Raw genomic sequence first — 143,504 nt, 5'->3', positions numbered from 1 at the left:
AAGCCCTCTGTACCTTTACCTCGCACCAGAAGTTCACTGAAATAGATTAATCATTAGCCCGTGCATAATGATTAATGACTAAGTATAGAAAATACCTAGGAAACACATGTAAAACAGAAGAAAAAAGGACCAGAGTATAATAATGGTAAGGAAACGAAGGACTATGTATTTTAATGAATTAAATCAAATGTATTATGAACAGTCTGCACATCACAGAGATTTAACTAGAGCTTTCTAGATCTTTCCCAACAATGCCTAAGGCGTGAAATCTTATAATCAAAAGAATTTGGCATGCAAAGATGGGGGATAAAGGGTAGCTGTGAGCCTCCACACCTTTATACTTAGAGGTGCAAAAAGAATGTTCCCAACTGTTTTACACAAAGATCACATCTATGATAGTATAGAAGTGGCTCTAGCCACTTCAAACCCAACTCTTTCCCATTGTCCTGAACAGGGAGTTACCGTTCTTAAATATAATCTTACTTTTGTGGATGGTGATATCAAAATAATTACAGCAAAGCTACAATTTGGACACACTTTAATGTCAGCTGCAGTGGAATTTGAGTGAGCAGAGCAGCTTACTACAAGAATCAAAAGTCAATGCATGGGGACTTCCCTGGTGGCACAGTGGTTAGGAATCCACCTGCCAATGCAGGGGACACAGGTTCGAGCCCTGGTCCGGGAGGATCCCATGTGCCGTGGAGCAACTAGGCCTGTGCACCACAACGACTGAGCCCGCATGCCAGAGCTGCTGAAGCCTGTGTGCTACAAATACTGAAGCCTACAGCCCATGCTCCATAACAAGAGAGGCCACCTCAGTGAGAAGACTGCGCACCACAACCAAGAGTGGCCCCTGCTTGCCACAACTAGAGAAAGCCTGCACGCAACGGTGAAGACCCAACTCAGCCAAAAATTAAAAAAAAAAAAAAACAGATTTAGGAAAAAAAAAAAAAAGTCAATGGATGCAGCCACTATGGAAAACAGTATGGAGGTTCCTAAAAAAAACTAAAAATAGAGTTGCCATATGATCCAGCCATCCCACTCCTGGGCATATAACCAGAAAAAAACTGTAATTCAAAAAGATACATGTACCCCTATGTTCACAGTAGCACTATTCACAACAGCCAAGACATGGAAGCAACCAAAATGTCCATCAACAGAGGAATGGATAAAGAAGATGTGGTACATATACACAATGGAATACTACTCAGCCATAAAAAAAGAATAATGCCATTTGCAGCAACATGGATGGACCTAGACATTATCATACTGAGTGAAGTCAGACCGAGAAAGACAAATACCATACGATATCATTTATGTGTGGAATCTAAAATATGACACAAATGAACTTATCTACAAAATAGAAACAGACTCACAGACATAGAGAACAGACTTGTGGTTGCCAAGGGGGAGGGGGTTGGGGAAGGGATGGAGTGGGAGGTTGGGATTAGCAGATGCAAACTACTATATATAGAATGGATCAACAACAAGGTCCTAGTGTATAGCACTAGGGACTATATACAGTATCCTGTAATAAACCATAATGGAAAAGAATATGAAAAAGAATATATATGTATATAACTGAATCACTTTGCTGTCCAGCAGAAATGAACACAACATTGTAAATCAACTATACTTCAATTAAAATTTTTTTTAATTGTCAGCAGAAGTCCATGAAAATGAAATTCGCATTTTCCACCCAAAAGTTTTGACCCAGCGTAGACAGAAACAGTAGCAACGGGGATGATGCTGAGCTTTTAGCAGCCAGACAACAGAGAAGCAATGGAGGACCGAGGCCCTTGACAGTTCCAGACAAGGAGGTCCTGATGGGTCTTGGCAGAAATACATCACATAGACGACAGGCAGACGTAAGGCTGAGCCTTGACTTTCAGGGTCAAGCTGGTGGTCACCATTGGAATGGGAGGCTGTGTTTTATGAACTTCATGGACCATGTAAGTCCCCCTGAGCTGGTGACTGTGCTTCTCCCTGGAGACACCTTGGGGGGACACCCAGCCCAGGGCAGCAGGTGTGGGGGCCGGGAACAGGGCAGGGAGGAAGACAAGGAAGGTGCACAGAGCACCCCAGAGCCAGGCCCTCGGTAACAGTTACTGCATTGTTTTTTTTAATGGGTCCAGCACCGGGGCAGGGTAGGTAGCACTGGTCCCATTGACAGAGGAGAAAATGCAGAGACTCGGGGAGGAAAGTCACTTGTGCTGCCAGTAGGCCAAGAGAGAGAAAGAAATAAACAAGTGATCGTTGCAGAGGCAGTGTGATGAGTGCCATCACAGGACACCCTGAGGGTTGGAAGGCTCCACAAAGGAGGGGACACCCGAGCTGCATCCTAAGAGGTGATCAGAAAGGAATGCAGCAGCAAAAAATAAAAAACGGTAAGGGGCATTTCTAAGAAAAGTCCACATGAAGAGATGACCTAAAACATCACAGAGTAAGTAGCCAAGAAGGTCTGGACAATCCACTTTGAGGGGGCTGGGTCAGCTACGCATCGCCACACAGTAAACAACCCCAAAGCTCAGTGGCTTGAACTACGCCACTTTATTTGCTCACAATTCGGTGGCTCAGCAACTTGGGCTGACCTGGGCTGGCCGGGTCTTCTGTGGTCAGGTGGCAGCCGTGGCTGGAGGGTCGGTGGGGGTGGGTGACTGTGGCCGGGCCCTTCTCACCACGTGGCCTTCCATCCTACGGAGGCCAGCACAGGCTTCTGCAGGTGCCTTCCTGTTCCAACAGTGAATGCAGAAACGTTGAGACCTCACTCGTAAATGCTTCATCACTTCTGCCACATTCTGCAGGTCAAAGCGAGTTACGAGGCGAGCCCAGATCCAAGGGGTGGGGAAATGAACCCCACCTCTGAGCGGGGGGAGCCTCAGAGAAACTGGGACCAGTTTTGATGCAGCACAGGGTCGGGGCAGGGAGAACAGCCTGCAGAGGTGGGAGAGGCCGGCCGTGCAATCAAGGTGCATCAGCGCTCTCAGGCGCAGGATTGTGGACTCTGCCCCACAAGCAGTTAAGGAGTCACTGGTAAGAGCTGCATCAGGATTCTTCTGGCAGCAGGGTGGAATCCAGATTTAAAGCAGATAAGGCGAGAAGCAGCAAGACTCCTTAGGAGGCTGCGGTAACCGTCCCCTAAGAGGTGACGATGCCCCTGGGAGCTGAAGTGGGGAGGCGGGGAGGACGGGAAGAGGACGAAGAGCTAACCCGGACAGCTGGCAGGGCATGGAGCAGGGAATTGGGGCAGAGCCTAGGATAAACCTCCTCTCTGGCTTAGGTAACTGGGCGGATGGGGTGACATCCACGAAATCCGGAACGTAAAAAGAAGAGGGCGTTCCCAGGGTGGAGAGAGTCACGGAAGGGAGAAAGGTGACGAATTCAGTTGTGAACTGCACGTTATGGTGTCTGTGGGATGCACAGGCTCGGCCTCTGCAAACGTCATCTCCTCTTCTGGGAAGTTCTGCTAATGTTACCAGTGTTCTCCTCATAGGGCTCTTATCAATAGCAGCATCTAGGCGGGCCGGGTGGATGAAGTCCCAGCCTCGGGGGCGGCAGTGCTCCTGGCGACCTTGGACACTTCAACTGTGAATCAGGTTAATAACATCCACGTGCTCATTGCGTGTGTTCCTTGCGTTTGTGGAGCTCCGGGCTCGGCGGCTCTCCTTCCTCCTTCCTTACTGGGGAACTCTGTTCCCCCGGCCTCACCCATGCCTTTATTCTTTAATCACGCCCTTCCTCCTGCCTGGCTGGTCTTCCCCAGACTATAATATCCCCAAAGGCAAGAGCAAGCCTTATGCAAGTGTCCTGCACAAAATACCCCTTGGATGCGCTGAGCTGAACCACAAAGGAAACGTTTGTTTTCTAGGGCACCACTCTTCCATATATTGCATTGTTTAGCCTTCAAATTTCAGAGAGTATTACACTGAAGACTCTTTGACTCTGTTTCTCATCATTTTTCCCAAGCCAGGGTCAACAGCTTCGGGAGAGGTAAATCAAAAGAGTACAGTTAACCACGGGGGTAGAGTTGCAAACTGGAGAAGACAAGATACAACCAAGTGCACTGTTGTTTTGCAGCTTTGATCAATTTTTCACTTTGTTAAGCAGGTCATCAAATCCAGATTTTTTTTAAACTGGACTTTATTTTTAAGAACAGCTTTAAGGGACTTCTCTGGCAGTGCCGTGGTTAAGACTCTGTGCTCCCAATGCAGGGGACCCGGGTTCAACCCCGAGTTGGGGCAGTAGATCCCGCATGCCTGCTGCCACTAAGAAGCTCGTGGGCCGCAACCAAGACCCTGTGCAGCCAAACATAAATAAATAAATAAATATTGGGGGAAAAAAAAGAACAGTTTTAGGTTCCCAGCAAATCCGAGTGGAAGGTACAAGAGAGTTCCCATGTACCCCTTTCCCCCCACATAAGCAGAGCCTCCCCAACTGTCAACATCCCACACCAGAGTGGGACATTTGTTACAAGCAATGAATCTGTACTGACACATCATTATCACCCAAAATCCACATTTGACATTAGGGTTCACTCCTGGTGTTGTGAATTCTATGGGTTTTGACAAATGTATAATGACACGTATCCACCATTACAGTATCATACAGAGTAGTTTCTGCTCTAAAAATCTGCTCTGCCTATTCACGTCTCCTTCCCACTTAATCCCTGGCAAGCCCTGATCTTTTTACTGTCTCCATAGTTTGGTCTTTTCTAGAATGTCATATATTTGCAATCATACAGTATGTACCCTTTTCAGATTGGCTTCTTTCACTTAGTCATATGCACTTAGGTGTTTTTTTTTTTTTGAATTTTCTTTTTTTTTTTATACAGCAGGTTCTTACTAGTTATCTATTTTATACATATTAGTGCATATACGTCAATCCCAATCCCCCAATTCATCACAGCACCACCACCATCCCTGCCGCTTTCCCCCTTGGTGTCCATACGTTTGTTCTCTATATATGTGTCTCTATTTCTGCCCTGCAAACTGGTTCATCTGTACCATTTTTCTAGGTTCCACGTATACGCGTTAACATATGATATTTGTTTTTCTCTGTCTGACTTACTTCACTCTGTATGACAGTCTCTAGATCCATCCACGTCTCTACAAATGACCCAATTTCGTTCCTTTTATGGCTGAGTAATATTTCATTGTATATATGTGCCACATCGTCTTTATCCATTCATCTGTCGATGGACACAGGTTGCTTCCACGTCCTGGCTATTGTAAATAGTGCTGCAATGAACACTGGGGTGCATGTGTCTTTCTGAATTATGGTTTTCTCTGGGTATATACCCAGTAGTGGGATTGCTGGATCATATGGTAATTATTTTTTTAGTTTTTTAAGGAACCTCCATACTGTTCTCCATAGTGGCTGCATCAATTTACATTCCCACCAACAGTGCAAGAGGGTTCCCTTTTCTCCACACCCTCTCCAGCATTTGCTATTTGTAGATTTTCTGATGATGCCCATTCTAACTGAAGTGAGGTGATACCTCATTGTAGTTCTGATTTGAATTTCTCTAATAATTAGTGATGTTGAGCAGCTTTTCATGTGCTTCTTGGCCATCTGTATGTCTTCTTTGGAGAAATGTCTATTTAGGTCTTCTGCCCATTTTTGGATTGGGTTGTTCATTTTTTAAATTTTGAGCTGCACGAGCTGTTTATATATATAATTTTGGAGACTAGTCCTTTGTCTGTTGATTCATTTGCAAATATTTTCTCCCATTCTTAGAGTTGTCTTTTCATCTTGTTTATAGTTTCCTTTGCTGTGCAAAAGCTTTTAAGTGTCATTAGGTCCCATTTGTTTATTTTTGTTTTTATTTCCATTACTCTAGGAGGTGGGTCAAAAAAGATCTTGCTGTGATTTATGTCAAAGAGTGTTCTTCCTATGTTTTCCTCTAAGAGTTTTATAGTGTCCGGTCTTACATTTAGGTCTTTAATCCATTTTGAGTTTATTTTTGTGTATGGTGTTAGGGAGTGTTCTAATTTCATTCTTTTACATGTAGCTGTCCAGTTTTCCCAGTACCACTTATTGAAGAGACTGTCTTTTCTCCATTGTATATCCTTGCCTCCTTTGTCATAGATTAGTTGACCATAGGTGCATGGGTTTATCTCTGGGCTTTCTATCCTGTTCTATTGATCTGTATTTCTGTTTTTGTGCCAGTACTGTACTGTCTTGATTACTGTAGCTTTGTAGTATAGTCTGAAGTCAGGGAGTCTGATTCTTCCAACTCCGGTTTTTTCCCTCCAGATTGCTTTGGTTATTAGGGGTCTTCTGTGTCTCCATACAAACTTTAAGATTTTTTGTTCTAGTTCTGTAAAAAATGCCACTGGTAATTTGATAGGGATTGCACTGAATCTGTAGATTGCTTTGGGTAGTACAGTCATTTTCACAATATTGATTCTTCCAATCCAAGAACATGGTATATCTCTCCATCTGTTTGTGTCATCTTTGATTTCTTTCATCAGTGTCTTATAGCTTTCTGAGTACAGGTCTTTCACCTCCTTAGGTACGTTAATTCCTAGGTATTTTATTACTTTTGTTGCAATGGTGAATGGGACTGTTTCCTTAATTTCTCTTTCTGATTTTTCATCATTAGTGTATAGGAATGCAAGAGATTTCTGTGTATTAATTTTGTTTCCTGCAGCCTTACCAAATTCACTGATTAGCTCTAGTACTTTTCTGGTAGCATCTTTAGGATTATCTATGTATAGTATCATGTCATCTGCAAACAGGGACAGTTTTACTTCCTCTTTTCCAATTTGTATTCCTTTTATTTCTTTTTCTTCTCTGATTGCCATCGCTAGGACTTCCAAAACTATGTTGAATAATAGTGGCGGGAGTGGACATCCTTGTCTTGTTCCTGATCTTAGAGGAAATGCTTTCAGTTTTTCACCATTGAGAATGACATTTGCTGTGGGTTTGTTGTATATGGCCTTTATTATGTTGAGGTAGGCTCCCTCTATGCCCACTTTCTGGACAGTTTTTATCATAAATCGGTGCTGAATTTTGTCAAAAGCTTTTTCTGCAATTATTGAGATGATCATATTCTTCACTTTGTTAATATGATGTATCACATTGGTTGATTTGCACATATTGAAGAATCCTTGCATCCCTGGGATAAATCTCACTTGATCATGGTATATGATCCTTTTTTTTTTCTTTTTGCGGTACATGGGCCTGTCACTGTTGTGGCCTCTCCTGTTGTGGAGCACAGGCTCTGGACACGCAGGCTCAGTGGCCATGGCTCACGGGCCCAGCCGCTCCACAGCATGTGGGATCCTCCCGGACCGGGGCACGAACCCGTGTCCCCCGCATCAGCAGGCGGACTCCCAACCACTGCGCCACCAGGGAAGCCCTATGATCCTTTTAATGTGTTGCTGGATTCTGTCTGCTAGTATTTTGTTGAGGATTTTTGCATCTATACTCATCAGTGATATTGGTCTGTAATTTTCTTTTTTTGTAGTATCTTTGTCTGGTTTTGGTATCAGGGTGATGGTGGCCTTGTAGAATGAATTTGGGAGTGTTCCGATTTTTTGGAAGAGTTTGAGAAGGTTGGGTGTTAGCTCATCTCTAAGTGTTTGCTAAAATTCACCTGTAAAGCCATCTGGTCCTGGACTTTTGTTGGAAGATTTTTTTTTAATTTATTTATTTTGGCTGCGTTGGGTCTTCATTGCTGCGTGCAGGCTTTCTCTATTTGTGGTGAGTGGGGGCTACTCTTCGTTGCGGTGCGTGGGCTTCTCATTGCAGTGGCTTTTCATGTTGCGGAGCACGGGCTCAAGGCACATGGGCTTCAGTAGCTGTGGCATGTGGGTTCAGTAGTTGTGGCACACGGGCTTAGTTGCTCCACAGCATGTGGGATCTTCCCAGACCAGGGATCGAACCCGTGTCCCCTGCATTGGCAGGTGGATTTTTAACCACTGCGCCACCAGGGAAGCCCTGTCGGAAGATTTTTAATCACAGTTTCAATTTCATTACTTGTGACTGGCCTGTTCAAATTTTCTATTTCTTCCTGGTTCAGTCTTGGAAGGTTATACATTTCTAAGAATTTGTCCATTTCTTCCAGGTTGTCTATTTTATTGGCATAGAGTTGCTTGTAGTAGTCTCTTAGGATGCTTTGTATTTCTGCGGTGTCCGTTGTAACTTCTCCTTTTTCATTTCTAATTTTATTGATTTGAGTCCTCTCCCTCTTTTTCTTGATGAGTCTGGCTAAAGGTTTATCAATTTTGTTTATCTTCTCAAAGAACCAGCTTTTAGTTTTATTGATCTTTGCTATTGTTTTGTTTCTATTTCATTTATTTCCACTCTGATCTTTGTGATTTCCTTCCTTCTACTAACTTGGGGTTTTGTCTGTTCTTCTTTCTCTAGTTGCTTTAGGTGTAAGGTTAGATTGTTTATTTGAGCTTTTTCTTGTTTCTTGAGGTAGGACTGTATTGCTATAAACTTCCCTCTTAGAACTGCTTTTGCTGCATCCCATAGGTTTTGGATCGTTGTGTTTTTGTTGTCATTTGTCTCTAGGTATTTTTTGATTTCCTCTTTGATTTCTTCAGTGATCTCTTGGTTATTTAGTAACGTATTGTTTAGCCTCCATGTGTTTGTGTTTTTTATGGGTTTTTTCCCCTGTAATTTATTTCTAATCTCATAGCATTGTGGTCGGAAAAGATGCTTGATATGATTTCAATTTTTTAAAAATTTACTGAGGCTTGATTTGTGATCCAAGATGTGATCTATCCTGCAGAATGTTCCGTGTGCACTTGAGAAGAAAGTGTAATCTGCTGTCTTCAGATGGAATATTCTATAAATATCAATTAAATCTATCTGGTCTATTATGTCATTTAAAGCTTGTGTTTCCTTAGTAATTTCCTGTCTGGATGATCTGTCCATTGGTGTAAGTGAGGTGTTAAAGTCCCCCACTATTATTGTGTTACTGTCAATTTCCTCTTTTATAGCTGTTAGCATCTGCCTTATGTATTGAGGTGCTCCTATGTTGGGTGCACATATATTTGTAATTGTTATATCTTCTTCTTGGATTGATCCCTTGATCATTATGTAGTGTCCTTCCTTGTCTCTTGCAACATTCTTTATCTTAAAGTCTATTATATCTGATATGAGAATTGCTGCTCCAGCTTTCTTTTGATTCCCATTTGCATGGAATCTCTTTTTCCATCCTCTCACTTTCAGTCTGTATGTGTCCCTAGGTCTGAAGTGGGTCTCTTGTAGACAGCATATATATGAGTCTTGTTTTTGTATCCATTCAGTGAGCCTGTGTCTTCTGGTTGGAGCATTTAATCCACTCACATTTAAGGTAATTATTGATATATATGTTCCTGTGACCATTTTTAAAATTGTTTTGGGTTTGTTTTTGTAGGTCCTTTTCTTCTCTTGTGTTTCCCACTTAGAGACGTTCCTTTAGCATTTGTGGTAGAGCTGGTTTGGTGGTGCTGAATTCTCTTAGCTTTTGCTTGTCTGTAAAGCTTTTGATTTCTCTGTCAAATCTGAATGAGATCCTTGCTGGGTAGGATAATCTTGGCTTTAGGTTCTTCCCTTTCATCACTTTAAATATATCGTGCCACTCCCTTCTGGCTGGTAGAGTTTCTGCCAAGAAATCAGCCATTAACCTTATGGGAGTTCCCTTGTATGTTATTTGTCATTTTTCCCTTGTTGCTTTTAAAATTTTTTCTTTGTCCTTAATTTTTGTCAGTTTGATTACTATGTATCTCGGCATGTTTCTCCTTGGGTTTATCCTGCCTGGGACTCTCTGTGCTTCCTGGACTTGGATGGCTATTTCCTTTCCCATATTAGGGAAGTTTTCGGCTATAATCTCTTCAAATATTTTCTCAGGTCCTTTCTCTCTCTCTTCTCCTTCTGGGACCCCTATAATGTGAATGTTGGTGTGTTTAATGTTTCCCCAGAGGTCTCTTAGGCTGTCTTCATTTCTTTTCATTCTTTTTTCTTTATTCTGTTCTGCAGCAGGGAATTCCACCATTTTGTCTTCCAGGTCACTTATCCATTCTTCTGCCTCAGTTATTCTGCCATTGATTCCTTCTAGTGTATTTTTCATTTCAGTTATTGTATTATTCATCTCTGTTTGTTTGTTCTTTAATTCTTCTAGATGTTTGTTCTTTTTTTTTTTTTTTTTTGCAGTACGCAGGCCTCTCACTGTTGTGGCCTCTCCTGTTGCAGAGCACAGGCTCCAGATGCGCAGGCTCAGCAGCCATGGCTCACAGGCCCAGCCGCTCCGCGGCATGTGGGATCCTCCTGGACCGGGGCACGAACCCGTGTCCCCTGCATCGGCAGGCAGACTCTCAACCACTACGCCACCAGGGAAGCCCTAGGTGTTTGTTCTTTAATTCTAGGTCTTTGTTAAACATTTCTTGCGTCTCCTTGATCTTTGCCTCCATTCTTTTTCCAAGGTCCTGGATCATCTTCACTATCATTATTCTGAATTCTTTTTCTGGAAGGATGCCTATCTCCACTTCATTTAGTGTTTTTTTCTGGGGTTTTATCTTGTTCCTTCATCTGGTACATAGTCCTCTGCCTTTTCATTTTGTCTGCCTTGTCATTTTGTGAATGTGGTTTTCATTCCACAGGCTGCAGGATTATAGTTCTTCTTGCTTCTGCTGTCTGCCCTCTGTCGGGTAAGAGGCTTATGCATGCTTCCTGATGGGAGGGACTGGTGGTGGGTAGAGCTGGGTGTTGATTTGGTGGGCAGAGCTCAGTAAAACTTTAATCTGCTTGTCTCCTGATGGGTGGGGCTGAGTTCCCTCCACGTTGGTTGTTTGGCCTGAGGTGACCCAGCACTGGAGGTTACTGGCTCTTTGGTGGGGCTAATGGCGGACTCTGGGAGGGCTCATGCCAAGGAGTACTTCCCAGAACTTCTGCTGCCAGTGTCCTTGTCCCTGTGGTGAGCCACAGCCACCCCCCACCTCTTCAGGAGACCCTCCAACACTAGCAGGTAGGTCTGGTTCAGTCTCCTATGGGGCCATTGCTACTTCCCCCTGCGTCCTAATGGGCACACTACTTTGTGTGTGCCCTCCAAGAGTGGAGTCTCTGTTTCCCCCAGTCCTGTCAAAGTCCTGCAATCAAATCCCTCTAGCCTTCAAAGTCTGATTCTCTGGGAATTCCTCCTCCCGTTGCTGGACCCCCAGGTTGGGAAGCCTGACGTGGGGCTCAGAACCTTCACTCCAGTGGGTGGACTTCTGTGGTGTAAGTGTTCTCCAGTTTGTGAGTCACACACCCAGTGGTTATGGGATTTGATTTTACTGTGATTGCGCCCCTCTACCGTCTCACCGTGGCTTCTCCTTTGCCTTTGGATGTGGTGTATCTTTTTTGGTGAGTTCCAATGTCTTCCTGTCGATGATTGTTCAGCAGTTAGTTGTCCCACGAGTGTATTTCTACTGCCAGTCCTGTAGTGCCTAGAAGCCCAAAGGTGCAGTACTGGTTTTAAGGGAAAGACAGAAGTCTCTTTCCCTTTATCTTTAACTTCTCGGGGCCAACTTGATGGAGATCTAAATTTGATCTAAACCAAGAGTAACCAAGTAGAAAGATAATTACTTTTGGTGTAGTTCTAATATATGCTGGAGGTTAGTTTTGGTTTTATGATTTCAGGAAGTTGATAAAAGAGACGTGTCCATTTTTCTTTCTTTTTTTTTAACCATTTTTTAAACACTGAAGTATAGTTAACTTACAATGCTGTATTGTTGTTGTTAGTACAACACACACACATACATATATACTCTTTTTCATATTCTTTTCCAGTATACGTTTTTACAAGATACTGAATACAGGTCCCTGTGCTACACAGTAGGTCCTTGTTTATCTATTTTGTATACAGTAGTGTGTATCTGTTTAATCCCAAACTCCTAATTTATCCCTCCCCCCGACCATCCCCTTTGGTAACCATAAGTTTGTTTTTTATGTCTGTGAGTCTGTTTCTGTTTTGTATCATTGTTTTAGATCCTGCATATAAGCAATATCATATGGTATTTGTCTTTCTCTGTCTGACTTACTTCACTTAATATGATCATCTCCAGATCCAACCATGTTGCTGCAAATGGCAGCGATGTGTCCATTTTTAGATCTTTCTCCTTTAACTTTCCCCTTACGTTTTGGATATGGTCAATGGTATTGTATTTTGCCAGAGCAGATAAGTTCTGAATGTTCCCACTTCTTCAAGTCTTACGAGAGGCAGAGGTGGAAGAGCAGAACAGGGTTGACCACAGAATTCTAAAACAAGGGAACTCAAAGTAAAACCTTTCTCACTCTACTCATAATGTAATGAGAAATGGTAAATACCAGAAGTTTCTAAGAGAGAAAAGCCCCTCCAGCAACACTCTGACTATCCAGTGCTCACTCGGCCCACAGAACCATCTGGGAATTTAGCATCAGCCTTTTCATAAACGCACTCAGAGTAACATAAACTTTACCAACATGGTTCAACTTTCTACAAGGTGAAAACCATTTTTGGGACTTTTTCATAAATAACACTAAGGTTCAAAATGAATCGGTGTGTCAGTCCTTCAGAGTTTTCTGTCTCTGCTTCTCCTACTTGACTGAACAATGGATGCTTGCTCATTCTCAGTCTGTGTTTTGCTCTACAGCAAATGAGACAAAAGGAAGAAAAAAGCCCAAATCTGGGATATTAATATAATGTTTTCACTGGTTTCATCCTCTTCCACAAGGATAAGGAGATTGGGAAAAAGAAACACACTTCTCTTCAGCAGTTCTACTTAGGCAATGGACATATATTATAATTTTATTTCTATTGTCACTGAGCAATGGTTTCTCTTCAGCTTTATTGGTCTGTGAATGGCCTGTGATAGGCATTTTGAGGAGACAGCTGACTAGGACATAGTTCTTATCCTTAAGGAGCTCCAAGTAATCAGGAGATGGTGGAAGATAAAACATGTTCACCGATAATCACCCCAGAAGACAGAATACTAGGTGGCACCGAGTATTGTAGAGGGAGAGATTTCAGAGAGAAACCCAATCACCGCACTCAAAAATTAAACAGGAGCTCAGCTTTGCAGAATTTTTTTAATTTTTATTTTGTGTGTGTGTGTTTGTTTGTTTGTTTGTTTTGGACGTGCTATGTGGCATGCGGGATCTTAGTTCCCTGACTGGGGATTGAACCCGGGCCCCCAGCAGTGGAAGCATGGAGTCCTAACCACTGGACCTCCAGGGAATTCCCAGAACTTCTTTTTTTAAATTAAAACTTTAATCTTACCCCAATGATTAGGAAGCATGGGTTCTGGAGTCATCAAAGCTGCCACCGCTGAGTGTAAGTTGTGTAACATTTGAGCTAATCTACAAAGTCCCTAAGCCTCCATTTCCCATCTATCAAGAGAGATGCTGAACTTGAGACGAAGTGGTGAGTCATATGCACGTCATTTCATTCTTTTCTGCATCCCCTCTGAAACCACAGGGAAAAGACTGAAAACAAAACCAAAAGGGATCAATCCAGGAAGAAGAGAAGAGCAGGAGGAGACAGCAGCAGGAGCAGCTGGAGGCTGGAAAGGAGCTGGATGTGGAGGATGGAGGAGAGACCGCGAAACCAGCACCTGGAAAAGCAGGAACCCCAGGTTCCTCCTGCAGAACCCCGGGCACTCAGTAACTGGAGGTACCAGGCATGGGTACAACTGGGGCGAAAGTAGAAGGATGGGCAGAAGCTCTGAGCAGTGGTCCTAAATCCTCTCCCCCATCTGTCTCCATGGCAACTCGCCATGCCTGCAGGGATGTGAACCAGGGCATAAGCAGGCACAGGGCATTGCTGACACCCCGGCCTGCTTCTCCTCTTCCTTCTGAAACCCCAGGGACTCTAGGTCTACTTCCCTCCCTCCCCCTCAACCCCAAATAGGGGATTGAAATATCTTCTATGAGAATATCTTCCATTTAAGAAGGGAGACTTAAAGACACCAACAGTCAGCCCATCAGGAGCCCATTCCTCCCCATCCCAGCCTGATCTCCACAAGGATGTCTAAAGTGAACATCCCCACCTTCTGCCTACAGCCTCAATCAGCTTTTTAGTTCCCCACTTTTAAAGAAAATTAGACAACCCTCCCCCACAAATACCAGACTTCTGAGGAAGGCCCCTCCCGTGAAATAAAGAGAGCCAACCAACCAACAAACACAGAAAAAACAGCTCAGAGGAAACAATATACAGGAGGAAGAAACCTACATAACCAGGGGAAACATTATTAATATCCTCAGAAAGATGAGATATTGCATTCATGAAAAGCAGAGCATGGCATAAAAAGGAGCATTCAGAGAACAAAAACCTCTCTTGGGAATTAAAAACATGATCCCAAACTTAACAAAAGGGTTGGAGGATAAAGGCCATAATCTCCCAAAAAGTAGAGAAAAGACAGAGATGGAAATGGGGGAAGACAGATGAGAAAGTGAGAGCACCAGTCCAGGAGGTGAGACTCATCCAAATGATGATGTCCCAGAGGGACGGAGGTGAGGAGACCCGGCAGAGGCAATTATCCACAAATGAATTCCAGAACAGTTCTCAGAAATGAAGGCTGTGAATTTCCAGGCTCCCAACAGAATGCGTGAATGCAGACCCACATCAAGGCAGGCCACTGGGAAATTCCAGAACACACTGGGATAAAGAGGACAGCCCACCAGACCCTACTAGCTCTCAGAGGGGGGACACATGCCCCATGCAAAACATCAAATATCAGAATGCTTTTGGATTTCTCACCTTTACAAAGCTTCAACACCTTTACAACGGGGAAGGAAAGTGACTCCCACTCGTAACTCAATATCCCAGTAGACCACCCATCAGATGGGAAGGTAGAAAAGCTCCTGTTTATTCTTTTAGTGTGGTAACTGTGTCTCATTCTGAGACTCTGGATTCTCTCCCTCCCGTAATACTTGGTACTTATCTTGTCTTGGGGGTAATGATGGACGAACTTTTTTAAAAAAATAAATTTATTTATTTATTTTTGGCTGCATTGGGTGTTTGTTGCTGCACGCGGGCTTTCTCTAGCTGCGGCGAGCGGGGGCTACTCTTCGTTGTGGTGCGCGGGCTTCTCATTGCGGTGGCTTCTCTTGTTGAGGAGCATGGATTCTAGGCACGTGGGCTTCAGTAGCTGTGGCACACAGGCTCTAGAGCACAGGTTCAGTAGCTGTGGCTCATGGGCTTAGGTGCCTCGCGGCATGTGGGATCTTCCCAGACTAGGGACTGAACCTGTGTCCCCTGCATTGGCAGGCAGATTCTTTTTTTTTTTTTTTTTTTAATTTAAGAGAAGCTTTTTATTGACTAAAAGGTACTGATGTGGATTTAATATAACACTACACTTCTGGAAATGTCTTACATGAGGGTTATACAAACATTCACTGGTAAAGTTAGATGTACCCCCCTTTTTTTTTTTTTTGCAGTACGGGGTCCTCTTACTGTTGTGGCCTCTCCCGTTGCGGAGCACAGGGTCTAGACTCACAGGCTCAGCGGCCATGGCTCACGGGCCCAGCCACTCCGCGGCATGTGGGTTCTTCCCAGACTGGGGCACGAACCCGTGTCCCCTGCATCGGCAGGCGGACTCTCAACCACTGCGCCACCAGGGAAGCCCCCCCATTTTTTTTAACATCTTTATTGTAGCATAATTGCTTTACAGTGTTATTTTAGTTTCTGCTGTATAACAAAGTGAATCAGCCATATGCATACATATATCCCCATATCCCCTCCCTCTTACATGTCCCTCCCACCCTCGTTATCCCACCCCTGTGGGTGGTCACAGAGCACTGGGCTGATCTCCCTGTGCTATGCGGCTGCTTCCCCCTAGCTATCTACTTTACATTTGGTGGTGTATATATGTCAATGCTACTCTCTCACTTCATCCCAGCCTGCCCTTCCCCCTCTGTGTCCTCAAGTCCATTCTCTACGTCTGCGTCTTTATTCCTGTCCTGCCCTTATGTTCATCAGAACCATGTTTTTTTTAGATTCCATATATATGTGTTAGCATACGGTATTTGATTCTAATGGGTCTGTAGTAGTACCATATCACCTCTGTGAAAGCTGCAGAACGCTGGTATGGGGATTGTAGGTTTAATTGGCATTGCCCTGATGACTAATGATGTCGAACATTTTCCTCATGCTTATTGGCTATCCACATATCTTCTTTGCTGAAGTGTCAGGTCAAATCTCTTGCCCATTTAAAAACTAGGTTATTTTCTTATTTGTGAATTTCCAAAGTTTTTTTTTTTTCTGTATTCTGGTTACAAGCCCTTTAACAGGTTTATGCTTTACAAAGATTTCTTTGCAGTCTGTAATCTGTGTTTTCATTTTCCCAAAACTGTCTTTTGAAGAGCAAAAGTTTTCATTTTGATGAAGTCCAATTCATCAATTTATTTCTTTTGTGGATTGTCTTATTGGTGTCATATCTATGAAATCTTTGCCTAACCCAAGGTCGTAAAGATTTTTTTCCCTGTGTTTTCTTCTAGAAGTTTTATAGTTTTAGATTTTACATTTAGATCTATGATCTATTTTGAGTTAATTTTTGTATATGGTATGAGGAATGGATCAAAGTTCATTTGGGGCATATGGATAACCAATTGTGCTAGCACCATTTGTTGAGAAGATTGTTCTTGCTCCACTGAACTGCCTCTGTACCTTTGTAAAAAACAGTGATTTCTGTTAGTAGCAAGTATGAAATTTTATCAAATGCTTCTTCTGTATCTATTGAAATGATTATATAGTATTTATTTTTCTTTCTGTTAATTTGGTGAATTACACTAATTTTTGACTTTTAAACTATCCTTATATTCTTGGGCTGAACCCATTTGGCTATGATATGACATTCTTTTTATACATCATTGATTCAATGTCTTAAACTGTAAATTAGAATTTTTGCATCTATGTCCAAAAGGGATATTGGCCTTTAGTTTTCTTTACTTGTAATGTCTTTGCCTAGTATTGGTATCAGATTAATGCTAGCCTCCTGGAATGAACTGCAAAATACTCCCACCCCTTCAATTTTTTGGAAGATTTTGCCTACAATGGAATTGTTTATTCTTCAGATATTTGGTAGAACCTACCAGTGAAGCCATCTAAGCCTGAGGTTTCTTTGTGGAAAGGATTTTAAAATTCTATTTATTTAATAGACGTAGGGCTAGATAGATGATCTATTTCTTCTTGAGTTCAGTTTTGGAAATATGTGTATTTCAAGTAATTTGTCTTTTTTATCTGAGTTGTCAAACTTATTGACATAAAGTTCATAATATTTTGTTATCTTTATAATAGCTGTAGAATCTGTAGTGATGTCACCTCTCTCAATGCAGATATTAGTAATTTGTATCTTTTCTTCTTTTTCTGAATAAGCCAGGCTAGAGGTTTATCAACATTATTTATCTTCTCAAAGAACCAGCTTTGTGTTTCATTGATCTTCTCTGCTGTGTTTGGTTTTCTATTCAACGATTTCACCCTGATCTTCATTATTTCCTTTTTTCTGCTTACAGTGGCTTTAATTTGTTCTTCTTTTTCTTAAGGTCATTGATTTGAGCCCTTTCTTCTTTTCTAATATAGGTGTTTAGTGTTATAAATTTTCATCTAAGTACTGCTATAGCAGATTCCACAAATTTCAATATGTTGTTTTTATTTTCATTCAGTTCAAAGTACTTTCTAATTTCTTCTTTGATTTAGTTTTTGACACATGGCTTATTTAGAAGCATGTAATTTAGTTTCCAAATATTTGGTGATTTTTCACTCCTGTTTATATTAGTGATTTCTAATTTAATTCCATTATGTCAGAGAACCTACTTTATGTGACTTGAATCTTTTAAAGTTTATTGAAATTTGTTTTATGGCCCAGAATACAATGTACCTTGGTAAACGTCTGTATGCACTTGAAAATAATGTATATTCTGCTGTTGTTGGGTAGATTGTTCTACATATTGTTCTATATGTCAATTAGATCAAATTGGTTGATAATGTTCAAATCTTCCATATCCTTGTTGATATTCTCCGTATTTGTTTAATAAATTACCTCTGACTACAATTTTGTATTTGTCTGTTTCTCCTTGCAGTTCTATCAGTTTTTGCTTCATGTATTTTATTATTTTTTTAAATTTATTATTTACTTATTTATTTGGCTGCATTGGGTCTAAGTTGCTGCTTGCAGGCTCTCTCTAGTTGTGGACAGTGGGGGCTACTCTTCGTTGCGGTGCGCGGGCTTCTCATTGCGGTGGCTTCTCTTGTTGCGGAGCACAGGCTCTAGGCACACGGGCTTCAGTAGTTGTGGTGCCTGGGCTCAGCAGTTGTAGCATGTGGGCCCTAGAGTGCAGGCTCAGTAGTTGTGGCGCATGGACTTAGATGCTCCACGGCGTGTGGGATCTTCCTGAACCAGGGCTAGAACCCGTGTCCCCTGCATTGGCAGGCGGATTCTGAACCACTGCGGCACCAGGGAGGTCCCACTTCATGTATTTTAAAGCTCTGTTATTAGATGCATAAACTTTTAGAATTGTTAAATCTTCCCAACGAATTGACCCCATTATTTCTTCAAATATTTTTTCTGTCCCCCACTTTTTTCCCCAGGGTCTCCAATTATACATATATTAGGCTGCTGTTGTTCAACAGTCCACTGATGCTTTTTTTATTTTTTATTTTATTTTATTTTATTTTTTGCGGTATGTGGGCCTCTCACCGCTGCGGCCCCTCCTGCCACAGAGCACAGGCTCCGGACGCGGAGGCTCGGCGGCCATGGCTCACGGGCCTAGCCACTCCGCGGCATGTGGGATCCTCCCGGACCGGGGCACGAACCCGCAGCCCCTGCATCGGCAGGCGGACTCCCAATCACTGTGCCACCAGGGAAGCCCTCTTTTTATTTTTTAAAAATTGTTTATTCTGTGTGTGTCATTATATATATATATATATATATATGTATAAAATCAGTCTGGGTAGGTTTCAATTCATTGATATTTCCCCCCTCATTATGGATCCTCTTTTCCTGCTTCTTTGCATGTCTAGTAATCCTTGATTAGATGTCAGACATTGTAATTTTTTACCTTGTTCAGTGCTGAGTAGTTTTGTATTCCTATAAATATTCTTGAGCTTTCTTCTGGGATGTAGTTAAATTACTTGGACAATTACTTGGAAAAGATCCTTTTGTATCTTATTTTTGAGATCTGTCAGGCAGGACCACAGCAGTATGTAATCTAGTGCAATTATTCCCCCCTACTGAGGCAAGATGTTTCCGAATAATCTATCCAATTCCTCTTAAAGTATGGGGTTTTCCAGACTGGCAGGTGGAAAACAGGCACTGTTCCTGGTCCCATTTGAGTGCCAGGCACTATTCCTGGCCCAGTTTGAGTGCTGGCCACTGTTCCTTCTAATCCTCTCAGATGGTTCTTTTCCTGGCCTCAAGTAGTTTTACTCACATGCCTGCACCAAGCAGTACTTAGCAGACCTCCAGAGTTCTCTCCTCTAGTACTCTGCCCTGGGAACACTAGATTCTTTGGTCTCTCCAGAGTCTCAGCTCCATCTCCTCAACTTAGAGAACCTTCCAGGCTCTGCCCAGGTTCTCCCTCCCTGCACCACGGCCTGGAAACTCACTTAAGTCACATCTCTCACCTTGTTTGTTTTCACCTCACAACCATCAGTGTCATTCATTGCCTGATGTCCAGTGTCTTGAAAAACATTGTTTCATACATTTGCCTGGATTTCTCGTTGTCTCTGGCAGGAGAATAAATCAGTTCCATTCCATCTTGGGCTACGGAACCAATCATTTTTACACACATAGGGTAAGTTGGTTACAAGGTCACAACCACTATCTCTCAATCTCTTTAGGTCTATGTCCCATTCTGATAAATGGAAATACCTCTGATTCTCCTTTAATATTGTTTAAAATTTTAAAGTAAATGATTTTTAAAGACTATACTTTAAAAATTCACCCCCTCCTCTGAGAGTCTGCTAAGCCTCCTTGGGCATATGAGATGCTGATACATCTTTTTGGTTATAAACCTGAGATCCTGCTACAAATTCTTGGTAATATATCCCAAAATCTAATTACCTCTTGGGGTCTATACCCGAGACTCTGCAATACCTACCTTTAAAGGTATAACACTTTCCTATTCATACAGAGATAAAAAGTTGCAGAACAGAAAATAACAATTGTCTTGTTGGAGGCTTATAGGAACATTGTGACTAGATCTACAGAGAGCCGCAAGAAAAATGGATTCTGGCACCAAAAAGTCTGCAACAACCTGCCACTTTTAGTATAAAAGAAGCCTGAATTCTAACTCAGGGAAGATGGCTCTTTGGGTAACTAGTCCACCATCTTCTCAGTCTGCTGGCTTTCCAAATAAAGTCACTATTCCTTGCCCCAACAACTCATCTCTCAATTACTGGCCTGTCATTTGGTGAGTAGTATGAGCTTGGACTTGGTAACAGTACTAAGATCTACTCAGTAAGCATGACAGTATGGTATTGGCAAAGGAACCAACACATAGACCAATGATTAGACCACAAAACCCTGAAATAGGCCCATACAAATATGCCCAACCAATTTTTGACAATTAAAAAGCAATTCAAGGGAGGAAAGACAGCCTTTTCAACAAATGGTGCTGGTACGATTGGATATCCATAATTAAAAAAAAAAAAGAACCTCCATCTAAGTCTCACATCTTACACAAGAATTACCTCCTAATGGATCATGGACTTACATGTAGAATATAAAACCAAAAAACTTATAGAAAAACTAGGAGAAAAGCGTCAGGATCTACAGCTAAGTAAAAAGTTCTTAGGCTTGACACCAGAAGCACAATCCCTAAAAGGAAAAGTTGATAAACTGGACCTCATCAAAATTAAAAATGTTTGGTTTATAAAGAACCTTATGATGAGGTTGAAAAGACAAGTATACTTTGGGTGAAAATATCTGTAAATCACATATCCGACAAAGGACAAGTATCTTGAATACATAAAGAAATTTCAAAACGGAACAATGAAAAGCCAAAATTTCAATTAGAAAATGAGCAAAAGACATGAAGAGATATTTAACTGAAGAGAATATGCAGACAGTAAAATAAGCACATAAAAAGATCTTCCACATCATTATCCACTAGGGATTTGCAGATGAAAACCATAATGAGATATCACTGCACACCTATCAGAATGGCTAAAATAAAAAAGAGCAACAACACCAAATGCTGGTGAGGATGTGGACAGATAGGATCACTCAGACATTGCTGGTGGGAATGTAAAACAGTACAACTACTGTGGAAAACAGTTGGTCAGTTTCTTATAAAACTAAACATACAACTACCATATGACCCAGCAATGGTGCTCTTGGGCATTTATGCCAGTGAAATGAAAACTTATGTTCACACAAAAACCTGAACACATACCAACAGCACAAGTGACAAAGGAAAAAAACAAATTGGACACTGAAATTTTAAAATTTGTGCTATAAACACTATCATCAAGAAAGTAAAAAGACAACTCACAAAATGGGAGAAAATATTTGAAAATCATATATCTGATACAAGACTTGTATCCAGAAGATATAAAGTGCTCTTACAACTCAACAATAGAATGACAAATACCCAATTAAAAAATGCGTGAAGGATTTAAACAGACATTTCTCCAAAGAAGATATACAAATGGCCAACAGGTGTATGAAAAGATGCTCAGTGTCATTAGTCAGGGAAATTCAAATCAAAACCACAATGAGATACCACTTCACATCCACTAGAATGGCTACAATCAAAAAGACAGACAATAACAAGTGTTGGTGAAGATGTGGAGAAACTGGAACCCTCACATATTGCTATTGAGATTGTAAAATGATGTAGCCATTTGGAAAACATTTTGTCAGTTTCTCAAAAAAGTTAAACATAGAGTTACTATATGACACAGTAATTCTACTTCTAGAGAAATGAAAACATACATCTACACAAAAACATGTACATGTTCATAGCAGCATTATTCATCACAGCCAAAAAGTGGAAATTACATGTCCACCAATTGATTAATGGATAAAGAAAATGTACTATATCTATACAATATTCTTGGTAACAAAAAGAAATGAAGTATTGATTTGTGATACAACATGGATAACCCTTGAAAACATTATGCTAAGTGAAAGAAGCCAGTCACAAAAGACCATGTATTGTATAAATCCATTTATACAAAATGTCCAGGACAGGCAAATTGTAGAGACAGAAAGTAGATTACTGGTTGCTTAGGGCTGGGGTGGGGTGTGCAGGGAATGAGGAATGATTGTTAGTGGGTATGTGGTTTCTTCTAGGGGTGATGAAAATGTTCTAAAATTAGATCGTGGCAATGATTGCACAACACTGTAAGTATAATGGAAACCATGGAATTGTATACTTTAAACCATTGTTTAAATACACCAGTTACACATCAGTGTATGGTATGTAAACTACATCTCAATGGAGCTATTTAAAACCTGTACAGCAGGGCTTCCCTGGTGGCGCAGTGGTTGAGAGTCCGCCTGCCGATGCAGGGGATACGGGTTCGTGCCCCGGTCTGGGAAGATCCCACATGCCGCGGAGCGGCTGGGCCCGTGAGCCATGGCCGCTGGGCCTGCGCGTCCGGAGCCTGTGCTCTGCAGCGGGAGTGGCCACAACAGTGAGAGGCCCGCGTACTGCAAAAAAAAAAAAAAAAAAAAAAAAAAAAAACCTGTACAGCAGCTTTATTCATAACTCATAACTGGAAAGAACCCATATGTCCTCTGATGGTGAATGGTTTCACAAATTTGGTACATTCATTCCACAGAATACTGCTCAGCAAAAAAAAGGAATGAACTATTAATATACCCAACAACCTGTATGAATCTGAGGGGAATTATGCTAAACAAAAAAGTCAATCCCAAAAAGTTACATGCCATAGGATTCATGATATAACACTCTTGAAATGACAAAATGATAGAAATGGAGAACAGACTGCAGGGTAAGGAAGGGGTCAGGGTTTGAGGGATCAGTGTGGCTCTAAAGGGCAAGCAGAGGTGGTGAAAATGCTCACTTGACAGTATCATGTCGATATCCTGGCTGTGATATTGCACTACTATTTTGCAAGATGTTACCACCGGGGAAGCGGCGTAAAGAGTACTGGGGATCTCTCTGTATTATTTCTTACAACTGCATGTGAATCTACAATTATATCAAATTTAAAGATTTTTTAATTTTAAAAAAGTACTAAAAGGGAGCTAAATTAGGAGTGATGTCTTCAGAACAGGTGAGCTGTAGCTCAACATTTTCTGATCTGCAGCTTTCAGACGCCGAACATGGTAATACATGCAGCTAAGATACAGAAGTTACAAACTGTCTTTCTGGTTTGTTCGTTCGCTTTTTTTTCCACTTGGAAGTAATTTCACTTACAGAACAATTGCACGTGTGCGCAAAACAGAACAAAGAACACTGTGACCCCTGTACCCTTTATCATATTCACTGATGATTAACATTCTACCCACTTGCTCTGTCTTTATACTTAAGTAGCCATACAGCGTGTGTGTGTGTGTATATTTGAAGCATGACCCTATCTCCCTCAATACTGAAGTATGTATTTTCTATGAATAAGGATATTCTCTTACACACTACAGTACACTTATCAATTTCAGTACCTTTAACAGAGATATAATACTTTATGATTCAAAGTCAAATTTTGTCAGTTGACCCAATAATGTCCTTGATATTATTCCCTCCAGGACAGGATCTAGCGTAGGGTCAGATACGGCATTTTGCCATCATTTCTCTTTTGATCTGAAACACTTCCACAGCTTTTCTTTGTCTTTTCATGACAGCGACTTTTTAAAGGCATACCATTTTCACTCCTCCTGTTTTTAAATAGAATGTAGACACCGCTTTAATTCCTACTCGTAGTAGCTTGTCTTTAGGTAGGTATCTGCAGAGAAGAGTCAGCACTTCCTACGAGCCTCTAACTTGAGGTGTCCTAGGTCCTCTCCTGGAGTTGGGTGCTTCAGTAGGCTCCTAGCCTCTCTAGCAACTTTCACACCCTCAGTTTTGTCCGTTTGCCAGCTGGAAATGTTTGCAAGCCTTTCCTATTTGGAACTAGAGGTTCCCAGAGCTACATAGCTTCAATTCCTATTCGCCATGACGAATAAAAGAAAACTAAAAACATAATTATTCTGTAAATTTCCAAATAAGAAGAGAGCAAAAAGAACAGAAATGAAATAATCGACTTAACGCCGATTTTCAGCAGCTCCATGATTCCAACGCGAATGTTGCTAACAATAGCCGATTGTAGAACAATGGCTTTTCTAAAGAAACAAGGATGAATGCAACTTAAAGTGACAAGGGAACAGAAGCAATCTGTTTAAGGAAAAAAGATGAATTTACTGCTATAAAGTCAAGCTGTGCATAAAAATAAGAGAACCAGGAAACCTACTAAGGGTTTATTCATAAGACCCAGTGCCGGGGATTTTAGCGAGGAGACGGTCATGTTTCTGCGGTAACTGATTATGTATAGCCACTGGGGCAAATTCGGGAGGGGTTGAGGTGCCTGTCAAAGCACCAGTGCTTGACATGCAGAAGGCTCTGTGCGGCCACCCTGACGGCAAGAGGGCATGTCTGATAGCACAAGGAGATCAACTCAATGCTTTGTGACGACCTAGAGGGGTGGGATAGGGAGGGTGGGAGGGAGGCTCAAGAGGGAGAGGATAGGGGGTATATGTATATATATAGCTGATTCACTTTGTTGTACAGCAGAAACTAACACAACATTGTAAAGCATTTATACTTCAATAAAGATGTGGGAAAAAAAAAAAAAAAAGAGGGCACGTCTGAGGCCGGGACCAGCTGTCGACATGCCTTTACCCAACATGCCCTGATGTGACCTTGGTCTTTTAAGTCTGCAGCAAGTTACAGCTTAGGCCCTTCTGGACAATCTGGTTTGTTTCTTGTTTGTTTTGAAAGATTGTTTTCTTCCTAATTACTTGCATCCATTCTGTCTCTGCCCAGCCCACAGCATCACTCCCCCACCCCCCAGCCCCACCTGGACTTCTGCAACAGCCTCCTAACTGGCCCCCTAGCCAGCCAACTCCTCTCTCCAAGGGTCTCACGCATTGCTGCCAGTTGCATCCTGAAGTCCAGCCCTGATCACCCCACCCCTGCTTTAGGCATCCGTCTGAGGAGCACCAGTTCCATACCTGGATTTGCAGGAAAGGAAACAGACCAAGGATCATCATCATCCAAGGTCACATGGCTACTCAACTGTCAGTTTTCCTGCCCCGTGCGCGGTGCAGTGTCCTCCCGCCATACCACCTTGCTGCCCAAGCTGCACACTGCCAGCCCTCGGTGAGGCCCACCAGCCTCACAACTCGCCTGCAGCTTCTGTCCCTGGCCTCTAACGACAGCCAGAGGGGGCTGGAGCAGCTGAATTGCAGTGCACCGGGCCCCCACTCAGAAGCCTCCTCCCCAGGGGCCGCTTTCACAGCGGGCACAGCCAGGACCCTTACAATGTCCCCAAGGCCCTCCACGGTGACCTGCTGCCACCTTCCCACTGGGACTGCATGTCCTCCTCCTCCCGGGACATTCTTGCAGTCACACTTGCTTGTGCTCCCCCCGCGAGCCTGGCTCCAGCTGCCTGCTGCACCAGGACGCTCCCCCCTCCTGAAGTCTGCTGAGACTCTCACCTTCCAGTCCTTTCTCAGACGTCACTTTCTCAGTGAGGCCTCTTGGCCATTCTTGCAGCGCCTTGGCCCTCCCTGGACGCATGCCCCCCACCCCCCCGCCTCTGCCTGTAGCATCTTCCAACACACCAAGCCGAGCACGGACTCTGCCACTGGGCTGACCATCTGTCTCTACCCGCCAGAGAGCCAGCTCTACAAGAAAAGGGATTTTGTGGGTTTTTTGCTCGCTTATGTATCCCCAAATGCTTAGAATGATGCCTGGCACAGAGAAGGAGCTTAATAAACATTTGATGACGTTTTATCCTGAATGGATCAAACTTCTCTTCATTCCACTTTGCAAACCCTGTGTTCTGGCCAAAATAAACTACTCAGCATCTGCCAGACTCGCCTCCTGCTTTCCAGCCTCTGTACTTTATCTGATTCCTTTGCCTGGAATGCTTCCCATTCCCACACGTTAGGGGAAGCTCAAATACAATTCCTCCCAAAAGCTTTCTGGATTCACCCAAGTGGAAGGACCCCATCCCTCACATCACAGGTACTGACTGATGTCTAACTATCCACCTGATCTGTAACTCCTTAAGGCAGAATTCACACCTGCTACCGTCCTTGCCATACAAGGCAGGTGTTCAATAAATATAGACTGATTCAATCTAACATCGGTGCTACACTCTGGACATTGGTCCTGTTCCTACAAAAAACCTTCATATCATTTTAAGCAACGAACCAAAGAAAGGAGTCTACACAGAAGACACCAGCAGGGTTCAAAGGCAAAGGCTGGGCGTGGCACAAATGCTCTTCTTTAGAGTTAGGGACTCATGCAACTTCAAGTGACAAGAATGCTGAGGGAACAGAAATGATCTGTTTAAGGAAAAAAAAATGGCGAAGTTTCTGAAGCTTATCCTAAGCCATTCTGGCGGGGGGGGCATGTAGGGGCTTCAGGGTTGTATAACCTGTGTCTGTGACCCATTCCCAGAGTCCACACCGTTCAGCTGAGCATAGTCGAGATGCCCACGTGGACTTGGTGGCAGAGGTCAGTGTCCCTTGTTTGGCACATTAGGCCTTTCCAGAGAGAACTGACCCCTTCCCAAGACTGAGTTGTCCCTTCCGGGAACACGGTACAGCCATCTGTTTATTTGGGCTGCATTTAACGTCAACAGTGTGATCAGTTTTCTCAGTAGAGGTCTTGCATACCTTTTTTAGGTTTATTCTTAGGTATAAGAGACATACATTTTAATTTAATTTAATTCTTAATGAACAGATTTTATTATTTAGAGTAGTTTTATTTTTTCCAATTTTTAAATGAAGTATAGTTGATTTATAATATGTTAATTTCTGCTGCACAGCAAAGTGATTCAGTTATACGTATATAGAGAGTCTTTTTTTTTAATATTCTTTTCCATTATGGTTTATCATAAGATATTGAATATAGTTCTCTGTGCTGTGCAGTAGGACCTTGTTGTTTATGCATCCTATACATAAAAGCTTACATCTGCTGACCCCAACCTCCCACTCCATCCTTCCCTCTACCCCCTGCCCCTTGGCAACCACCAGTCTGTACTATTTAGAGTAGTTATAGGTTTACACAAAAACTGAGCAGAAAGTGCAAAGACTTCCCATGTACCTTCACAGTTTTCCTATTAGTAGCATCTTGGTACAATCATTACCACTGATGAGCCAATATCAATATATTATTAACTAAAATCCATAGTTTACATCAGGGTTCACTCTTGGTATTGTACTTTCTATAGATTTGGACAAATGTATAAGGATATGTACCTCTATTACAGTATCATACAGAATGACTTCACTGCCCTAAAAGTCCTCTGTGCTCTGTTTAATCATCCTTTCCTCCCCCCAACCCCCAGCAACCACTGATCTTTTTACTGTCGCCATAGTTTTGCCTTTTCCAGAATGTCACAGAGTTGAAATCATACAGTCTGTAGCCTTTTCAGTTTGCGTCCTTCAGGTATATGATACTTTTGGCAATAACATCAGTGATATCACTTGCCAAAATGTTTTTCAAAGAGGCGGTACCACTTTACATTCCCATTATCAGTGTTGGTGAGTTCCTGCTACACTACATCCTCGGCCTTGACGCTTGGTCAGTCTTCTTAATTTAGCCATTTTGGCTGGTGTTTAATATCTCTCTACTACTAACAGCAATATCTGCTACTAATAATTTGCATTTTCCTAATGACTAATGATGCTAATCATCTTTTCATGTGCTTACTCGCCATCCAACACTTTTTGTTGAAGTGTTTGTTCAAATCATTTGCCCACTTTTGCTTTGATTCTTAATTGGGTTGTTGTCTTCTTATTGAATTGTGAGAGTTCTTTATATATTCCTGATAATAGTCCTTTGTCAGATATATGCTTTACAAATATTTTCTCCAAGTCTGTGGCTTGCCTTTTGTTTTCTTAAATGGTTTTTGATGAGCAAAGGTTTATAATTTTGATGAAGTCTAATTTATTAAATTTTTCTTTTGTAGTTCATGTTTTTTGACTCATATAGGACATCTTTGCCAAATCCCAAATCACTAAGATTTATTCTATGTTTCTTCTAGAAGTTTTATAGTTTTAACTCTTACAATCAGGTCTATGACCCATTTCAAGTTCTTCTTCTTATTTTTTAATATGATGTGAGATGAGGGCTGAGGTTTGTTCTTTTGCATATGGCTATCCAATGGTTCCAGCACTATTTGTTGAAAAATTATCTTTTCCCACTGAAACGACTTCTCACTCTGTTCAAAATCAGTTGACCATATAGTTGGGTCTATTTCTCAACTTGCTACTCTGTGCCATTCATCTATTTATCTGTTTTCATATCAATATTATATTGTCAATTACTGTGGCTCTATAATAATTCTTGAAATCCGGTAGTTCAAGTCCTCCATCTGTGTTCTTCTTTTTCAAAGTTGTTTTAGCCACTCTAGGTCCATTGCATTTCCACATAATTTTAGAATCAGTTTGTCAGATTCTACAAATAGACATGCTAAGATTCAATTTTGATCACTCAAATCTGTAGATCATTTTGGGAAGAACTGCCATCTTAACAATACTGAGCATGCTGCAACTTGTCATTTATTTAGGTCTTTCAAAATTTCTCTCAGCCATGTTTGGTAGATTTCACTGTCCAGGTCTCGTGCATTTTATCCAGAAGCATTTCATATTTGTTGATGCTTGATTACTTTTTAAATGTTAAACTAATCTTTTATTCCTGGAATAAACTCGACTGTCAGCACATTGAAAATGTCTTTCCACTGTCTTCTGGCTTCCATCGTTTTGGTTGAGAATTTCTCTCTGACTGGCTGCTCCTTTGAAAGTAATGTTTGGTTTTGTTTTTTGTTTTTAACCTCTAGCTTCTTTTAAGATTATCGCTTTGTCTTTGTTTTTTCAGCAGTTTTACTATAGGGTGTGTAGGTATGGATTTTTTTGGTTTTTAACTCTGCTTGTAGTTCTATAGGAGTCTTAAATCTGTAACTTAATGTCTTTCATCAGTATTGGAAAAACTTCAGCCACTATCTTTTCAAATATTGTTTCTGTCCCATTTCTCTTTCTTGTCCTCCTAGGATTTCAATTATATGTATGGTAGAATTCATCACTATATTCTCTATATTTGTAGTCCATCCTTTTGTCTCTTTGTGCTTCACTTTAGATATTATTTCTGATGTGTTTTATTACTCACCAATTCTCACATCAGTCGTGATGTTGTATCTACTCTGCTATTATATCTTTCTACAGAGGACATAATTTCAGGGCTTTTTTTTTCAGTTTTATGATTCCTACTTTTTTTCAAATCAATGTCCTTTCTAAAAATACAATTTCTAGCATTCTACCAAAATTCCCAATCTTACCTTTCATCTTCCTGAATATAATAAGCAAGTTTATTTTAAAGTTTATGTCTTTTAAGTCTAATATTTAGAGTCATGTAGGTCTATTTCTATCATTTATTATTTTTGCTGGTTCATGACTTGTCTCATACGCTTGGTTTTGTTTGTGCCATTACTGTAAAAAACAGGCTTGGTTTGCATGGTAATGCAAGACCATAAAAAACATCATGCAAGCAGAAATTATGCAAAGTGACTTTACTAATCAACGGTAAAAATAACAAGTGCACCATGACCTTTAAAGTTATTGTCAAAACATTAAAATATCTCTTATCAGTTGTAAATGCAGAGGGAAATATAAGATACAGTAAAACTAACATTTATTTAGTAGATTGTAATGTAAGACGTTAGCATCACTACAAATTAAAATCACTGAGAATTAAAATGTTTTATTTTGTTGTAAAAAACTTACCAAGAGTAGTTTGGACCATGCCTGCTGCCTTCTTACTGTATAACTTGCAATTCGGAGCAAACTTCTCTTCTATGCCTCACCAAATTGTCAAACTCCTTTCTAAGTTTGGGTGGGCCTCCAACATTTTATGCTTTGCACTTTCAATGTCATGAAATGTCTTACAGAGTACTTTAATGTGATTTTTGTTGGGGCTGGGCTCACTTCCTGTGTGACATCTCCAATCATATTCCTCAAGTATTTTTTTTAATATCTTTTATTTTATTCTATTCTATTCTATTTATTTATTTGTTTGCACCGGGTCTTAGTTGCAGCCGGCAGGCTCCTTAGTTGAGGCACGTGGGCTCTTTAGTTGCGGCACGTGGGCTCCTTAGTTGTGGCTCGCTGGCTCCTTAGTCGCGGCATGCAAACTCTTAGTTGTGGCATGCTTGTGGGATCCAGTTCCCCGACCAGGTATGGAACCCAGGCCCCCTGCATTGAGAGTGTGGAGTCTTACCCACTGGGCCACCAGAGCAATCCCTCAAGTATGTCGATAAGTCACTTTTACTACATTCCTCTGGCTGCCCTTCTGGAGTCTCTTGAACTGGCAGCAGTGCCCACGTTCCCACAGTCACTATTTCTTCTAGAACTCCATTGGTGTTTGACTCTAGTTTTACTTCCAGCATTATCATTTTCCACTTATTTGCTGCACTTTCATCTTTGTTGGCCAATTCCTCTCACTTATCCTTTTTTAATAAAGTGTCACGTGGGTTTTTCACTGGGAGACAAGGAGGCAACACCAGGACACACTTTGCTGTCTGTGGGTGAACTGACTGACAGATGCACAAGGACCAATCACAGAAGGACTCTGAAAGGAGTGACAGGATTGGTCACTGATCCTATGCACATCGGTTATCTATGTACTGATTTGTGGACTGGGGAGCTGGCAGCTGAGACTGTGTTTTCACAGCTACTCAGTGCTTAATCCCTGATAACTGAAATAGGAGCCCTGGTGTAGGGAGACTGGTGTTATTTAATTAACTGTGGTAATGGAATTTGTGCATAATGGAAATGTGCAAAGTGAGGACTGCCTGTATTTGAAAAACTGTTGATAGAAACAGCAGCTGAGGATGATGCTTTGTTCTCCAGAGAGGATATTCGTTTGCTTCTGCCAGGCATCAGAGGTCCTAGTAGTCTGGAAGCACCTTAATCCAACCTCAAGGACTGAGATTACTTAGAACAGGCCTTTAGTCCTGGAGCAACGGATTGACTTCCAGGTCACCTGTGTTCCTAGGGGGCAGCTTTTTTGGGCCCCAACCCAGAGTTTGGGATGTTTACCAGGGTCTTCCCTTCTTGGAGCCTTTATAGCTCAACTTTTGACTCCTAGCCCCATGGAAGTATGTAAGTTCTTAAGTGCTTCTTCCATAAATTAGCCAACAGTCCAGGGACAAAATGACCCCAAATATCAAGTTTCCACCTTCTCCAGATCTCAGCCTGGCAACTGCTCACCACCTCATGAGCTTGCCAATGCCTTGGCATATGTTTAAAGATTCTGTCCACCTTTTCTGAGTTGACTTCCAAACCGCTAAGCCATCATTATCAATGGAGCCTCCAGCTTAACATTTTAAAACCACTGAATACTTATCAGCTCCACAGTTTGAAATGGCTATTTTTCTCTTTATTTTTCACTTCCAGAGTTACAAAGAAGTATTTCTGTACTCTTCAATAAAATCCATAGACTGGAATATAGAAAAATGATTATAGTTCCTTAAGGTTTTCCTCATATTCAGGCAGTATTACTCAAATAATAATAACTTTCTAATAATATGCTAATACAATTGTAGAACAGAAAAACTGTTATCTTTTCAACAAGCAGAAGGGCATAGATCATTAAGCAGAGCGGAAAGCTTTGTTCACTCAACAGATATTTTTAGGTGCCTCCTGTGTTAGCCAATTTGGTTACAGCAGTAAAGAAAACAGACAAAAACAGACAAATTCCCCTGCCCTCATGGGGCTGCTATTCTAGGGGAAACAGATGAGAAACAGATGAGTAAAGCTTATACTGTGTGAGATGGAGATAGGGTCGGGGAAAGGCTGCCATTATAACTAAGGGGAAGGCCTCCCTACGTGGGGAAAGAGCACACTTACAGTTCCCTTCCCTCCTGTAGCAGGGACACGGAGCTGGGAGAGTCCCACGGGGCCCCACCACCTCCTGCCTCTCTAGCCCCTCCAGTCACTTGTGTTTTCCCCTTGACACCAGCCAGATGGAGGGAAAGAAAGGGGCTACCAGGCTCTGCACTCACGGTGCTGTGATTCATACATGTCTGTCCCCTAAGCCTTCCACCGCCCTGTGTGAGGTCCACAGGACCAGCCCTACCTAAGCTGCCTAACGCACCAGGCACCTCTGATCATGACTCCTCATCTTTGATGCTATAGATTCGTCCCTAACTGACAGAGCTAGGCTCTGAACGGGTCACACACCTTTGAATATGAACAGAACATGTTTAGTGGGGTCTCAAGTCTCCAAAACTCCTTGAATGGGTGTCAGTTGCCTGTAGACTGTGAGTTCCATGAGGGCGTGACCATGGAATGGTGCCAGTTAATGGCCCCAAAGATGTCCATGCTCCAATCCTGGAGCCTATGTCTATGTCACCATGCATGGCAGAAGGGGCTCTGCAGATATGACCGAGGGTACCATCATGGGTTCACTTGTGTCCCCCAAAAAGGTATGTCCACATCCTAACCTCCAGTACTTCAGAACGTGACCTTACTGGAAATAGGGCTCTTTGTGGATATAGTTATGATGAGGTTATACCGGAGTGGAGTGGATCCTTAATCCAATATGACTGGTGTCCTTATAAAAAGTGGAAATTTGGAGCTTCCCTGGTGGTGCAGTGGTTGAGAGTCCGCCTGCTGATGCAGGGGACGCGGGTTCGTGCCCCGGTCCGGGAAGATCCCACATGCCGCGGAGTGGCTGGGCCCGTGAGCCATGGCTGCTGAGCCTACGCGTCCGGAGCCTGTGCTCCACAACGGGAGAGGCCACAACAGTGAGAGGCTCGTGTACCGCAAAAACAACAACAACAACAACAACAAAAAAGAAAGTGGAAATTTGGACACACACACACACACAGTGAGAATGCCATGTGATGACAGGTGGAGATTGGAGTGATGCTTCCACAAGCCAAAGAATGCAAAGGGTTGATGGGCACCACCAGAACTAAAGAGGAGGCAAGGAAGGTGTCTACCCAGAGTCTCAGAGAGAGGGCGGCCCTGCCGACACCTTGAGTTCAGACTTCTGGCCCCTAGGACTGCACAAGAATAAATTTCTGTTCTTTAAAGCCACCCAGATCGTGCTCTGTGACAGCAGCCACAGGGGACTGACACAGGTGCAGGCCTGAGAGGGGAGAGTGTTCTGGATTATCCAGGTGGGCCCAATCGAATCGCTTGACCCCTTAAAAGCAGAGAATTTTCTCCGGCGGAAAGGAGGCAGAAGGGGAGGTCCTAGAGATTCAGAGCATGAGAAGGACTTGAGCCATATTGCAGGTTTTGACAACCAAGGGGCCACACGCCAAAAAACGTGGGCACCTCTGGCTGACGACCAGCAAGAAAATGGGCCATAGATGTTTTTCAAAATGCACAGAATTGTCCATCCAAAAAGGATGGATTTTACTGCATGTACATTATACCTCAGTAAACTTGACTTTTAGAAGACCTCAAACCCATCTCCACTGCCTGGTTTTTAGGAAGCCTGATACAAAGAGGCGAGTCTGCTGTTAAAAGGCAACCCAGCGCATCGTCACATCCACGGCGCAGGGCAGCCAGAGGGATTTCTCTGGCACCTCCAAAGGCCAGCCTTGCTCCCACCTGACGTACCTGGGCTCTTAACCTCCTGGGCAGGATAGAGCTGCCTCTCTCCCCACCTTCCCAGCCACAAAGCAAGAAGCCAGAAGCCCTGGAGGCACAGACTTCACCCGTCTATTATCCTAGGAAAGGGGCTTGCGTGTGTCTAAGGACTAATTCGCCTCATTCATGACTATGAAACCAAACGATGACAAGCTAATGGCACACTCGATCCCTCGTGTTCCTGCTCCTTTCAGGAAGCGATTATCATGCTTCTGTGATGAAGACAGAATCACTGCTCAGAGGGCTTATCTGCTTTTCATGCCGGAACTATCAGCGACAAAGAGAAGGCAGACACCGCAACTAAATGTGTGGTGTTCTCTGAAAATAGGTCATTAGATGAGAGTTAATATGCATCTAAGATTTAAATCCTGCTGACCTAAGTGGTTCAAAAGGATTTCACTTGACACGTAATGATACGTGAAATAAGAAGATAATCAACGGGAGAACTAAGGTGGGTTCTACAATTGCTTGGATCATTTTTATTCACTCTTTTCCTTTCTCCCAACTTAGTTCCTTTAGCTGAAAGGAAATTTTAAGGACAAACATTTCTTGAGCCGCACGTGCAGATCACTGTTAGAACACCACTGCTCCCCTGGCCGCCGAGAGGCTCAGGGAAGGGCAGCCTCACCTCTCAGGCCTTCTAGGCTGGTTCTCACCACGCAGCACCGTGTTGCTTGGGTACCTGCCTCTCCTCTGAACCTAGGAGTCCTGCTTGTCATGTAATGCAGTGCTTCCTGATGGCAGGGAATGGTGCCTGCTGTTTTCCACTGCTGTCCCCAGCTCTTGGAACACTGCCTGGCACATAGCAGGAGCTCAGGAAAGGTGTGTTGAATAAATGAATGAGCTCTGGAATGAATGACTAAAGTGCTCAATAAATAGTTGCTGAGGTGAAGGCAGAATATGTCCAGTCAGAGAGATTCAAATGCTACAGGGTGGACTTCCCTGGTGGCACAGTGGTTAAGAATCTACCTGCCAGTGCAGGGGACATGGGTTCGAGCCCTGGTCTGGGAAGATCCCACATGCTGTGGAGCTGCTAAGCCCGTGCACCACAACTACTGAGCCTGCGCTCTAGAGCCCACGAGCCACAACTACTGAGCCCACGTGCCACAACTACTGAAGCCCGCGCGCCTAGAGCCCATGCTCCACAACAAGAGAAGCTACCGCAGTGAGTAGCCCCCGTTCACCACAACTAGAGAAAGCCCGCGCAGCAATGAAGACACAACACAGCCAAAAATAAATAAATAAACTTATTTTTTAAAAAAATGCTACAGGGTGTCTGAGTGACAAAATTCCTGCCTCTCATTCAGTGGGGAATCAAGGAAGGCTTCATGAATGAGGTGGCATTTGATTAAGCCTGGAAGGAATCTCAAACGTAGTGTAGCCTGACCGGAGCTGCATGTTCACCCAGCCGGTCCTGCAGCACCTGCTGGCAGTACATCCTGGGCGGTGGAGAGCGGGGCAGCTGTGGTTTCCTGCCCCCTGGGGTCTGTGACTCATCGGGGAGAGCGACTTTCACCAAGGAGCCATGCAGATGAACATGTAATGGGCAAACTTACAGGAAAAGCACCAGGCGTTGCATCTGAGAGACCTGACCGGGCAGGCAGTTCTGGAAGGTTTCCCTAAGAAAGTTTTCAGCTGAGATCTCCAGGGTAGGGGGTAGAGGTAAGGGGGTGAGGTGGGGATGAGGGGCAGGGTGAGGGAATGTCCCAGGCACAAACGAGGATCTGGCCATGGAGGAAGAACATCGGCCCCTGAGAGTCAGGGCCCTGCCCTCCCAGTCACCATGGGAGCTGAAAAATGAGGAAGGATGAGTCCATGTTATGGCTGGACAGTAAACAACAAGCAAGGAAACAATGAAAGCGTTAACAGCAAGGTCCTACTGTATAGCACAGGGAGCTATGTTCAGTATCCTGGGATAAATCATAATGGAGAAGAACAGGAAAAAGAATATATATATAAAACAATCACTTTGCTGTACAGCAGAAATTGACACAACATTGTAAATCAATTGTACTTGAATAAACTTAAAAAAAAGTTTTTTAAAGTGGCCTTGGGAATTCCCTGGCGGTCCAGTGGTTAGGACTCCACATTTTCACTGCCGAGGGCCCGGGTTGGATCCCTGGTTGGGGAACTAAGATCCCACAAGCTGTGCGGCATGGCCAAAAAACATAAAAAATGAAAAAGTAAAAAGCCTTCTCACTCTGCACCAGGCAACAGTCTCCCACGCACAGCATTAGTACTTGCCCCATTTGTAGACAAGGAAACTGAGGTGCGCGCGGATGAGTGGTCCGTCTGTGGCCGAGAGCTGCTAAGTGGGTCAGGACCCTGCACCTGTCCTGCCCTCACTGCCCTCCTGGAGACCACTTACCGGACGGGGAGGAAGACCAGGGTCAGGGAGGGAAAACTCGGGGGGGCTCAGAACCGGACAGTCTGAGTGTGAGTCTCCGGGAGGGTCGGGTGATGTCAGGAAGGCTGGTGGACGTGGGGCCCGAGGTCATGACAGCAATGACAAAGTACAACTTTGGTGAACTTCCATTGCCCTGGTTCAATGTAACTTCACATCTACAAATACGAAGACGGCAGCTGGATGGAGGTGTTAATACCTTCGGTTGGAATTTCATCTTTTCATCTCTTAAAAGTCATTCCTTTTCTAAATTTTATTTACGAGCTCTTGTCTTTCAGAGGTCTCATTCTCAAAGAGACCGTACCAGATCTGATATCAGAATTGGGCATGAATCTTTCTGAAACACTTTCTAGAAAATGATTTATCTGGCGAAGAAAGCCTGCATTTGAATTCATTCGTTCCAGAGTTACTGAGCCCGTCCAAGGTTTTGTGTCCTTCCATCAGTCTGTGAATCAGCCATGGATTTATCTGCTTTCCTGGCTATTGTTTTTCCTTCTAGAATCTTCTTTCTCTTAAGACTTGTGCCCCTCTTAGTATTAAAGATTATTGGCTGCCCTTGAATGTGGTTAGATACTCAGTCTCACTTAGACTTCTGACCTAGACACTAAAAGCTAACTCTGTTAGACTCATCTAAGTGGAGACAAGGCAGCAGGAAAACAGTCGATAATTTTTGGTTTCCAGAGTGAAAGACCCTATTTTCTCTTCTTATAATGATAACCTGCTAGATACTCTTCTTTTAAAATTTATTTTATTGAAGTACTGATTGACAACATTGTGTCCTGCTAGGTTCCGATATTCACACACGAAGCTGGGACTTGGAAAGAATTACTCCGCTCTTCACTGAACGCTTCCCACCTTTAACCCTTCCTCCCGTTGCCAGTCGCTGTCACCCTCGGCCAGGATGGGAACCCTCCCCTTTCTTTCTTTTTTTTTTTTTAAACATCTTTATTGGAGTATAATTGCTTTACAGTGGTGTTAGTGTGTTAGTTTCTGCTTTATAACAAAGTGAATCAGTTATACATATACATATGTTCCCATATCTCTTCCCTCTTGCGTCTCCCTTCCACCCTCCCTATCCCACCCCTCTAGGTGGTCACAAAGCACCGAGCTGATCTCCCTGTGCTGTGCGGCTGCTTTCCACTAGCTATCTATTTACGTTTGGTAGTGTATATATGTCCATGCCACTCTCTCACTTTTTCACAGCTTACCCTTCCCCCTCCCCATATCCTCAAGTCCATTCTCTAGTAGGTCTGTGTCAGAATCCAACAGCACATTAAAAGGATCATACACCATGATTAAGTGGGGTTTATTCCAGGAATGCAAGGATTCTTCAATATACGCAAATCAATCAACGTGATACACCATATTAACAAATTGAAGGAGAAAAACCATATGGTCATCTCAATAGATGCAGAGAAAGCTTTCGACAAAATTCAACACCCATTTATGATAGAAACCCTGCAGAAAGTATGCATAGAGGGAACTTTCCTCAATATAATAAAGGCCATATATGACAAACCCACAGCCAACATCGTCCTCAATGGTGCAAAACTGAAACCATTTCCACTAAGATCAGGAACAAGACAAGGTTGCCCACTCTCACCACTCTTATTCAACATAGTTTTGTAAGTTTTAGCCACAGCAATCAGAGAAGAAAAGGAAATAAAAGGAATCCAAATTGGAAAAGAAGAAGTAAAGCTGTCACTGTTTGCAGATGACATGATACTATACATAGAGAATCCTAAAGATGCTACCAGAAAACTACTAGAGCTAATCAATGAATTTGGTAAAGTAGCAGGATACAAAATTAATGCACAGAAATCTCTGGCATTCCTATACACTAATGATAAAAAGTCTGAAAGTGAAATAAAGGGAACCCTCCCCTTTCGGTTCAACACACCAGTGCTGGATCGGGACTTCCTGCCCCTGTGCTGGCGGGCGGTTACAATCTTTGGTGTCCAGGCTGCTCGGGTGGAGGGTGGGTCGCACTACCACCACCACTAAAGATCCATCAATCTAGATTCATCCTCCCTCTCCCCCTCCCGAGTGCGGGCAAGCACCCTGATCTTTCCTCCCTCCCCAGGTCCAGAACCTTCTGTCTCTGGCTCAGACACCAACATTTCCACCCTCACAATCTTCTGTCATCTTGTCCCACACATCCTTTTAACCCTGTTTGTGCTGGTCTTTTCTCTCAAGCAACATCAGCCCTCACTGCATGTCAATATTCTCAAGCCTTTCTCTTCACGACTCTTCTTTCTCAAAGTCTTCTCTTCAGGATATCACTCCCCGTCCACCTCCCACCGTGAATATTTTTGCACAATTGAACTTTGTGGGTTTTTTTTTTTAACTACTCATCTATCTCAGGACCCCTCACTGAACGTAATGGATGAGGTTTATTTTTATGATTTGAGAACTACAGCAATGGAATGACTTCCTTTCTGGAAAGGGCTCTCGACAAGTGAGCTTTCCTAAGAAAGGCAAGAAGGAAGGTCATTTTCTGAACCTCCATGCACTCTGGACCGCTTGCTGTGAACCATCGGGAGGGCTCTGCAGAGATGGGGCAGGAGTCCCCTTGCCTAGAGCTGGTGACAGATTCTGCAGCGGGTTTCAAAGTGGGCAAAAAAGGTGATTGTAATACTCAAGCAAAATACTCCCTCCACGAACCCTAAAATCCAAGGATGTCGTAAACACATCAAATACTACCCTTTTGTTTGTGTTATAAATAACTTCCACACACCAAGAGATGCTTCTATTGAAAGCAAATTTCAAATTTCTCGGAACAATTTTCCTTTTACACATCAGTCCTGTTAATCCCATCCCCAACACACAGTTAGAAAACCAGAAATAAAGTGAGTGGACAGTGAATAAATAAGACACTAACCCACTTATCAAGCTGTCCCACAAAATGAGCCAAAATGAGACTACTGCCTAGAATTTATCAAATTTATTCATAATCCTAGACAGAGGGGAAAATACTCTTCATGCTGGCAGCCTAATAGATGTCAACTTGTGCAAGAAGGAACACTGCCTGAAAATGCTTCTAAAAATTCTGCTGGTAAAAAAAAAAAATCCCATTTAACAGCTAGGTAATAGAAGAAAACTTGATTTCAGATCAAGATTTGATTGTCACTTGATTCTGCAATCCTGTGTTTTACAAGCCGTATTGCTTCATCGTAAATATGCACTTAAATACACATGTCAGGCTAACAATTTCTTAGACTGTTTCAGAAAGGGAGGGAGGCAGCCACATGTCAGCTTCTAAATAACTGCATCTCTTTTACTAGAACTTGGCAATTTGTCACCCCAGTGTGGTTATCACATAACCACAGACTTATTCAGTTACAAATGGCTGCAGGGAGCTTGGTGCCTCAGTCACTCTTAAAAGTAGTCGGGTTGGGGGGGAAGGAACTACAGTATACTGTTTTTTTTGTTTTTTTTTTAAATACATGTTTGTTGAAGTATAATTGCTTTATAACATTTATTAGTTTCTGCTGTATAACAAAGTGAATCAGCTATATGTATACATATATCCCCATATCCTCCCCTCTTGAGCCTCCCTCCCACCCTCCCTATCCCACCCCTCTGGGGGACATAAAGCACCGAGCTGATCTCCCTGTGCTATGCCACAGCTTACCACTCGCTCTTTTACATTTGGTAGTGTATATATGTCAGTGCTACTCTCTCACTACATCCCTGTCTCACCTTCCCCCCTGTGTCCTTAAGTCCGTTCTCTACATCTGTGTCTTTATTCCAGCCCTGTCACTAGGTTCGTCAGTACCATTTTTCTAGATTCCATATATATGTGTTAGCGTACGGTATTTGTTTTTCTGTTTCTGACTTACTTCACTCTGTATGACAGACTCTAGGTCCAACCACCTCACTACAAATAACTCAATTTTGTTCCTTTTTATGGCTGAGTAATACTCAATTGTATATATGTGCCACATCTTCTTTTTTTTACATCTTTATTGGAGTATAATTGCTTTACAGCGTTGTGTTAGTTTCTGCTTTATAACAAAGTGAATCAGTTATACATATAGATATGTTCCCATATCTCTTCCCTCTTGCGTCTCCCTCCGTCCCACCCTACAGTATACTGTTTACTTAACTGTATTATCATTTCCAATCTTTCATGTGAAGCTTCATAAGCTTTGAGACAATTCATTCTGCCTTTGCTTTCCTAACTCTTACTATTCAGGTGATCCTTTTTCAAAGGTGTACTTGTGACCTCCGAGGTAAAAGTGTAAAAGCAAGCAGATCAGAACAGAAACAGCCACTCCTCTTTCTTTGCAAACCTCTTTAAATAGAGCAAAATAAAAGCAGTCAGATGGGAACTATATGAAATATCCTGTGATAAACCATGATGGAAAATAACATGAAAAAGAATATATACGCATATAACTGAGTCACTTTTCTGTACAGCAGAAATTAACACAACATTGTAAATCAACTAGACTTCAATAACATTTTTTAAAAATTAAAAAAAATTAAAAGCAGTCAGATGAGTGCTGCATCTGGAACACAGAAGACTTAAACCTCTCCAATGCTTTCACTAACTTCTCCTGTGCCTATCTTATCTCCACAACTGGAGGGCCAGCAGGACCCTTGCCCCGTTAAATAGAAACACTTCCCAACTCCCAAATATTTAAACACACCTCTTTCCTTCTGAGTCAGTTGTTTGGAATTAGAATCCATGATCTTGCAGAAAGAAAGAGCATTTTACTTAATTAGATGCTCAGGCCATCTCATAAAAAGTCTATTTTATGTTTAACATACCCCAAATCTAGTGATAATTATAAATAGAATAATTTGAACTGCAGCTGCCACCTTTATAACACCTATGCCATGGGACCACATGTGGGAGTCCAGCATGGCGTACAGGAACACACCAGTCTAGTGCTGATGGAAGGATGGGCTCTCGCCATCCACGGTTTGAGGGAAACTGCAAAATGCCAAGCGGAAACCCTCTTGCGGTGGGTAGGCCCCCTGCTGTACTTCTAAGTCCCCCCCAGCCAGCTCCCACCCATATCTGAGTACTGTAAAAAGAAAAAAAAATCGATAAATTCTTATTGAATTAAATTCTGTTCATCTCTTATTTGTTCAATGAACATTCAGAGTCCTCCCTCAGCATCCTCAGGGGACTGGTTCTAGGACCCCCTGGGGATACCAAAATTTGTAGAGGCTCAAGTCCTTTATATAAAAAGGTGTAGTGTTTGCACATAACCTATGCACAACCTTTGTGTACTTTAAATCATCTCTAGATTACTTATAATAACTAATGCAACATACATGCAATGTAAATAGTTGTGAATACAATGTAAATGCTATGTAAATACTTATGGCACGTGGTAAATTCAAGTTTTGTTTTCTGGAACTTTCTGGAATTTTTTTTCCCGAATATTTTCAATCCACGGTTGGTTGAACTGGTGGATACAGAACTTGGAGATGTGGAGGGCCTACTCAGTATATAGGAACAGCTGGGCAGAACTGATTAACACATACTCCGTTCTCATCAAGGTAGACTCAGCGGGGAAAGTGAGGTAGAGCAGCACCCAGGAGCAGCCCTGGTGGGGGAAGATTTCACCCAGCCTGCACCTCCGCAGACCTTCCAAGAATGAGGAACAGTTGTTTTCATGGTCTGGGGACACCGGAGTAAGGAAAAATGCAAAATATATCACCATCAAAACCTGAGGGCAGGGACTTCCCAGGTGGCGCAGTGATTAAGAACCTGCCTGCCAATGCAGGGGACATGGGTTCGAGCCCTGGTCCAGGAAGATCCCGCATGCCACAGAGCAACTAAGCCCGTGCGCCACAACTACTGAGCCTGCGCTCTAGAGCCTGCGTGCCACAACTACTGAGCCCGAGTGCCTAGAGCCCATGCTCCACAACAAGAGAAGCCACCACAATGAGAAGCCCGCGCACAGCAATGAAGAGTAGCCCCCGCTCGCCGCAACTAGAGAAAGCCCGTGCGCAGCAACAGAGACCCAATGCAGCCATAAATAAATAAATAAATAAATAAACAAACAAACCTGAGGGCATATCCATGTGCAGAGAAAACAAAAACCATTCAGGACAGTTTTGTTCTTACTGGTGTAGGACTCTCGATTACCTACTCAAAAATGAAAAGAAGAAGTATATATTCGGGGTGGGGGATATGCTTCTTTCCAAAAGCCTTTGAAAAATCATCAAACGGTCAGAGCAAAAGTAACACAGTTACCAGATCCGGCTCAGGGAGAGGCAGGCAGTACAAGGTGTGCTTCTTTAAGACACTGCCTGGGCTAAGTATGCCTTTTTACTTGTTACAAAGAATCTTCACATAAGCCACCACTTTTTTTTTTTTTTTTTTTTTTTGGCTGTGTTGGGTCTTCATTTCTGTGCTAGGGCTTTCTCTAGTTGCGGCAAGTGGGGGCCACTCTTCATCGCGGTGCGCGGGCCTCTCACTATCGCGGCCTCTCTTGTTGCAGAGCACAGGCTCCAGATGCGCAGGCTCAGTAGTTGTGGCTCACGGGCCTAGTTGCTCCGTGGCATGTGGGATCTTCCCAGACCAGGGCTCGAACCCATGTCCCCTGCATTGGCAGGCAGACTCCCAACCACTGCGCCACCAGGGAAGCCCAAGCCACCACTTTTGAGACTCCCAACCCTTCAAAGAGGTGCAAAGGAGAGGAACTCCGTTTTGTGATGAGAAAACAGCATTTAAAGAGGTGAACAGAGATCCCCAGGCCCGACAGGCCACCTCGTAGGGATGAGAATCAAACCTGGGGATGACCTAACACCTCTTCCACTATGTCGAGCTGCATCCCTGATGCAAACCAAAATTCTCAAGTACTTTTTCTGGTACTATATGCCGACCTCAGAACAAATGCAGCTCAACTACCAAAATAACTAATAATGGGTCTGACTTAGTAAGGAGTAATCGCTTCACCTTTTTTTTTTTTTTTTTTTTTTTTTGCGGCACGCGGGCTTCTCACTGTTGTGGCCTCTCCCGTTGCGGAGCACAGGCTCCGGACGCGCAGGCTCAGTGGCCATGGCTCATGGGCCCAGCCGCTCCGCGACATGTGGGATCTCCCCGGACCGGGGCACGAACTCGTGTCCCCCGCATCAGCAGGCGGACTCTCAACCACTGCACCACCAGGGAAGCCCCCGCTTCACCTTTTGAAATGCAAAAACCCTTCCACAATATTGCTACAACAAGATCCTAATTAAATACTCTAGAAGCAAAGAATGAACACACCTCCAAACAACAAGCAAACCAGACTAGGTGATGCCTGTTACCCACAGTACATATCACTGCATGCAAGTGACAGAAATACTTGGAAGAAGAAACAAGTTCTTTTAAATCAGGTCCACTGGGACATCTAGGGCTTTTCCTGTTTGGTTCTTACCTTAAACCTATCTTCACACCAAGTTGGAAATTAAAATCCTTTGCCTAATTTTCCCTAACCACATGGCCTTAGACATGAGCTAGCTGGTTCTATGTAACTACGAAGGCAGAAATAACAGACACAGCAAATGTCTATCCTACAAACAGAAACTATGGCTTTATTTGAAGTGTCTATGAAGCCTATACCAAGCCACCAAAACCAGAAATAAAAACAGAGGCCCTCAAATTCCCAAAAAGCCACATCCTCTAACTGCGATGCAACAAAATTAGTACAAACATTCACCCCAAACACTGGCCACTTGGAAGTTAAGACACTCATCCTATTTGCCATTAAGAATACATCCAGGGGTTTCCCTGGTGGCGCAGTGGTTAAGAATCCGCCTGCCAGTGCAGGGGACAGGGGTTTGAGACCTGGTCCTGGAAGATCCCACATGCCGCGGAGCGACTAAGCCCATGCGCCACAACTACTGAGCCTGCGCTCTAGAGCCCGCGAGCCACAACTACTGAGCCTGCATGCCACAACTACTGAAGCCCGCGTGCCTAGAGCCCGTGCTCCCAACAAGAGAAGCCACTGCAATGAGAAGCCAGTGCACCGCAATGAAGAGTAGCCCCCGCTCACCACAACTAGAGAAAAGTGCACGCGCGCGGCAACAAAGACCCAACGCAGCCATAAATAATTAATAAATAAAATAAATAAATTTTAAAAATAAATAAAAACTATTAAAAAAAGAATATATCCATTCACACACAGACTGAGAGAGGAAAGAGAGAAACGTGGCATGTTTAAAATCTGTTTACAGTAAGCAAAGAAACATTTTAATAAAAGTTTTTTAAAGAAGATTACTTAAAGAATCCTTATTATAAAAACACAGATGTCCATAGAACAACACACAACGAAAAGACCACTGGTTACCAATCCCTAAACCACGAGGTGCTGCGGCAAAAAGTCTCCCTTTCTGCGCCCCAGTTTCATCCACTTTCAGCTCCCTTCTTATATTCTGGCATTAATAGTCAGCTTCATGAGCAGATCCCCAGTTGCCTTGCTCAATACTGAGCAGGTGAAAACTCAGTAAACATTCACAGACTAAAAGAATTTTAAAATATACATATGTTAAAGGATTGGCTTAATAATTATTGTATCTAAACACAATGAAATATGATATAAACATTTAAAATGATAAAGTGCAAACACATTTATTCACATGGAAAGATTTTTCATAACCTAATGGTTAATAAAGCAGATTACAAAATAGTTTATATAGAAGAAAGATCTTTTTTTCTCTCCTCTCTTTCTCATTCTCCCGCATACACATACTATGTTTAAAAATCTGTGTACAGGGACTTCCCTGGTGGCGCAGTGGTTAAGAATCCACCTGCCAATGCAGGGGACACAGGTTTGAGACCTGGTCCCGGAAGATCCCACACGCCACGGAGCGACTAAGCCTGTGCGCCACAACTACTGAAGCCTGTGCACCTAGAGCCCGCGAGCCACAACTACTGAGCCCGTGTGCCACAACTACTGAAGCCCGTGCGCCTACAGCCCGTGCTCCGCAACAAGAGAAGCCACCTCAACGAGAAGCCCACGCACCGCAACGAAGAGTAGCCCCCGCTAGCCGCAACGAAGACCCAATGCAGCCCCCCGCAAAAAAAATCTGTGTACAAGCTGGACAAACATGAGCTAGTAACAAGAATTATTTTATGATTATGGAATAACTTTTACACATTCAAGGTGTGAGAAGAGGGAAAACATTTTTTCTATGGTCAATTAATTTTCTATTGCTTCAGAGTTGTATAGAAGTTTGTCAAGCTCACTGTCTGGTCCCTCACACACAGTGACCACTCAATCTATACCATAGGCCCACTTCTCCAGGGTATCACTGTCCTGGCTGATGGCAGTTCTAGACCTGGCCAACTAGCTCAGCAAGCCATCTGCTTGATATTCAAATTGGAATTAAAACAGCTAAGAGAAGGCATGGTGCTCTTTATTTGTCAGCATCTGTAACTTAAGTGTCTGTTAAGTGAAAACATTTCTCACAGTTTTATTACCTAGTTTTAAATTACGTGGAACCTGCCTGTCATAAAGAAAGGAAGTTCCTAGTAAAACTGACAGAATAAAGTTTTCAGAACTTAAAAGGGAATCTACCCACATTTATCTTACTTTCAAAGAAATGAAAATAGATCTAACCCGTTGCATCACAAGGTAATAATTAACCCCCAAATTGCTAGTCTGTAGGGCAATGGAAGTAAAGACTTAACTATTTCAGTCTGGAAAAATAAGTAAATCAAACCTTCTATTTACCTGTGATGACAACGTCGTGGTTCTGGACTTGTCTGGCCACAAACTGTTACTTCACAGCAGAGGCAGGGCCTTTCACAGCAGCCTTGGCAGTAAGAAGGTAAAGGACGAAATGATTACAACGATATGTCCTCTGGATTCTCCCCAACTCTCCACCACCTTGAAAGAGGAAAGTCACCGTGACCCTGCGTCTTCAACGGCTACGGTGTGGCAGGGTCGTCCCCAGGAAAACCCTGCACCCCCTCCCGGCCCCACGCACCCCTTCCCAAGCAGCCTTGGGGGAGGAGGGGCTCCCTGGTTTGGGGAAGGGTGGCTGGGATGGGGGTAGGCATGCAGCCCCGAACGTCCCAGAGCGCCCCGCGAAATCCAAGGCATTATACAACCATGGACTTTTCTTAGAAAGAACCTTGACATTCGGGGCACGGCTCCAGCCTTTAAACTTAAAAAGGTGAGGAAAGCACGGGCGCGCAGTTGTTCCCTGTTAGTCTGGGGAGGCCGTGCGGGCAGAACCGACCCTCCGGACTTCCGCCAACACCGCCCTGCGCGGCCGGGGACTCGGGGAGACCCGGGCGCGGACGACCCGCGCCAGACCCGCGGGCCCCGGGATCGGGAGGACGTCCCGCGGCGGAGACTGCCCTGGGCTCGCCCGGCCCGGCCCGTCTGCGTCGCCCGACTGCGCCAGGCGCAAAGTGGGGCAGTTCCTCAAAGGTGGACTAAGCCGCGTGTGAGTCTCTCCCGTTGGACCTCGGCCGCCAGGCGCACGAGGGTCAGTCTGCCGGGACCGCCGGCTACCTGGCCTAGGGGATCCCCGGCGTTCTCGGGAAACGCCCCCAGCCGGTGACGCCCAAGCTCGACCACGCAGAAAGAAGGGCGCGCCTGATGCCCCCGCCTGGTGGGCCTTCTCTCCGGGGGGACAACCTGAGGACCCAGTGTCTCTGAGGTCGCGGGCCTCGACCTCTGCCCAGGTCCCAGCCCCACCGACAGCTGTGAACGCCGAGGCTCCCGGCAGGCCACGGGAGCGTGGAGGGAGGCCGAGCAAGGGGCGGCCCCCTGGGCCCCGGGATCCCCCGCACGAGCCTGCGGCAAGCGCCCTCGCCCCGCGCCCCGGGCCCCGCGCATGCGCCGCCCGGCCCCTCCCAGTCCGCCGCCGCTCTGGGTCTAGAGGTGGGGGGAGCCCGGCCCTCGAGCCCCCGCGCGCGCCCGCCCGCCTCCTGGCACCTGGGGCCGCGGTCCTCCGCCTGCCGGTCCGCCGCCTGCCGGTCCGCGGGGTGAGCGCGCCGAGGGAGGCGGCGCCGGGCAGGGCGCTAGCTGCCGCCTCCGCCCCCGCCGCCCGCTGCCCCCGCCGTGGGGCCGTCGCGTCCCCGGCCCATGCCCAGCGCCGCCTCCCCGCAACCGTGCCAGCCGCGCCCCCGCGGCACGCGCCGCCCCTTCGTCCCCCGCCCCAGCCGGGCCGCTGGGGCGGCTCGCGCGGGTGGCCCGCCGGGAAGCCCCGCCCCGCGCGGGACACAGCCCCCGGACGGCGGCGCCCGATTGGATGCCCGCGGGGACGGGGGTGGGGCCGCCCTCGGGGGCTCCCACCGCCGGCCCCACTGCTGCAGCACCTGGGGGAAACTGAGGCCGGGGAGGCGGAGGGACCGCCAAGGTCACCGGGCGGGTGGGCACAGAGCCGCGATGGCACACCGCGTGCGGCTGGGGATCGGCGAGCGTCCTGCCCCGCGCATTGGGAAGGGCTGAAATCTAGGAGGGGCGGGCGCGAGGCTGCGGGAAGGGTGGAGGTTCCCGTCCGGGGCCCAGGCCACGCTGGCGAGGCCCCTCCTCCCTCCGGGAGCGCGGCTCTGCCAGTCTGTGCGATGAGCTGGTCTAGACCGGGCACCTAAGCGCGGATACCCTCAAGTCTGGGGAGAGCGCGGGGCTGGGGGCGGGCGGGGAAGGACCTTGTCCGGGGAAGCCCAGAATGCAAGAGAAGAAAGGGAACGCAAGCTGCGAGGACGCGTCAACAGGTGGCGGACTTGCCGCGGCGAGTGCGGCGGGCGGGGGACCCAGAAGAGTGAAGGGCAAAGGGGCCGGGCGCCGGGAGGAGCTGTCTACTCCGACCAACCGCCCAACCCCCCCAGCCCACCCTACCCCGGGCTGTCAGAGAGCCTGCCCCTCCCCCCATGCGGCAAGGGTGAGGGGCTGACTTTGTGCCCAGCCGAGGCGCTGGGCTTCTGCCAGCGCAGGGGGGAGGTCGCGGCCCGGCAGCCAATGGCGGAGAGCAAGAGCGAGAGCTGCAAAGCGGCTTTGTTTGCGCGGCGACGCCCGAGCTCCTCGCGCCGAATGCACAAAGCCCCCGGTGCCTGCGCATCAGGACGCCGCTCCTGCGGGAACGAAATGTGTGCTATGCCAGCCCCGCTCCCTGCCCTCCCGCTGCTCCGGCCACTGTTCTCTTTGTAGCGGCGAGTGCCCAGGAGGACCTACTCCGCGCCCGAAACAGCTCCAAACAAATCCCCGCACTACACCGAGACGCTGGAGACTCGGCCGTCCCGGACCCTTTCACATATGTGTTAAGCTCACCCTTGTTGATTGGCCCCATGCCTGTGATGAACTTTGCCCCACCCAGCAGACACTCACATAACCTTCCCACTAACACATTGACAAGCCCAACTCTTATTGCACATGCTATAGAGCAATGGACGATTTTTGTATTCTGTTTCAGAGTTTATGAAGTGATCCGTGTCCATTATATCCTGGATATCTCATAGGCTGGGCAGGCAACAGTATTATTTATTTATGCAGCTAGGGGCCCCTACCGAGCTCATGTCCTCATGAGGGCATCCGGTCTCAGAGATGTCACCTGACATACCCCAGATCCCATGCTGTCAAGAACCAAGAGTGCAAACAAGGGTTGTCGACTTCTTTTCCCAGATGCACCACGATGGTCTGCCATAAACCCAGTTAAATCCGGCACTTGGAAAGACCTGGTAAAAATTGTTTTGAACAAGGGCAAAGGAAGCTGCATAGGGGTCAACAGAGTACTGTGTACACCCCGCAGACATAAAGAAATGATGTTCTTGGGTTCTTGGGGCTCCCAAGGTTTTAGGGAGAGAAAACTTGTTTTTCACGCATGTGACAAAATCTATCACCTTTGAACAAATGCTCTCAGCCAGTCCCTTGCCTCCCCTTCCCCAGGAAGAAAGGAGAAGGATGCTCAGAACATTTTCTCATGGGAATATTCATGAAAGGGCTCCATACATGCTGCCCCCAGGGGACCATGTGTTCCTGTTTACCTTGAGCAGACTTCTGTTAGCCGTGAAAAACATGTCACACCCAGGAGGAACTGTCACAAAGGACATCCCCCTCCCTGCCCCCAGCTCCTGGAAGTCCCCCCCACCCGTCACTGCCTTCAGCACTGATGAAGCGTGGGCAGTACAACAACTTAGACAGCCTCCTGTGCAGGGACTGAGCGGAAACGTGTAACTTCAGGGACAAATCAGTGCTTTTCAATATGTATCTGAGCATCACCTGAGTTCCTCAGGTTTCTTGGTAAGTACTAGGGGCACTTGGGGGCCCATGCGTCTTAGTTCATAGCTTCCATTTATTTGGTGCTGATGCTGTTTTGGGTCCTGTTTCACATTTTCTAATCTTGAAGATGTTTGGAGAAATAATTATTCTTGTGCCCACATTACAATAGGGAGACTGAGGCACAGAGGCCCCCCGCCTCCTGTACCAGGTCACACTGGCCAGTTGCAGAGCCCAGGAATGGAAGCGGGTCTGTGCCGCTTACACCTGCCCTGCTGAGCCACTTCCGGATGTACCCAATCCCACTAGAGCAGCTGAGGCTCTCCCTTGGCCTCCAGGGGGAAATCAGGAAGCGGGACATTCAGAAGAGGAGAAGGGCATAGCAGGAGGAGGCTCCTGCCACTAGACACCAGGCAGCAGGTTAGACCCTGAATGTGCAAGCAGGTGACGTCAGCCATCTGTGTTCAGAAGCTGGCCTTGACCCCTGCAGGGGCGAAGTGTCTCCCCCAGGTCTTGGGTCCAGGCACCAGACAGAAGTCTGCCTGTTTGCCCTGCAGTTTAGGTAAGCCCTTTTCCAGGAACTGTCCAAAGACTCTGTGGGTCACTTGTTTGCCCTTTGCTGATGTGCAAAGCCTCCTGATGAGACGGAGTTTGTGCTTCTGGGGTGTCATTGGCCGGGGCAGTGGCCTCTGATCTCCTGGAAGCGTGCCCTCTGGTCAGGTGGTGGAACTCAGTGGGGACAGGGGACACAGACTAAGAAAGGGAGAGTGCACTGTTGGCAAGTCCAGAGCTGCTCTGTGGCCCACGGCTGGACCTCAGCAAGGACCAACCATGGGAGTGTGCATGGCTGCCATTCTAATATTGATGGTAAAACCTCAGGGGTCCAGGCAACAGAGTCTTGCCACACAGGTGAAGGCACAGAACTCACAATTGTCCCCAAAGCAGCTGGGTTCATCCTCATTTTGCAGAGGTAGAAACCAAGGGAATGACATCCTTTGGCCAAGGTCTCCAAGAGGGAGCAATAACCTGGCTCTCAGACTCCAAACCCACTCTACTGGGTAATCCCAGGGCGTGGCCGTCTGGTCCAGAAGTCTGCGCTCTCCTGGCCTGATAACCCGGCTGCCTCTGGTAGACCCGGGAGCATATTGTGAAGGGTCAGTCTGGGCCCCAGATCTCCGGGGGCGGGGCGGGGCGGGCAGCAGCAGCAAATGCACAGGCCTGTGGCAGGAGAAAGAGGCCACATGCAAGGGGAGAGTGGAAATGGTACAAGCCAGCAGGAGGTGGGCAGTGACCTGTAGCCTGGTAGGTTGTTTGTCTTGACTCCATCAGATCAGTAACAAATAACAAATAAATGATACATGTTAACCAAGTGTTATCGCTAAAGCAGAGCAGGTGGTGGTGGGTAAAGCTACGCACTCACTTGAGGTCCACAGGGTCTGGAACCTTCTTCAGGCCCAGCAACGGGTGCTGTCATAGACACCGGGCCCCTTTGATAACTAACCTGTCCCCAGCCAAAGTTTACAGACTGGCTTTGCTACAGGCCTCACCTGGGCGTGGGTCTCTGTCTCTGTCATTCTTAAGATGCCCAAGGCAGCTCACCGGCAGCAATGCTCCCCCACCTGCCACCATCCCTCCCTCCTCATCAGCACGGGCTATTCCAGCCCAGGTGGCTTAAGCTCCTTGGGACAGGCTGGGTCATTGATATCTTGGTTCAGAGCTTCAGAAGCTGGATGACCTGGAAGGTGAGAATCTCACCGTAAAGATGATATATAGATGAATTTGGTCAATAAAGGGCGCCCTGCTCTGCTGGAGGTGGAGTTTGCTATTATCTGACCCAGATGAGGGTCCCCAACTGTGAATTGCACTGTGGTGGGTGGGTGAGGTCGGGGGGGCAGTTATGTGCAGAGATAAGGCAGGTGTGTTGACCCACAAATGCATAAGAAATGCAGGTATCTGTGGGCATCACTGCCTCTGCCTGGGACACCCCCCCAATTCCTTCATGAAATTAGTAGACAGAACCTGGGATTTGAAGTCAAACAGACCTGGATTCAAATCCTTGCTCTACCTTTTACTTGCACTGTAACCTTAAGCAAACCACTTGACCTCCTGTCTGAACTTCCTCCTCAATAAAATGGGGCAGCGATGCTGAGCTCCCCAGGCCCTGGGGTGAGAATTAGGAAGGAGCGTGTAGGAAGTGCAGGGACAGGACCTGATAGGTGGGTCACATTTGAGACTTGGTGATCACCTGCTTGAGGGCTCTGCCAAGGGTCACCTCCTCCAGGAAGCCCGCTTGGCATCATCCCAGCCGCAAAGCTGCCCTCTTCCCTGTGTTGCCACCACCTCCCACATGGCTTTTGTCTGGTTCAGCACTGTTTTCACAGTGCCTATCTCCCTGCCTGCCTTGCCACTCAGAATAGCCGACACGATTGAATCCTTGAACCTCTCCGACATCAGGTGAGGTGCCTGTTTCTTGCTCCCTCTCGTGATGCTCAGATACATGCTGGTACCTGCACTTTACGGAAGAGTCCCGACAACCAGTCGAGGCAGCATGACCTCTGCCCCTGGCTGCCAGCTCCCTCCCCCAGGCCTTCATCCCTGGGTGCAGCACAGGCCTGGAACCCACACCACCAGGCCCCATAATGTGTGAGGGAGCGGCCAGCATGTCTGTCAGCATATCCAGGCCTTGGTTTTCACTAAAATGGAAGTGGACCGTGGTCCTCAGTCCCCCGAAGGGACAGGCCACACTTGACGAAATGTTCCCTGTCTGTGGCAAAATGGGCAAAAGAGCCAGGGACTTTGTGATGAGTTTTCTGTAAAGCTAGTCACCTTAAAGAAATACGCTCTTTCTTCCTGGGTGTGTCCTTGACACTTTTAGCTGTTGTTGAAAATGCGTTTTCATACTAAAAGTGTCTCGGGTGAGGTGCTGATAATAGCTTACAGGGATAGTGTGTCTTGACTTGACAGCCCCATGTTTGTCCCCAAAGCCGTGTAAAATGTTGTTTTGTGAGCCCAAAGTCCGGTGAACCCGCCCAGGTGACCTCTGTTTACCGATAAACACAAAGCAAGTTGCAAAGGCCTCCTGACATTTTTCCAGTCTTCTTGCCCAGCTCTCTCTTCCAGATTTACTTATGATATTTATTTTCACGTCAACTCCTCGGCTTGTGTTGAGACTTGCAGCTGGGAATATAAAATCCTACGGGAGGGCCTGATTTTGATCTTTGACAAAGTGAGGGAGCAGGGTGTGGGCAGCTGCCTCGGGAGCCTCCAGGGGTCAAACCCACTCGGAGCCCCAGCTCACACGCCATCGGGTACCCTCGGGGCAGGGGCCAGGCCTGGGGATGAGCGTTCCCTCTGCCTGGGAGCCTGAGGTGTACAGGGGAGGGCTTTCATCAGAGGCCGGAGGGAAGCTGAAATCTACATGCGGGAACACTCTAGAAGGTGCCAGTGGCATGGGGCAGAGGACACAGGACCAGCACCCTGGTAGGCAGGGTCCTTAGTGGCTGGTGGAAAAGACAGACTGGGGACTGTAGACCCATCAGTTCATTTCTCTAAGTTGAAATATTAGATGAAATCAACTTTCTGGGCAAGCATTACTGCTGAGTTTAATTTGAAAACAACCCCTCCCCTCAAAGGGATCTAGTGATTGCTAAGTAGATGCCAAGGACTGAGCTGGTGCTTTCCAAGCGTGACACCCATTTCACCATCCAGCGCCCCCAGCCCTGATTTCTGCCAGGAGAGCAAGGTGGGCTGTCCCCACTTTGTCCCGGACTCCCTGGCCTCCAGCTTAATATGAGGGAGAGTCCCTGAGTAGTTGCCTCCTACCTTGACTTCTGTCCTTACATGTCCCTTTCCTGTCAAGGTCAAGGCCCAGCCTTTCCAGACTGGCAAAGGCCCTCGGGGCAAAATCCGCTGCAGCGCTGTCGTGCCATTCCTGCACCTCGCCAGACTTGGCCTGGAGGTTCTCCACTGTCTTGGCCACTCTTAGAGGCTTTTAGCATAATTTTTAATTTAAATTTTTTTATCAAGATAAATACAATTAGGAAATGTCCTTTTGATCATTTTTTATCTTGTATAAGATCGTTACAATATTGATTTGTTAGACTTGTTTACATATTAAATTATAAACATTTAATTTACCATATATATTGCAAATCATGATTTCCATTTTAATTTTATCTTTTTTTTTTAATTGTATGCAAGGCTTTTTTTTTTTTGTATGGTGAATAACATGTATTTAAAAAAATTTTTTATTGGAGTATAGTTGCTTTACAATGTTGTGTTTCTTTCTGCTGTATAGCAAAGTGAAGCAGTTATACATATACATATATCCACTCTTTTTTAGATTCTTTTCCCATATAGGTCATTACAGAGTATTGAGTAGAGTTCCCTGTGCTCTACAGTAGGTCCTTATTAGTTATCATCTTATATGTAGTACTGTGTATATGTCAATCTCAACCTCCCAGTTTATGCCTCTCCCTGTTTTCCCCCTGGTAACCATAAGATTGTTTTCTATATCTGTGACTCTATTTCTGTTTCGTAAATAAGTTCGTTTGTACCAATTTTTAGATTCCACATGTAAAAGATATCATACGGTATTTGTCCTTCTCTGTCTGACTTATTCACACAGTATGACATAACGTAATTTTTTAAATGACTCTTTTATTCAAAATTTTTACTTGTTTTTCTAGAGACAGAGAGTCGGTCCAAATATTCTGGCCTGCCATTACTGGACCTAGAAGCTTAAACCATTGTTTCAATCGTCGGTGATATTTATTTACCTTCCCATTCAGGTGTTAAACAGCTCGAAGACTGGGTCTGTGTGTCCCCACCTCATGCTCTGCGTGTACCCAGCTCTCCTGGCACAGAGGAGATGGCAACTAATCAGGGGTTTTTGAGCACGTCCCTTAAGGGTGCTGTTGATCCGGAGGAAAGCAGGTGGGTAACTGCCTCTCTTCCTGGGCAGAGGATCAGGTGCCCAGAGCCTCCCCCTGGCTCGGCTGCCTGGAGAGCATGTTGATGATGTGCCCACTGGATACAAGGCACTCTGTGCTCAGCACTGCTCAGCCCCAAGCAGCCCTGAAGGCAGCTGCCCTCCTCCCTGCTCCCAACTGTGAAAACTGAGGCTGAGAGGCTGACCCATTGCCCTGAGCCTCATACCTGAGAGCTGTAGGCCTGGGCCTGGTGCCTGTTGGCCTGGCTCACGTGTCCTCACTTTTTCCACTGTGCCTACTACTCCCTCCCGGGCTCTGTGACCTTGGATAGCCATGACCGTCCTGCATCTGTTCCCAACCGACCGTAAACTGAGAGGCAGGGCTGGATGATCTCAAAGTCCCCTGCCAGCTCAGGACTCTGCGTTGTGCTCAGGGGTGTGACCGTGCCAGGCCCCAGAGGCCAGCTGCCAGGCCCCAGAGGGAGGCATTTTTTCCTGCCTTGCTGGGGAAAAGCAGACACAGGACTCTTCCGGCTGAGCTCTTGTGTGAATTACCATCAGCCACTCGTCTTATGCTCTGTGCTTTGGAAATGCTTTTGGGACCAGCCTCCAGGCCTGGAATCGGCCTCCAAGTTTGTGGCCTCCTTTTTAGCCTGGAACCTCACAGGCCAAGGCTGGTCAGCTGAAAGTCACCCACCTCTGCTTCTGTAAACACACAGCAGACAGACTGTGCCATGTCTCACTCCAACCCCGTACCAGTGAGGACACACTCACCGGGCCTTCCTACCCTCCACTTCCTCTTCTGGGGACTCCTCCAGGTCTGCCTGCAGCTTTGGTCTAAAAATATGCTCTGGCTTCTTGTTGGAAACAGTAGAGGTGAGAGATCCTGTCGGTAAGAGGAAGAAGTTACCCGATGGGGCATGCTTTGGCCAATTAACAGAACAACGGGAACCCCAGCTGGCTGCCCCATGCATTCCCCTCTCATGCACCAGGATATTAGGGAAACAGAAGGCTGCCTCCCAGTCGGACCTGGGCCTCCTCACCCAGTAGCTCCTGCCCCTTTTGGAAGGCAGCCAGAGAAGTCGGCTGGGGAAGGGCTTCTTGGCAGGGCCTAAGGTCCAACTGGAACTTTCTGGACTGGGGGGTTCCTTCAGGGCAGGACCCCATGGAATACTTGCTGTGCCCCTGGGTCCAGGCCCAGGCCCTGAAAGGAAGGCTCAGGCAGCCACGGGGGTGACACTGGGCCCATCCCTGAGAGAGGCTCCCTGTCGCCCTCAGCCATTTTGGTCAAGGAGCAAGGCCAAGCTAAGAGTCTGAGCTCTAATCCCACCTTTGCTGGGTGAACTTGGCCAGTTGCCTCACCTCTCAACTCCTCAGTTTCTTTGTGGGGAGAATTAAGGCTGCCCTTGGAGGGTCAATGTCAGGGTCAGAGGCAATGAAGGTCAGCATGGCTGCAGGCCCCTGACTCCGCCCCCAACTCTGCTGGTCCTGCCCTTTCTGCTGGGCCCTCATTTCTCACTTCCCTTATCCTCTAGCCGTCAGGCTCTGTCCCGCCTGCACAGCGCCCCCACCCCCACCCCCCCATATCCCTGCACTGCTGGCAGCCTGACAGGCCTGTGCAGAGCCCCTGGGCCTGACACCTGGGGTCAGCCAAGGTGACATCCCCACCTCTCTCTCCAGCGTCTCTGCTTGCAATCTACCATGTCCAATGTGCTTTTACTTCTGCAGGGCATCTCCTCCTCCCACTTCTGTTTTTCCTTTCATACACCACCTCTTCCAGGAAGACCTCCCAGATCTCCCCTCTCTGGGCCCTGTTCCTTTTCTGAGCTCTCTCAGCCCCAGTTCCTCTGCTGATCTCTGTGTGTTATACTAGTCTGTTTACTGATCCATCTCCCTCACTAGATTGGAAGTTTCTTGGGGATTAGGATCTTATCTGAGATTATTAACAACAATAACAGAAACAGAAATGATGAACTTTTAAAAAATCATTTTTAAAAAAAATTTTACATCCTTCATGTTCAGATCTAACAATGCCCAGCTACTTTGTGCAGAAGACTTTCACTAGTGATTGTTTTTATTCATACTGCAGTGTTATTTTATAGTGAAATATATCACAAATGCATTCTATAATTTTGTTTGTTTTTAATATGATGAATACTGTATTCACTATAGTTAAACTATTTTTTGCATAGTAATTTTTAATTGTGGTAAAATATACATAACATAAAATTTACCATTTGTAAGTATATGGTTCAATGGCATTAAGTACATTCACATTGTTTGCTGCCTTCACCACCATCCAGAACTTTTTTCATCTTTCCAGACTAAAACTCTGGACCCATTCAACTGTAGCTCCCCATTTCTCATTCAGGATTTTTAGCTGCTCTAAAAGAGATTTTTGGAACATTTGGTGAAATCAGAATGAGGTCTGTCCTCTAGATAGTGTCATATCGGTGTCAACTTCCTAATTTTAATCATCGTATGGTGGTTGTATAAGATAGTGATTCTTAAACATTTTGGTTTTATGACTCCTTTATCCTCTTAAAAGCTATTGAGAACTCCAAGACATTTTGTTTCTGTGGGCTATACTTGTCTATATTTTTGGTATTAGAAAATAAAACTGAAAAAAACTTTAAGTATTTATTAATTCATGTAAAAATAACACTAATAAGCCCTTCATATCTTAACATATGTAACATTTTATGAAAATGATTATAATTTTCAAAGCCCCCCCAGATTTTAAAAAACATTTTTTCAAATCCCCTTAATGTCTGGTTTAATAGAAGGTAGCTGGATTCTCCGTCTGCTTCTTCCTCTTTTTTTTTTTTTTTGGATGACTCCTATTTTTTTTAAAATTTATGTTATCGAAGTATAGTTGATTTACAATATACAGCAAAGTGATTCAGTTATATATATACATATTCTTTTTCATATTGTTTTCCATTATGGTTTCTCACAGAATATTGAATATAGTTCCCTGTGCTCTACAGTAGGACCTTGTTATTTATCCTCATGTCTGCTTCTGCAATCAATCTCTTGCAATCGTCATTTTTGTTGACCTCTGTGAAGAAAATCTAGCAGGTGGAGGAAGGGGTGTAATTTAATAGTGAGTTCAGGTATTTGTGAGTATTCTTTGACACTGCCCCTAAATTCAGCAAGTGGATGTTTCTTTTCTTTTTTGATATAATACTTTATTGCTGTATACTTCACATGCCATAAAATTCATGCTGTTAAAGGGCACGATTCCCATGGTCTTTAGTACCTCACAGAGGCCCAGCCCTCACCACTGTCTACTCTTCCTGTGGCCTGGACGGTGTTCAAAGGAGTGTGCTCAGCTCAGGGGAAAATCAGGACTACTGCCCCCAAACCTGATAGGAAGACAGAATGGAAGGGGAGTTGCCAGGAAGACAGGAGTCCAATTAGGAGAATCCTCAAGCCCCCAGACAGGCTGACACCGAGTCCTTCTCCCCTCCTAAGGCCACACGGGAGGACGAGCTTCATCAGGGTTGACCATAACCATGGAAGAGAGAGCATCCCCCGTGCCCAACACGGTAGGGCTGATTTTGCGTCCGCTGGGAGGGGGCATATATCAATATGAAGCCTCTGAGAAATGCGGGAAGAATTCGTGAACTGTCGTTAAGTATTAGAAAATAAAATGAGAGAAGCATGCGGAGGTCAAGAGCACAGCCATTGTGTGAGTGGCCTGTGGCTGCTATAACAAATGACCACAAACATAATGGTTGAAAACAACCCAGGTTTATTCTTTTGCAGGTCCTGAGGTCAGAGTCTGACGTGGGTCTCACGGGGCCAATGTCAAGATGTGGGCAGGGCTGAGTTCCCTCTGGAAGCTCCAGGGGAGAATCCGTTTCCTGCCCTTTTTCAGATTCTAGAGGTGCCCACGTTCCTTGGCTCGTGGCCCCTTCCTTCTATTTCCAAGCCAGCAGGGTAGCATCTTCCAATCTCTCTCTGACTCTGACCTCCTACTTTCTCTCGTGACCCTTGTGATGACCTTGGAGATACAGAGAAAATCCAGGAACATCTATCCATCTCAAGATTCTTAACTAATCCCATCTGCAAAGTCCCTTTTGTCATAGAAGGCAGCCTATTCACAGATTATGGGAATCAGGATGTGCACATCTTGGGGGGCGTTATCGTGACACCACAGTGGTCAAGAGCGTGGCCACTGGAGCAGACTGGCTCTGCCATTTGCTGCCTGTGGGGCCTTGGACAAGTCATTTCACCTCTCCACGCCTCAGTTTCCCCATCTGTAGAGAGAAGATAATGACAGTCCTACCCCATCAGGCTGCTGGAAGGGTCAGTGAGGTCATACCCATATGTTCTTCAGGGCAGGCCGGGCACTCGACAAGGGCTGGGTGGAGGTTTGCACTTGTGGGACCATTAGAGCTACAAGGGGGTTGGACTTTACCGGCCGTGGGCCTGGGGCAGGGGCCAGATGCCCTCTGCAGCCCAGGAATCTGGTCTTGATAGGGCACAAGTGGACCCCCAGCCCCCTGCCTAGGCTGCTCTGGTTGGCTCTGAGAGATAAATGTGCAGCCCTGGAGGGGAGGCTCATCTGTGTCCCAGAGCCTGCAGGTCCAGCCACCTTCTCCCACCTCCATCCGGGGGAGCTTCCCGGGGAGCTGGGGAGGAGCCTGGGGGCGGCACCCAGGCAGCAGGCCGCAGGGAGGGGTCCCGGTCCAACCCCCTACTGTGCAGGTGGGGAGACGAGAGAAGGATGAGCCAGCTAAGGTGGCCCAGGTGCTACTGGTCTCCTGACTCCCAGCCCCCTGCTGTTTCCACAACCCCTTGTGGCAAATGTCGAGGGATGTGGGTAGTGGCCATGTTTCTGGAACCTCCCATGGCCACGGCCCATGTAGCTGGGGAGGGACCGCCCCCTGAGATCACCCATCCATCTGTCCATCCCCTCCTAAGGGCAGTGCTGGTCACACCCACACTCGAAGACCCTCAGGCGTGCCCTGGGAGGGTGCAGGAGGGCAGGGAGTGGCTGGGGGCGCCCTGGCCACACACAGCTTTTTCTTGGATTTAACACGTTTACATGAAAGGACTTGAGTTTCCTTCAGTGTCACGTCCTCCTGTATCACTAGGAAGTCACGGGCGCTGAGTGTACCCTTGGAGCATGAGTCATCCATTGGCCGAGTGGTGGAGAACAGACGGAATCAGAATTTCTCCGTCCCACCCCACCCCGCTCAAAGCCTCCATTTTTCTCTGTTAATATATAATGTATCTGCATTTCTTTAATGAGTTGTGATGTTGAGCATCCTTTCATGTGTCTGTTCCAATCTGTATGTCTTCTTTGGAGAAATGTCTCTTTAGGTCTTCTGCCCATTTTTGGATTGGGTTGTTTGTTTTCTTGATATTGAGCTGCATGAGCTGCTTGTATATTTTGGAGATTAATCCTTTGTCAGTTGCTTCATTGGCAAATAATTTCTCACATTCTGAGGGTTGTCTTTTCATCTTGTTTATGGTTTCCTTTGCTGTGCAAAAGCTTTTAAGTTTCTTTAGCTCCCGTGTGTTTATTTTTGTTTTTATTTCCATTTCTCTACGAGGTGGGTCAAAAAGGATCTTGCTGTGATTTATGTCATAGAGCGTTGTGCCTTTGTTTTCCTCTAAGAGTTTGATAGTGTCTGGCCTTACATTTAGGTCTTTAATCCATTTTGAGTTTATTTTTGCGTATGGTGTTAAGAAGTGTTCCTTTTTTAAAAAATTATTTAATTTATTTATTTTTGGCTGTGTTGGGTCTTTGTTGCTGTGCGTGGGCTTTCTCTAGTTGCGGCGAGTGGGGGCTACTCATTGCGGTACGTGGGCTTCTCATTGCGGTGGCTTCTCTTGTTGCGGAGCGCGGGCTCTAGGCGCGTGGGCTTCAGTAGTTGTGGCTCACAGGCTCAGTAGTTGTGGCTCGCAGGCTCTAGAGCACAGGCTCAGTAGTTGTGGCTCGCGGTCATAGTTGCTCCACGGCATGTGGGATCTTCCCGGACCAGGGCCCGAACCTGTGTGCCCTGCACTGGCAGGTGGATTCCTAAGCACTGTACCACCAGGGAAGTCCCAGGAAGTGTTCTAATTTCATTGTTTTACATGTAGTTGTCCAGTTTTCCCAGCAGCACTTATTGAAGAGGCTGTCTTTTCTCCATTGTACATTCTTGCCTCCTTTATCAAAGATAAGGTGACCATATGTGTGTGGGTTTATCTCTGGGCTTTCTATCCTGTTCCATTGATCTATATTTCTGTTTTTGTGCCAGCCACACCCATCAGAATGGCCATCATCAAAAAATCTACAAACAATAAATGCTGGAGAATGTGTGGAGAAAAGGGAACCCTCTTGCACTGTTGATGGGAATGTAAATTGCTACAGCCACTATGGAGAACACTATGGAGGTTCCTTAAAAAACTAAAAATAGAACTACCATACGACCCAACAAGCCCACTACTGGGCATATACCCTGAGAAAACAATAATTCAAAAAGAGACACGTACCACAATGTTCACTGCAGCACTATTTACAATAGCCAGGACATGGAAGCAACCTGTGTCCATCGACAGATGAATGGATAAAGAAGATGTGGCACATATATACAATGGAATATTACTCAGCGATAAAAAGAAATGAAATTGAGTTATTTGTAGTGAGGTGGATGGACCTAGAGTCTGTCATACAGAGTGAAGTAAATCAGAAAGAGAAAAACAAATACCGTATGCTAACACATATATATGGAATCTAAAAAAAAAAAAATGGTTGTGATGAACCTAGGGACAGGACAGGAATAAACACACAGACGTAGAGAATGGACTTGAGGACACGGGGAGGGGGAAGGGTAAGCTGGGACAAAGTGAGAGAGTGGCATGGACATATATACACTACCAAATGTAAAACAGATAGCTAGTGGGAAGCAGCCGCATAGCACAGGGAGATCAGCTCAGTGCTTTGTGACCACCTAGAGGGGTGGGATAGGGAGGGTGGGAGGGAGACGCAAGAGGGAGGGGATATGGGGATATATATATGCATATGGCTGATTCACTTTGTTATACAGCAGAAACTAACACAACACTGTAAAGCAATTATACTCCAATAAAGATGTTAAAAAAAATATATATATATATATAATGTAAGGGGTACTTATTTCAGAACAATAGAAGGATCCTGGCCTTGGCAGCCTGTTTGACCTTGAGTGAATCCCTCCCCTCTACCGAGGATGTGCACAGCCAGCCCGGAGCTAGGGAGGGGGCAGCCACGACCACAGCTGCTCATCCCTGCGCCCCTCCCAGGAGCTGCCCTTGGAAGTCCAGAGTTGCACCAAGGGAGTGAATCTGACCTTCAGCAGAGTGTGTGCTGCCTGCAGGGGAGAGTGGGGAGCTCTCCAAGACCAGGGCTCTACTTCCTCATCCAGTAGAGGAGAAAGACGAGGGTCAGAGAGCCCCTGGACTCTGCACAGCTGAGTCACTGGTGGAACGGAAGCCCCGCCTGCCATCTTGAGCACGTACGCATGTGCAGGACCGCGCACATGTGTATATGCTTGTGTATGGGTGTGTGTGAGCAGGTATGCATTTCTGTCTGTGTGTGTGTGCATGTGCATACGTGTGACTGTGTGCATTTGTGTGCCACCTGAGTATGTGCATGAATGCACGTGTACATGCCCACCCGTGGACAAAAAGGCATGCACGTGAGTATATGCTCGTGCATGTATATGTGTGCATCTGTGTGCACGGGTCTCTGTGTGCACGTGTGCCTGTGCACGTGTGTACATGCATGTGCACACCTCTGTGTGTGCTCACTTCTTTGTGTGAGTGTGCATTCACTTCCGCATGTGTGAGCCTGTTTGTGTGTGTTCGTGTCTCTGTGAGCACACATGTGAGCTTTTCATTTTCTCTCTCGGGCAATCCAGAGGGTCGTGGAGATCCGACGTAGTGGCAGAGTTGGATGCAAAGACAGGCCCAGGGAGAGCTGCTGGCCTGGGCCTGGCCCCGCCTGACACCCACGCACTGTGGACTCAGCAAATCCAAGGTCGCGGGCGGTATCCTCCCAGAACCAAGCTGCCAGCAACTTTGGCCGGCTCCATTGCTTATTTTTCAACTTCTCCCACTCGAGGGCATCTTACTGTGTGTTCTGGGTCCAAGCCCGATCCAAGGTCCAGCTGCTGCCCCTCCTGGGGGAGTTCCATGTTCCCTTTGCACGTGCCCACCCGCTCCAGGCCAGCCTCTGGGAGCCCCCTTCCCCAGGCTCTGGGGGACTTCTTTTTAAGGCCCCGCCATCGTGCGAACAGTGTTGGTTTCTCTATCGGTTGCTTCAGCGGGAACAAAGGCAGAATTGTGGCGGCTTGTGGGAAAGGGCAGCCGTTTTGCGGCACAAAGGATATATTTTTTTCCTTCCCTGATGGGCAGCCTGGGAGTTCGGAAGCGGCTTCTGGGAGAAGGCTGGGCAGGCGGTGTGGGTGGCCAGCGGGTCAGGGTGCCTGCTGTCCCCACAGTGCCTCGAGGGGCGCCTGTTCCACCCCTTGAGTCCCACCACGGCCCACCTGCGAGTCGCGAGGCGCAGCCGACCTCTCCTTGCCCTCTGCCGACGCCCGGCCACTCCAGCGCCGCCCTCCTCGGCCTCTGCGCCGGCCTTAGGCTGCGCCCTCTCGCTCCCGGCTCTGGTCCGCGAAGCCCTCCTCCTCGTCTCCGCTGGGCCGGCCCCGACCCTGCTCTGGCTCCGTGGACCCCACAGGGGGCAGTGCTGCCCGGTCTGCCCCCAGCCCGGCCCTCCCTCCTGAGCTGCCCCCCGGGGTGCCTCTCAGGAACCCCCAGGTTGCCCCGAAGCCTGACACCCCTCCAGGGTCCCCATCTTGGCCAACAGCGCCACCCGCCGGCCAGTCTGTCCAAGCCAGGAGTCGGGACGCGGATGCACACCCCGCGCCTGCCGCCCCGCCAAACCCATCACCAGCTCCAGCCACAGCTCCCCACCCCCGTCCCCTCCTCGCCCTCCTCCCACTCCCCATGAAGCCGGAACTGCAGCCCCCTGCCCCTCGCACCCCCTCCTCTAAAAGCACCTCTGAGCCTTTCACTCCGCTGCCTGAAACGTGCCCCAGCTTCCATGTCTGTGCAGGAGAAAGTCTTGGACCCCATGTGCCTCTGACCCTGCAGGGGGGTCTCAGGGGCTCGAGCACAGGGGAGAGGGAGGGAGCGGAAGGGAGGTAACGCTGACCCAAGGAGTGCCAGGTCTGGGGCTGAGTGCACTCAAGGTCAGCAGGGCAGTCCAAAGCCAGGGGTCCCGAAAGTGGGGGAAGGGGTGGGGGAGGGGAAGGCATCGTGGGGCTGCAGGAGCAGAGGCCTGGGGGCCTGGGGAAGGCGGGCACCATGAGGGAGCGGAGCCTGGCTCGGCAGGGGCAGGTGTGGGCCTACGGAGCTGAGGTGAGGACTGCAGGGGCTGGCGGGTCGGGGGGACCTTCTAGGCAGAGTGCAGCCAGCAAAGGCCGGGGTTGGGGTGGGCAGGGTAGGCTCCATGGAGGGCATTTAACCCCCACCTGGTCCTACAGGAGGGTACCGGTGATCCCCTTCTGCAGGTGAGGAAACTGAGGCAGAGAGAAGCCACAGAACTGTGACTGGTGCTACTGGGATTTGAAGCAGGTCCAGAGTCTGGGCTCCCAAGCCCTGTGCAGTCCCGCCCCTGAAGGAGAGGGGGCAGCTGGGGGCAGGGGCGCCAGGGACCAGCCTCCCGGGCTGAGGCATGGGTGGCTCTGAGAGAGGAGTTAGGGGGCGTGGGGACACAGGACAGGAGGAGGGGATTGGGGGAGGAGCCCAGGATGGGCCGGGGCTCTGGCGAGAGCCCTGGGGTGGACGGCGGGCCCTTGGCCCTGGAAGGAGGATGGAGGGGCAGGTCCGGGCTGAAGACACCAGCAGTGTTTGGGCCCCTGAGTGGGAGGCAGGGAGCAGGGGCTGAGCCGGTCCTCGGGACCTCCCTCTGGGAGCTCACCTGTAGCCCTCCTTGGAGCAGTGTGGCCCCAGGGATGGGCTGGCACCCACCAGCCCTCAGAGCCCAGAGAGACCTACGATCCAGATGCCAGGCTGAGGAGGGGCTGCCGTCTGTGGGGCAGGAGGCCTTCTCCCTGGGGGCCATGTGCTCAGACACCCCAGCCTGCCAGGCAGCTGCTCCTCGGGAGCCGCAGCCCCTGGCTCCCCTCTGCTGGATGCAGGTGGAGGAGCCTGGAGCATTCTGGCCACACCTGGGTGCCCAGTCCAGCGGCTGACAGCCTGGGCCTGCGCTAGCTTCCCCAGAACGGTAGAAAACCACGGCCTCATGCTGGCCCCGTCCAGACACCGTGGCCTACTGCTGGGAGAGGGCCAGCGTGGGAGTGGAGACCCAGCTTCTGGCCCCGGCTGGTCCTGACCATGGTGGGACTTTGGCCTGGCCTTCAGACAAAGGGATGTGTCACACAGACACTGAGTGAGGCCCTCTGGCCTGGTGGCTCCAGGGAACAGTGGTGCCCACCACAGTCTGCCCACATCATCCCCACCCCAATGCCCCCATGACCCTGAGTGTCCCCAGGACCCTCTGCCAGCTGCTCTCCGATAGATGGCCACTGCCCACAGCCCCACCCAGCACAGACCAGACGCAGAAAACGTCAACTACAAGATGAAATTCCAGGTGGGGTCTGTTGGGAGATCCACAGACCAAGGGGCTGAGCCCCCTCTGAGGCGGGGGGAACCCGGGGCTTTACATGCAGCCCCACAGATGACCTGGGGCTGGGACGCCACCCCTGAGGACGTGCAAATCTCATTGTCCAGTGGCGGCGGTTGAGGACCTCCTGGCTGCCGGGGGGTCTGGATCTTGTGGCTGCATCTGAGACCTCGGGTGCCGGACACACACGGCCCAGGTGCTGACGGGGGCCTTCCGACTCGGCACCCCGACTCATCTGGGGCTGGGCGCCGGCATGAACCCAGCCTGTTGTGAGCCCAGAAGCCAGATGTGGCTGCCCCTGACACGGGCCCCCATCCTGGGCCACCCTGGCCACCAAGGGCCACTTCACTCCTTCAGCACCTGCCACGGGCCATACCTCCTCAAGCTGGGACCTCGCCCCAAGAGCCACACTCCTCCTTCTAGAAGCCTCCGGGTCTTCAAGCCACATCCCCCCACTTCCCCTTATGTGCTCTTCCATGAACTTGGGGACTTCCCACGATGCTCCACACCGAAGTCCCTAAAATAGGCCTGGGGACCCAGGGTGGGCTCAGGAGAAGCCCCCCAACCCATGACAGGCGTGGCTCTTCCCCATGTGCCCCTGTGACCTCCATGGCCTGCAGGAGTCTCCATCCTGTCCCTCACAAGCGCTCATGAGGCCTTGAGCCTCACCCGAGCCTCCCTCCTCCCCGCTCCCTGCCTGGGGCTCCTCCCCTCCCACCGGGGTCCACACTGAGCACAAAGCTCCGTCTGGGAAACCCCAGACCCCCAGTGGCTCCCCTGCTTGGGCCCACCTACCTCCCTCCGCCTGGCGGGCCTGCCCCGGGGGCCTTTGCTTGGCCCTGCAGCCCCCTGCCCTGTACCCTCCCAGGGAGACACGGGGTGAGACTGGCTGTTCCTGCGTGGGGTGGTCGGGGGTGTGGGCAGGGAGGGCGGGCTCCTCCAGAGTCAAACCCACCTCCTCTCCCGCTGAGCACTGGTGACCCGGAGGGTAGACTCAGCATAGGAGCAGGAGTGGGGACTCTAATCCAGAATCCACATGGCAGCCAGGTGAACTTTCACAGCACTCACCTGATCTTGTTACTCACTGGCTAAAACCATCCATGGCTCCCTGTGGCCTCCGAGGACCCAAGGGTGCCCCAGGCCCTTTGCGGCCCACCTACCCACCCACCCGCCTGCCTCTTGCCTCCAGGCCCTGCTCCCTGCATGTGTTCCCTCACCCGTGGGCACCACACACTTCCCTCCCCACCCCCACCCTTTGCTTGTCTCTGCTCCTTGTCCCTGAGGACTTGGGTGAGTGGTCACGTCACCTCCTCCAGGAAGCCTTCCCGCCCCCCAAGCTGGTGAGGGCACACCTCCCACAACCCTCGCTCTTGATTCACCCCAGATAGAGGAACCTTTTCCCTGCAGGGGTTGGGGGGATCTGGAGACTCACCCCTGCAGCCAGGGTGGGACGGGGTGCAGGTGGGGAGCGCCGGCTTTGAGGCCACAGACAGCGTGACCTTCCCTATCAGGGTGTGAACTCAGGGGCTGATCCTCCCCAGGCCTCAGTTTCCTCATTTGTGAAACAGGGCACCATCCCCCTAGCATGCGGCAGGGGGTGTGGTGGGAGAGGGTGGAGGCTGAGGCCAGCAGATGCGTCCAGCCCCAGCTCTGTCAAGTCACTGCTGTGTGACCTTGACTTGACCTTGTCCAGCCTCTGTCTCCTGCTTGTGAACTGGGGACCACAGAAGAGCCTGAGATTAGAGCCAGGCCTGCAGGGGGCCTGGGGTCCTGTGCACCCAGGGAGCTCCAGCCGGGTGGTCGGTCAGGAGATTGGCCCAAGGAGGGCTTCCAGGAAGGGAAGGGACGAGGGGTCAGGAGACATGGTCCTTGCCTGGCTGTCCACCATAGGGAAGGTCGCCAGCCTTCTGAGAGGACTGCCCCTCGGAGGCCCCACGGCTCGGCCGGGTCCTGCCTGTGTTCCCAGGCCCTGGGTCATGGCTGGGCCGCCCTGCTGCCCTGGGAGCCAGCCCGGACTGAACTCGGCGCTCAGCCAAGCCATGTTTCTGCATTTAGCACTGGAATTGAGTCGTATAAAGTGGAAGGGGCGCCTGCTTCTCCTCTGCCTGCAGTGATGGAGGGGCCGAGGGTGCACCTCTTCAGCTGTGGGTCACCTCAGGCAGCTGGGCACCAGCCCCTGCTCTGGCCAAGAGCCTTCCAGCTGTGACAGGTTCTGGTCAGGAATCTCGGGGCTGGCGCCAGCTTGGGGTAAAAAATTAGCCATCAGGGGTCACTGTGCCTGGGGGCAGCACTGGCCTGGACTGGGTACTTCATTCCCTGTGCCTCAGTTTCCCATCCCCTTCCCCTCACCACTGAGTGAGTTAATTGGCCCTCAGAGCCCACCTGGGCCCTAGCACCATGCCAAGCCCTGGCCTTGGCCCTGTCTAAGTCACCCCCTCTGGTCCAGCTGATTCCAGGACAGGCCAATCCCTGCCGGGGAGGAGGGGGGTGGAGTGACATGGTGCTGGGGCCACGAGGAGAAGAGGAAGGAACCATATATGTGGTCTGGGGCCTGGGAACCCAAGTGACTTCCCAGGGGAGGGGCACTAGGGGCTTGTCCCCATTTGCTGGGGCATCGCTGCTTTCTTGAGCCCCAGCATCTCTCTAGGCCGTGCGACTACTCACTACAGCTGAGGCCCAGAGAGGGTGGGCAACCTCCCTGAGGACACACAGCCTGGCTGGGGTGGGCCCGTGACCTCACAGCCTCGGGGGAGGGTCATTGGAGGTGAGGGGGCAGGTGGAACGGTCTGGACTCCACAGGGCTGGGCCTGGTGGTCCCAGCACAGCGGGAAGCTGTCGGGGGTGAACAGTGAACAGGACAGGAAGACGAAGTCTCAGCACCTCTGTGTCCTGTGGCTCCAGCCTGGGCCAAGGCGTCCCGCGCGCTCTGGTCACTCCCTGTCAGGCCTCCCCGAGTGCACGTGGTGGGTGGGGCCTGGCCAGGACCCCCTGTCTCTCCCTCACCCTCGAGATGGAAGGGCAGCTCCCACCCACCCTGGTGCTGCGGCCAGGGAAACCGTAGGGGGCTGGGAGGCGAGCTGTCCTCGGCTCACAGCCTTCCAGGCCTGTGGTCAGGGGGGCAGGGATGTCACAGGTGGCCACGGTGGCCGTAGGTGGACCTCCTGCAGCTTGGGGTGCCTAGCCTCCCGACACCTGTTTTGGGCCTGACCCAGGCTTGCTGTCAGGGAGCTGCCCAGAGACGGCGGTGCCGCAGATGTAAGTGCCCGGGAGGATGCGCAGCTGCCCGCCCAACCTTGGGCACCGGTGGAAGAAGCCCCCAGAGGAGCTTGGGTTCCCATCCAGGGGAGAAGAGCAGGAGGCGCCGGCGGGGGGTGGGGAGGTGCAGCCAGAGGCAAAGTGGCTGGGGAAACAGGCAGGGGCCCTGTCATAGGGAAGCAGTGACCGGGCTTGGTGGCACTGAGGTGTCGAAGTTGAGGGTGAGGGATCCGCAGGGCGGGGCGGGGGCAGGTCCTGAGCAGTGAGGGGGGCCCTGCGCCGGGCTCTGGGCACCCCACGACCTTCCTCTCCGAACCTGAGAGACACGGACTTCCTCTTGTCCGCGGGGCTGGGGGAGGGTTCCACATTTGACTTGGGTCCCTGCTAGGTGCGGGCTCGGAGCAGAGAGTGTGGGCGACCTCACGGCCTGAGCGCACCTGCGGGGAGCGTGTCCCCATAGGAGGAGGGAGGCCGGGGCAGCAGGGGGCGCCTTGGTGGCGAGGTGTCCGGGCTGATGCCCCGGGCCTCTGCCCGGGCCTGGTTTGAGCATCAAGGTTGAATTCTGCTGCCCACTCAAGCCCCCCTCCCCAGACAGCGCACTCAGCCATGTTGCCCCTGGGTCCCTGGGGTGGGCACTGGGGAAGGTGCCCATCTGCTCGCTCCATCCTGGAGGGGGCTAGGGCAGTGGGGTCGGGTTAGGAATGAGAGCAGGGCCAGGGCCCAGGTCATACAGGGCAGCTCAAGTTGTGCGCAAGACAGGCCTCCAGGCCCCTTTGGGCCACAGAACTCAGCTCCCGGCCTGAAGAATGGAGCAGATGCTAGCAATGCTGCCTACCTGGTGGCTGCCAGAGGCGTTGCTGGAGGTCCCACGGAGCCACAGGTGGCTGGAGTGAAGCAGGACAGCCAGCACCCACGCCCTCTCCCTGCCCTCCCAGAGGTCGCTGCCACTGCCACACTGGCCTGGCCTCCAAGGGTGCTGCTCCCTAGCCCCTGGTCGCTGTGCAGAGCTGAGGGCTCAGACAGGCTCAGGGGGACAGATGGGAAGTTCCAGCTGACTCAGCCCTGGGGGCCGCCTCCATCCTCTGCAGGTCAAGGTCACTGCAAGAGCCCACATGAAGCCCATTTCTACCTGGCACGGATCTCAGTGGAGCAGCAGCTGGCTCCACCCACCAAGAATCCACTGCCTCTTCCATCCCCGCCCCGCCTTGGGGCTGGCTCCACTCCGGGCACCACCTGGCCGGGAGCACGCACAGCCAGTGGCTCAGGACTGAGCATTCGTGACTCACTGCTGGAGAGGGGAGAGAGCTTTCCATGGGGTGGGGAGGCAGGGTTGGGGAAGGGGATCAAGGCCTGGCCTTCTCTACCTTTCCAGGGGGAGCCTGCTGGGGCTGGGGAAGCACGGAAAAGCAGTCAGCAGAAATGGAGCGGGGGCAGAGTCCTGAGTACGCCCTTTGAACCAGCCATGCCTGACGCTGGTCCAATTCCTGGATTTTTTCTTACATAAGGCGATAAGTCCCCTCTGGGCCTAAGCTAGTTTGGCTTGGGTTTCTGTTACCTGCAACTAAAGCTTCCTGATTAATTCTGGAACTGACTCTAGAAATGACCTACCCTTTTGGGCATGTGGGTCCCCAGCTCCCAGAGTCCCTGGCCCTCCCACCCCACCAGTATACCATGTGGCACAACTCGCACAGAACTCAACAACACACACATACAGTCAGAGTGTGAATGTGGGGGCTTCTCATTCCTTTTCGTGTTCTGTAGCTGGCAAACTCCTATTCATGCTACAAAACCCAACTCAGGACTTACCTGTCCCAGGAAGCTCTCCATGAGCTCTCCCATGCACCATCTCTGCTGTGCGGTCTTCCCTCTTGGGCTGTGCCTCCAAGGCCTTGGGCATCATTCACCTAATCCTCCCATTCCCGGTCTGTCTACCGGCTCGAATGTATTGAATGAAGGATCGTTTTGAGGGCTGCACCACCAAGTGGATCCCTCAAGGTGACAAGCATTCCATTCTGGCCGGTCTGCAGTTGAAGCTGCCCTGGACCCTGAACCACTCCCTCTCCACCGCCAGCTAGCCACAAGTGCCCGAGGTGCGAGGACTTGGGGATGCCTGGGTACAAGTGTGGGAGCGGAAAGGAAAGACAGCTGCCAGGAAGGTTCCCCAGAGGTGAGAGAGGCTGCACTCCTGCCTCCAGAGAGGGCTGGTGGAGGCAAGGCTCGGCGTGCTGGGGTTTGTGCAAGTCTGCCTGGGGCCCCGGGCACTCCTGAATGGGCGCCTTCCAGGCTCTGGGGGCTTGGGCAGGTTTCTCATCATTGAGATGGAGGGGAAAAAAATAACACCCACAGGAGGATCAGATGACAAGACAGTGCCAGGCACATAGTTGGCGGTTAACAGAAGTTGGGATGGTGGCCGTAACGGAAGGCCCAGTAGAGGTGACTGGGATGAAGGGACAGCAGGAAGTGTGTCCCAGGCAGAGGCCTAGTGTGAGAAGAGGCTGGGTGCCATGTGCTCCACGTGGCAGTGGCCTCCGGTGGCCGGAAGGAAGCTGGTGAGAGAGGGTTGCTGCTGCTGGGAGTGAGCCCCCCAGAGCAGGGGGAGATCAAGTCAAGGCTGTGACCCAGGTGGTGGAAGCTCACGGGGGGCCAGGACTGGGGGATGTCTGGCCCCAGGAGTTTGCTCTCTCTGGGCAGCAGGCCCTGTCTAGGGCCCAGCCCTGTGCCAGGTGGGACAGCAGCCCGGACTTGGCCTGCTCAGGACCACCTTGCTCAGGCCCAGCAAGGCTGCGTGGCCCATGGCCTCGCAGACAAGCCTGCCTAGCTGAGCACTGCCCTGGCCACCAACCTGGGCCCGGCCCAACTCCCACCAGCCTCCCTTGAGGCCAGGCCAGCAGCCGTCCCCACCCTCTACCAACGGGGCAATCTCACCCGCTGGGCCGCCTGCCCCCTCACGGGGTCATGGGTCAGCCAAGCTAAAGAGCCCGTGGCTCCTGTGCTCCGTGCGCCTGGCTGCCATCAGCTGCCAGGAACGGCGCCTGCTCGCTGCCCAGGGCTAGTACCTGCCCACTTGTCCGTGCCCTTCCTGCCCTCCCTGCCTACCCGGCCACTAGTCTGTCCTTGTGAGCCCAGAGCCTTGGGGGGCCTCCTTACGGCTGAGTGATACCCCCAGGACTCCCTTGGGGGTGGGGCTCCCTGAGGGTCTAGGAGGGTGCTGACTGCCCAGGGCCACTCAGCAGTGACCGTGCTGGTAACACCAGTCAGTGTTTACTGCCCACTACTCCCGTGGCTGGGCTCACAGGACACAGCGGCGAGTGAGGGAGGCCCCTGTCCCCGAGGGACACCGCTATGTGACCCTGGACATGGTGCTGATCTCTTTGGGTCCAGGGCTCAGGGATGGGAAATTGGACTCAGCTCCTGTGTGGGATCAGATGAAACCACCGCTCCCCACGCCTGCCCCCCGGCCTCCTGCCGCCCGGCAAGTGGTGGACAGCCGGGGCTTTCATCCTGGGCCTTCTCCTGCAGTCCAGCCCCTGCTTGGTGTGGCTTGGCCACACAGCTTTCTGCAGCCTGGGACAGGCGGCACCCTCCACTTCACAGGGCGGCCCTGCTGGGGTACCTCCATCTGCAGGGGCTGGCACATGGGGTGGGGGGGAGGGCGAGAGGTGGTTCTTTTCTGTTTTACAGATGGGGAAACTGAGGCTCAGAGAGGAAGAAGTATGTGGTCCAGTGCCACAGCGGGGGTGAGTGCAGACAGATGTGGGGTCAGACCCCAGCCCAGTAATCGGACCCCTGTCCAGTGCCTGGACGGGGCAAGGGACAGCAGTCCTCCTGGTGGCCGAAAGGGGAGGTGTCCTCCACCCCACCCCCCATAGCCACTAGAGTGCTCTATCCCCCCGGGGGATGTTGCGAGGGGAGAAAAGGCCGGGCCTCCTGCGGTGTTGGCGGACTGATGCTGAGCCCATCCGCTGCCCGCCCCCCTTGTTCTTGACCTCACAGGCTACTGGGCCTCGGGACTGCGGGGGCCCCATCCAGGCCTCATGGAGCCCTGTCACTGGTGACAGCGAGGCGGGTGATGGGGGGTCTGGGGTTCCACAGGCCGCCCTTCTCCAGCCACAGCTGCGCTTTTCGTCGGGTGCAGGGCGCCACCTGGTGGTCACCCCAGGCCTCACCTCAGAGGCTGGACCAGAGCCGACCCATCCTGAGCACACAGCTGAAAGCGGTCTGGACATTTGAGTTCAGGCCCATGGGGAAACTGAGGCTCACGGGGGGCCAGGAGCTCTGTGGGCCCCTCGGGGAGGCAGGGCTCCTGACACCGGTCCAGTGCCCAATTTCTCTCTGGTTGTGTTTAGGGCCCCTGTCAGGGTGGCCAGGCTAAAGTGGCTTAGGGCACATGGGGACCCAGGCCCAGCCCGCAGGGACTCAAGTCACAGCTGGGATTGTGCAGCCCCTGCCAGTGGGTCCGGTCTGTCTGCTCCGGCCAAGCCAAGACCCCACCCTGCTGTCCCCAGCACCCTTCTCAGAGCCCACTGTTGGCTGAGATGGAGGGGGAAACACCCCCTAGCTTGTGACCACAGGTGAATGGGTCTGGTATTGCCCAGTCCTGAGGCCCAGCTGGCTTGGCCACCTGCCTGCCTTGCCCTCCCTGAGAACAGAAACACCAGGGGCATCAGTTCCTGTCCTGCCTCGGGGCTTCTCAGAACATCGCGGCTCACTGCCCAGCTCTAAACCCTGTCCTGGGGCCCAGTGGGCCTGGGTTCTTGGGTGCTGCCTGCCCCCGCAGCTCTCAGGGCTTTGCTTCCATGGGGTTCTCTCCCCTCATGGCAGCCAGAGGGACCTCTGGCAAATGCAGAGCTGCCAGGCTATGTCCCGTTCTGTGGGACGGCCACTGGTGTGACTTGACCAGCTGGGATGCTGTAGTCAGGCCTGTCTGAGAAAGTGTGAGTTAAACCAAATCCAAGAGGTCTGTCTCCTGTCTGCAGGCCTTGTCAGAGCCTTTAATGGGCTCACCAGAGTGTGACTCCAGAAGAGGACACCGTGGGCAGCAGCTCTGGACATATTCATCCGGAGTCCAAGAGCATCTCAAGACCTTTTCAGGGGACAGCCAGTCCCCTCCTCAGCCCGAGTCCTTAGGGTGTCCAGGTACTACCTCTCCTGCCAGTTTCCCTCGTGGCACTGGGCTCCACCCCACCAGACTCTGTGTTCACTCTAATTCATTTGTTATTTCAGTGCGCATTTATTAAACACCCGCTGCACCAGGCACTGGGCTAGGTGCTGGGGATACTGCAGGAACGAGATGACACAGGTCCCTGGAGTTCAGAGCCTCCTGGGGTGGGGGATGGACCACACCCGGATAGATAAGGAACACGGGAGTGGGGGTGGGTAGAAGGAAAGGGGCCCTGGCATCCGGGAGCAGCCTGGGACATCAGCTGGGCCTGGCCGTCCTCCTGTGGACATGAAGAGCTTCACAAAACACCAACGCCCCCCGGGGAATCAGCGAACACAGACGGCAGTGTGGACCTCTTCCAGGCCACAAAAATGTTCCCCCTTCTCGGCTGCAGGAGTGACCACTGCTTCCCTGGTGAATCACAGCCCCCGCCAGCTCCAGGCTCCCCTCTGCCCGCAAAGTTTATTATGACGCCCCTTTCTGAGAGCATCCGATCTGGAGCAAGGTCGTCTCCTCAGGCCCACCCAGCGCCCAGCGCACCTATGGTTGAGACACCCCCTGGCTCTCCCTGGTTGCCAAGACCAATGGCTGGAGGGTTATGACAGCTCAGTGGAGAAAAGCAGAGTGGGTTGGAGGAGAGAGAACAGAGAGACACAGGGAACAAGCGTGGGCTCTGTTGGCCTGAGGGTTTGGGGAGCCTCTCAGACGTCTGGGGGAGGCCAGGAGTGGGGGACTCCGTCCCGTCGAGCAGCACTGGACCCTCATCTCCTCGTCCCACGGAGCCTGCCTGCTCTGCCCGCCTGGCCGGGACCCCGCAGTTCCTGCAAGGGCCAGTCTTCTAGTCCTCAGCCTGGGTGAGGAGGTGGGCTCAGAGAGGGCCAGGGCTTGCCCCTGCTCACACAGCTGGGGTGCGGCTGAGTCGGGACCCTTCTGCCGGGTGGTCTCCTGATCCTGTGTTCCTTCTGCCACACCCTGGGCCCCCTCCATGGTGGCAGGGGCCTCCCCAGTGCCACCCTCAGCTTCCCCCCTGCTGTGGCACGTGGGGCCCTGGGGAGTGCCTCCATCTGGGGGTGACCACAGACCACCTGCAGGGTACCTCCCCCCATCCCCAGCCCCATGGGGCCCCCTGCTGGGTGCACCCCCTCTGCGCGGTGGGCCATCTGGCTGGGTCCTCGGGTGCTGGGGTCCCTGGGCCCCTGGAGACCCCAGCAGACAGGGGCTTCCTCGCTCCTGGAACTGTCACGCCCCACTTGCCCCAGCCCCGCCCTCTCTGAGCACATCCCAGCCACTGAGAAGGGGGGCTGCTCCCTCCTACCCAGTCCCCCTTCTGCTCTGCTGCTGGGCACCCTCCTGCGGGCGCTTCCTCCTCCCATGAGGGCCCCCGCCCGCCCAGGCTGGCCCCAGGGCCCTTCCTCCCCCGGGGCCTTCCCCCCAGGTGGTTCCTGCCCTCCCTCCTCAGCCTGGCCATCAGGGGGTCCCAGGACACCCCCCACCCTGCCCCCAAAACCCTCCCTGCCGAGGCGCCTTTCCTCTCTCCCCCTTTCCTCCCCCCTCCAGGTCTTCACCTCCTTTCCACCAGCTGCCGCCTGGGCCATGATGCCCTCACAGCACAGGCCAGCTGCTCGGGCCTCCCCGCCGCACGAGCGGGGACAGAACACCCACGCGGAGCCACAGGGACTTCTCGGAGACACAGGGACTTCTCGGCTGACCCGGGAGAGGTGTGGAGGTGGGGGCCTCATGATGTGGAGGGCGCGACGACGGGAGGAGGGGAAGGAGAGGGGCGGCAGGGAGGGGCTGAGGGCTTCTTCAGGACAGGCTGCCCTTTCCTGTTGCATCCCTGGAGAGCACGGTGGGCAGCACGCCTTGCTCACCACGCTGGGCTGCACTGCCCGCCTGGGGCTTGGCCAGAGGCAGGACCAGACACCCAGGATTTGGGAAGGAGGTGGAGGGTTGGGGTCCAGGCCCGCCAGGAACTGGCCCCACCATCTTTGAGTCCAGGTCACGTGGGCGGGGACAGAGAGTTGCTTCCTTCTGAGGGACCAGATGTCTGGTGCACAGGCAGCCACTTTGCTCTTGTTAGGGTGGACTCTCACATGCGAGGCCAGCAGCTGAGACACCTGGGAGAGCCCTGGGCCTGGCCTGCTTCCTTGGCTACAGGGAAGGGATTCCAGAACTCGTCTCTTCTCTGCACCTCCGTTCCCCCTCCCCCACCACAGGCAGGAAGACACCATGGGGGTGGCAGGACAGCTATAGGCCCTGGAGTAGACAAACTGGTCGCCATGCCAGCCCTGCTCTGGCCTGCTATGTGGCCTTGGGAAAGTCACTGTGTCTCTCCAAGCCTCAACGTCCACCTTTATGAAATGGGCTCAGGACAGCAGCCCCTCTCTGAGGACCAGAGACATCGCCCTGGCACAGGGCGCCCCAGCGGGGGCCTGACTCAAGATTATTTACACCAATGGCTACAGCCCTCTGCTCTCCTCCCTGCAAAAGTAACCCCTTCCACAGAGTCCTGGTGGCCATGTAGACACACAGCAGCTGGGCCGCCTCTGCAACGGGCAGCCCAGGAGGCCACGGGAGCCTTGGGGTCAGGGGCACTTGCTGCTGTCATTGTGGACGGTGAAGTTGGGCCCCCAAGCAGGAAGCCTGAGGGCCGGAGACAGCCTCAGGCTCTGGAACAGCTGGGGTTATGGTGGGATTGGAGCCCCTTGAGCAGGCCAGGCCTGAAGGCCCTCCCCTCCTGGCCCATCTCAGTCCTCCAGCTGTCCAGGTCTGACACGTGTAACCTGGTGCCGCCCCCTCCCCTTCTAGAGAGAAACAGGCTGAGCTCAGCACCTCTACCCTGCTGACACGGGGACTCCCCCAGGTCCCCAGCCCACCCTGGCCCCTCAGGCCCTGCCTGATCCAGGAGGGAGAACATCAGGGAGACCCATCTCTGCTAAATGACACTGATGGGCATGAAGTCTCTGCCAGGCGGCCACGGGCCCGCAGCAAAAGCAAGACCCTGCCTTCTTCGCCTGGTGTCTGAGGGCTTCGCTGCAGCCCCAGCTTCCCCTTTGGGCTCCTCTGCCTGGGCCACCCCCATCTCGGGGTTTCCAGACCACTCAGTGCCCCATCCTCCCAGGCTCAGGGACCATCTCCCTGCAGAAAGCCTGGCCTCGGGCCAGCAGGCGGTGCCTGGGGACAGATGTGGGTCTAAATCCCTGGCAGGGGCCCTGGTCCTCATAGGTTTGCTGTGGGTGTGGCCACGGGGAAGGGGCGCTGATGGGGGGCAGCGATGCTGACAGTGAGGAGGAGGTTGCCCGCTGTGCCACCTGGGGCCATGGCAGGGGTACACCCGGAGCGTGGAGGAGCCGGCAGGGGGTGCGAGGTAAATGCCGCTCGGTTATTAGTCTGCAGTTCAGGCCCCGCACACCAGAGGAGCAGGAAGCGCTACTGGCGCCCTCTCTCCTGGGCTGACCTTGAACCCGAGGCTTCCGGCTGGGGAGGGGTCATCCCCTTCCACCGCCCTGGCTGCGGGCAGGGGTGGCGGCTCCGAGCTCACAGCCGCCTCTTCCGCTGCCGCCACACGGTGTCGCTGTCGGGAAACGCAGAGTCGGATGGCAGGGGCCGCCCAGCTGGCCGTGGCCCAGGCCTCCCGCTGGCTGGCCAGGAAAGGGGGGACTAAGGGGGATGAGAGCAGGCCTGGGCCCAGGGCCAGTGAGGCTCCCAGGACACGGAACTGAAGGAGGCGCTCAGCCTCTCAGGGCGCAGGACAGTGGCCACGTTTGTAGGCGGGGCCCAGGCTGACTCGTGGGGTGGGAGTTGGGGGCACTCTGCCTTCCTGGGCGCTTCTTCCATAAGACAGATCACAGAACATGTTTTATGACCAGGTGGTGCAAAAACGAATATAATCCAAGCTAGTTTCATTATTACGGATGCTATATGTTATATAGGACAAATTATTATATACATTCGCTACATATATTGTATATAACATATAATATACAGTCAACATTGTTGTCTTCATTTTTCCTTCAAACTTTGAAAGGAACTGAAGCGAAGCTGCTTCATGGGCCCCTAATAGTATGTGGGTCTTGGCTCTGTGCCCACCGTGCTGAGGTCAGGCTGGGGGTGCCGTGTCACCCTGAGACTGAGGGCCCCTGAGATGCTGGGCCTTTGCGACCTCACTCTAGTCCTGGCCCTGAGTGGCGGCCTGGTCACTCCATGCCCACAAGGCCAGGTGGGCCCTGGCTCAGCCCCGGTCTGTAGGGTCTAGATGCTGGACTGGCTCTGCCATCCCTCCCCGGGGGTCCAAAGTCCGAGGTGGCCCTTGTGGACCTTAAGGCCCATGGCCTATCAAAGGCCCCGCCTTGGACACCCCAGAAACCCCTCGAGACTCTCTGACGAGTCACCTCCCAGGAGGAGCAGGGACATGCAGACCTCTCTCCTGCAGAACACCCACGGCACCTCAGTGGCCCGTCTCAGCTAGGAGGGGGCCGAGGGGGCCCGGCTTCTGCATGCCTGGGGACAGGGACCAACTCCAGGGTCTTGGTCCCTCGCTCGCCCCCTGGCCTTGAGCTGAGCCACTCTCAAGTTGACTCATCCACATCTCTGACCATGGTCCTGGCCTGCCTGGGGAGCGCACAGTCTGGGGGTGCCGAGCCCTCAGGGCCCCCCCAGCCTGCTCTCCACCCTGCTCACCTGCTGACCAGACCCAGGGCCCAAGCCAGGCCAGGAGCCACTCCCTGGCTAGGCAGCAGGTGGCACCAGGCGCCCAGCCTCTGGCCAGGGCTCCCCTGCCATTCTCGCGTTCCCTCCCAGGGCCGCCCCCCAGCTGAGTTCTCTCAACCGCTACAACAGCCCCCTACGACGTAGGATGGGGAAATAGAGGCTTGGTGAGTCGAGCAACTGCCCCAGGCCTCTGCCCCCAAAGCTGGGCCCTTTCTGCCGCCTCGCAGGGCCCCGCAAACGAACTAGCTGCTTTGACCATACTGACTTCATCCAGTTTGTTTTGGGATGAAACTGCTTCCGCACGTCACTGGTGACCAGGTCATGGGCAGCACCCTGCCCCCATGCCCCTCGGGCCCATGTCTGGGCTCCTGTTGGTCTCTAGGGTCGGCCAGTTGGTGGCAGAGGAGAGGCTGGAAGTTGGTTGGCTGGAAGGTGGAGAGGGTCACAGGTGTCACCTCCTCCAGGAAGCCACTCCCTGACTGCAGAGCTGGGTCCAGGACTCCTCGGGGCTCTTCTAGACCCTGGGTGGCCCCCATCATGGCACTGACCATGGCAGTGGCTGCTGTGTGTCCGGACTGCTCCCCACCAGGGCATAAGCCCTGATTACAGGGCCGGGCACTGTGGGAATGCCAGAGGAAAGGCTGAACTCGGGGTATAAACGGTCACGGTCAGCTCAGATAGACGTGGGCTACCGTGGCCCAAGGCAGTGCTGAGCTGTGGGCATTCAGAGGAGAGGGGCTGTGCATGCAGAGCCATGATCAGCAGGAGGGGCAGGGAGGGGTCCAGGTGAGGATGTACACAGGTGTGAGGGCAGGTCCGCTCACAAGGGGGCCCAGCCCCTTGTGCCCAGAACGGCAGAGGGGCTGCTCCAAGAGGCTCTGAGGTCTGGCAGTGGGAGTGGGGATGGAGAGACGTGAGGGATGGAAATGATGTCCAGGGGACACAAGGGGCCAGATTCTGCCACTGACTGACCACAGGGCGGAGAAGAGGAGGTGGACAGTGCCCAAGTTTGTCACCTGCCTTGGCCCCAGAGGACGATGGGGGAGGAGAAGATGGGGACTCCACTGCAAAGACCTCTTTTTTATGACTTACACAGCCAGCAAACTGCAAGCTGCAAACTCCTACACAGCCATCAAGACCCAGCTCAGATGGCCCTTGCTCTAGAAAGCTCTCCCTGCCCCTTGGGACCCCTGCTCTGGGTTCCCGTGGCCCCTGACCCACAGTGCAGCAGCAGCTCCTCAAGGGCAGGTGGGCCACGGATGGGTGTCGGGTTGGGGAGGGGGTGCTGGACTGCACAGACGTGGCCATGCCGGGCTGGGTGGGCCTGCAGAACCCAGACAGGAGGCTTGGGATGGGTGGGGGCTTGGGCAGAGATAGCGGCTTGGGGACAGTCATCATGGTGGGAGGGGAGGGGGGTCCCTCCAAAGCTTCAGGCTGCCGCACTCAAGGCTGAGAGGTGCCCAGCTCAGCCCACCTCTCCTCCCTCCGGGACCCTGGCTGGATCAGGAGCCTCCTCTGGTCTCTGTCACAGGGTCCCCGTCCCAGACCACTGCCTGGGACCTGGACCTGTCTGAGCCCTGTCTGTCCCCTCAGGCGGTGGGCACTTGGAGGCTGCAGTGGTGTCCGTTCTGTGTATCCTGGGTCGTTGGCAAGAGCCAGCCTGGAGTTCTCTTCTGCAGGGGGTTGTGGGGTGATGGGGGGCTGCTCCAGCTGGGGCAGATGGCACCTCATCGCGCTCTGTGGGCACAGGGACGGGGAGCGGACACAGCCATGGCAGCACCTCCCCCGGAGGGTGCTCTGGGCGCTGGGTCAGACACGGATGGGTCTCTTCTGACACCCAGGCTGTGACCGTGGGGACAGGCTTCAGCAGCCACCAGCACGAGAGCCTAAGACCCCCGACAGAAACGTGGGTGAACATTTGGGATGGCAGTCAGCCCAGGATGGACACCCAAAATAAGGGCTACCCTGGACACTGTCCTAAGGGGGCTGGGCGTGGCAGACGGGAACTTCCAGGCTCCAGTCAAGCACTGGGTCTGGGGTGGCCTCGGGGACCGGGCCCTGGACTGTGCTCTGAGCTGCTGACTGGGGTCCGCGCCACCTGCAAGGGGGCCTGTGCGGGCCGAGTGATGCCTCTGGGGCCTGGGTCCCACAGCTTGTGCTCAAAGCGGGTGTGAGTGGGGTGCAGGCTGCGCTGGGGTCCAGGCTCCAGGACTGAATCCATCAGGAAGGCCCGAAGGCTGTGGGGGCGGCAGACTAGGGTCCGGTGACCCCCGGTGGCCCAGAGGCAGCTCCCCCGTCAGGCCACGCCCACGCCACCCACAGCAGAAGGCAGACGCGCCCGATACCTACAGGCACGCCCCTCCGTCGCCCCGCCCCTGGGCTCCCAGAACAAACAGAGGCAGACTCCAGATTCCCATGACAGCAGCTTTTATTGAGATCCGGGTGTGCACAGGGCAGCCTCCCACCCGCCTGGCCTGGGCTCAGGCCCCCAAGTCATCTGCCGAGTCCCCTGCGGAACGCGGGGGCGGCCCTCCCATGGGACGACGCTGGGCCCCTCAGGGAAGGCAGTAGGTTGTATAGTTATCTTCCGAGGGGGCAACATCACTGCCCTGAAACCACACAACCTACTACCTCACCCCACCGGTGCCCGGGTTTGGGAGGGTCCGCCGTCCTGCCGCTGCCCCCGGCCCAGCCCCGGCCCCTCCTGGTGGTCTGCAGCCACCAGAGCCGAGCTGGAGGGCTGGGCAGGCGCAGGGGAGGAGGGACGTGCAGACGGCGCCTTGGTCCCCACGCTGGCCAGTCCACCTGCGCTTGCTGGGGGTGGAACGGGCTCGTGCCCACGAGGGCTGCCGTGGGCTCGAGGACATTCCTCTCACTCCCTGCCTGGGAGAGGGGAGCCCTGGCCTCCGTCCCTCCGCTGACCAGAGGCCTGTCACTGAGCTGGGCAGGCTGTGGACTCAGGGGACATGCTGGTCGAGGCTGACACCGTGGGCTGCCCTGGGGTGTTGCACTGCAACGCCAGCCAAGCCTCAGTAGGCCCAGTCCTCCTCGGGCCCGAGGCTACTTCTCCTGGTGCCCAGTGCCGGCCACAGGAATGCATCTGAGGGCAAAGTCCAGGCTGGGGGCCGCCCAAGAGCCTGACGTGGGGGACGGGGATGCGGACGGGGGAGGGGTGGGCTGCCCAAACTGCCCGTCGGGTCTGTCAGCTCTCAGCACAGCATGGGGAGAGGGAAAGGTCGACTCTGAGCCCTGCCCTCCTTAGACACTTCACACGGTACTGCCCTCAACCCTCATCTGCCCCCTTTCACAGATGAGGAAACTGAAGCCCAGAGACGTCAAGGGACCCGTCCCAGGTCACACAGCAAGTGGAACCTAGGCCTGTCAGACTTCTTACCACCCGGCAGCCACTGTGCGCACCCTGCCAGGGCTGCGTCCCCACCCCCCCTGCCCACCGCACCCCCCTCCACCAGCCAGGGTCCTGGATGCTGTCCACTGTCGATATTACAGCCACTTCAGGAAAGACAGTAGATTGTATAGTTATCCCATAGCAGGGCAGAGCCCCAAACTATACAACCTACTACCTCACCCCAAAGGGCCGTCAGTCTCGGCGCCTGGAGGGACATCGTGGCTCCCAGAGGCATCTCCTGGAGGGGGAAGGAGAGCGGCAGGGGGACGGGGGTCAGGGTTGTGCCGGGGCGCTAAGGGCACGGGGACTGGCAGGCGGGTCAGCAGAGGGCCCGCATACCCTGGGAGCAGCCCTGCAGGAGAAAACCACCAACCAGGGAGGGAAAAGGAAAGAGGGAAGAGAGGGAGGGAGGGAAAAGTGCAGTGTGGCTTTTGGAAAAGCGTTACAGGTGATGGGATCACTCCCAACTGGATAGGAGTGACCATGGTGTCCCCAAGGGACTTCTCCTGCACTGGTGACACTGGGAGGAAGGCTGTCATCTGTTACAGGCCAACCCATGTCCAAAAGGGGCTACGCATGCCCACCTGGCCCCCACCTCTGACAGCACCGCCCACCCCTGGTTCCCTGCTGCCCCAGGACACACCTCCACCCACTGGACAGGTATGGACTCCCTCCCTGTGGGCTCTGGTTGGTCTGGTCCCACCATCCAGGGTGACCTGGGCTTTTCCCATCTCAGGAGAGGCTATAGAATATTCTTGCCTTCCAAAAGGGAACCTGGCTCCCAGGAAAGGCTCGTCTGTGCCATTTGGTCTTCACAGGCCAGGTGAAGCTAGGATCACTGATGCCATTTCGTAGTGAGGAAGCTGAGGCTCGGATGGGCCCCAGGCAGGGGGCAGGGCCTGCTCTCGGGCTCTCCCAGGCGTGGCCTCGCCCACTACTGCAGAGGGGGCCTCGTGCCCAGTCCCAATAAACAGGGCAGCTGCTGCTCCCTGAACCCCGAGGGGCACGAAATGGTCCCAGAACCCTCCGCTAGTGATGAGGACACCAGGGCCCACACCCAGCGCGGGACACTGAGGTGCAGTCACCTGGGAGTGGGGCCAGCAACACCCCAACGCAGCCTGCCCCCCAAGACCTGGCTGGCCCGTGCTCACTGGCACCCTGTCTTTCCTTGAGGCCCCAGAAGGAAATCTTCACGAGAGGGCCTCGAGGTCCTGCCTCCCGGCCTCCCCTTGGACTCCTTGGCTGGCGGACAGGACCAGGGTGTCCCCAAGGACTCTCCAGGCAGAGCCAGCCAGCCTCTAGGACGGGGGGCAAGGAGAGGGTGACAAAGGGCCTTCCTTCGACGCACCCCCATCCTGGCAATGATGCGTGGTCCAGGCAGGCAGGTTCTGGCTCTGTTTGTGGACAGGCAGCCTGGTGCAGCCGCCCTGTGAGGTGAGCGGCTGCCGTGAGCCTCGTCGCTGGGGAGGCCGAGGACACGGCGCCCAGGCCAGGGTGCTGCCGAGTGTCTCAGAGTGACCCTGAGGAGGCCCCTGAGCGCGGGCTCTGGCTCCCAACTTAGCCCCCGAGACCCCCAACGGCCTCAGGCTGCAGGGGCCACCTGGCTCTGACCGCTGGCCCTAGCAGGCTGAGGGCGGCACGGGGCAGGACAGCCCAGCAAGTGGAGCTGCCTGTGAAGCCGGGCCGGCCTCCTCGCCGTGCTTCTCCGGACGCCTCTTCTGCCCTCGTGGGCCTGGACTTCCTCACTGAGAGGCGGGGTCCCTGCAGCAGCTGCTCCCAGGGGATCCGAGTGGCTGCCAGGCCGCCCGAGGTTAACACTGGGCTGGAACCCACGCGTGTGCCACTACTCAGGCCTGCCTGCCCTCCCCTGCGCCGGGGATTCAGCTCCAGAGCCTGCAGTGCTGACCCCACGAGGGCCCCAGCCCAGCCCTGGGCTGGGCTCCATGGGGTAGGGAGAGGCAGGGAAAGAGAGGGGGGAGACTGACACACACACACACACACCCCCACCCCACCCCGGTCCTCCCTGGCTGTCACCACAAGCCCCCGGACCCCCAGCCCAGCCTGGGAGAAGCAGATGTGACTGGTTCCCCTCATTCAGCCTTTCTGCTCCAGGCCACACTCACCCGTGTGCGTCTCAGGTCGATAGCAGCGGCCTGTGTATTAGGATCACAGCGGAGGGCTGGAGAAAAGGGGGCGACGGGCCCTTGCGGTGCACAGGGAGGCGGGGCCTGGGTTCCTCTTCCATGCAGACACCCTGCGGCAGACCACGGCTCCTTCAGGCCACGTCCAGCCTGAGGTCACAAGTGCATCGTGGGACACAGCTCTGACCACATCCCTCCCCATGACAAACTCCCCCATGACTCCCTGCTTCCCAGAGAAAGGATGGTGGGAAGGGCGTGTGGTGCAGATGTCACCTGTGCTGTCCTGTGTCCTGTGACAGTCCTCTGGGCATTCAGCAGGAGTGGCTGTGCACCCACACCGAGGCCAGGGGTGGGCCTGTCTCCTGCAGGAGGGCCCAGGGCGAGGTCTCCTGTGGGCTCTGGCTGGGCTGGGAAGACTGGGGCAGTGGCGAGGTGCCCCCGCGAGCGGGGACGGCCCCGCCCTAGCGCTCAGCTCACCGTTGAGTAAGGCTGGCCTCAGATAGAAGCTCCTATCTCAGTGCCACTCTTGACCTGTTTGGGGTTTAGAAGAAAGTCACAGGCGTCAGGTTTTGAAGAGCCGCAGCTATGCCCCTCCAGCGCCGCTCCGTGCCTCCCTCCGGGACTCGCCTGGCCGCCTGTTCTAGGTCCCGCATTTCAGCCCAGCCTATCTCACCATGGCCTCTCGCCTGGGGACACACCCTGTGCAGAGGCCCGGAGAGAATGGCCTCTGTGGCTGCCTGTGCTGCACGATGCTGGGTCAGAGGTGAACAAGACCCAGGCCTCGTCCTTGAATGGACAGGGCCGTTGGCGTTCCCGTGCTGGGTGGCCAGCGCCCCACCAGGCTCACACCGACGCTCTGGGGCCTGGATGGTGGGGCGCCCAGGGGAGAAGGGACGTGTGCCCACCTCCTGTGCACCTGGCACTTAGTGGGACCCAGGAGGAGGAGCCAGACCCCCCACTTCACAGAGGAGGCTCCCGACAGGCTCCTTCCCCGGGGCAAGCGAGGCCTGGGATCGTCCCAAGAGCAGAAACCCCGGGGAAGGGGCGCCCAGGACCCAGTCTCTGAGGCCTCAGCCAGGGCTCACTCAGTGAATTGCAACCCCACCTGGCTCCGGCCCATTCCGGCCAGGTGCCCTCCCGGGACCAGCACAAGGGAAGGGACACAGGTGTAAGATGAGCACACAGCCAGCCTGCTGGCCAGCGGCAGAGCCTCTGAGGCTGAGCCCGAGACGCTGGACTTGGAGCCAGACCTACTTGGGTCTGTCCAGCCCTGTCACGGGCCAACCACTGAGCCTCAGTGTTCCTGGCCACTAACAGGGACGGGAAGATGAGCCCATCTGGCTGCGGTGGTCCTGTCCTGGCCTCTCTCCCTCAGCGCTCCAGAGGCCAGACTGTGCATCACCAGGGCTCACGTCTCTGTGCTGCTGCGCCTCTGCGCCCTGCCCAGCCTGGCTCCCCTCACGTCCCCCTCCAGCCTCCCAGAGCAGAAAAATGCCCTGGGCAGCCCTCCCCCACCCTCCCCACCCGTCTGCCAGACCCCCGCTCCCCGCACCTCTCGGCCCTTGCCCTGGCCTGTCCTGTGCCAGGAGGGACCGTCCCATTGTTCCTCTCCTTGCCATGAAGACCCTGTGCTCCCCACACACGTGCCCGTCTCTTACTGCCCACCGGGAGGCCGGGGGAGGGCAGTGGTGCCCAGACGAATCCTAGCTCTGCCCTGGTTCTGGGACTGGGCCTTGCGCTCCTAGGCTCCAGGCCTCACACCTGGACACCCAGACCCGCGGCAGGCATGTAGCTGACGTGAGCGGTGCCTGTGAAGGTGCCCACGGATGGATGGTGGGGACTTTCTCTCTCCATGAGGGCCAGGCGGGCTCCTGCATATTCACAGCCTGTCCAGGTGACCAGGAGGCAGATACCGTACCCCTGGCAGGGTCCCCTGAACTCTGGCTTTATCCACCAAGGCACAGCTCCCACACAACCTGGCTCTTTCTTTAGCCAGCAACCCAGGTTTGGGGGCAAGAAGGGGCACTGACATTTCTGGGTCTGTGACCTGATAGTGGAGACATTTCTGAGCTGGGAGGTGGTCCCAATTCCATGTGTCAGGGGACATGATTTGCTGGCCCTCCTGCCCCACAGTCCTAGAAGCGACCACGGATGGGTCTTGGCTCAGGGAGGGACGGCAGAGACCTCCCTTCTTCCGGCGGGATGGCAGGGGTCTGAGAGCTCCAAAGGGACCCTTCCCAGTCAGCCTGGACGGGGCGGTGGCAGGAGCAGGCAATGCAGCGTGAAGAGGGCTCCCTGAGCAGGGCTGTGGGGAGTGAGCAGTCGGCAGTCGCCCTGCCATCTGCCACCGCCGGCTCAGCCCCAGTCCCCAGTGTCTGCCTGTGGGCAGGGCGCCGGGCAGGCCCGGGCTGGGAGGAGCCAGGCTAGCCGGGGACAGGTGTGTGGGAGGCCTCAGTGGGCAGGTGGCCTTTTCAGGGCCAGGCGGATGTCTGGAGCGAGCGAGGCAGACAGACGGTGTCACCCTGCAGTCACCTCGGGCTTGGCTTGGGGCCACCGGGAGCCGGGACCCCCCCCATGGCTGCCCCCCCACTGCTGCCCCGATTAGGTTTCTCCCCATAAAGCGGCCAGTGTTTCTGCTCGGCAAGCCGTGCCAACAATGGAGTCTGGGAAAAAGGCATGGGGGTGGCATCCGGGGGCCGGGTCTCCGTGCGAACACGGCCCATAAAGTTAACGAGACGTGCGCACCGGGCAGAGGCCAGCTCGGGCCGGGTAGGGGCTGTGCGCCCATCATGCGCTGGGCAGGGCCGGGCACACACTGAATGGGGCATCAAAACTCAGGAATCAAGACAAATGTTTCAATATAAAATTTTTAAAAAACGCAAAAAGGCCCATGGTACAAGAATATCAAACTTAAATAAGGGCACAACGGATGGTTACTAACTTCTCCTTTGGCCTCAGGTTCCAACAGCTCAGCTGAGCACGGGGCCCAGTGGCTTCATTGCCCCCAAGAGCACCCCTCAGGGACAGAGGGGCAAAACTAGAACTGGAATCCGGATTTCTGACCCCAGGCTGTTCCCATGGCCCTGCACACCTCTAGGCGGCGCAGGCCACGCACGTGGGGAAGTGGTGCCTCCAGACAGGAGCCCCTGCCCCAGCCCCCTGGGGTCAACCCCAGGCCTGCCTTCCTTCCCAGTGGCCCAAGGTGCTCTCTTGTTGGTTCCCTTCCTGCCCAGCCTCCCCGAGACAGACGCCCACATGCTCCGGGTCGGGGTCTCCCATCCTGGGAGTCTGTGCCCCGCCCCTGGCTCCCTGCTCTCCTGTCCCCAGAGAGCTCCAAGCTCATAGGTGGAAGGTGGCCAGGCACAGGAAATGTCCACTCCCCAGGGAAGGGGCCAGACACGTACCGGGGGCCGAGTGTCACCACCCACAGATGTGTGAGTCTGAAAGCCCACAAGAGTCCCAGCATCCAGGAAGCTGGGGGCCTGGTGCTGGCCAGGGAGGCCCAGGCAATGGGATCCAGCCCTGCTCTGCAGACATACCTGCACCCATGGGGGCCATGGGCATGGGGTGGGGGTGGGGATAGATGGTTCTGGGGGCTGCCAGGCCATACTTCTGACCCCTGCTTTGGCCCCAGCCAGCGATGGGCCTCGGGAAAAGTTAATCAGCAGCTCTGGCCTCCGCCGTTTCCTCTGTAAAGTAGGGCAAAGATGCCAGGGCTGTCGGGAGGAAGGTCCAGGTGCCTCTGTGCCAGGTGGGGCGGGGGGGAACCACCAGGCGAAGCTGCTCTTCATGCTGCAGGGTTTGCTCAGAGTCCGAAGGGAAGAGCCAGGAGGCAGAGCCTTTCCTGAGCCCGTGGGTGTCTGCATCTGGCGCTTAACCATTAGGCAACAGTTTTAACCTCAAAGGCGTGTATTTATCTGAAAATATTCTCAGTCCAAGCCTCAGTCTGGGTCACAAGGCGAGGAGAGGGAGGGAGAGAGGGGCACCAGATGCAACCACATCATTAACGATGCCCGGTGCGAACCGTGTCCCGGGGCAGCCCCACCCGGCAGCAGCCCCTCAGGAGGGCCCTTCTGCTGCGGAGCTCCCTGGCCCCCCGGGAGGCTCTGGGCCTGGCCTGGCGTGTAGACCCGTGACTCTGGTCTGGGCATTACACCATCCCGTCCTTGGCTGGGTTTCCCTGGGCCGGGGTGGGGGAGCTGAGCAAACCCCACTTCGTGGTGACGGAATGTTCTCTCCGGGAACTGCGAGGCGAGGCTGTCTGGGAAAAAGCTGGGCCTCGTCCCGTGACTGTCCCAGCCTGGAAGGCTTGGCTGGGCCATAGGTGTCTGGGGAAGCCACCCCGCCGCTCCTGAGGCCCTACTGTGCGCTCTTCTACACGTGTGCTGTCCAGTGAGGACCTGACCTTGGTCACCCAGAGAACACAGGGCAGAACTTGCCCTCAGTCCACCTGGCACGCCCCATGCTGCCAGAGAAACCGGCACAGTCCCTGTGAAACCACGCACTTTCCTCAAAGCCCCAGCTTCTTTACGCGGATGTTTCCGTGAACCTCCTCTAGAGAGCCCACGGGCGGCCCTCGGAGGACCTTGTCGCGGGGCCCTGCCGGCGAGCACTGGCGCCCGGCGGCTCCCCGTCCACCTGCCACGGCCGCCGGGGCCCTGCCCTGTGCTGGTTCCTGGGGCAGTGGCGTCTCCTCTCCACCGCCCTCCAGGCCCTGCAGCCAAGACTCCCTGGACGCCCCGGGGCTGCTCTGTGCACCGCTTCCCCTGAGATCACCGGGTGCCGTCGGGTGGCGCTGCTTCACACTGTGCCAGCTCAAGAGCAGCGGGCGCGGCAGGAGGCAGAGGGCTCCGCGCTGACGGAGGTGCTGGTGCTCCCGGCCTGGCCAGCGCTCTGGGGGCCTGAGGTCTCCGGGTCTGGTCTGCGGGGGCATTGAGGTTCACCCTGCTCTGCTGCCCAGGCCGCAGGGGAAACGCAGCTGCAGAGCGCTGCCGCCTCTCCCCACAGGGAGCTCACCTCCCCCAGGAAGCCCCCGCCCCTGCTTCCTAAGGACAGGGGGCGCTGGAAGCCCGACTGAACACCGGGAGCCCCGGAGCCCCGAGGCCCTCAGGCAGGAAAGCGGGTGAGAAGGCCGGCAGAGGCCCGGGGCTGCCTCCGTGCGTGGCGTGTCCGGGGGCCCACTCCCCCCGCCCCGTCATTTCTAGAACTGTCCACACCGGCCGCCAGGGACTCCCTCCGCGGGTGCGGCTTTCACAACGGCTCTCCTGGGGGTGGTCTGCAGTGTGTCCGCCCGCTTGGCGGGGAGGTCTGGGGCGGCAGGGTCAGGACTCCCAGACGCCTCACTGAGACGTCGGCGGGTGCCAAGCCCGGGGAGGCCACGGCCAAGGCCGCGCGGGGCCAGAGGGCAGCGGTCCCCTCCCCGCGCCGGGCCTCAGCCTCGCACACAAGAGGGCGGACGGCGCCAGGAAGACAAAGGCGGCGAGGAGGGCAGGGCGGCCCGGCAGGATTAGGAAGTCCACCTGGGAAGCAGCCCCAGCCTGGAGGGCCGGGCCAGGGAGAGAGGCAGGCAACACCCTCTTCAGAAGCGTCCTCGCGCCCGAGCTGCCAGGCACCTGGTTGCCAGAAGCCCCGTCAGCCCTTCGGGGGGCTCCGGGCGGTCCCTGGGAAGGCTTATGTCCGAGACACTGGCCCTGACGCCCTCCTGACTGACGGGGTATGTGTCCTCACTGGCCTGAGGGCGGGGCAGCCTCCGGCCAGGTGGCCCAAGGCGCCGTCCTGTGTTCTGGGGCCATCCCAGCACAGCCCACCCCATGGTCCAGGCCGGCACCTCCTTCCTGTCCAGTGCAGGGGGCACAGGGGCGGGCTGCCGAGGGACACGGGGAAGACCCACCCCAGGGACGCAGGGCCGGAGCCCTCCCGACCCCCTGCAGCACCGGCCACTTCCCAAGCCTCAGGACTCCTGTCCTGCTTGCCCGTCTCACGTCCCCTCTGGGGAGCCCCCTCCGCACGGCCCCAGCAGACAGCATCTCACTCAGAACCCCAGATGTAAGGCGGAGACCAGAGGCGATGCTCTGGGTCCAGCCACGGCCACCCCTCCCAGCCTGTGCAGGGCGAAAACCCAGGATCAAGACCAATCCCACTTGAAAGACGGGTATACAGGCCCAGGGGGTCGCCGTGCACTGGCCCTGGCCGCGGGCAGCAGTGGGGCCCTTGAAAAGCAACCGTCAGCAGAGATGCTACTCACGCACCGGGGGGCACAGCTGGGCCTTGCGCTCTGACGGAGACGGGCAGGTCAGGAGCCGGTGCGGGGCCTGGGTCAAGGAACAAGACAGTGGAATTAGCGGGGGAGCCCATGCCTTTTCTACAGGGTGGGGGAGCCTTGGTGACACAGCATGGCATGGAGTGCTGGAGCCACTGTCCCCCTCGCTTGTGTGACCACAGCTGTACTGACAACTCCCCAGGCATGAACCAAACAGCCGTCCTCACCGAAGACCTCTCCCAGGAGCGGGTGCTGCTTGCGGGCTGCCCCACGGAGTGGGGAGCTCAGTGGGGAAGAGCGAGCATCCCAGCCACAGGGCTCGGGGTTCGAATCCCTGTTGGCCCAATATTGCTGCAAATACACGTAGTAGCACTTCCTGGGCACACACCCCCCGTCGGAAACTGGGGAAGGGCAAACACCCCGTCCCCTGGAACGCTCCACGCACTGACCCGAGCCCACCACACTGGGTAGCTCCGTCAGTCCTCATTACAACCTGATCTGGGGGTGAGGGAATGAACACAGAGAGGCTCAGTTATTTCCCCACAGTCACACCGCCAGCACAGGCATTATCAGCCTCCCTGGCGTTACAGAAAGGAGGGAACAAAGACCCAGAGACGTCTCCATCTACCTGCCTGAGGTCCCGCAGCTCCTAGGAGAGAGCAGAGCCCCCTGTCCTGGGTAAACCCCAGGGAGCCCCCCACCTGAGACATTCAACTTCCCTTCCTCAGGGTGAACGGCCAAGGGCCTTCTGGCTCCCCAGTTCTCCCAGGCCAGCCAGGCTGAGCGGGCACGGTGTTCTTGGAGAAAGGCAGCTCAGAGCCGGGCCCGGGGGACAGAGTGGGAGGCTGCTCTTTCCCCAGCCAGGGCTGGACACAGCTGAGCTTCCAGCTCAGTAATATCTGGGGAACAAGGCCTCCGACAGGGGAAACGCCTGAAGGCAAGCACCCAGCTGAGCTCAGGCCGGGGCAGGAAACCTGGGCTGCAAGGGCAGCAGCCCCGGTGTCACTGGGTCTGAGGGCCTCTTGGCTTCACTCCAGCAGGGAGACCCCTTATAAACCCTCTAGTCCACGCCGGGGGCCATCCCAGCCCTCCCCCAGCCCCCGCTCAGCCTGCCCCCCAGGGAGACGGCCTCTCAGGATGTGTGGTAGCCCCGACACCTCGGGGACGCCACGCATTCCCAGAGCCCGGAGGTGTTTCCACCTCCCCTGCTGGGCGGCTCGCTCCGGCTCAGTGGCCCGGGGCTGGCCCTTGACCTCCCTGAGCCTCAGTCCCCATAGGAAAGTGGCACTGAAAGATGCCCGTCGGCAGGGCTGTCGTGAAGACTGTGACCTGTGCGGGAAGAGCGTGGGCTCGGGGCCTGGCCCACAGGACAGGAAGTGCTTCGCCAGAGCCAACCAATCAAAGTCACCTCGTCCAGGTGTGGCTTTCAGGGTGGGCATCCCTGCCCCATCCTCCTCCCATCCGGGGTCCACTGCACCCAGCCAGAAGAGCACTACTCAGAACCAACAGGTAAACTCGGAGCGAAAGCCATCTTTTTGCGTTTTGTCAGTATTTTCACCGGGACCGAAAAAGACCAAGTGCCAGGTATTTAAGGCCTTAATTTTTCTGTCTGGGTAAATAAAGGACACTTGGATGTTTGATGTTAGAACAAACTCCTGCCCCTTTGGGCTTGGGCTTGGAGGCCCCCTTTGTCCCCGGGTGAAAAGATTAGGTACCACGTGTGCATCTGCAGAGCAGATGGGGGTCACGTCTTGGCATCGCCGTGGGGCCCCTTCTCCAGGCTCTGGCCCTACACACGGGGCTGTATTAGGCCCAGCAGATACAGCTTCTGAACGTGGCTCTGCCATGGGGCAATGGGCCCACCGCCCAAGCCTTGATTTCCCGTGAACCCACATTCACGCCAACTCCTAAAGAACGAACGGGGTAGCCTCTATCCCAGGAACCCAGGGCGCCAGGGAGGTCAGGGACAATTCCCTTCAGAAAACTGGCCAGCACAGGGTGCTGACTGGGCCCACGTGGCTCCCGTCTGCTGCCCAACGTGGGTGAGGCACCAGGGCACCGGGGCAGGGAAAGAGGCCGGGGCGCCGCCCAGGCCCAGACCTCTCCCGTCCTGGGCCGAATCCAGGCAGACTCACAGGACAACAATTACGAGTCGGTGCAAAGACAAACCCCACCAAGTGAGTCACTGTCCCACTAACCCTTCACTGCTCCCCCGGCCCAAGCCAGCATCCCAAAGGGCTCGCCTGGCCCCCAAAGAACCTCCAGAACCCCAGACGAGGCTGGAGCTGGGCTACTCCCAGCCCCCGAGCTCCCATTTATGGATGCACAGGATGATCTCAGGCGGGACGAGGAGGGTGTGCACACACAGAGGGGGCGGCCCTCCCCCCCAGCCCCGGGCACGCCCTCGTCCTCGCGGTGACCGGGCTGTGTGGTCGTCCTGGTGGTTCCTCAGGCGCTGGACGAGCACTGAGCGGCCCCAACTGTGCGCATGGGCCCCATCTCCCATCCGTCGCACAATATGTCCCGGACCTCGGCCGCTTCGCCCTGGCCCAGGAGCCCCTCCCCACTCCTGGGGACGTGCCCTCGTGGCCCCCAGCGTGTGTCTGTCAGGGCCTGGGGCTTGGTCCCCGGTTCACACTCGGGTGCCCATGCCCGTGTGAGGGATGCACCCCTCAGTGCCTACGTTTCATCTGGACCCAGGAGGCTGCCGCTGCTGCCCGTGGGACGTCGAGGGGATCTCCCGGTGGGCACCGAGGAAAGCACCTGCGCTAGACAGCCTTGAGCAGAGCCCAGCAGGCCCTGTCTCCCCAGACACAGCCACGCGGTCAGTGCCTGACTGTTCTGCTGGGTCTCCTTTCTCCCTGTGCCCGGCCCTGCTCTCTGCCTCTGCTCTGTTCTTCCTTTCCCATGCTATACCCCCTCATGTCCCCCTTTCCCCTCTGTACCTGATGTCCCCGGGGGGGGACCTCCCCCCTCCCTACCCGCGTCCCACCCCACCCTCGGGCACCGGCTGGCGCATGCCCTGCGTGCAGACACAAAAGCCCCGGGGCGGTGTCTGTGGAGTCTGGCGGGCAAGCTGGACCTGTAAACACATGAGACCCAGATGGCAGAGGGGTCCCGGGTCCTCTCCACACAGCTCTGGGAGGCAGGCCTGCCCCTGGCCATGGCAACAGAGGGGAGGGAGACGCCGCCAGTCTGGCCCCGACCCTCACGGCCCCACAGACTCCCCAGGAGGCTGCAAGCAGCCAAGTGGGCCTAACAGTCTGCACGGCGGGCTGGCGCTCGGGGGCGGGTCGGGGCGGGGGCAGGGCGCCCAGCCAACTCTGAGCACCGCAGCCCCATCAGGACACGAGGCGGAGGGGCAGGCTGGGACCTCCTCACCTGCCAAGCCCCCGAGCTCTGCCCGGTAGTCACTGGTCCCCAGCGCTTGGCCCAAGCCCTCCCACCACGGAGCCCTGCGACGGCTGCCTCCTTGCAAAGGGGGCTTCGTTCAACTTATGTGCAGGGGAGCCGGGAAGACGTCATGGGTCCAGCTTCCTGGGGTGAGACCTGGGCGAGCCCCTGACTCCTTACTGACCCTGGTCCCTCGGCCGCAGAAAGAGGCTGGTGGGAGGGCAGAGCCGCGGGGGGAGCGCCTGCAGCTGAGCCCAAGCAAATGTGCGAGAAGTACCCGCCCAGCGATCCTCCAGAGGCCGTGTGGGCGTGTGTGCACATGTGTGTGCGACACATGTGCGTGTGTCCTTTCAGGCATGCCCAGCCCAGGGTGGCGTCTGGAGGGAGGGGGTGGGGAGCTCTGATTTTCAACATTCGAAACACTGCGCTGACCTGAGGGTGACATAGTTGTCCAAGCTCCAGATGTCAGCCAGGGACCAGGGTGGCCGGGAAGAAGGGGTGAGACCTGGGAGGAGAGAGAGGTGCTGGTTAAGTCTTGGGAAGGAGCCCCCGGGTGTGTGCGGGGTGCACGCCCTGCATCTGTACCCTGCTGGCTCCGGCCCACCCTGCCCTAAGACTCCACGAGGCTCAGCACAGCTCAGGGGTCACTCAGAGCCTCGCAGGGGGATGTTACCGGCCAGGAGACCACTGCATCAATGTGACTTTGTGCCCAAAACACTGGGGCTGAAACACCCTGGTTTTGTGGGGTCACGTTCTCCAAGGGGCAGCAGGTGTGGCTGCAAGAATGTAGATCTGGGGGATGGAGAGACACAAGGTCAAAGTCAGGCTCAGAGAGGGCTGGGGGTCCTCACTGCCGCTCTCTCAACCTAGGTTTCTAGGGTTTAGGAGAACTAAATGAAACAAGGTGTGAGATGCTCAGGATGACGGAGGGGTGCAGCTGTGCTGAGCATGAGGGAGTTCCCTCCCTCTCTTTCTCCCCGACCTCATGAGGGCCTCTGGGGTAACCCTGAGTGTCTGCACCAGGCAGCTCTCTCTCAGCAGCACTGTGCTGAGACAGGACTCCCTAAACAGCACTTCCTGCAAGGGACAGTCTTTCCCTCTTTGCTTTGGCTGCTAGGAAGCTCAGAGCTGAACTGACAGAACTGGGAGGCGCCTACAGGACATGGATTCTCTAGGCCTATCTGCGATTTTCCCTTTGCCCCAATTTCCTCGGCTGTTTATTTTTACCCTTCTGCATTGTCAATATTGCTCTAAGCTGCTTCACGTATATATTTCTAATGTGGCACGACATAAACAAAAAAGAAAACAAATAACACCTAGTTCCCTTCCTGCCTATGTGACTGGTGAGGGCCGTGTGTGTAGCAGGCTTCATCTCTGCAAGTGGTGGGCTGTGATTGGTCCCGAGCCAGACCCCCGCTTCTCAGCCAGGTTTGGCATCCCCTTCTGCTCTTTGGTGTCTGGTAAGGAGGCAGGGAGAAGTAGGGACGCCCTTTTTGCAAATGAGAAAACAGAACCCCAGGCAGGGGCCATGGCTTCCCTACGATCACACGGCAGGGAGGGTGGGGTGAGGCTGGGGCCTGGCAGTCTGATCCTAGGCTGTGGCTTAGTCTTCTGCTACAGTGCGGTCATTCCCATGAGCCCTCAGATGCTGTCCCAGGAGATGCTTCGTAACACTGACAGAGAACCTCGGGGGTCTGGAATACCCCCCGGCAGGTGGGCACCCTGTCCCGGTGATGTGCAAACAGACCCACGACCACCCATAGAGCTGCTAAGACCCTGAGGCCTCAGAGCGGTCGCCTCTCCCTACTCAGCCACCTCTGGCAGTGTCCTTGCTAATAGGGCCACCTCCATGCCCTCTCCAAGCCTGTGAAATTGACCCGAAGCCACATGGCCACAGCAGGCCTGGGTTCCTGGGCCACTGAAACTCTCCTGGCTGCCTCAGACATGCTGCTAACAAAGCCCCCCAGCCACTTGGAGGGGAGGCTGCCACAAGTCCCCATGCTGCATGGGGGCAGGAGCTGGCTTTGCCTCGACCTCCCCCTTCCTCTCACTCAGCACCCAGCACAATAAACCCAAAGTAACGAATAGATGAGGCTGGGCCCTGCTGAGCTCCGGCGAAGGGAGAGGAGGCCAGGAGAGCGCCACGTTGGGGAGTTTTCTGTCTTTCAGTGGATTATAAACCCCTGCTGCTTCTTGGGGCCAAAGGCTGTGTCCCACTCCCAGGCCCTCACCGAAGCCACGGGTGTTCTAGGCTGTGCACCCCCAAACTCCGCTAGGAGGTATTCCTGCCTAAGTCTTACAGATGGGTAAACTAAGGCTCAGGGCACCCAAGAAGCCCATCCAGCCAGACAGCTCGCCGGCGCCACAATCGGGCCACCAGGTAAGGTGCGGGGCTTGGCGGGACCAGAGTGGACGGGGAGTCCTTTGCTCGACTCCCTCGTTCCTGGTGGCGCAGCGGGATCTCTCCCACCCACTGGGGGCCAGGCCGAGCTGGCCCCTCGGGAACTCTGGACAGGGTGGGCCCGGCTGGCTGCAGACTGGGGCCTGCGAGGAAGGGGCTGGTGCTGGGGTCTCCCAAGACCGGGTCCATGTTCCCCTCCCGGCCAGGCTGCTCACCTCCTGGGCTGCCTCACCACCCAGACGCAGGGCAAAGACCATCCACCTGGCCGTGTGGTCCTGGAGCGTCTTTTGAAGGCCACGACAGGTGTGCACTTTCTTGGGGGTGCTCTGGGACCAGCCATGTTCTGCAAGAAATAAAGTGGCCAAGGAGTCAGCTCAGCAGGTCTGGTGGCTCACGGCCCGAGCACGGAGGGGGGCTCAGTGCGGCCTCTCCCCACACCTCTCATTTACCCCCTCATGCCGCACCTGCAGATGGGCCTAGCCTGCTGCGTGCTGCCGCCGAGCTGCCTCGGCGCCCAGAGGTTAAGGGCCTTAGAGGCGAAGGACCACAAAGAAAACCTCTTCTGACCGTCTGGCTGCCCCTCTGCCACCCCTGGTGCTGGACTTACACTCAAACCCCGACCGCTGGCTCCCCTGCAGCCCAGCCGCGCACATCCTCCAGCGTCTGCAGAGGAAGGGGGCTGGCAAGACTCGAGGCACCTGCTCCTGGCAGAGCGAGGTCGCCGCTTCATGGCACCCCTGCCCCCTTCACTCCGGCCCTGCCTTGGCGCCCACCGTTCCCTGGGGCCAGAATGTTGGCCTGCCGTCAAAGGCCTAATTCCTACCCATCCTTTAGGTTACCTCCCCCAGGGGGGCCTCCTGGATCGGGAGCAATAGGTCAGCTCTAGCAATAGGCTGGGGGTCCCTTGAAATCAGCTCACGGACGCTCGCACTCCCTGTCTCCCCACAGGCAGGCAGCTCCACGGCAGGGACCACCTCTTAGGTGGTGGTGTGACCCTCAGGGCTAGCACGGTGCCCGGCACCCAGGAGGCATGGAAACGTCCCCATCCGCTCTTCAAACAATGCCCAATACCTAGGAACAGAAGGTGCAAACGTGACTCTGGGTCTTTCCCGAATGAGCCAGTGAGGGCACACCCTAGGACCGAGCAACCGTGAACTCCAAGGCCCTGAAAGCTAAGCACTGGCCCAGAAGCCGGCACTCGGCCGACGGCAGCTCCCAGGCCTGGCCTGCTGCTCCTGCCCTGCCCGGGTTCAGGCCGCCGAAGGCGCACAGTCTCTCCCAAAGCAGGGATGGCTTGTCCTGCGTGACAACGAAACAGCAAATCCAGACGGAGGTTTGACCTGCCATGACCGGGAATTCTGCTGGGCCTCAGCCGGACTCACAGGTCAAGGCAGCTACCCAGGCCCCACTCCTTTCTCAGGCCTCTGCCCCAGGCCCCGTGTGACGGGGTGGCCGGGAGGAAGGTGGGTCCGGGCGCTAAGTCCCCGGGAGCGTGCTGGTGACCCCACGCTCTCCTGCCTGCACCCAGGCGCAGGTGTGTGGCTCCCCCAGACGCCGGTCCTCTCAGGAGCGCGTCCCTGTCACCTGGGGACCGGGGCCGAGCTCCCTGCGGACAGGTGAGAGCTGTGCGGGCGCCGGGCAGGGAGCCGTCGGGCCGAGTCTCTCCAGGTACCGCCAGGCAGCTCAGCGCCCTCCTCGGCAGCAGGGTCTCTGGGACACGCATGGGACTCGTAAGGTGCTCAGAGGCCAGAGGGGACCTTCTGGTGGCTTCCCAAGGATGTGCTCGAGCCCCCTGCCCTGGACGCTGGGTCGAGCTTGCAGCAAGACCCCACCTTTTGGAAACGGAGACGGGAACCTAGAAGCCCACTGCACCCTGTCTACACGCGGCGTGGGCTCAGGACCCCGAGTCACGCAGCTCTGGGTGCCTCCCCTTCACACGCTGCCCAGCGCCTCTCGCGGCCTCAGGTTCCCCGACTGTAGTACGGGGACCACCAGGTCTGCGGCCCAGAGCGTTGTGCAGGTTCCGAGAGAAGCTGGGGGCCAGGAGGCCAGCCCAGGCCTGGCTGCCACCACCGCACGGAGCCTGCACGGGCTTCTGGTGAGCACGTCACCGTCCTGTTATGTCAGGGGTAGCACCTACCCTCACCCCCGCCACCCCATCAAGAAAGGATGGCCCTGAGGCTGCGCAGCCCTGCCTGGACGGCTGGACTCCCTCCCTGTCTCTCCTAACAGTGGGATGGGCTGAACAAACCCCCGCTGCCCGGTGAGGATCCCTCTGACGGCCCCTCCCGGGCGGCACCTGGGGTGGGGTGGCTCCAGTGCCCTCACCTGGGCGACGGGGCAACAGCTCTGGGGCCCACCCAGGAGAGACCACAGACCAGGGACCCTCCAACAGCACGGGGGAACCGATGGCACTCCCACCCGCTCTCTTCCCTCTGGACGGCGAGCACAGCCCGGCTGGCGCTCAAGAGGGGCACTACTGTGGGTGGCACGCTGAACGCCCACAGGCCCAGCCGCTGAGGCCCCCCTTTTGCAGATAGCCTAGGTCGATATTCCTCTAGCTGACGCTGGCTTCAGAAATCAGACTTCCAGGGCACAGGAGCTGCGGGAGGGGAAACAGCACAAAGCCACGCTCAGCAGAGGAGAGCAAGGGGAGGTGGATGCTGGCCGCTCCGCAGGCTACCCCACGCCCGCTGTGCGCACCCGGCGGGGACGGGGTTTCTATCCTGACGGGTGAGTGGAGCTCCGGCTGCAGGGGCAGGGGCGGCTCTGGGGCCCTGGCTGGATACCTGAAAGTCACAGGAGCCACACGTGGCCATGGCTGGAAAACTCACTGGGACAGCCGGCCACGGGACCGTTCTGGGGCCAGGGAGCACCCCCCATGTCTGACCCCACAGCAGCATGTACAGGACGCCCTCCCTCCGGGACACTCAGTGCCCCCGGATCCGGTCACCCACTTGCCCAACAGCAACCACGGAACCACCAGGCTGAGTGAGTGACCTCTGGGCTCCCTGGTCTGGCACCTGGCACAGAGGCGCCTGGGCAACACCAGCGCCCCTGGCCTGCTCCCCGGGCCCGCGTGCTCTGGTCGGACACGGCGCGTCACCTGCCCTCGGAGCCTCTGAAGCTCTCCTGGGAGTGCATCGCGCCACCGAGGGGCAGCTTGAGCCTCCCAAGGCCGCTCTCTCTCGATGGGCCGGCCCACATCGTGCGCTGGAAGGGTGGCCAGCGGCCTCAGCCTGTCTCAGGGTCACTAGTGAACCCGGAACGGCAGCCCCCCACGTTCCAGGATCTATGAGGCAGGTTGTGGGGGAGTGGGAGTGAGGGGGAGCCAGCCAGACCTGCTGCCTCTACTTGCTGAGTGGCCCCAGGCACAGGACCGTCCTCTCTGGCCCAGTTTCCTACCCTGTGATGTGGGACAGCCTGTCCACCTCGTAGGGTTGTGACATTACAGGTGACAAGAGTAAAAGTCCCAAACCCAAGGCTGGCTCTTAACAATGCTCCCTTCTCCCAGCCCCAGAATCACCCGGGTGCCGGCACTGCTCAGAGCCTGTGCCCCATGATGTGGTCACTTGGATGGCAGGGCTGGCCCAGGCCATCTGGCGGTTCTTTGATCAGAGGCGGTTGTCCTCTGGAAGTTTCTGGCCCACTGAGGCTGGCAGAGTCTGTTGGCACGGGCACTGGACCCAGCAGGATGCCCCGGAGGCTGATCCCCACCTCACCCTGGCCCCTCCTTGCCCCTGCCCTGAGGAACATTCCTGCGTCCATCTACAGCATGGCCGGAGGCCGCTGGGTTCCCATCTCAGCTCTGTCCTTGTGACCCTGGACAAGCCCCTTCACCTCTCTGAGCCTCAGTCTCCTCCTCTGTAATAAAGGGACAGCGATGCCACCTCCTCAGATTCACACGCATGATTAGAGACGATGCACGTGCTGTGCCCACGCACAGTGGGGCTCAGCAGACGGTTGCGTCCACTGCTGACCACCCCCCAGGGCACTTCGAGGACGTAAGACAAGTCATTGCACTCTGGTGCCTGGAGACATTTCTCCCAGCCTCTTGTCTGACAGCTGGCCAACTTGCCAGGGCTGGGGCCTGCGTGGACACAGCTGAGGGCGGGCCTCGGGCCGCCAGCAGGAACTCTGATGTCAGCCAAGCTTCAGGGCCCAGGCCCACGGCACACAGCCCACCCGCACCCCCAGAGGGCTCAGCCCTGCCTTGTCCACACTGGTCTTCAGCATTCAACTTGGCCTCTCTCAGAGGTCACACGTAGGAGAAACATCCTCCTTGCAAACGCCAGTTGCTAACGAATTGTGCACAAACCACCCCTCAATGTATGTGCAGAGATGTCGTGGGAAGCACTGGGACCTGACCCTGGGCGATGCTGTGCCGGGCCCCCAAGCCCTCGGAGGGGCCCGCGATAGGTCAGAAGGAGTCAGAAGTCGGCCAGCGAGCCTCTGGTCCATGTCCTCCAGCCTCCCTGAGTTGCCAGATGCACACACCAGGGGTAGGTCCCCAGCTCTGCGACTTCACTTGGGCCAAAATAGCTCCAGTAGGGACTTGGGGAGCAGACAGCTACCAGGGCAGGCAGTGCAGTCAGGGTGCAGGTAAGCTCAGGTCGACACAGGCTCTAGTGGCAGACCTACTAGCCCTGGGGAGGAGCCCGCGGTCCAGAGCCAAACAGGCCACAGAGAACCTTCCGGGCTGTGTGGTCTTCAGGAACCTGGCCTCTCTGAGCCTCAGTTTTGTATCTTAAAAAGGGGCCGTTTACACCTACCGCCTGAAGCTGACATCAGAGCAAATGAATGAATGTGGAATTCCCAAGAGCTTGGCTGGCACACACAGTGGGTCCTCACAAAAGGCAACCGCCAACACCAGGCTGATCTCCAAGTCGGTTCCGGAAAAGCCAGCCATTGCCAGACGTACATCCGCTACATGGGGTCTGTCACGGACGAGGACGGTGTCTGGAACGGCAAAATAACGGCCTGGCTCTAGCGTGACGACAAAGCAGAGGCCTGCTTTCCCTACAGATTTGTTTCCAGGCATCAGACCCGGAACATCCCTAACGTGCGTCCAGATGTCCAGACGTAAGGACAGGCTCTGCCTCCCGCCTCTTGGGGTGGGGGGGGCACCCCGCGTCAGAGCACCACCTTCCCCCAAGTGGCCTCCACTCCTTTTAAGTGGACAAAATGCACCAGGACGACGGTGCTGCCCTCGCTGTGACCGCCTGTGCCTTGTGTGTAACATCTCTCCTTTGGGGAGAACATGCAGTGAGAATCTGGGCGGGCCAGTTTCACTCTGGCCAGGTGGTTAGTTTTGTAATTTAAATTTTGTTTTTCTGTTGCAAAAGGAATAGACGCTCATTAAACATGATTCTGGAAAACTGAAAAAAGGAGAAAGAGGCAGCAAACATTTTTTTTGCATTCTCTGGGAACCCAACACATAGTAAAGCTCCCTCCTGGAGGGGCCTCTACCCTTCTGGAAGCACTTCCACCCTGGGGTGTCCTTCTGAACGGCCACAGAACCTGCCACCAGGTGACCTCCTCACAAGGCAGAGGATCCCAACTCAAAGCCCAGGAACACTTCCACACGCCCAAAGCAGGACGCCCAAAGCTACCCCATACCTGGCCCCTCCGAACCTTCCAGAGACCCACCCGACGTTACAGGTGGAGGTCAAAGAGATGGTGTGGCAGGTGGGCAAACCGGCTCACAACGGGGGAGGGACCGGCCCAAGACCTCGCAGCAGGCCGACGACAGAGCTGCGGGTGCTACCGAGGCCCCTGCACGCTGGTCAGCAGTGATCTCCCCAAGGTACACTTTTAAAAGGGCTGAATGGAAGTTGTTCCCGACCCTCCATAGCGGGACAAAGATGCCAGGCCCCTGGGAGGGTGCTGGGCACCGACACGCTTGTTCACCACCAACCCGTGGAGGTGACCGACGGGAAGACAAGGGCTGCAGTGGGTCCCACCCAGGGGCTGCAGGCCCAGGGCTGACCCGGAAGAAACCGGCCACTGCCGGGGGCGGGGAGGTGAGAGGGCCCCACACTTTGTCATCACCCCCTGGAGGAAGAGGACCCCTGTGAGCTGTGACAATGTAGGCGCAGGACCAGGAAGGATGTCTGTGAGTTGGAAATATCTACTCTAACTGAACAGAATGTGCCGAGACGCACCGATGACATCTGATGGGCCGACGGACCCCTGCCTTTCACACCCAGTGATCTTCGGGGAAGAGGCCCACAAGCCCCATGGGCACTGCTACCAGCTGGTCTTCCCAGCTGGAACCCCCAGGAAGAAGCGTGGTTCCCCTTGGCCCCGCGTTACCCCCCGCAGTCCACCCTCCCGGCCACAAGGGTGCAGAGCTCGGGCCTGTCCATCCGGCGCCATCACACCCGTTTGTGACAAGGTGTGGTTTCACAAGCCCCGGATCTGACCTAAAAGGGAATGTATCTGGTGAAGGCGGAAAAGTAAACTCTGTCCGCTTGTTTCTCCGAGCGCCTCGACCCCCTGGCCACAGTGGTGCGCTTGATGGCTTACGTGTAGCCCGGAACTCAGGGAGTTGGTGCACAGCCTTCTGCTTTGTTCATTCATGAAATGCTCCCCAAGAGCCTGCCCTGTGCCGGGCTGGTGCTTCTGGCCTGTCCTTCTCTAGGCGCCCAGTCTCCCAGGGCAACGGGTCTGTAGGGCAGTGGAGAGCAGGGAGGGCTTCCAGGAGGAGGTGATTCTGCGTCACAGTCTGAAGAGGTGGGGGATGGCGCCGTGGAAGGGGGAGGGCAGGTTGCTGGGGGCCTCTCGAGTCCCATGAAGGGGAGGCTGGACTGCAGCCAGGAGCTGGAGGGGAGCCTGCAGGATGGGAGACGGGGCACAGGCCTGTGTTGTGATGGCACATTCCTGGGTGGGCAAGACAACGGGCACCGTCCGGCAGGTGGAGAAGGGCGTCGGGGAGATGCTGAAAGACAGCAGAACTGGAAGGACTCGGGATGGTCTGGGTGTTGCAGGGAGGGGAGTTGAGGATGACTGGGCAGGTCAGAAGCTGTGGGGACATCCCCTGGGAATTTTAGGGGGGGGGATGGGTGTGGTCTCAGCAGAGGAAAGTCCCCAGTGGAAGCCACCCAAGGTCAGGCCCCAAATGGTGCACTGTCCAGGCAACCTGCCTGGAGTCTCTCGTCTAGTTACAGGGCAGCCCCAGATCCAAGCCAGAAAACGCACCTTCTTTCTTCTGCCCAACTCTGTGGTCTTGGCTGTCCCCCTCCCGTGGCACCGACAGTGATAGCTGCCACCCTGCTTTGACCTGTCACCTTTCTAATGGGCCGCCTCCCAAGCCCTGCCCGCCTGAAGCCCCAAACGCAGCTGTGGGCAGAGGGAAGGTTCTGGGGTTTAGGACACTGGCTAGTCTGGCTTGGGCGCCACCATTTAGAGCTGCGTGAGGGGCTCAGCCTCCCAGACCTCAGCTTTCCAGGTGGGGGGCACGTCAGAGGTCCATGAGGTCGCCCCGATAACCGACGTCGGGGCCCAGCACACCCAGGGGCTCCATCCCTGTGGCACACGGCCAAACTTGGGTGCTGGGCGGCGCCTGCTAGTCTCCGGGCACAAGGGGCTGAGACGGGAGGGGGCAGTGCTGCCGGCCAGGGAGCCCGCCTGCCCGCCATAAATCACCACGCCAGGCTTTATAATTATCTGGGCACTTAAGCTTCTCTTCCTTCTTTCCCTGGGGAAATTTCCATCATTTCCTACATTATCCCAGTCTCCCCGTGTGTCTAAATCAACCTCAGCCAGCGCAGCAGGCTGCTGCTCTGAGCTCACACCCTCGGCCTACTTTACTGGGGAGGCCGGGTTGGGGTGCACAGAGGCAGTGGCTCCTGGGGCGCCGTCATTCAGACCAAAGTTCCATTCCTGCCCAGGACAGAAAACGGAAGATGCTACCAGCCTACCCTTTGAGCTGCAATAATGATGTCCCCAGGGCCCGTCGGCCGCTTCTCCTGCCACCACAAGCTGTCAGTAAACCCAGGCAGCCTCCGGCAGGGAAGTTTGTGCTCCCTGGGCTCAGATGAGGAAGAGGAAGCACCATCCATCGTGCTGGCTACCCAGGGCCTTCCAGCAGCGGGTTCCAGGTGACCTTGAGAAATGTCAGCCTGTCCCCAATTTCCCTGGAGACGGGCCAGGTGAGGGTCAGCCCCGCCGTGGGTCTGCGGCATCCTGGGATGCACTGCCTGCTTCATTCACGATGGGGATGTGGGGTGGGTGCAGTCTGACGCCATCACCTACCACGTATCCAGCCTTGACCCCAAGTCTCACCTAATTTCCACACTAACCCGGCAGGTCAGTGTCACTACCCCCATTTTACAGCTGAGGAAACGGAGGCCCAGGGAGGAAAGCAATCTGCCCAAACCACCCAGCAAACCACTCCCTGCTGCTATGAAGGCCTGTCGCCCCTGAGGTTCTGCTCCTTGTCATAAGCTGGAAAGTGTCCCCAGTACAGCAGTTGCAGGGACCAAGCAGAAGCCAGCCCCCACGATATCTGTGACATTTCATGATAAGCAAGTGGGAGCTGAGGGTTCGCATGGGAGGAGCCAAAGCACCCACTGGGCAGGTTGGGCAAAAATGTCCCCTAGCGTCACCCGTCATCTCCTGTGAAAGGAGGAGTGGGGGAAGACGGCACCTCCGCCAGAGCGTCGGGCTGGGTCTGCAGCAGCTGCCACGGATCAGCCCTGGGCGAGCTCTTCAAAGATAACCGAGCATCGGCGCTCCCCCAGGTCTCTCACAGGCCCCTGATCTCCCTGGAGGATGAGCCAGCTGGTTTTTTTTTTTTAAAGCTGGATCTCATTTTCTGCCCACATTTCTGACCTCCGGAAACCTCTCGGGTAGTTTTCCAGAGCCCTCTGGATTCCGTCAGGGGCACGGTGCATGCCTCTGCTCACTGCATTCACAGCCAGGTCACTGGGCACCCAACAGATGTCAAGCGGAGCCTGGCGGGCACAGCCGCCCACAGCCAAGCCCTGCCTTCCCCACCGTGGGTCCGCGGGATCTGGCTGGCTGTCGGCCTCTCAAATTTGATCTCCGGTCAAATTCCATGGCTCCTTCCTTTAAAAAAAAAAAATCCCTCTTTGAAAACAAAAATCCCAGAACTGAGACTCCAGAAGAGCTGGCGTTGATGCAGCTTCATTTTCTTTCTCCTTCTTTTGTGGCGTTGCAAGGAACTGGAGAAACACTTCAACCCTCTCATTTTACAGAGGGGTAAACTGAGGCCCAGAGAGGGGAAGGGGCCCATTCAAGGCCCCCTAGTGACTCTATGGCACAGCTGGGACGGGAGACCGGGGCCCCTGACTCAGGTCCAGCACCTGCGCCTCAGCAGCTGGTGGTCCTGGGTGAGAAGAGACGAGGTCTGAGCCTGTAGCCTGTTAAGATCAAGAGCAGCCACGGCCCTGGGTGGGACTCTGGGCACTCACCCCACTGAGGGACGTCAGCCAGGATGGGCAGGCCTAGACCACTGGGTGCCCTGGCACAGGAGAGGCCGGCACTCAGTAAATGCAGCAAGAAACCCCTGGGAGGAGCCCTGAACTTCAGGGGCAAGTCTCAAGGAAAGCAGGCTGCCTCTAATGGAAACCAGTCAGCGGGCCAAATGCAGCAGGACCCCCAGTCCCCGTGGTTTCCATGGGGATGGAGGCGGAGCCCTGGCAGGGCTGCGGCAGCAGATGTGGCCTGTGCAGGGCTGGCGTGGGGCGGCGGGAGGGGCGGTGCCTGGCAGCACGGCCCTGGGACGTGGCAGGCCCGGGGCTGGATTCGCTAACAAGCCTGGGGCCGTGGGTCTGCCACCTCCAGGGAGCCTCCTGGATTCCTCGTTCACTCGCACTGGCTGCTCCAGACTAACTTTCGGTTCCCCACCCGTACCATCTCAGCCTGGGCCTGGGCCTCCTGGAAGGCACCCATGTTTGCTGAGTGACGGCCCCCTTGCCTGGGAGCTGGGGACAGACCCTAGCCCTCCCGGCTCTAGCCCTCCAGCTGGGGACCCGGCGCTCCACGAGGTCTGCCTCATCTGGTCCCTGGACAGTGCCGCCAGTCCCCTCCCACACCCCAAGCCGAGGCCGCCCAGAGCTGGCTCCCTAACCTCTCTGAGAGGTGCCCTGGAGAATCAAGTGGGCGCTGGGCCACCCACCCTGCGAGGCAAGGAAGCTGCAGGATCAGGGACAGAGTACCACACAGGGGGCCGGGCAGACGGGCACCGACAGCGAGGTCTCTAACACATGACGGGGCGCCTGTTTGCGGGCAGAAAGCTGCTTTCACAAGAGCTTATCCTGCCCTGCACACGGCACCCCGACACCCCTGTTCTACCCTTACCTGTGGGAGCCCCCTCACCCTGGGACGCAGCCATGGAGCAGACCTCAGCAGGTGCCGATGACACCCAACTCCCGGCCAGTCCACGGACCCCAAGATAAAGTGAGTGCGTCTCCACGGGAGAGAGGTCAGGGTCCTTCAGACGTTGAATGGTGCCTGCAACCAGCCCCAAGGAGAAAAACCTGAGAAAACCCCTGGGCTCCTGGTCTACACAGCAGGCTCCCCGTACAGCGGAAGGGTCTGGATTTGGCACAGAGCAGAAAGGACCGTTTTGAGAATGCTCAAGCCTGCAAGATGGTCTTGCCTGTTTTGGGTTTCTACAGCATCTCCCAAAGGTTTGACTCCTGGTGTCTGAGTGTTAAACTCTCTGTAGAGCTTCCGACATTACCTGGGCCTACAACCTCGTACACTTTCCCACCCTGGGCCGTAGGAACAGAGAGGAAGGATGACCCACGGCTCCCTCCTTCCCATCGCCTGCTGCCACACTGCGCGCTGTCCACGCCCGGCCAGCATTCTGAGCACAAAGGCCTGGAGCCTTGCCCAGCTGGGAGCTAGGGGGCTTCGTCAGCCCAACCGGCAGGCCCGAGATCCTAGAGAAACAGCAACCCAGGCAGAGACGGGTCCTGCGGGCCCCCAGAACCACCACAGTCTATGGTTCCTCAGGAGGGGAGGGATGGAGGCAAATCCTGGCTCTCCCTTGGGGCAGAACTCCAAGCCAAAGGGCAGGTCCTCCTGGTGATGGCTTTGTGGGGAGAACGCGCCGAGGTCAGCATTTGTGAGAGGGACCCTGTGCACGCTGTTCCCACGCCAGGGGGTGGGGGGAGAGTGAGGGTCCTGCAGTCACGGACCTGGGTTCGGGTGCAGGCTCTGTCACCTGCTAGCTGTGTGACTCTGGCAACATTCCTTGGCCTCTCTGAGCCTTGGTTTTCTCAGAGAGAGAACCGTTAACACCCACCTTCCACACGGGTGTCTTGTTTGTGCCCTATTCCGGCACCAGAACAGCACTGGTACATGCTGGCTCTGATTGGATGTTGAAACAAAACGGAATTGGGCAGATTAAATTTAAAAATGGATGTTTAAAAAGAGTTGATTAAAGTACTCGGCCCTGAGGACTTCCCTGGCGGTCCAGTGGCTTGGACTCCGCGTTTCCACTGCAGGGGGCGCGGATTCGATCCCCGGTCAGAGAACTAAGATACTGCATGCCGCGTGGTGTGGCCAAAAAATAAAGAAAAAATTAAAACAAAAAAAAGTACTCAGCCCTGGGTCTGGCACTTAGTAGGTCAATGAAGGTCAGCTCTTCCCCGGCCGGCGGGGAGAGTGTGGATCCTGCAGTCACCGACCTGGGTTTGGGTCCGTGACCCCCAACCCCAGGGAGCTGAGTCCTGTTTGCAACATCGGACATCGGCTGGCCTCCCATGGGGGGAGCAAGTGCGGCCCCCGCCTCTCTCCAGTGGGCCAAGGCAGGGGATTTCTGCCACTCGGGTCCCCCCGCTGGTCCTGCCCCAGCCGGTCTCACTCACCCCTACCCTGGCAGCTGGACACTGACTGCAGGACACGCCTGTCCCTCGTGGCACCGCCGAGGCTGGCTGCCGGGCCCAGGAGTCACCACCTGGAAGTTGTTTCCCTGGGCCTCCCGCTGGCATTGGTCACGGGCCGCTGGCATTGGTCACGGGCCGGGCAGGAGCACCAGGCCCGAAGCTGAGACCCTCGAGGCACACCCACCCACCCACCTGGTGCCGAGAGCCTCGGAAGTGCTGGCGACTTACTACTGCGTGTTCGCAGTGACAAAGGCGCCGGCCGGAGGGCACCCTCTCCACACCCCGAGCCCCCCACGCAGCCGCTGGAGGCCTCGGCCACCACGGTGGGGGGCCGCTGGCTTGGACCCGGCGCGGCGGGCTCAGGTGGGACCCCTCGTCCATCGAGTTGAAGGAAGCAGCACAACTGGGAAGCTCTGGCGGGCGGGACGGAGGGAACTGGCCGCCTGCCCCCAGGACCCCTCCGCCCACGGCGGCCGGAAGCGCGGGCACACCCATCGCAGGAATCCCGGGGCGGGGCCGGCGCCCAGGAAACTGGGCCAGAGGTTCCAGCGCACACGCTGCAGCAGCCCGGACCCCCGGAACCACCCCCGGCTCCCTTCTGAGGTTGGGGGCCCGGCTTCTGCCTCCCATCGTGTCCCCCGAGAGTCATAGGGACCCAAGGCAGGACCCTCTTCCCGGGCCCCCCACACCTGCTCCCGTCAATGGCAGGTGACGGTGTTTTCCTCCATGAGAAACCTGTGGGTAGGACTTATCCTCTGCCTCACGGGCGGGGAAACCGAGGCCCAGACGGGCAGGCAGCTCACCTGGGCGCCCAGGCCTCCGGGCTCTTCCCTCGAGGCCACAGCGAAGGACGAAACAGGCCAGCCGCCCGGCCTCCAGACAGGCTCCCACTTGCCGTGTCTGACCGCGCCCCGCGGCCGACGCTGTCGCCCCACTTTTAAGATGAAGCATCAAGGCCTGGCAGTAAGAATCATCCTTACCAAGGCCTTGTTTGCCCAAAGGTGGGCTGGGGGTTCACGCCGTCTCATCAAACCCCCCGCCCAGTCCCCGCCGTGTTCCTGGGGTGGGGGAAACGGCCTGCTCAGGCTCCGGGGTGTGCGGCTCAGGGGCCCGAGCCTGGCAGGCAGGCGCACGCACACACAGGCACACACATGTGCACACACATGCAGACCTGCACGGAAGGCTGGCTCTGCCACCAGAGGAGGGTGCCGGCACGATGACGCGCCCACCCCAGGCCTTCCGGCCACTCCCGCCCTCGGCCGCCTTCCCCGATCCCGTCCTGGGCCTGCCCCGCCGCCATTTCCTCTCCTGGGCTGGAGGCCCGATGCCAGTCCTCCGGGTCTGCAAATGGCCGGCGTCCGGAATGGCCTGCCTCTCCGAGGAGAACGAGGGTGCCTGGCCGAGGCCCAGAGTGCAGCCGGCCCAGCTTCACGCACCTGGGTGCCTGTCCACCCAGGACTGGGAGATCGGCCCATCCAGCAGGCAGTGGAACGCCCGGCCAGGCATCTTCGGGGTGGCCCAGGGACCAGGGAGCACAGGACACCCGTGCGTATGCACACGTGTTACAGTACCGTCAAGGTGCACACACACTGGCAAAGGCACGCCATCCACATCGGGCTGCTGCGTAGACAGGCGTGTCCACACTATCACTTAACGCACCAGGCACACAGGCTTTGGAGGGCGGCAGGCCTGGGCTCGAATCCATCCCAACCATCATCAGCTGGTTGACCCTCTAAGGCTCAGGGCCTCCCCTGGAGGAATGGCGGTGATGACCCCCACCTTGTGGGCATTTCTGAAACTCAGAAATAAATCGAGGATGAACAGGATTTATGGGGTGCTGTCTATGAACTAAGTGTCGTGTCAAGCGCTTTATGTGTGTTACTGTGAGGTGGGGGCGCTTGCTGTCCCCGTTTTACAGATGAGGAAACTGAGGCACGGAGGGGTGAAATGGCTCACCCTTGATCAGCACAGCCAGCAACTAAAAATGACTCAGCCTGAACCCCAGCCATGAGTTCTGGAGCTCATGCTCTCCTCCACCCACCCTTCTTTTCCAAACACGGAGAAGCCTGGCATGGTGGGAAGCACACAGTGGAGTATTGTCATGACTACCACTGCCACCACCACTGCCGTTACTATGACGCCATCGCTCTGAGGCTCTGACCCGGTAAGGCTGGGATGCTTCACTGTGCCTCATCTTTGAGAGCCCCAGACCAGTGCCACATTCACGGGGCTGATAATAAACACACTTCTGATGCAGAGACAAGAGTCAAAGACCAACATCAGAAAGGATGAAGTTAAAAAAGCCGAGAGAGCGCAGCCACTACAGAGCGCAGCTCCCAAACAGCTCTGGCAAATTTCATGAACATTTCACTCTTCCTATTACTTCCCAACACCTCCGCCAACAGGTACATTCCTTAAAATAAACAAGCCGCAACAAAGCACTTCTACTCTGGAAGTTCCACAATTGGAAGGGTGTCAGGCGCATTCAGGACACAGCAGAGGGAAGCACCCTTCTCTCATTCAGCACGGCAGACGCTTGGGCGAGCTGCTCCTGGCCAGGAAGGGCCTCGGAGGCTGAGAGCTGCAGAGCCTGAATCCAGAATTTAGACACGCAGAAGTGACCGTTTCAAGACAGGGAGGGGGCGGAAAAAAACCCCTCAGAACCGATTACCTCACAACGTGAGCAAATTCACAAAATAAACAGTTATTATCATTTGCAAATTATTGTGGCTGTAAAACTGCTCTGCCCTCATATGTGTTGATACGGACCAATAAATTCTGCATTCTGTTATCTAGCGAGATAATTTTTTTTAAGTTTATAGCTAGTGTTTGTAGTTTACCTGTTGAATTTTTTTTTTTTTAGTTTGGACTTAAATGTACCTTGAGACCATGCAAGATATTTATCATCTGATTTTTCAGAAGCTTCTCAAAATAATTTCATGAAAGTACATAGAACAACAAAAGGTTTAATGTCTTTCTTACAGAGATTATGAGGATATTAAAATCAGAAGTCCCAAACCCCATAATTTTTAATATAAATCTAGTGTTAGGCCGTTCATGATGCAAAAAAAGATAAAAATTGGTAATTAATTAGAACATTTAAGGTCCTTTGCCATAGGGCATTTGGAGTCTTAAAAAGATGCAGATGAAGACCAAATTTTAAATTAAACTTTAATAAAGGTGATGGTTTTTCTGCTACCAAATTTTTCAGAGGATCAGAAGATCATTTAATAAGACTGCTTTTAAACACAAATGCAACTTGTTTATTTTGACCTCAGTTCTTCGAAATTGTCGACTCCACAATTGAAATATGCTGTGTGTTCCAACAAGGACCCGGCAGTCATAATGACAGACCAGCCCATCTGTGCTGTGAGAATGTATAATTTCAGTCTATAGTGGAATTTATATAGAAGCGATGATGTGAAAACTGCTATGTGTGGTACTTTCTTAAAAAAAAAAATACTGCTGAGAAGTACTGGGTGCCATGGAGAATGCTGATATTTTTGCCTGATTAAAAAAAAAAAAAAGATTCTGTGGAATTTTACTGATTTGGGGGAGGTAAAGTATTATTACCAGAGTTAAAAAAACTAAATGATAATTGATCACGTATAACTATCTCAACCTTATAAGGTGTATGCTGAAAAATGTGTTATCCATATATATTAAAACCATTAGATGAACATAATCTCGGTGGAAAATACTAATTTAGAATGAAAATGCTCATTTATGGAAATTAACTGATTTTATGCTGCTTGCCCCTACCTTGTCCAAAAATAAGATGAGTTAATTGCTCAGGAAATCTGCCTATCATTTCAGGATTTAGGATTAAAGGCCTATTCACCTACATTAATTATAATAAAACTATAATTTTGTTATAATAATAATTTTTTAAATGAGGAGTGGGCAGCTATTAAAAGTATAAATGCTTTAAAAATGATGAACCTTCCCTCTCCCCCCCACCACCAACCTCTCTATACTGTTGACTCTTTTGCCTTTAGAATTTATTACACTCTTTTTTTTTTCTATTACTTTTATTTTGTCATCAGTGTTTTATTTGGTGCTTGCTAAATATTTGGGTGGAGTGATCTTCCAGCTTGCAGCAGCAGAATGTGGCTGTCATAATCATGAAAATGTTTTAATTATCTCTGCTCTATACGCCTGTATCTGCAGCCCCAAATCCTCCAGGATCGACTGCTGTCGAATCTAAGAACAAAAGCAGCCGCAGATACTCCTCGTGTGCGCTGAGCTCAGTTTCAATATTTGGTGGTGTCTGCTCCAGCCAGCTGCTCAGGCCTGCACAAACAGGACCCCAATGCCTCCGAATCAGGAAAACAAAAACGTATTCACGTGGGAATTTTCCTCTTAGTTGCAATTCAGAACTTTCGGGGCCTGATTTTCCATTTTCCATAAATCAAGACCCTGGCTGCTACCCTCAAACGTGGGGAAACCGGGCCGTGTCTGCGGTGCTTTTGTCAGCCTGCCAGAGGGTGGAGGTGAACTCGGAGCCGAACCCTGCAAAGCCCACCTTTTAAATGCAAAGGTTCTGGGACCAACAGAGAAACTCAGGCAGCCACGGAGCCCAGCTCCCGGACGGCAGCGGTGCCATGGCTCAGGGACCCAGAGGTCTTCAAGGGACTCTACTCCCTGCCCCGCTGGCCACCGTTCAGGCCCTGGATGGTCAGGATGCCTTGGGCCACAGCTCTCCAAATGCGAAACCAGGATGAGATCAGGGCACAGGCAGGCCCTGGGACCACTCAGGGCCCCCGAGGGTTGGTCTGGTGGACGTGCCCACATGCGCCCCATAAGCCGTCTGTGGGCAGGGTGGTTAGGAACCGGCACGGCAATGTTAGCTGCAACTCCCAGGCTTAAATAAGTGCTTAAAATACAAAGCCCAAAACAACCTAAAAGATTTTCCCCACACTAAGCTGAGAGCCGAAAAGAGCTTCCTTTTTTCCCCCCCTCCCAAAAAATAAAATAAAATAAAAGGGAGAAAGAAACTGGATCGCTCAACTGTGGACATGGCAGCATTAAAGATGCCGGACAAAATGAAAGGGCCTCTGTTTCTCAAAGCAGAATCCACCCTCCCGTGTGCCAGCCTGGCCCTGCCTGCCGAGGAGTTTGCTGGGAGGAGCATGGATGTTTCTGGTGTTTTTCCCTCTGCCACTCCTGGCGTCGCCAAAAATTAAAATCATAATAATGATGATGATAATAATAATAAGACCTCCCCCCAAAAAACCGACATAACTGAGCAGGAGAGAGTAGGCCGTGCCTATTAATGCCTCCTGAAACATTTGTTCAAATTACAATTGAACATGCAGCTACTGTGAAATAACAAACATTCATTTTTATTGTGATTTCTAAAGCCTATAGCTTTGGATCTTAAAAATAAATGGGTTTGGCTGCTGCATTTTCCCTGCAGTTTTTGGAAGGGCTCACTTCACTGAAGATGTGGGGGGCTGGGGGCGGTCTGAAATAGAATTTTGAATTTCGGATAACCAATTAGAGGGAAGGAAACGTAACAGGCACCGAGCACAAGATGGCAGAGCCCTCGGCTTATCTCCAGCACGAGAGAAGGGAAGAAGGAGACTTACCCGAGGTGCAGGATGAGGAGGTTCTCAAAAGCAAGGAAGTGAAAACGGTGTCCCTCACCCGGCCGGCTGGTCACCGCGGCAAGCAGAGGAGGGCAGGGGCCGCTGGCCAGCAGGCCGTGCCCAGGTGCCAGCCCCCGTCCAACAGGCCCTCAGGCGCCTGGTCTCTGGCCACCATCGTCCATCGGTTCCTCGGTCCTGGCCGGCGCGGCCTGGGCCTCGGCCACCCCGGCACCCAGAGTCAGGGCTGCCAGGAGCCAAGTGGTGCTGGGGAGGCCCCGCTGCCAGCCCAGGAGGACGAGGAAAATGCTACTTTTGTCTCCTGCTCTCATCTGGCACTGGCTGCCCGGGGAGGGGGGGCCAGAGGCGGCCGCTACGGCTCAGCCCCGCCCACCGGGAATTTTTGAAAGATGCTCATGGGTGCCGGCAGGATGGCAGACGTGGCAGAGGCGGGTGGGCCGGACCCCCAAACCCACCACCGCGGGGGGGCGGCTGGCCAAGCGGGAGAGGGAGGGGGCAGCAGGAGCGTCTGGCCACTCAGCGGCCAGCCCGAGGAGGACGCCGGGAGCCGGGCCGGGCCCGGGCGCCAGCCCTCCCCGTGGACAGGCGGCGCGGCCCTGGGCGCCATGTTGCGAGCCGCCTGCCTGGCTGGGCTGCTCCGGGGATAGAGGCCACATTGTTCCCACGCTGGGCCCGGCCGAGGGGCAGGCGGCAGCCAGCACCCCGGCTGTGCTCCCCGGGATCCCCTGCAGCGAGCCCACTCTAGCCGATGCCCTGGGAGGTTATGCCGTCAGGCTTGAGAGCCGGACCACTGGCTTGAACCCAGCCTTGGGTCCAACTGGCCACCTAACCCCGGGCAAGCCACGTCACCTCTCCTGGCCTCAGTTTCCCCATCAGTACACGGGACAGGGGTCTCAGCTCCAGCCACTCCAGGCTGCTGTGATGACACAATGAAAAATGCACACAGCCAGGCCGCGGCGAGGGGCCCAGGGTCGGGCTCCAGGCCCATCACCACACCCCACTCAGACCGTCACAAATCCACCAGTTTCACCGAGGCAAATCCTCCACCACAGCGAGGAAAGGTGACCCATGCCTGGCCTGGGTCAGTGGGCTTGAGGTTCTAACACAGGCACTCTCACTTGGAGATTTATCGGACCTGGTGGCCCTCTCCTGCAGGCACGGGCCGTGGCCGCTTGGCCAGCCTGCCCAGGTCTCTCCATCGGCCCTTTCTGTGGCCAGGAGCTGAGGCGATGACCACCAGGCTGTCCCTGTGCAGGGTGAGCCACAAGGCTGCCAGTGTGGGCAGGGTCCCCGGGCAGGCAGGGCCAGCTCTGGGGGTGGAAGGGACCGCGTGGAGTGACCTAGGCTGGGCCACCGAGGCCGGAGTTTGCTTGTGGGCCCTGGGTTGCTCCCCGGCTTACGGGCCTTTCTGTGGCTGGGAGCTCCCCCTGCGCCCCGGCTGCTGGGAGTACGTTTTATTTTAATACTGCTTTATGCCTGTGCAGAGACAGCCATGCCCAAAGCACAAGGCCGGGGCGGGGTGGGGGGGAGCGAGAAGGAAGAGGCCAGGAGGAGCCCTCTGATCTTCGGGCTCTGGTCTCACGCACGCGGCCACGTGACTAGCTCACCAGCTGATGCCAGAGACAAAGCAGGTAGGATTCCGATGCCACGCGCCCGACCAGGAACGCTGGGAATTCCATTCCAGGAACGGCTTGGCACGGCTGCCAACAGCCTGGCCCCGGGAGGAGAGGGTCCCCCACGATCCGTGGGGAAGGCCACTGAAAACTGCGAGGCCATTTGGGGGCCGCCCTGAAAGGAGGAGGTGGGCACCCTCCCTCATCCGGCCTCCCCGACACACACACACACACACACACACACACTCACACTCACACTATCACCACGAGCAGAAGTGGCCGCTGCTGTGCCCAGCTGGCTGCCCAGGAGATAAAGGCCTCCACCCCAAGGCCTGCGGGCCAGCGTGGGGTCCGGGACACAAGACATCAGCTAGGGCGGAGGGGCAGCCAGGCCCAAACCAGGCCCTTCTCGGATGCACTGCATGCTGTGAGGTTTGGCAGCCACGCCACAGTGCCGGGGCCAGAATCCCCATCCACAAGCCCTTCTCCTCCTGGCAGGGCGGGGAGGGCTCCGCAGGTGACATGCATGGACCCTGACATGCTCAGGACACACGTGGCCCTGCAGGCCAGCACCTGCGTGTCTGGTGCCTGCTCACGCCTGCTCGGAGCCCAGGGCTGGTGATGTGATATGCAACCCACCAGAGCGTCTCTTACTGCTAAAACATGGAAGACTGAAGCCCCGGCTCCATCATTTCATTATAATTTAAAATGTAATTATAAAAGGCTGATTTGAATGTAAATATCGCTCTTAAACACATGAAAGACGAATCTAGATTTAAGAGCCCCAAATCAGCAGGTAAATATTTCAGCTAAATGCTCTTCGTAACCATCTGAAATCCTAGAATTAAAGGAAGGGCGATTCACAGAAAAACCCAGCCCTGCCTTTAGAAACCGGGGCAACAGGGACAACATTCTTTTTTTTCATCTTAAGGGGAAATTCTATTACTCCAAAAACAGAAAAAGAAAATGTGGCCTTTACTTTGTACGTCCCATGCACACATTTTCTCACCACAACTACCAGGCTCATTTAGCAATAATAACCATCACCTCTGGGGTCATATATCTACTCAGAAAACCTCTTAGCCACTGATCCAACAGTGGGCCTGGCCGGCCGTTTGCAGAGGTGCCCGATTTATCCATCCACACAGATTCTGAGCCATCCCTAGAGGCAAGACTCCTGAATCCAGACTGAAACAAGTTTCCCGTCCAAAATTTCACAGTGAGACTTTGCAGCATTTTACTTTCAAACCCCTCTCCATTAAAACAAACAAACAAACAAACAAACAAAAAACCCAGTAAATAAAAGCTTGTGTTTTAGGGTTGTTCTGCCTCATGTCAGGAGATTTCAGTCTTTTCCATTTCAATTTTACCAACACTACTCGTGGCCTCAGAGACCGTTACGGTTACCCCCCAAAGAGAACTCTCTTCATAGCATTTTTTGGGGGGGGGTTAATGCAGAAGGTGAAACAGACCACAGCTAAGAGGTTCCAGGATTTTTGTTTTTTTAAAGATGCAACAGCAATTTTAAAAACAAAACCTCATTTTTGAAGCCAGATATTATAATTTGCCAACAGTCTTTGGGGTAAAGGGGAAGCCTGACAGGGAGGGGCCCCTCTTCGTCCACCCTGGTCAGGGCCACTCCCTCTTCTGTCCTCCACCTACCAGTCTGAGGACCCCCTAAGCTGGTGGGGGGTCTCAGCCGATTGTCCACCACGGCCTTCCCAAAGCCAGGAAGACTGATTCTCCGATGTTTCCATCATGAGCCCCAGCCTGATCAGTTCCTCCCGGAGTCCCTAACGTGAGCCTGGGATCCAGGCCTTGCTTCCCAGGGCGCCTTCCTGGCTGCACTGAAGCTGGACCTTGAGCAGAAGCCAGGGTCGGCAGCTCTAGCACCACCGGCAGCCACAGAGCAGGGAAGATGGAGGTGGCTCCTAAGCAGGCCTCAGAGTAAAATCCTGTTCCTTCTATTTCTTCAGAAAATGTCCATCCGGCTCAACTCTGGGCTGCCAGGCTTGTCCAGCTGGAAGGGTGTTCGAGAGACCATGTGTGGCTTCGCCAAGTCAGGCCAGATCCCAAGTTCATCGGAGAACGGGATTAAGGGAGGAGTGAAGGACACCAGAGAATCACAAATATTGTCCAAAATTGCTCTTGGTGGCTTTCCCCCCACCCCCTGGGGACAGACCCTTCCTCTTCTTAAACTCAGACAAAGTGAGTTTGTCTCACTTCCATTCTGCGACCTCCCAGCAGACAAAGGCCGACCAGGCCTGACCCGAGGGAGGCTCCATCCATCCCACGATCCAAAACCTGGCTACCTTTCCAGTGCTTGCCAACATGCCCCCGTGGCCTTGCAGAAGAAATCACAGAGGAAGAAAAAATAAACTTGTGAAAGTTTAAACTCCACTCGATTAAAAAAAAAAAAAGGCCAGACATTCCCACTGAAATTTCCCAAGAACCACAGGTCAGGGGACTTTCTTTTTTTCCTTTTCTGTAAATCTCATCCCTGACTGAGTTCTCAGGACCTGTGATGCTCAGACACTGGTGCTCCACTGGCCCAGCCAACGGGACACTGGTCAGCCCTGAAAATAAATATTTCATATAAAAGGTCCATTGTCTTTGCCCAGAGACAATTGTTGCTTTTTCTCCCTCCTCGGCTCCATAACATCAGAAAGCATGGCTGGTGCCATCTGGGGTTCTTTCTTGTTCCAACAAGATGTTTTGAGAAAGGGGAATCTTGCTGGGTCTTCCTGGATGATCAGCTAAGAGAGAAAATTCTCCCAAAGCAAGCATTTTGGTAAATGTTCGCTTGTATGGGGCCAAAGAACAATTAGCTCGTCAGAGTGGTGAAACCCTCCCATCCAACTGCTACCTGCATTGCCCGCAAGGAGGCTGGCAGCTGGGGTGGGCCACTCTGGACCCCTGAGTCAGGATGTCTTGCCCTGTCTTTCCCTGGTCAGCCCCCTGGGGCCAGCGCCCAGGTGGGCTCCTCGGGTGCCATCACTGGGGAGGTCTCAACTTCCTAGGTGCCGAGGAAGGGGCACCTCGTCCGTAAGCGCGTCCCTAAGCCAAGTCCCTGTGATAAGGGAAGTCCTGGCTTTGCAAGTTCCTGACAGTCTACGTTGAAAAGATCAAGGTTCACTTTCGCTACCACCTGGGGGGTGGGGATGGTAAACTCTCAGGTGTCCTTTCTAATGAAACCAAAACTAGGTTCCCTGCTTCTTAGAAACTCAAAAATATAATAATAACTAGCAATAAAAATGGCGATTACTATTTACAACGAAAACAATTACAACAGCCATTTACGGCGTCCCTGCCACGTGCCAGGAACCGTGGTCTGTGGAAATAATGTTGTCTGAACCTTCCGAATGACCCTCCTAGGTCGGGATTCTTATTCTTGCTCTAGAGCTTGGGGTGTAGTCCCGGAAGGTGATGCCACTTGTCCAGGGTCCCATGGTGAGCCAGGGGTGGGGGCCGGATGGGAGCTGCCTGGACGTGAGCTAGGACACCCCCTGTTTCACGGGATTTCTGCAAGGGCATTCTCTGTTCTCCCCAGACATGCAGATACACCCTCCCAGCCCGACAACAGCCAGGTGTGATGCTTTTAAGATGTTTTCCTGCCCGTCCTCTGGGGCCTCCTTCCCGTCCCGAGCACCGTCCCTCGCTTGGGGCACATGTCGGTTTCCCCAGACACCAAGGAGCACCCACCCAGGCAGGGTGACCGTCAGGGTGGGAAAAGCCCTCTGGCCCCTCCCTGGGCCCCACCTTCTGCCTTCCGGTCAGGTCTCGTCCACGCCGGGGTGAGGATGGGAGCAAGTGAGCCCCGTGCACGGCGTCATCCATGGTGACCACAGGGACCCGAAAGTAGCCCTGCCGCAAAGCTCCCTGCTGTTTCCACGGAGCCAAGCAAGATGTTGTCTGCACCTGTTCAGGTGGCGTGTGAGACCTGGGCAGCCAGCTTCACCCACGCCCTGGAGACGCCCAGGCCAGAATCGGGGGCCTCAAGTGGCCAGAGGCAGGGCACGGCAAGGCCCCAGTGCAGGCCAGGGGCCACGCCGGGCCCGGCCCTGGTTGAAAACAAAAACAAGAACACTAGGGCCATCCTCCCACCAGCCCGCCCCGGTCCATAAGACCCTGTCCCCTGCTTAGCACATTCTTTCCCTTAAATCCAGAGTGATAAAAACCAGACAGGCGCCAGTTTCATTTTCTGAACCTCGTCTTGTGGCCTCGTCCTCAAAAATACATTTTTATCTGGGTGAGACATCCCAACATAGTAAGAAGCCCCTGGCGGGACCCGGGTCTCCACTGGGAGTGTCCAGTGGAACTGGGCTGGCTCTAAGGACAAGGACAAAGGCAGGACAGGATGGCCTGGTGCCGAGGGAGGGCCTCCATCTGCGGGGCAGGCCCCGATGTTGGCAGTGGACTCTCAGCCCCATCACATTCCCTTTGCCCGGGGCACACATGGGGCAGGCGATGGGCCTCTGGAGCTGTGACGAACAGCAACCCCCGACTGAGTGGCCCTCGGATGCTCAGGCCTTGCCGTGCTCCCAGTGTCTGGCCCGTAGGCCCGTGGAGAGGGAGCAACCCATACCCCTTGTTTCGGGGTCTGTTTTAATCCTGAGGGATGCCCAACAGTCTGAGCAGAACGCCACACCATCCCTGCCCATCGTGTGCTACATTACGGGTCATCTGTGGACCTGGGAAAACGTCTCCCGCATTTTACAGGCAAGGCCCCGACAGAAGCTGGGCTCTCCGTAATTACTAACCCGTCACCGCCAATGCCACGGCAAGCAGCAGCTCCCGGCCGAACTGGCATGCCTTCTGCAGCTGCGCCCCGGTTTCTGCGATCACTCCCCAATGTCCCACCCCCGGGTTTCATGTCTGCTAACTGCCTCTGATAAAGTCATAAATACAAATGTAAAACAGGGGACCGAGGCAGCAGAGGATGGCCTAGCAAAAAAAGATGGCGAGGATAGCTCTACAGTACGAAGCAAACTTTCGGCCTCGGTGCCAGGTGGGCAAGACCTTCTTGAAGTGGTCTCCTTGTCCCTCTGGGTTCTCCCCTCGGATCTGGAAACCAGGCAGCCCGGGGAGAGGGAGGCATGAGGCAGGCCTGGGCTACTCAGGCCTCTGTCCACGTTCCCGGAAACACGGCCACCGAGTGCCAGCTCACACTCCGGGGTGTTATGGAAACAGGCCCCCCTCCCCATTATTTTGTGGTCAAGGCACCCAGCAAGGTTGTCCAAACCACATCAATAAGATGGGGGAGAGTAAAGGGGAAATCACACCTGCGATATGATCGTATCAAAAACCGGGTTAATCCCCCCCAGTTACAGGTTTCATTTTAACAGGATAGGTACACGCAAGTACAAACAAGCATTTGAAAATCCCAAATAGCGAAAACCAACAAACTAAAATAAAATGAACATAGTGCTGGCCTGCAGAGACTGCCTTGGCCTCTGAAGCCCAACTCTGAAGAAATTAATTTCAGTGTTACCTTAAAACCCTGTAATTACGGCCAATGAGCATTCCTCCACCCCCTTTCTTGCTCCCCACAAATTCCCCAGGGCTGCCGGCTGGGCCCGTGTGTGACCCACCTATAAAGGGGGATTTATTATGAAAAGTTATGAGTTGTTTTTCGTTTTATGCCACCATAAACAGCAGCTTCCACGCACAGGGCTTTCACTCCACCGGCCCAATCGGCAGTGCTTGACCGAGGGCCGCCCTAAACCAGCTCTCCATAAATGCCTGACCAGCAGAAAAAAATAAGAAGCACTGCTGGACTGTAGCTTCCAAGGAACCTTTCCGAACACATCTAATCTAAAAACAGATGTGTTCTCTTCTCCTTCTATTCTATGTAAGATGCCTGCTAACGGTATTTTATGTGTTCAACAAAATTCTCTCCGGCAAATGGCCTGCACACACCTGAGATCGGAAGCTGTATTTCACAAATTCCAAGTTCCAGAATTTTAATGACGGCCATGGAGTTCTTGCAAGCTGGTGCGGCTTCAGGTTCAAGAACAACCTCCTTCCCGGGTCCCCTGGTCTGTGGAAGGCCTGCCCTACAGAAGGGCTCTTCTTAGAAATCCCTTCATTAATATTTAAATATTCACTAAGTAGCGAAAGTGAGAAATGCACTTACCGGCCTCGAGAATCAAGAGTGAACCCAATCGAGACAGGGGCACTCTGCCCTTGTCGGAGGGACGCGCCCGGACGCAGCCGGCGCTGCGCTACCGTGCCCACGGCTGCACAGGCCCTCGGCCATCGGTCTGAGTCGTGGGTTCCAAGTGATTCTCTCCTTCACGCGGCGAAAGGGCAGAGAGCAAAGCGGTGCCATCTCCCACAACTCTTGGCAGGGTGGGACAGCTCCGGGACGGCGCGGGCGAAGCGCACGGCCAGGCCCCACTCCCCTGGTCCCGCAACGCGCCTCGGACCGCGCTGCTCCACTTCTCCTGGCTCCGGCTTCCCTGTGCTGAACGACCGGACCTCCCCGCAGAGTGGCCCGCAGGACACGATCTCCACGTCCGCGACCTGCGCCGCGAGGGACCTTTGTCCCGGACGAAAACGAAAGCGCGCGGGGCCGGGGACGCCCACGCCCTGCAGCGGAGGTCCGCGCCGGCGCGCCCCGCGACTTTCTCCAAGTTCACGTGCATCCCGGGGCTAGCGGCCGGGCTCCGCGGGCCCGAACTTCCAGCGCCGGGCCGTCGGGCGCGCTGCGGGGTGCGGACGGTCACCAGACGGCCGGGCGGCGCGGGCCCGGGGCACAATGAAAGCCGCCGGGCCGGCGGACCGGCGGGCGAGCGCGGGGACAACGCGGGCCCGGCCTCCGCGCGGCCGCTCGTCTAGTGCGGCCGGGGCGCCGAATGCGGCGGCGGCGGCTGGGCACAGACGCGCCGCGCGCCCGGTGCATGCTAATGGCCGGCGGCCGCGCCATGAATTATTCAGCAGCGGCGCGGAGAGGGCGAGCGCGGCGCGGAGGGCGGCCCGGCCCGTGTGTCCCCCGCCACTGCGAAGCCGCCGCGGCGACTTCCCAAACTTTCCCGGGTCGGCACCGAGGATGCGGCCCCCGCGGCGCCTCCGTCCCCGCCCGAGCGCGCCGGCCGCGCTTCCCCCGTTGCCGCCTATTTTATGTCTTTTGTCTCGGAGTTGGCACCTGTCCCAGAGAGCGCGTTTCCCTGCCCACCCCTTCGCCGCCGGATCAGGGCGGGGGAGGGGGTACGGGGGACCTGGAGAGGAGGGGACGGGTTGGGGGGAAGCAAGGCGCCTACGGCCCCGCAGCCCGGGGAGACCGCCCGGGGGCAGCGGCCGTGACGCGCTCCCGGGCGCCCCTGTTCCGCGGGGAGGTCAGGGATTCGGCTGTGCCCGGAATACCAACAAGGCCGCCCGGGGCCCCCGGCCGTGCCCGCTGCGGGTGAGGACCGGGCGCGGCCCCTCCCCGCCTCCCCGCCTCCCCCCCTCTCCGCCGCGCACCCTCCTCCCGGGGCCGGCGCGCGCGGGCGGGGCGGGCGGCGCGAGCAGCGGATTCGCCGCCCGGGTCCCGCGCCTGGGCCCGCAGCCCCGCGTGCGCGCCCCCGCGGGCACGCCGCCCCAGGGGCTCCCCGCCCGCGCGGTCCCGGCCGCCTGCCCCCGCGGGGTAGGGGGCACCGTGCCGCGGGGACTCATCAGCCTTCTGCTTCGCGCCCGGCGGCCCGCACGCCCCGGCCGCGGCCCGCCCCCGCCGCCCTGGCACCGAGGCGGCTGCCGGAGCGCGCTCGGCGGCTGCGCTCCGAGGCGCCGGCTGCCATGATTGCGGGCAGCGGGGCGCGCGCGCGCACGCTCGGGCCCGGCTTGGGGACCCGGGGCGAACCCACGGTCCCTGGCCTGACCGCAGCCCCGTGCGAGCCGCGGAGTGCGGCCAGGTCTCCAGGCTCATCCCTGCGAGGCTAGTGCTCGCCGTGGAGTTCTAGACGAGGCTCCGGGGCAGGGCTTGGGGTCGACGGTGGCAGCGGGCTTCCCCCGGGGCAGGGCGCGCACCAGGAGGACCCCGCGGCGGCTCGTCCCAACACTGCCCGCCCGGCTGCGGGAGGGCCGCGGTGCCCAGTGGGGTGGGAGGCGGGGTTCAGAGGATCCTGTGAAGTGGAGGGGGGCAGCGCACTGTGCCCAGAGATGGGGGGCGCAAGGTGCCTGGTGGAAGGGGGGCCCTCACGGTGCCCGGGGAGGCATGGGATGGGCGGGGGCACCATGCCCGGAGCCGCTGCCCGGCTCCAACCTCGCTCTCTTCCTTCCCCGCAGAAACAACTTCCTGCTCCCCCGGCCCAGGGCGCAGGAGCTGCGGGGAGAAGTTCTAGGCCGCAGCTTTGCTATCTTGGAGCCGGACGACGACACTGCTGCCCACGGGCCGCGCGGTTCCTAACCGCGCCCTCTCCCGCGGTCGCGACCAGCCGGGCTCCAGGGTCCGGACACTGGTTAGAGTGACAAGAAGGCCGCAGCTGCTTTTTCTGCCTGCTCCGCAGGAGCGCCTGAGTGGTTTCTGGCGCATGGGGACGCCGACACGGGGTCGCTGTGCTCGGACCCCATCCCCCTGCCTGGACATGCCCTCTCTCGGAGCCAGATGGACCTGGTTGTCCCCGGATGCCCGCGACAGGGGCCCGAGAGAAAGAAGGCCTCCTGGGCCCCATCCCAGTGTCTCTCTGTGCCTGTCTCCCCGCCCCCCCCCCCCCAAGCCGGCCTTGGCATTCTAACCAGTGTCCCTTGACGTCACATCTCGCCATTTCTGTCAACCAATTGAAACTTGCCCGTTGTCATAAAAATATATATACTTTTTATGCCATTGGTAAATTCAAAAGTTCCTCGTGTGCCCTGCTTCCCAGGAAACTTCATTCCACCTTGGATTGGATGGCCCAGGCAGGGGCACTGGCCATGGGGCGAGGCTAGGCTGGGGCAGCTGGAGCAGCTCGGCCAGGGCCTCTGTTGCCCACTGACCCACCCTGGAGGCTCCCTAGACCCCCATGACCTTGGCCTTGAATTGTGCTAGACACACACACACATCACTGCCACCACCGTATGACATATGATTTGGGGAGGGGGAAAAAACAGGATCCATTAAGAAATCTTCCAAAATTACTTTCCTATGTGTTAGAATCTTACTGTGGCCTCTTCTTGTTAGAGATAGCTCCCCGCCCCCCGCCCCCATGAGAAAATTCAGTTTTAGAAAGTGGAGTAGAAATGTTTTCTGGTTAATCTTTTCACCGAAATCCTGACCAACTTTCACTTTCCATGGCTGCTGACACCAAGCCGAGAGAGCCGAAGCAGGGGTGATTTCTCAAGGGGGTGGGTTTCACTCTTTCCCTGAGGAAGGTCCAGGGTGGCCCTCCCAGCTTCCAGGACTATGGGGTCCAGCTTGGGAAGCCCAGGAATTCTGTGCTCCTCCTTCCTCTGAAAAGGACTCCGAAAAGGACAGCCTGAGACTCAGGAATGCCGGACCCACGTTCTAGCAATACGGCAGAGAAAAACAATCTCTCTTGTCCTTTATAATTTCCTTCACTATTACAGTTCCCAGCCCTGACTAGGACGTGTGGAGTAAGAGGACACATTCCCACGAGATGATTATGTGTAGGGCAGTCCCCCAAAGCCACACAGATCCTGCTATCATCCCCCCCCTGCTCCGGCCACGCCAAGGAAGAACCCAACCACTAACTGCCATTATAAATTCCCCCTTTCCCCATCTTTACTGTATGGTTCAACTACTTTATAAAAAACATATTAAAGACATTTTGTGGTTTAGCAACGCTGGGGACTCTAAAACAACAGAAATGCTTCGCAGACTGGGCTGAAGGCAGAGATCTAAACGCTGTAAGTACCAGGCCCCTTTGATACCAAATCTTGTTTTTCCAAAATAATGAGCAAGCCTGGTAACAACCAAACGGGGATTTTGAAAATAAATATCTGGTTACTATTCTCATGTAAAACCATTCCCAAGTGCAAACTCTAGAAATGCTTCATACCTTTGAGATATGTTCACACACACACACAAATACTACAACCAATACACCCAACAACCACACTATAATCTATTTATAATCACTTTCCTAAACACTATAAATATTATAACTAATGTGATATATGTTGTGTGATTAAATGGGTGGATTAAAACATTGAATTAAAAAAGCCACAAAGAAAAAGAGATTATCTTCCATTATGCCACTTACAACTTTTGTTCCATTGGCACAAATACAAATTTGACAACTGTATCATTACTGAAGGCAGTGACTAAATGCCAGGATATTAGCTTTGTAATTTTCACCTGAAATCATTGTATAATCATAGCGGCTTGCTAACCTTTTTATTAGCTGATTTTTTTTTTCTGGCTTTCACACACAGTAATAAGTTAATTTAATGCCTTTTTCCTCCTCCCAGTTTTTATTTGGTAAAACAAGAAATTGGGTGAGTCAGAATAATATTCAAGAACACACACTCTTTTTTATCCTCTCTCTACTTGGCAAGGATTTACATATAATTTGGTTGCAAATTCAAAAATCAAATTCTGCTTTATGCAAGGAAAATAATAGCACTCAGGTAATTCTATTGGGTATTTTTCAGGTTTCAGGTTTTTAAAGTCTCTTTCCAACTCGCTATCACATTATATTATTCAAAGTAAATAATATTAAAAAGCGTGCTCACATTAGCTAAACGGAAGCCTGGGAATTCACTTTGTTGAAGAATATGCTGATGGACAGCTTTCCTAGAGGAAGAACTTGGTCTCTGCCTGTGGGCCGCACCATGTCCGCGGTCAGATATTTGAAAAATAAGTTCTAGGGAGGCTCTCGCTATACCAGGATGTTTATAGTATCAGCCTTATACAGTTATTTTTTCCTGATTTCTCCCAAGATTTGCCTAATGGGAATGCGGCCGGCCACTTCCTGCTATGCCCCGGCTCAGCCTTCGGCCGAAGCCCAGCCTCACAAGGATGGGGCACTTGAGAGTGTAGTTTCCCTTTTCTTAACCTAGCGACGTTTTAATAGTTTAAAATTTTCGGTATCCAAGACATTACAAGGACTTAGTAAACAGATGCATTTAACCTAATTAAAGCAAGCAGGATGAGTGCGAGTGAAAACTTACACTTTCACTGGGGTTTTGGACATTCGACTTGCCCACCCAAGACTCTCATGCTTTTAAAACTAGCCCGGTAAACCGGAGATGGCCAGTTTGTGGCAGCTCGTGGGTAAGATGCCACTTCTTCAGTCATCCCAGACAATGTGTCCTTTTGAGCAGCCTCTAAGGAGCTCTGGGTACCGTGTGGAAAGGCAGAACAGGCTTATGATTTTTTTTTTTTCTTTTTGCCTTTGTCTCCAAGTAGTTTGTAGGTTTGGGATTCCATTTTGATACCTCTCTTTCATAATAACTTGTACTCCTACTTTGTGAAGCCTTCATTTTTACTCTCAATTATTTACCCAAAAACCTATTAATTAGTATCAATTTACCTTGGGTAAGCATTTTTTTTTTCTTATGGAGAGAGTTCAGGAGAGTGGACAGAAGCCTTCAGAGCAGTTAAACAGTTTATAGGGTCTCAGGCTGGTTAAGGAAAAGTGAGCAAGCATCCGCAGAAAGGATTCTTTCCTTCCACACATAATGAAGCGTTTTTCAAAATCTTTTGCTTTAGTTTACTCAGTTTTTGAGTTAACTAGCAACAGAAATGAAACTCTGGCCATGGGACAAGCATATGTGAGGAACAGAGCACAGGGCAGGATACTGCATTACTAGTCAAGCCTCCCCTTGCAAAAAAAAAAAAAAAAAAAGCATGCTAGGAGAGCATTTCTATATCTTCTTTCTTTAAAAAAATATGTAAATATATATATAGTGTGTATATATATATATATATATATATATATATATAAATATATATACACACAAAGAACAGACTTGTGCCCGCAGCTGACAGTGATCAGTTGCATGCCGGGTGGAGCTCCACACCCATGCAATCACCTGTCTGGTTAGAAACCTTCTGTGAGCAGCTTTTTTATCATATTTAACACATTTTGGAAGTCCACACGTTCACTTTCCATGGTGTCACCTGTGCATATGTATCAAAAAAAGTCTATCAACCCTGAGAGCATTCTTTAAGGAGTTAATTAATATTTTTCAATTAATAGGGGAGCTTTAAACAACCAGAAGTCTAAATTAATGTGATCATGTATATAAATATGTGACTCTACTGTATATTATACATACATGTTAGTATGAAAAATTTTCCCTTACAGATGAGGAATTACAATGAATATTTTTCATTCCAAACTAGTAACAACACAAATCAGAAAATATGAATTAAAGATGAACGGCCAATATCCCTGGTTATATATGCATATATCAAATGCCAAAGCTACATTCTTGGCTTCATATAAGGAATGAGAAAAAGCACAGGACAAACTAAATTTTTAAAAAATCAATACTACCTTTCAAAAAGATGGGGGTGCTGAATTTATTTATTTAGGTTGCTCAATTCTGCAATTTCTAAAATGGAATCATCATAAATTGGGAAATTAACACTTTTCTGAAGAATCTATTGTATGGCTCATAGCAATTTTTTTTAGCAGTTAAAGATATATTAGAATTTGGACTTTAACAGCTTCTGGTAGAAGGAGGTACCAATTTCCACAAGAATTAAAAGACATCAGAAAACCTGAAGAGTTTCACTCCCTCAATTTTCAAGGAATGCCTTCCTTTCATAGTTGAAAAGCCTCGATTTTTTGTGAAGAATTTTTTTGTATCTTATCAATCCTTTATAGGGGCCTGAAATAGTCATTATTCTTTTTGAATTATATCTAAGCAGAATTTAGTTATTAAGAATTTAAAGCAATTTTAAACTTTAAAAACTGTTAAATGTTTTTTTTTTAATTTAAATAATGCCGAAATGCTAATGTAAGTCAGTTGAAATTTTTTCTTCTCCACAGATGAAATGGGAATTTTAGTATCATTTCTTAGCCCTTCAGTCAGCTAGGTAAATTATAAGCCCTCTAGAATAAAGAAAAAACAGAAAGGAAATAAACCCTGATTTAGAACTCATATGGTTCAGTGCTAAATTGCAAGGGACAGCAGGAACTTTTTTAAAAAACCAAGATTTTACAGATGACTTCTTTAAAATGGTTCCAACAAAACCTAAACTGCCTGCAAAATGAACCCATATAGAATGAGGGACTTTTGGGGGGGTGGGAGTGTCAATTACAAATTGTTTGAAATTTGACCACAGTGGTCTTATTTATTGAAATACTCCCATTTTATTTTTTTAAATCTAACATGATTTCACACAACACAAGTACTTTGCTTTATGCATAATGACACTTTCATTTTCCCGACTGCGTGTAAATATCATAGCTTTTAGAGCCGGTTAACAGAAAGACAAGGTTAAAGTTGGATTTTTCATATACGTCCTTTCTACAGAAAGTGAAGAAATGTCTCACCTAAATTTATCACTGCAAGACAAGATAATTTTTAATGGCTGCAAAAAAAAAATGCTAAAAAAGAAAGCCAATGCTTTTGTTCTGTTTTGTTTCTTGCTATTTATAGAGCAACTTTTGGTGTAATTCCTAATTTTAAAGGAACTTGAAGTTCATTTTTTTTTTAACCAAAAGAAAGTGGTCATGTAAACAATCAGACAATAGGCGACATTAATCTTGAAAATAAGAGTCTATATAATTTTTACATGATGAACACATATTTTTTAGATGTATTTGAAAATAATGAGAGACGTGGACAGGCATTTTCACTCCTGTGCTTGGCTTTCAACGATGCTCAGAAGCAAGGATTTTTAACTCTCATCAAGGATTTGTGCTTTTGCTAATATCTTAGCCATTGACCAGTTTTTCAGCTCTGTATTCTAAATAGGCTACAAGATCCTGCTTCCAAAGTCCTTCCCAGTCTCGGTGTCTGAGAGAAGGCAGGGGATGCAGGCACCACCACCTCCTTCTTCCCTCACTCACAACTTCTCTGATATTGGCAGTCTCTCACACACAGAACGCCGGAAATTTCGAGGAGGACCCCAAGGCTCACTGGGAAACTTCTTGTTCTTGGGAAAAAACTTCTCAGCTCACACCTGGATCTACAGATTCGGAAAAATTAACCAGCTGTAGCCAAAAACCAAAACACTCAACCACCCGAACACAGCCTACAAGAAACACAGAGTTCTTTGACGTGACAAGAAGACTTATAAATAAAATAGCTCCAAGGCAGACAGGCTGAATGAGCCTTTCAAGACAGCCTGTTGGTGCCTCAAACTTGAATATCAGAACATTAAAATGCTGGCAACATGAGGATAATATCCTAGGATTTGTGTGTATGTGTGTGTGCGTGCGTGTGTGTGCATGCACTCCCATGTACGTTTGTGTGTCTGCATGTATGTGCGTGTATAGAAACACAAGTTTTGCTGCCCTTATGGTTTGGGGCCGACTTGAGGTCCTGGTGGTGAGCCCCGAGCCCAGAAGAAGGGCAGGCCCTACCTGTATTCTTTTGGGGTCACTCCCTTTTTCATGACACATGTGCAAACACCAAAAGTCAGTGAAAACATAACCTGCTGTAGATAACAAGGACCTACCTCAGACATAGAAAAACTTTCCCTGCAATGAAAAAAAAAAAAAAAATGTGTTTTGTGAATGGCAAACCAAGCTGACCTCATTCGGCGTCGTCAGGACCAAAGGGGCAAGGCCAGCTTTGGGGAGTGAGGCTAGGGCCCCGGGGCTGGGGAGGGGGTTGCTTTCGACCCTGCAGCTCTGGAAGCAGGGTGAGCCTGATCCCTCAGGAGAGGAGGTCAAATTTTGTGGATCTGGCTGGGGTTTGGGCCCCGCAGATCCCTACCCAAGCCAGGCTGGGCAAGGCGGCAGACAGAGCCTTGGACCCTGGGATAGACATTCCAAGCTCTGGGTGTACATGCCAGGAGGAGGAGGGTCTCCAAAGCATCAAATCCAATCCCCCAAATTGGTAGCCATCTTGTTATCACGATCAAGGGCTTGAGGGCACGAGGATGCTCTGTATCTTGTCCAAATTCTCACCATGCTCAGCCCGCACCCTGCTTGTACCATTGCAGGAGGTTTCGATACAATTCAAATCAACAGAAGCTCCCCAAGAATTTAGTCAGTGCCAGGTACCACTGAACATTTTCAGAAAGCAACGACTCAGTGAAGGTTTTCCCTAAGGGAACAAGGATGGCATCTCGTGTGGGTGGAGAACAAGCATTTTGTCATTTATGCAGCGTGTTCTGAGCCCCGTCTCATGTGATCCTCACAACCCGTGTGGAAGACAGAACAAGAACTGTCAGACCTCCTTAAAGACCAGAGAAACTGAGGCCCAAGTGGCTGCAACAGTGACTTGGGCACAATATTGCAGAGGCCTGGGATCCCCCAACCCCTGCACACACACACACCACTTTATTATTTTTGCTTTTTTTTTTTTTTTACGGAAAACATCACCACCCACCCCTTTGCACTCATGCACACATAGGCTTATTTAAAGGTAAGAACAGTTCCCAAGAAAAACAGCACTCCATTGAAATCTGGGTCCCAGAACTGCCTTGAGCCGGCCAGCTTTGGCGATCCCCTACTCCCGCAGCCAGCTCTGGTCATCTGAGGCGTCCACCCTTCCCTGCCAGGTGCATCCTGATCACCCCCTCAAAGTTGGGCTGGACGAATCAACCTCCGGTGTAAAATCACATACTTGAGCTCCCCGTGCTGGGCCTGCCAGAGTCTCGCAACAAAGCCGCCTCACCAGAGCCGAGGGGTCACGATGCCCTCTGTCCACCGCCCTTTCTGTTGGGGTCCCAACACCCTGCAACAAGGGGCTCCCCAGGCAAGCAGCCAGGGAAGCTCCGAGGCCCCACCTGAGTCTTCCCCGACTTTCAGCCCTCTGTGAACCTGCCAGGCCCCTGCCCATGGTCTCAATATAAAAGGCCAAACAGGTGACAAGGAAGACCTGGGAAAACCGCAAAGTCCCGAGTCAGCAAGGATCTCTAATGACCGGCTCCCTGGGGAGAGGCTCACGGTAGCAGTTCTCTCCTGGAGGGGCGGCCAAGGTCCTGGACCTGGACATCAGCATTCTGCAGGGGCAAATGCAGTCTGATCAGATAGCTATTGATCCTCAGAAACGAGAAAGGACAGGTGATGCTGCAGCAGTGGGGGGAGGGGACATGACAATGAGAAAGGGATAAGGAAAGAGGGAACCGGGTTATCTAGGAAATGGTTGTAGCGAAGGTGATGCTAGCAGGGCCCGTCTCCCCAGGGTTTCCCTTTCCAGCAGAGATCTGCACCACACCGAGAAATTCCCAAAGCACCTGCCTCCCCCCGGCTCACGGTACACACCCCAGCTCATCCTCAGGGCAGCAAGGCATGACCCTAAACTCCAGAACACCGCCTTCCGGAAGAGCCAAATTCCACATCAGAATATTCCACCGCCCCACAAACAACAAGCTCAGAAACAAACCTAACATTTTAAAAAGTCTCTCTGGCAAAGCCAGGTGAACAAAAACCATGAAATAAACGAGGCACGGGCCAGAGGGCCTGCCTGGCTTGGCCAAGAACTTGAAGCCACCCTGTTCATTTTCAAAGGCAAAGTCTTTCAAGACTCCTTTCTCTTGCTTCCTTTTCGCACCTAATTATAAGAACACGGTGCTTTAAAAAAACAAACAAACAAAAAACCAGACAAAAACCTTAAAAAAAAAAAACAACAAGTTACAGGGAGCTAAGTCTCAAAAGCTGCTTGGGATAAAAATTATAACTTTGTCCAACATTTGAGGAAAAAACAAAGAACGCAGAGGATGATGATCAAGGCTGAGTTTAGTGTCAACTGCCTTCATCACGTCGGGCCTGACGGGTCTCACCTAGAACTAACTGCCCCCAGACTCTGGAAAGGTAGTGATTTGGAGGAAAAAGAAGGGCTGGGAGGGGTCAGAGGCAAAATCCCAGTGCAGAAGGGTTTGAAGGTTCCTGCTTCCCCTCTCAGGGGACACTGGATTGTGCTTTCCTGCAGCACCTTTGCTTTCCGACCTGCAGGATTCCCACAGAAACGAGAAGCAGAGAAAGGAAATCAAGGCACAGCGGACCTCTCCTCTGCACCTCCGCCGGCGGCTCGCGGTCCCTAAGGGCCCTGCAGAGAGGCGCCTCCAGCCGGGCTCCCGGCCTGGGACGCGGGCAGCAGTGTCGTCGCGGCCCCCCCTTCCCCCGGGTGACAGGCGCCCACGCAGCCGCGGTGGCCGCCTGGGGTCCGTCCTCGGACCAGCGCATCCGCGACCGGGCCGGGCGGCGAGGCCGAGGCTAGTCTGGTCCAGGCGGGTCCGGGTGGGGCAGGGGACTCGACTGGGTCCGCACCGGCTCTGGAGGCCGGGAGGCCTCGCGCGCCTCCTCCAGGCAGCCCCCCCCCCCCCCCCCCGGCTCCCAGCGGGGGCGAGGCCGAGGCAGGGCCAGGGCCGGGCCGGGTGGCATCAGGTCTGGAGCCTGCGGTCCGCATCGGGTGGGGAGCGGAGCCTGTGGCTGGGTCCACGTGGCCGGGGGGTCCTGAAGTCTGAGCCTGATTCGGGGGCCGGGGTCGGGTCTGCAGCCAGGCAAGGATCGGGGTCCAAGCAGGGGTCCCGGTCCGGGGTCCGAGACCGAGCCGGGGTCCGGATCCGCGCTGGGGTCGTAGGGTCCGCGGTGGGAGTCCTTGTCAGACTCCGGGTCCGAGGCGGGGCCGGGGTCCGCGGCGGCGGCGGCACGCGCCCCAATTAGCCGCGGGCGGGCGGCGGGGCGGCCCCATTGAGGGCGAACAAAGGGCGCGACCCCGGGGTCAGGGAGTCGCGGGCCGGCGGCCGCCGCTTGGTGGGCCCGCCCTGTTTACTCTGCCCAAGCAAAGCGCACAATATAGTGACTAAAGCGGATTAGAGGGTCGCGCCCCGGAGGCCGCCGGACCTCCCAGCCGGGCGCCTCCCCGCCGGCCCGGCCTGCCGCGTGCGGACCCTTCCCCCGGGTCTCCGCCGGCCCGGCCGCCCCCGCCCGCGGAGCCAGCGGGGGAAACTGAGGCTGCGGGTCAGCCGCGCGCGCGGGCGGCGGGCGGAGGGGGTCCCCGCGTCCCGGCTCACCTGCGCCACGTGGCGTCCCGAGCGGGGGGTCACTCTGGGAGACCCCCCCACGGGGCCTTTTAAACCAACCCCGGAGAGTGAGTTATTTCCCCAATCCCCGCATTTTAAAGATTCTACCCTTTCCAGCACTGCTGGTCCTGGGGATTCATTTTACAGGAACGCAAATGGCACTTGCTTGAAGGCTGATATTTGAGATGGAAACATGGACAGGATTTTCCAGGCCACAAAATCCTGTAGCATTACGGTTAAAAAAGAAAATTCCCGCCTCTTGTCTTGTCCCAAGAGATGCACCTCCCGGCTGTGTATCAGCAGGTGACTTAAGACTGCAGAATAATATATATTTCTAAAATAATACTTTGAGATATAGAAATCCTGGGAAGTACAAGCTGGAAAAAAAATTATGTTTTCTTTCTTTCTTTTAAAAGAAGGCACATGAGAGTATAAATAAGCCACTAAGATTTCCACCCAAAGACCACAGTGTATCATCTAGCAGGCTGAATGCAAGAGCTATGTTCTCCAGATACGAACTTGCAGGATCTTTTAAATTGCCCTTAAAAACCAAGCAGTAGAAGCAGAAAGCACAAACTCAAACACAAGCAGAGTCTAACCATGGTGGGGGGAGTTGTGGGGGGTCACTGGACCAAATATCCAAGAAGAACAAGAATGCCTGTTTCTCCCTTTCTTGTTGCTATTGTTTAGGGAACAAAAATACTTCTCCTGCTTTTGTTCAAACAAAATCCTAGCTGACATTTTTATGCCCTAGTTGTGCAAGTATATATGTTTGGCTAGGGAACCCATGTAGTGTTTGATTAATAAGCTATCAATGTACAAATCTTTTATAAGAGAACGAATAGTATTTACTGACTATACATATTTGTTGGCCTAACGAATATTTCTGCTACATGCCATCTATCCACAACTATTAAAGGGAAATATGCCATTTGTCTATATTTCTACTCACAAGACTTTAAAAATGATTTTTTCTTGCTTATAAAATACCATATGTTTAGAGAAGCACACCATAATCTAAAGCATAAGTAATTTAAAAGTAAAATATGAAGATAGATATTTAAGAGTGAGATAATTTAAGTAGTAAGTATAAAGTATAAATAATTCAAGTCTAAAATACACAGAAAAAGGAAAATTCACCTATATGCCATTACCCAGAAAAAAATATTCGATTGCATTTCCTTCCCAACAGTGAACATATGCATACAATTATGTAATTTACATACATATTTACTGTTTGTGAAATATTGTAGCCCTTACGTCCCCATACTGTTACAAACTCTGTCAACAGCATTTTAACAGTGACATAATATTCCATTATATTGTCGCGTGATAATTCACCCCAGCATTCCCTGTTATTATTACAAATTTCAGGTCTTGCTAATATTTCTGTACTGTAACTAACACTACGACCAATGACCTTGCCTGTGAAGTCTGTCTGCAATGTGGGTTGTTAATAAATCTCTAATGATCAATCGTTAATCTGGTGTTGAAGCCACTGCATTATCTAAGGGGGTTAAGGCAGAGCCTGTAGACTCCATTTATGGTGGCAGAAACGAACTTAGAAAGTCTAGAATTCACTTCAGATCACAGTTACTCCAGAAACTAATATGGAAATCAGTTTGCTTCCCCCTCCAGAGGCCTGGTAAATGTGGAATTTTTGCCTGATGGATTTGTGGGACCAGCCGAGGCACATGCCTGATTGCAACACACAGCATTTGGGAATTGTGCCCTTGCACGAAAGTGCTGGCCTCTTTCTGCCTACCAAGTCACTTGGCACTAACCCTCAACGGCTTGGTGGGTTTAAGTCAGGACCAGAGAGCTGAACACCTTGGAAACATCTCGACAGGTCTGACGAAACTTTGCTCGTCTAAGGAGTGCTTTGGCCCAAGGGGCTTTCTGTGCCGAGAATTCAAACCTTAGGCCTGCTTTTCACCACCTCTCTCCTGCCGCAGGGTCCCTGCTGTCCTCCCACCTCGCGGGGCCGTCCTGCACGGAGAAGGCCTAGCCGTGCTCTTTGCCATCTCCATGGCTTGGGCACCGTGAGAGGCTGTGTTTTCTGCCACTTGTCCCTCGTCCCAGATGCCCTGAGTCAGCCCGGGCTCTGCCCTGGGGCCGCGCTGGCGGTTTGTCTGGCCTTCCCCTGACATGGCTCCCAGAAGGGCAGGGGAATGAGGCCAGGGACCATGGAGCCCGAGACGTTCTCCCCAAACGCCAGGGCCTGTGCTGGGCCTGCTCGAAGGAGGCAGCCTGGGGGCCAGAGGGGAGGCGCTGCCACTGCAGAAAAGAAGCACAAAGCGGACAGGTGGCCCCAGCGAAAAAGTGCCAAAAAGTGCCGCGGAGTCACCCGAAAGTAGATGCTCCGAGGCAGAGAAGAAAGCCTCGAAGGAAATTTGTAGACGTGTGACCGGCAAACATTCCCTTGAGTGGGAATGAGGCCGAACAATTTTTCCCTTATATGCATTTTTCTGCATCGTCCAAATTTTCTACAATGAGCATATATTGCTTTCATAATCAGAAATGGATCATATTCATGATACAACCATATTTATTATAAGTCAAAGAGAATTCATTTTAAGAATAAGATAAATGATTATTACTACTTATGAGTTAAACCTAAACAATAATAACCATATATTATGGCCAGGAAAGTTCGGTAGTTCATGTGTCTCTAGCACTTTACCCTTTGGAGAAACACTTTCAAATAGAAAATGAAACCGGGCAGCTTTGCTATGCAAATATTGGCGACTGTGGTGATATTCCTGCAATAACCCTTGACAGTGAGCTGGGAAGGACACTTTTTTTCTCCTCTTAAATCTGGGAAACTCAGGAGTGGAGGAGCCACGTTAAGAGTCACAAGATCTGAACGGAGGCTTTGAGTCTGCCCTGTCCCTGTGGCAGCTTCCAGACCTCTGTCCGTCCCAGAACCTTTCTGCAGGGGAGACATTTTCCCCAGGGATCTAGTGTGTTTCCCGTTTTTCCAATTTTTTTCCCCATTACTGGAGGTAGTGCCGATGGCCAGGGCGGAATTGCAATTAGTGAAGATGGTGCTGGGTTTGCTTGAGAACAGTGGTATTTGCACAGGATCTGTTTATCTGTTGAGAGGTGCGCTACAGCAAAGTGGCCTGGCTGAGGCGTGACGGTGCCTCAGACAGGCAGGGGCTGCCTTTTTTTCACACGATGACACTACAGCTGAATGCCACCCTCCTCCTGGGAAGGAAAAACATGTCTGTGGCCCCTCTGGGGCTAGAGTCTAACTCAGAAGGACTCTTTATGCTTGTTTGGGAACGAACACGCCTTTTCCTACCTTACTTTGTAAAAGTGAGCCATTTCCAGCCCCTGGATAACAACGGATGGGAACAAATCTACGAATCAAATACATTTGATCTTCAGTGTCTTTCTTTTAAAGTGAGTTAAAAGGCGAACTAGCATGCTGTTTTCTACTCTAAAAGGCAACTTCTAAATTTGGATTTTGAAAAAAAAAAATTGTACTCCAGCTTGAAAACCCAGTGGCTCTCAGAATGTAAGTAAGATACACTACTCTTTGTGCTCAAATCATCTTAACTGTTTTAAAATAAATCAGAACGAAATGATAGGAGCTGACCATAAGTCTTTCATCACTTATTTTCTGAAGGCAGAAGCGGGATGCACACAGACCGTGCTCCGTCCCAAGCGCCGACTGGGCCCAGGTGCAGCGTTCAGTGATTTTTAACAGAGAGGCACGAACATCTCAGGGACCAAACAGACCCAGGCTTTTTATATTCCAAAGACATCTGCAATTTTAGATAAGGATTAAATTATAAAATAAATAATTATAAAATGTAATCAACAGGTAAGGTGAACAAATTAGAGACATTTATTTCCTCCAAGAAAAAAATGTCTGGCTCTTGGCTGTTTAAGCTGTAAGGAGATGGACAGATTTTCACAAGACCCTTTATTTTACTTCCACTCCTCACCCAGGGCACAGCAAACCATCTCTGCCTTCTAAAATAAAAACACATGCCACTTTAATTTAGCAAAGAAAAGCCAAAATGCAGAATCTCTGCACAGATCATTTTTAAATTAAAGAGAGCGGGGGAGACTGTTCACTGTGCTTTATACCTTTTGGGGGGCAGTTACCTTCTCCACGTGTTAATAATTTAACTGTCAAATCACAACAAACAGCTAATTCCATCTCTGAGATGCTAGGATTGCAACCTACAAGGGGAGATTTTAATTGTAACTGCTAAATAGCAAATGCTGACAGAAGTCTGCTTTCAATCCCCAGACAGGGCTGGGACATGACTAATTTATTTTATCTTATCCATCTATCTATGCACAGGATTAAAATATTTATATCAGTCTGTTCACTTTAAAACATGCAGAGCCGGCACCAGCTTCAGGGCCACTCCTTAATTTTTCACAGTTTTGGCTTTTCATTGTTTCCAGAAATGCATAGCCCTTGAATGGCGAATACTCTCAAACGCTGATGGGGTCTTTAAGCCACACGGAACTAGTCCTGGAGCTGCACAAATGCTGCCTGGCCACGGTGACGGCGTCGGAGCTGTTCCGACGTCCCTGTCCCCAGAGATGCCAGTGAAATCAGGCAGGCCTGAGCCCGGCTTCTAAAGGAAGCTTGCCTCTGGCCAGGTGGCTGATGGAAACCAGAGCCTGGTAAGGATGCCCCAGCCAGGTGGCCAGGTGGCCAGGTAGGCAGCGGGCAGCAGGGGGTTAAGCAGGGAGTGGGGAGGGGTGCAAACAAAAGGCCAGGGGCAGGGGAAATGGGGCTGCAGGGCCCAGCCCGAACAGGCGCAGACACAGGGAGCTCTGTCTGCCTGCCCGCTGCCCGGCACTGTGACTAACCGCCCCACTATTGTACCCTGAAGCCAGCCCTTTGTACCGTCCCCTGGCGTCTGGGAGCGTGGCCGAGGAACCCTCCTCGTCCTGGAAACTTGCAGTCTCAACACCCATTCTTTCACCACTCAGGGCTGCTGGGGGCTTGACTAGCCAGTGGAAGCATCCTTTCCCCTGGCCAAGAAGGGCCATCAGCAAAAAAGAAGCAGAAAAACCAGGCTCCCTAACTCTGGCGGAGGGGAGCCCTAGGGACCACTAAACCTGCCCTGCCCAATGCAGTGGTCCTTCCCTACATGCAGCCACTGAGCCTCTGAAATTCAGAGAGTTCCTCCGAACTGAGATGTATGTGTAAAATACACTCTGGATTTCAAAGACTTAGTACAAAAGGAAAAAAAAAAAGGTAAAATATCTCAATAATTTCATATTAATGACACATTGACATATACTATTTTGGATGTATAAAAGAAAGAAAAAGATAAAAGACATTGTATTATTAAAGTGAATTTCACCTATTTTTATTTTTAAAAAAATGTGGCTGCTGGAACATGTTAAATTACAGATGTGGCCGCGTTTGCGGCTGACGCGATGTTTCTACCGGACACAGCTGTGCTAGGCTGTGGGTACCGGGGCCTGGGAACAGGCCTTGCACGCAGCCTGCTTTCTCCCAGGCAGACAATGGAAGATGCCACCGTATCTCCCCACCCGGTGACAACCCCTCACCCAACGGCCAGGAATACCAGGCCCTCACTGCCATGCCTGACCAGCCCTGTGTTCATTTGCCTCGAGGACTGGGTCTTGCACACTCAGGTGTCTGGGAATCGTTTGTAAAACACGTTAAGTGTGCACAGGAACATGCACACGCGTGCTCCAGGGCCCTGACTCTTCACTGCAAGCCATGTCAACCCGTCCTGGCTGGCGTTCGGAGAAGCCAGATTCACAGGGCGCCCAGAGGGCCCCCAAAGGCCCCCCTGGAGCCTGACATTTGACCCTTTGCCCTGGGACAGACCGGACCCGCCCAGGGCCCCATCGTGACTTTCCTGGACCCATGCACTTTTGTAGTCATGGCTCCTTCCTCCATAAATATTAAAAATCATATTTTATGACTGCATTGGTATAAAGATGAATACAGTCCATGCTGAATTCTTCATTATACATTCATTATTATTATAGCCATGGTTTTTTCTTCTGATCTTAAAACACGTTAAGATTAAAACATATTCCTGGGCCCTAGGCACTGTACTTCCCTGGACCATCCCTCCGAGCTCCCACGACCACTCCCTGAATAGCATCCTCACCCAGACAGGTGCACGGGCCTCCCCTTCTGCATCTGGGACTTGCCTGCCGTTCCTCCAGTGACCAGATCACCCTCCTCACTCTAGAATTCATTCCTGAAGTCCTGCCCTGGATGAATGGCTTGTGAAGTCCCCACCAGACACCAGAAAACTTTCCACATTATTGTTTTTTTAAAAAATCGATCATGAGAAAGGCCCAGGATCCCAGCATGACGGAAGGCCCCAAGTCTGTGAGAACCATTCCCGCCCCCCACCTCTCACCCAGCTCAGTGCTGGGATCCCCAACCGGGTGCCCCAGCTGCCATGTTCACCACCAAGAGATGAGCCCACCAAGCATGTCTGATGGTGACACAAGAGGAAACTGTTAGGGTGCCCAGCGCCCACCACGTGCCAGCTCTGTGCTGGCCCTGGGCACCCATGCCCTCCAGTCCTCACACCCCTGTGTCGGGCCCAGCTTCTGGACCGGGGGCGAGGAGGCCTGGCTGGATTTCCAGCATCTCCCAGAAAGAGGCATCTGAAGCTCTCGCCATTCCCCCTCCCGTGGTGCCACCGTGCAGGGCCTGGGCCACCCTGCTGGGGAAGGACGGTGCAGGAGATGGTTAAAATTCTGCATCCTTTTTGCATCCGCCTCCAGAGGAAGCGCTGCTTTTTTTTTCTCTCTCTCTCTCAAGCAGGAGGAGAAAAAAAAAAAAAAAAAAAGCTGAGAGCAGCAATTTGCAGGCCTTGGGATGTTTTTCTCCTTGACAGCCCTGGGCCCCGCCTCGCTGGGCCTTCCTCCGGCCAGAGCGGCCACAGCTCGGTCTGCAGCAACCGGCCGGCCCCGTGCACGCGCGGCCTCCCCGCGGAGCTGGGCCGGGAGGGCGGGAGGGAGGCCGACCGGGCAGGCGGCAGCGATGCCTGGCACTGCGCTGCTTTGTGGCCGCGTCCTCCGCCCGCCGCCCTTCCGCCCGCCCCAGGCCTGCTCCGGGCAGGCCGCACTGCCCGCTGCCCGCCGATCGGCCACCGTGCGCCCCACCCGGGGTACCCTCACCTTCTGGGCCCCGGCCTCCGGGCCTCGGGTCCTGCTGGCGCCCGGGGTGCCCGGCCACGTCCTCGGCGCCGCCGCCGCTCGCCCCACCCGGCTGCCCGCGCTCGGCGGCGAGCCTGGCACGGTGCCAAGCTGCCTGGGAGCCTGGCCCGGGCTGGGGAACTTTCCTGCGAGGGTGTGTGTGGGGAGGGGTGCGGGGTGCGGTGATGCCAGGGGAGGGTGAGGCCCAGATGCCCGGCGGCCGCCCCCCAACCCCCGGCCGGCCTGCGGGGCCTCCCCCGCCTCCTGTCTCCTGAGTCCCATAAAGGCACAGACAACACGGGCGGTTTAGTCAAAACAGTCATGTGCAGGAGCCGGCAAACAAACAAAAGCCCTTATTTATTTATTTAGTTCACACACTCGGATACGGAGACGCCTTTTGTGCACATAATTTCACACACACCAGAAAGGGGGCGATGCCACCGTGCTCCCCGAAGCCGAGGGCCCGCACGGCCCGCTGGGCCTCGGGAATAATTGCATTGCCTGGCCTGGGCATTTCCATATTTAAATTGGGCAGCAGCCTATGATTAATTAAGAAGGAAAAAGGCAAAAAAGGAAGAAAAATGGTGGGGGTGGGGAGCCGGACGTTCTGGGCAGCGCAAGGTGCCAGGGTGCCCGCAGCGGCTTAACTCCTGCCCTGCCAGGCCCAGGCCCGGGAGCAGAGGCGGCTGGGAGGGGACGAGGCCTGCGCCCTCTGTAGAGTCCCCGGCCCTGGGGGGCACACCCTCGGCCCCTTCGTGCCTCGAGTGCCACCCCAGCTTCAAAGGAACGTCCTCTACCTCACTTCCTCATTCAGAGTGGCTGGGCTTTGTGCCGATGCTGGGGAAAGACACCCCAAAGCCCCTGGTGGGGTGCTGGCCCGGGAAGAGCTGCTGCCATTCTGGCTGGGATGACTAGTCCTTGGCCATTGACACCTTTACCCCACGACATGCAAGCTGCACTGAGGCCCTGCCCCGGGCAAGGCTCCCAGATCCCTCCGCACTCACACAAGCCCCCTGCCAAGGGCTGCGCCATGGCCCTTCCGTCCCCTAGAGCAGCGGCCTGTTCTGGGAACGGGGCAGGAAGGCTTGCCACCCTTCTGGAAAGAATCAAGAGCTGTGGCTAAGTGAGAGCTGGGAAAGAGCGCATTCCTGGAAGCAGGTGGTGAGCCCCACAGAGCCCTGGATTTAGGGTCCAGCCATCACCAAGGTTCAGCCCTGCCCCTTGCCAGCTGTATGGCCCTGGGAGAGTTATCTGGCGTCTCTGGGCCTCAGTCTGCCCACCTGTAAAATGGGGATGATAGCAGTGCCCACTGCACCTGCCCCACAGAGTTGAGGGGAGGAAGAGCAGCTCCCGGTTGAGCATAGAACTGCCTGAGTTTCCAGAACCTCTGCCCTTGAGGTGGGCAAAGGCTGGAGCCAGTGGGGCCTCTGGCAGGAAGTTCCTCAGCCCAGGAACAAATCCACAACAGTTTGAATCCACTGTGCAAGTGGATGACGTTTAGGTCTTAGAGCTGGGAAAGCAGCTGGATTATCCAGGTGGAGCCAATCTAGTCACATGACTCCTTCCCAGCTATGATCAGAGAAAGAGACACGCCGCTCTCTCTGAAGATGAAGGAAGGGGCCATGAGCCAAGGAATGTGGGCACCTCTAGAAGCTGGAAAAGACCAGGAACGGATTCTCCCCAGGAGCCTCCAGAAGAAACCAGCCCTGCCCACACCTAGATTTTAGCCCTGTGAGACATATCAGATTTCCAACCTCCATCACCTTGATTGTTTGAGCCATTAGATCCGTGAACTTTGTTAGGGCAGCAATAGGAAACTGACAACCCACCCCACCCCACCCCCAGCTCGCCCAGATGCCTCTGCAGGAGACCGTGGGAATGCGGCCCGCCACCGACATATTCACTCCACACCTGGTGCTCCTCTGTAGTGGTCAGTGCTGGGCTGGGGTCAGCAGACCTCACCCCTGTCCTCAGGAGCCTTTGGTCAGGCGGCCAGATGCCCTACAGAGCCCTCCTCGCCCAAGGGGCTCTAACCTCACCCCTTGACCCACCCCCACCCCACCCCCGTCCTCCTCCTCCCCCTCCCCCTCCCCCTCGCCACCACTTAACAGAGCATCGCCCATAAGTAGGCATCATGATAAACCTTTTCTCATTCCACCCCCAGCCTGACAGGCTCAGTGGTCGAGGCAGCCTGGACCCCTAGATCCTATCAGCAGTTTAGCAGGACGAGGGCCCACTTCCTGTTTCGTAATCATTAGTGTGTCCTTCTCACAGTAGGACAGGCGGAAGGTCCTTGGGCCACTGCCTCTGCTCTTTGGGCCCAGGGTCCTCATCTGTAAAGGGGGCTGATTACAGCCCCTCACAGGGTGGCTGTGGACGTGGCAGCCGGTGCTGTGTGTGCTCAAAACTGCCCAGTCAAGTCAGCTCTGGGGAGGGTTGGGTTTTTCTCTAAAAGTCAAAGATGCCAGGCAGGCTATCGCCTCAGTACCATCACTGTGCAGGGGGCCAGAGGCGCAGCCCCTGGCCGAGGTGCAATTTCAGACAACTTCCAAAGGCTTCTGGAACCTAAAGGTCTCTCCTAACAGCCTTCAATCCCTTAGGAAATAAGCAGAAATGTGCACACAGACATTCCCCAAAATGCTGTTCACAACAGGGAAAACCGGAAATAATTGGGAATAACCTAAGAGTCCGATAATAAGGGGTTAGTTAAGGAGCTTCGTCAATGGAATATTAAACAGTCATTAAAAACCAACTCGCAGAATAGTATCTTCTGACTTAGGGAACGAGTTGTGATCAAATATTTAGCGAAACAAGAAGAAGATAAAATGATACATATAATCAGATGCTAAGATGCTAATTTTGCTTAAAATTATGTTTTTATAGAAGCTAGGTAAAGTGTTCCCACTAGTTATTTCTGAGGGTGGTTTCACAGGTGATTGAAAACTTTCTTTCTTCTTTTATGAGGATTCAAAATGTTCTAAAATTAGCATGTAACATCAGTGATGGAAAAAAAAAAATCAATGCAGGAGAAGAGTCATGCTCCTTCCACGGAGCTGCCCGCGGGTCCTCCCCAGCCCTCGGCATGCGGCAGGAACACGTGCAGCGAGCCGGGCCAGCTGGGGCGGGGCTGGGGTGGGGGGCGGTGTGTGGCCTCTCCGCCACACAGGGCTCCACACTCAGCAAAGTCCTGCATTCAAGCCCTGCATTCACACTTGCTTTAATGCTCTGCTGTCACCATCCTGAAACTCTTAATACTTTTGGAAGAAGCCCCCGCCCCCCATTTTAATTTTGCACTGGGCTCTGCACTGATGTAGCCATTCCCAGCAAGGAGCCCTGGGCCTCTGGATCCTGGACCTTACTTTCCAGTTTCCTGAGTGCAGCAGCCAGCTTTGTGCAGTCAGTTTGTCTTATTTCCCACTCCGTGACCCCTTCTCTTCTGCTTCTCCTTACTACACCGACTGTCGGCAGAAATGGGAAACGGGG

Source organism: Hyperoodon ampullatus (genome assembly GCF_949752795.1).
Source record: "Hyperoodon ampullatus genome assembly, chromosome: 11".
NCBI lineage: Eukaryota > Metazoa > Chordata > Mammalia > Artiodactyla > Ziphiidae > Hyperoodon > Hyperoodon ampullatus.
This window is presented reverse-complemented; position numbering follows the sequence as displayed.